At 39.2% G+C, this 121,896-nt stretch overlaps 3 protein-coding genes across 7 annotated transcripts; all 3 read right to left on the bottom strand.

The window, feature by feature from the left end:
• Nucleotides 1–860: 860 nt before the first annotated feature.
• On the bottom strand, nucleotides 861–8,962 carry OSGIN2 (oxidative stress induced growth inhibitor family member 2). 4 transcript variants are annotated; one of them, XM_070748019.1, is made up of 6 exons: nucleotides 8,750–8,962; nucleotides 7,532–7,686; nucleotides 5,510–5,646; nucleotides 4,448–4,666; nucleotides 3,387–3,478; nucleotides 861–3,084 (listed from the first exon to the last, which is right to left on the bottom strand). In XM_070748019.1, the coding sequence occupies exons 1-6, from the start codon at nucleotides 8,791–8,793 to the stop codon at nucleotides 2,067–2,069; spliced, it is 1,665 nt and encodes a 554-aa protein (XP_070604120.1). In that variant the 5' UTR covers nucleotides 8,794–8,962; the 3' UTR covers nucleotides 861–2,066. The 4 variants fall into 4 exon arrangements, with proteins under 4 accessions (XP_070604120.1, XP_070604117.1, XP_070604118.1 ...); XM_070748016.1 differs by having other exon boundaries at nucleotides 4,475–4,666; nucleotides 8,750–8,939; XM_070748017.1 differs by lacking the exon at nucleotides 8,750–8,962 and adding an exon at nucleotides 8,424–8,680.
• Nucleotides 8,963–13,936: 4,974 nt separating this feature from the next.
• Nucleotides 13,937–62,482, bottom strand: LOC139165090 (Y+L amino acid transporter 2-like). Of its 2 annotated transcripts, none has more exons than XM_070748022.1 (10): nucleotides 62,395–62,482; nucleotides 41,990–42,511; nucleotides 38,592–38,717; nucleotides 36,943–37,087; nucleotides 36,608–36,731; nucleotides 30,624–30,727; nucleotides 27,040–27,136; nucleotides 18,243–18,392; nucleotides 17,534–17,717; nucleotides 13,937–15,032 (listed from the first exon to the last, which is right to left on the bottom strand). In XM_070748022.1, the coding sequence occupies exons 2-10, from the start codon at nucleotides 42,492–42,494 to the stop codon at nucleotides 14,941–14,943; spliced, it is 1,527 nt and encodes a 508-aa protein (XP_070604123.1). In that variant the 5' UTR covers nucleotides 42,495–42,511; nucleotides 62,395–62,482; the 3' UTR covers nucleotides 13,937–14,940. The 2 variants fall into 2 exon arrangements, with proteins under 2 accessions (XP_070604123.1, XP_070604124.1); XM_070748023.1 differs by lacking the exon at nucleotides 62,395–62,482 and adding an exon at nucleotides 46,634–46,846.
• A 9,862-nt stretch (nucleotides 62,483–72,344) lies between these two features.
• On the bottom strand, nucleotides 72,345–105,428 carry RIPK2 (receptor interacting serine/threonine kinase 2). The gene is made up of 11 exons (XM_070748014.1): nucleotides 104,375–105,428; nucleotides 88,044–88,197; nucleotides 85,940–86,095; nucleotides 83,364–83,518; nucleotides 81,034–81,083; nucleotides 80,554–80,715; nucleotides 77,297–77,382; nucleotides 75,900–75,995; nucleotides 75,102–75,183; nucleotides 74,080–74,232; nucleotides 72,345–72,936 (listed from the first exon to the last, which is right to left on the bottom strand). Exons 1-11 carry the CDS (start codon nucleotides 104,602–104,604, stop codon nucleotides 72,596–72,598), a joined length of 1,665 nt encoding a protein of 554 aa, XP_070604115.1. The 5' UTR covers nucleotides 104,605–105,428; the 3' UTR covers nucleotides 72,345–72,595.
• Nucleotides 105,429–121,896: the final 16,468 nt, after the last annotated feature.

Below are 121,896 nucleotides of genomic sequence, written 5' to 3'. Positions count from 1 at the left end.
GTATTGAATAATCAATATCATAGTGAACTTCAGGTATGTAATTTTATAAGGAAATGGCTTAAAAATGGGAAATAGTTTAGTTCATACTGAGATTCGAGACTGAAAACTTCCATTATAGAAGGTTATCGCTCATGTGAATTAGCTGTTTAAGTTTCTTAAAGAATGGCAAAACAATTGACCGTAATAATTAGATGTTCTCCCTCAGCTTCCTCCATATAAAGTTCATTCTCTTTATAACTTCATAAAATTTTACTCTGCATAAACATAAACATATTGGGCAGATTAATCGATAATCTCAACATGTGAATTGAAAGTTAATTCCTATTCTTCTCACAGAATATTGGATTTGCTTCTGTTAATCCCAATTTTTTTGAAAGCAAGTTGAGGACAGTATACTAAAAGGCATGGAATAGATGTCTGCAAGGATTAAGATAAATATAGGACAAAAATATTATCCCTGAAAGGTTCTGCACTAAAGTATTTAGGAACGATAATAATTAGAAAACTCCAAGTATGTAGTGATTTATAGTCAAATTGGGACAGGTAGTATTGTTTACGTTTTTGCAGGAACTTGGCTGTTAAAATATTAGTTTGTTACCCTGATTTGCCATGTAAATGGTAGACTTAAAAAGTCAACTACTGATTTGAAGGGGCCCTCTTTAAAAATATTGAAATAGTTTAACAAACCTCAACACTGTCTCTTTATGGAATGTTTTACAATGAATTTAACTTGTGCACCACTAACACTGAGGCTACTAATCTGAATTTACAACAATTATGATTCAAATTGAAAGAGAGAAAGTGTAAAAGCCAGAGGATGAGTTTTTAAAAGTTTATGTAAGAGAGGAAAAAGACAAATCTTTTGAATGCCATGCTTTTATTTAAAATTATTGGCAACCCTGAACTTTATCCCTACAATGAAAAATAGGCAGTCTTTAAATGTTGGACATTCATTTAATCCCACACGCAATTTAATCCAGAATTACTATATTACAGTATAATATACACAAGGGTAAGTGAATTAAAAATAAATGCCTTTTATTCTTCCCAACTTTTATATTTAGGCTATAATTGGTTACCAATTCCAGTTCTACATATTTTATATATTAGCATAAATTACATTTCATTTTTCTCCTTATCTTACCAAATAGTAAATACCTCAGATTTAAATGGGCAGGGGGATAACTGACAAAAAATTGATTAGGAAACAAATTTGCTACACATGCATTTTGATGTCTATAGAGATTGCTGCCAATGAACATAATCAAAGTTTAGGCTTCTAAAAATAAAACATTCATAATTTATAAAAATTAAATACAAAGAGAACCACTAGTTACCCTTGTGGTTTTTATAGCAATAATTCCCATAATTAACAAGCTATTTTGCCTCAGATATACTGTGGATGCATTATAATGGAAACTGCATAAAATATGGGCAAATTCTCCCATCTCCACATGCTTCTTTGGAGCATGACGTCTGTGTAAATGTCAGATTTAGCTGGATTGTACTGCATGTTTTAGATTAATGATTGGTGCCTTCACCAGACTCAAGCACTAGATCTGATTTAGATGTAAGAGATTAGGCACATTTCAAATTTGTAGCTCATTGAGATTCAGAATATGCCACTTTCTCAGGTTGCCTTTATAAAATCTTTGCTGCAAGTTAACCGACTGAAAATTTGCCTTAATCCGTGTTAAGGAGAAAATTCTATTCTTGAATATTCTTCTAGTTTTGTATAGCAAAACAATTAGCTTATGAGTAAAAACCTTTTCTATATATACATATATATACTGCATATATCTTTCTAAGCTTTGAAACCAAAGCAAATTAGCATGCATTGTTATCTATTACATTTGCCTTAATTGGAAGCAATTCCAGAAAAACTGCTTTTTTTTTTTTTTGCATTTTGCAAAGCTGCAATACTGTTGTAAGCATCCTCCTCTATGAGGCAATGCAAGCACAAAAACCTGGTATGTATAACAAAACCAAGATTAATCACTTAGTTATCAATGGTCAGATCAGTTATTACCATATGCCTGCAGCTCCTCGGGTTATGTCTATTTGCTTTAGGGTACACCATCAGCACCTCTTTCAACTATAAATTGATGTTTCTTCTCTTTTGCAACTAAATGCCGTGTAATTCCCAATGCTCCTCCTTTTAAAAAGCGAACAAAATTGTCTCCAACCAATGGACCAAGTGCAAAAAGATTGGGTTCCTTTATACACTCATATGTATATGGATCAATTTCAATAGGGTTGCCCTTGCAAGTAACTGGTTCATTTGGATTATGGCATATGCTCTGGCCTTGATCCTTTAGGAAGCATAAGTTAGGATGTGAACCTATCAAGACTACTGCTAAAGAGAATTTTAAGATCTTCTTTAATCCCGAAGAACTTTGTAGGATACACTTCATATCAGGCTGAAAAGAAACAACTTGATGTTCAGGTAAACTGGCATAAGTAGGATGCACATTGTAATCCAGAGTAACTGACTGAGTACACATCATATGGTAGACTTTATGATATTCTGGATAAAGTTTTTTTGGTAGCTGTTTGAAAATTAAACTTGGGTCAGTGACCCTCCTACGGAATGCATGAATAATAGGTACATTGTTATTATAAGCATACAGAACTGCATCTGCTGCTGTGAGTCCACCACCTATAATTAAAACAGGATCTGTTTTCCCATGTAATATTCCTTTATCTATGGCAGCTCCAAAATCAGATATGGAATGGAGCACAAAAGGAAAGTCTTCTCCTTCAACTTGCAATCGGCCAGGAGCATCAAAAGTTCCAGTGGCGAGAGCCACATTCTCAGCAAACAAACAGAATGGCATATGAGAGCCATCTGCTGATCTCTGATAACCTCTAATTTCCCAGTTTCTCTTGATCAGTGTAGTCTGCCCACCTTGTTCTTCTATCTGCAAAGGACTTTCACTTTCACAGTCCTGATCGCGATAACACTTTGACACAGATGTTATATAAGTATTTTCTCTGAAGTTTTTCTGTAAGCCCATGATTTTAACATAGTGCTTGTAATAATTTGCAACTTCCTCTGGAAGAACTCTGTCACACTTTATATTTCTGAAAAAAGATCAGATCAGAAAATTATGTATATTTGCTATATTTGAAGCATACAAGCACAACATAAACACCTCTCAACTCTAAATATGATTGTACTATCCTTTAAAGAAAATAAAAAGGGGGGGGGGAGAGAAATTGTTTTATTCTAAGTACATTTATTTTTTACTATCTTAAATTTTTCTACTAGTTAGAAATCTATAGTGTGATTTCCAATGAGCTGGAAAACAACAATACAATTTCTACAGCCAGGAATCAGTTCTTTCTTTCTACAACAATCGGTATAAAAAAGTTACCAAGCTCACCTTTGTTTAGTAGCAGCCCAATCTTTAAATGCATATCCAGGTAATTCCATCCAGTTTCCAAAGCTGATAGTTAGCATAGAACTTTCCATAGACTATGGGGAAATAAAATAATGACTTTATTCAAAATATAATCTTACAGAACAATAGCATTACATTTTGAAGATTAATTTTAAAACAAACTGTATATCATACATTATGTACCAAGAACAATTTATTTATTATATTATTTATTTGGTGGGTTTCAAGTGACCATTACTGAAAGCATACTTATTCAGTTTGTCATAATGTTATTTAGAATAAAACAAAGTTTAAATTTCTAATTACATTACATTAAAAGCTATGTTTGACAATAATCAGATAAAGATATCCTGACATAAGTTAATAGTCTGCCTTTCATTTTACTTTTATTTTGGTAGGATTTATTTTGCTACTTTCTTAGTCTTATAATGAATGTCTTGAGTTGATACTATCCGGTGATTATTGTTTGTAATAAAATAAGGACTTCAGGATCTAACAGTAGGTTTTGCTAAATGTTGTTTAGTAACTACTGGATCCAAATAACAAAAATTAATTAGGATAAAAAATAAACAATCTTTCATATTCTAATCCTGTGTAAATGAGGGTAGAAAATCCGCTAAACAAACTGCTAAGCAATCAGATTTAATGTTATTTTTATGGATGATTTAAAATACTGGGTTATTCATGGGATGCTGGGCGCACAGTAGCTCACATGGTTAGAACAATCTGCCAGCCCGCATTTGGGACCTGAGTGTTGCTATGTGGCAGGGTGAACTCCAGTCATTCTCCACTTCCTGCTGACCTAGCAGTTCAAAAGTGTGCAAACATAAGTAGATAGCTACCACTTTGGTGGGCTCATTGATGGGGACATTAAATAAGCCCCCAAAGGATGTCTCCTGGGCAACAGTGATGTCACCGGTTAATCCTTTCAACCCAGAAATGCCTCAGGGCTTCCAACAACGATGTACATAACTCAAAAAATATAAATGGGCATTTGCTATAAATGCCCCAATCAGAAGTTTTATATAGTAAGCGCACTTAGCTGTTAAAAATGTTACAGTTCTTCTTACATGCCAAGCACCACCAGGTGGTCCTTTGCCAAGCACTATATGAGGGATATAGTGATGTGGTTCAAATTTCCATTGAAGAACCGGTGGGTACTTAAATCCAAAATCAGCTTCAGGATGAAGCAAAGTGTCAAACAGAACTGCAACAGGATTTGAAGAGCGTCCTTCCAGGCCTTCAGCCAAATACTCTAATTCCTGATTTGAAAAGATAAGATTTAAATAGTCATTAAACTTTTCCTCAGAGTATGATATAATGGAAAAACCCTTGGCTTCCCTTGCATATCAGTTACATGAACCTTCTTACAAATTATTTGAACCTACAATTTATTTACTTCTCATGTACAAACCTTTATCAATGTTGATTTGCCCTTTGATTTTAATTATTTTGGAAGTCTGGAGAGGGGCGGAAATAATCCCAGAATATCTAGACAGATATTGGAAAAGTCTCTCAGAAATTATAAAGAATTGACTAATCTGTGTTGGGATTGCATTAGTCAAGATATAGCTGTATATATAGCTAAATATGGAGAATGTGTTATGTATTATAATTGAACAATTTGGGGGGGATCTTATATCCATTTTAATGACATTTTGATGTCTGTGACACATCATAAAATAGTTTGCTGAGTTCTACTATTTAGTTCACATTACATTAATAGGTCACAGGTTTATTAATAGCCACTAGTCATGATATCTAAAATGTACCACATTTTGGAAATAAGTATTTAGGAAGTTTCCAAAAGCCATAGATGTACTAGTGTGGTTGTACAGCGAAACCCTAGTTTGATCTTTGGGAAATGTTTATGTATTTATTGCATGGTTCATGCCTGGTATCTTGTATTTCAAGAGTATATTAACTGCAATAGTAAGAAAAAATAAAAACTAATAGTACCTTGTAACACAAAGGAAATCAATATTTTTGAGGCTGGATATATAATACACAATCAAATATGACAGAAAATTAAATGCATGTTTCATAGTTAAAATATATGTTTCTGATTAATATTCATATAATCATAAGATTAACGTTTACTGTACCTGATCAATAATAGAAAGATGAATAGCTTCTTTTAACTTATTGTACAAAATAAGATTTGGATGTTCAGCTTCGGGGGATAAATATGGTCTATATCCAGATAACATGTAAGAGAGGCATATTCCGGAAGGTCCATTACCTGATTGTTTTTGAAAAAAAGTTAACAATCTATTTAATAAATTAAACATTTGAAACCTACTGATTTAGAAGTAAATGCTTTTCATTTACAATTCCTTCCATAAAAATTTGAATAAAAACCTGGAATTTTAAAAACCTCAGACTTATCATTAGAATCTTTCACATTTTACACATTGCTTTAATAATTTTTAAATCGCTATTAGGAAAATACAAAGTGAAGTGCCATTTTATAACAAATTATTTTTATTATTTTGTACTAAATAATTAATAAGTAATTGGAACTAATTAGTAATCCAACTAGATCTTATTTTTAGATGATCTTGAAAAACTAAGAAAGAGCAGATCATCTTAATTCAAATCATCAAGAAATACAGAAAATACAGGAAACAATTGTAATCCCTTCCTCTTGAATAAATGTGAACACGAACATTAATCCCCTTTCTGATAATTACTCCAAAGTTGAGATGAACATTGCAAAGGGCAGGGGAGTGGGAGAGAAAAGGAAACGGAAGTAAATTATAAACACAGTCACAATCATGTGATTTAACTGGTTCCAACTTTGGTCACTAAATAAGGATTGCTTGTAATTAAAGCCAGCAGGGGAGAAAGTGAACATGGAGGAATGATCTGAAATGAAGAAGTGTTAAATGGAAAAAATGCTTAAATATGAAGCTTCCATCCATTCCAAATTCTGCACTATAAAGCAGATTTTTAAAATCTAAAAAGATAATTAATTGGCTGAGTTCAACTGCAGGGATAAAAATGTTTTTGTTCTTAAAATTCTTAAAATCTGTTTTGGAATCCAGCAGACGTGGTTGGTAAATCCACAGTAACTGAATTTAAACATGCCTGGGATAAACATATATCCATTGTAAGATAAAATACAGGAAATAGTATAAGGGTAGACTACATGGACCATGAGGTCTTTTTCTGCCGTCAGTCTTCTATGTTTCTATGTTTTGTAGATATTTTAAAAAGTATTACATATCAACATTGCCGTAATCTTATTATCTTACAGAAACAATTCAAAACATAATTGGGCTATGGGGTGGAATATAGAATCATAGGGCTAGAAGGGACCTCAAAGGTCTTTTAGCCCAACACTCTGCTCAAGGCAGAAGAATTTATACCATCCCAGTTAAATGGTTGTTCAGTCTATTTTTTAAAACCTCCAATTATGGAGCACTCACAACTCAAGCTATTCCATTAATTAATTTTTCTCATTATCATAAAATTTCTCCTTTCCTCTAGGTTGGAGTCTATGGAGATTATTAATCATCCAGGACATGATTTCCCCAAAGGTCTTTTTCAAAGGCAACTTGACTTTGTTTTTCCTTTAAGAAACTTTTTCAGTTCTTCAACATTTCTTGCCTTTGAAAAAGCACCTTTGAGTTCTAGGTTGGATCTCTCTTTAACAAGCTTCCATCTATTATTTCTTGTCCTGGTCTCTGGTGCTTTGGAATATAAATCAATCACCTCTTCTCTGTGACAGCCACTCAAGTACTGGAAGATAATCATCATATTCCCTCAATCCTTTTCTTTGAAAGTTCACTCAATTGTGCATCATAAGATTTAGCTTTTGGATCCTTTATCATTTTTGTAGCTCTTCTCTGCATACTTTCTAGGACCTCAGCATTTTTTTTGTATTATGATCACCAAAACTATATGCAGTACACTTTTCAGACAAAGCATATACCGTATGTTGGCAAAAATTTCAACTACAAAATCTTTTTCAATGCCACCTGATAATGATAGGCCAGATTAGGTTTATGAGCTAACAAGGATACACATAAATCAAATTGATTAAGTCAACAGTTGTTTCTATATAATTCAATAATGGAATTCTATTATGAGCTAAGCATGAAACGTATTCGAGAATAACTCACCAATTATTACTATAGGCAAAGTCAATGTTGGGTCCACAGGTAGCGTACTTTCTTGTAGTAGTGGCATAGTTTTAGCGTTGGTCCCAAGATTGTCACCAAAATACTGCACTAAGGAATTCAAAAAGCATCCTTCAGATTCTGGACTAGTGTAATTTCTATTGAAAAGGAAATGAAACAAATCAGTATGACAAAACATCCTTCAACTGTAAATACTTCTTTAACTCATGCTGATTTGTAAATATAGTATTTTAGCCACATGCATAGGTAAGTTATTCCCCCCTTCAACAAACATAGGAACAGTAGGGGTGGCTGTTGAGATTTTAAACTTGAACCAGGTGGGTTGATGGTGGTCATTTTTTAAAATTGGTGAATAACAAATTGTACTTATTTATTTATTTGACTTCTATGCCACCCAATCCCAAAGGACTCAGGGAGTTGGGCAGCATACAAATTGAATTAGATAGGTAGGCAGGTAGATAGTTAGATAGATAGTTAGATAGATAGATAGATAGATAGATAGATAGATAGATAGATAGATAGATAGATAGATAGATAGATAATCAACATAATCCTTACTTATAGGATTTTTGGGGTCTTTAAAATAAATAACACACCTTGAGCCTGGATATACAAACAAAGAGAAGGGAGGGGGTGCAATTTTACTAATTGACTCTGGACCCCTTTCTCTCCCTGTCCACCTCCCAATTTGTGGGACAACAATTAGAAATGTATTTTTTTAAAAGGCATTCGAATATACGGTAGCTTCGAAGCATAACACTTTAAACGTACACCTTGCACTCCTACGCGTGCCGAAAAGAGGGAAGTGACAGAATGAAATATGATTCATACGATTTGTCTTTCAATCGATAAACACACACACACACACACATACATTTCCGCTAGTCGGAAAGGCGGCGTTTCCGAGCGCGTGCAGCCGAGGCCGGCGCCCCTCCACCTTAGCCGGCCATAACCTCCTCTCATCCCCGCCACCTCGTGCGCGGCCGGGATGCTCCGAGTCGCCTCGCCTTTCTCTCGCCTCAACCTTTCGCGGCGGCAGCGAGTGCTTATCAATAGCGCCGGGTTTCCTAACCGCCGGCCTTTCCTAACCGCCGGCTGCTGGATTGGTCCCCTCAGTTGCGAGGAAGAATGGGAAAGCCGGTGTCTGTAAGCCGGGCATCACACGCTCGGTAGCCGACTGCGGCTCGAAACCCCGCTTACCTGAAGCGGCTAGTTAAGGAGCAACGGCAGCACCACACCGTCATGAGGGGGACTGAGGCCAGAGGACGCCGAGAGATGGAGATGCGGCGGCGGCCGCTGCGGTTGCCGCCGCCTCCTCCGCCTCCTTCCTTTCTTCTGCCGCCGCGCAGGGAGCCGCTGTTGGTTGTCGCCGCCTCCTCCCCCCCCCCCCTCTCGCATTTCGCCTCACGGGCGGCGCTGTGCCAGAGTGGGAGTGTTGAGGGGGCGGAGCTTCATTTGGACCAGACAAGCGGGTGGGGAGGGAGAAGCGGAGGGTGGGTCTATTCTTCGGTGCCGGATGGAAGGGGGGGGGGGGGACGTAAGGTGACGCTTAGAGGGAACAGCCGGGCGTCGCTTCTCTCTTTCAAGAGAGCATCTGTGAAGGAGGGAAAAGGCGTTGAAAAGCGTTGAGGCGCCACAGTCGAGGGTTGGGGAGGGCAGCGAGCTATCGCGCCTCCTCTCAGCAAAGTGCCTCAGGGATTTCTCCTTGGGAGTGAACTGCACTCACTCTGAGGCTCTTTACCAAATGTGCCCTTTAAAAATATCGTCAACCTCAGCATCCTTTCTCGGATGCTTCTCTCTAACTACAGTGCGCCCAGTGGCGAAAAAAAAAACCACGAAAAAAGGGAAACGAAGCTCCACCATTATGCTTGTTTCCTCTTCTTAGCCAGCCAGCCCAACAAACCTGGGCTTCGTCAGAACAACCGCGGAAACGGAGGGACTTCGTTTCTCTCATTGCAGCGCAGTTTTTGAATTCAGACTTTTAAAATGACCAAAGCTGTTAGTAATAAAAACAGTTAGGAAAATAATCATACTGTATTTTGGGCTTTTTAATTGGGTTTGATTGTTGTGCTCCTACTTAAAGGAAATTTAGTAAAAGTTGTTTTCGGTTAAAACCAGGTGTTCCATCTCCTTATTCCACTTGCACACTACCTGTTTGCATCGTAATATTTTTCAGTTGTCTCTCAAAGGAATTGAAACTTTTTCCAATGATAATTTAAGAACCGTTAAGTGTATTTAATATTTTTGTCCAAATTGCATTTTTTTAAAAAAAAGCTTGTTCTGCGTTTCTCAAAATGGGACTATCCCAAGTGTATTATTTGGTTAAGGAAATGAGGATAAAATTTCCTTTCCATTTCCTTAAGCGAACATGAATAGCAGAGTTTACTGCTGGAAATATAATTGCTTTGGGGGCAAATCAAAGTCTAGCCAGTTCCAAAACGCTTGAATCATCCCACATTTCAGTACACTTTAAATTCATGCTCAATGCAGCACATTGTTTCAAATTATACACTTGAAATGGTTCAATACCTAATGTTTTGCATACTTTATATTTGAGATTATATATTATATTTCACTGAATGAAAGGTAATTATTTTAAATACTGTAACTTTGGATGATCTTAGTTTTGACATACCAGTATTTTATCTGAGCACAAATAAAAATAAGCTGGGCTTACTGCAAAAATTATTCAACATTTCATTAACAAAAATCGTTGACTCCTAGGTTTATTTAATCCAATATAAGAAATGATAGAGCTTCTATCTGTTCTTGGGGTTGTGACCTTTTCAGATGATGTTAAATTGTAATTCAATTTAACATATACATCATAATTATAGTAGTTTGGATCTGCTGATATATTTTTCCATTCTATTATGCTATACTGTAATCTGGGAAGTGTTATAATTAAAGTTTTAAATTGTTAGTTTTGTTTACTGAGTTTGTATATTTGAAAATTTTCATGCTGTATGCTATGATTTTGGAAAATTAAGTATCCAATACCTAATATGTTATGCCTATTTGTCTACTTTTATCAGACTATATTTAGAATGATAAAATAAATCATGTGAATTTAAGTCCTCATCTAGTGACAAAATGTTCCACTATATATTATAATACGGTTTATCTTTTCTTCTAAAAATCTCTTCTGTGTTTAATTTCCTGGCACATGTGCAAAAGGATTATTAGCTTTAGAATCTGATTGTGTCTTTCCTAATGCTTTAAACAAACAGCAACATTTTAGTTTGCCATGCAAATTCCTGTCAGTTATGCTGTGTTCAGTAAATTCCTCTGTGTTAATGTTTATATCTCAATGAATGCAAAAGACAAAGCAATAGGAGTTAAAGTATTAATGTTTGTGGAAACATTTCAAAAGTATATAAAAAACATGAATCTGATCTACTGTTAGTGTTCAATTAAATATACAGTCCATTCTTTATCATTCATGCTAGCGTAATGTTTTTTTAAACTAACTCAATTAACTATAAGCTGCCCAGAATCATGCTCTTCTGAAATGGGTGCCATGCAAATACAATAATTTAAAAAAATAAAAACACAAAAATCTATTGTACTTTAAATTATTATTTTTAGTTAAAGGAATTCATTTCAATCCATAACTTGTTTCATTTTTTTTTAAAAGAACAGAATTTCAAATGAATGTACCTTTAAAAATGCTTATTTTTTGTTGTTTCCTATTGCAATAAAATGAATTGGATTTCCTTTAAAAAATATTTTAAATTACATATGCCACTTGCTGTATCTTGTGCTGCAGCAGAAAACTGTAATACAGCTGGGACATTAGGATAATTAAATATATAATAATACTTTGACAGACTTCTGTAATTTTTACCATTTTGAATTGAACAGATCAGCCTTCAGGCTAAATATTACATTTGGACAATTTTCTCAACAATAAAAGCTCAGCAACACAAATGCTATCAAAGGGATGGCGGGTCATGCTCTGTAAGCTAATGGCATATTTGTCTTATGGCAAAATTGTTTTATTTAACTGTTATTGTTTAAAAAGTAGCTGAACCAGTCGCCCTTGACATGTAACAGTCTGGACTGAAAGTAGAATTGAGCACCCTCATTCTATAAACAAATTCCTTCCACCACAGATGAGACATTTTCTAGCTTCATCCATGGCTGCCTTCATTCAATAACAATATAAAGATCAAACAATTGTTGGGATTATTTGGATTGGAGCAGTTGGGGAAGGAGGTTTTGATACTTGGTCATTGTTCCAGTTTCCCATCAATTGATTTCTGATTAACTCTTCACTTTACATAACCCTGTAAGGCTCTTTTTGTCCTGTTGAGAAGCAAAATTATGGACTTAATTAAACTACCAATCTTGCAACCCAACTGGTTCCTGCACACCACAGTTGAAATCTTATTTATTTGTTTGTTTGTCTGTCTGTCTGTCTGTCTGTCTGTCTGTCTGTCTGTCTGTCTGTCTGTCTATCTATATCTTGTATGCCGCTAATCTAGGTGCCAATTTGGCACTCTCCATCTCTCTCTATATATACACACATAAGCACACACACAGATAAAATATAAAATAAAAATCTAATATAAGTAATAATTATAGATGGGTAGTTATTTCACCCTGTTCTTTCTCTACAAAACCTGTTTAGTGCAGTCAGAATACATGGTGGTATATACTTACACATTTTGGGGTCTTTGATGCTCTCTGTGCTTGGTTATTTTTCTGCAGACATTTCATTACAATTAGGTAACTTAATCAGTGCTGAAAGGGAGTGGGTTTGCTCTCATATACTAAGATCTCTGCCTTGAGGGTATACAGAGTGCATTCCAAAAGTAATGCACTTTTTTTTAAAAAAAAGTAATTGATTGAACAGATTTGCACAGACACTTCAAATTCTTCAGAGTACTGTCCTTGGGCCTCTACACATTTTTCCAGTGACTCTGCCATGACTGGTACGCGCCCTGGAAGGCATCTTCGGGGACCTTTCGCAAGGTCTTCATCATGGCTAATTGGATCTCTTCTATGGACGAAAAACAGGTTCCTTTCTGGGCTGCTTTAAACCGAGGGAACAAAAAGAAGTCTGCTGGGGTGATGTCAGGGGGTGGAGCAGCATTGGCACCTAGTATTTGGCCAGGAACTTGCGGACTCATAGTGCGTTGTGGCAAGACGCATTGTCGTGATGGAGTTGCTAGGTAGCGGAAATGTCTTTTCTCATCCTGATGACCCTTTTTTGGAGTCTTTGCAGCACATCCATGTAGTAGGCAGCGCTAACTGTCTGTCCTTGAGGAACAAACTCCTTATGGACCACTCCTTTACTGTTGAAAAAGACAATGAGCATTGTTTTCACTTTTGATTTGCTCATTCTTGCCTTTTTGGACTTGGGGGACTGGTCAGTGTGCCACTCAGAGCTTTGGTGTTTTGTTTCTGGGTCGTATTCAAAAACCCAGGTTTCATCCCCAGTGATGACGTTGTCCAAACAATCGGGTTCAATATCTATACGTTGCAAAGGTTCACTTGAAATTTCCATTCCATTTTTTTTCGTGACACAGTCAGCTCACAGAGGTTTACAACAACTGACGTCCTTTCACTTCCATAGCTTGGAGAGCACTGAGACCGGTTTCGTGGCAAAGCTTAGCGTCCCCCCCCACACCTACTCCAAGTGCTTCAGTCTCACTCCCACCAATAGGAGCAGCGCTGGAAATTCAGTTGCATTACTTTTGGAATGCACCCTGTATACCTGTTGATTGGATAGGGACTTGATCCTGGTTCTTTCCCTTAAACATTACTATCTAGTGGGACATAGGAAGGGCATCTTTTCTATAGCTGCCCCCGCTCAAGCTATTTCTAATTTTACCCTTATGGCAATATTCCTCTGGGGTTGACATAGCCCAAAATTACCAAATCTAAATTTTAATCTGGGTCTTAATAGTCATATCCAACACTAGAACAAATTAACCCAAAGGGGATACATTTCCATTTTGAATATAACAGGAATCAGATTTATACAGATATACTTATGCACAAAAACAATGATCTAGCAGAGTAGTAATCAGTTACATTATTGTGCAAATACACACAGACATTTGTTCATAAACCTTTTCTGAAATCTCTTTTTTTGCAATAAAATAGCTTTTCCCTTCCATCGTATAATGTGTGACAAGTTTTTTTATCATAGGACCATTCTATACATGGTTTTATCTGCCAATTTTAAGTCCAGCACAATGTGAAATTTTATAAATTAGCATATGTTGAACAAACATCCCTGTATAAATTTCAGATGCAAAATTTTATAGGGAATCTCTTGGATTAAATTCATTTTAGTTCCGTTCCAGAAAAAGCTTTATACATTCATAAATTCTGCAAATTATGATTCTGCAGTTATGTATACATTGGCACACAAAGTAGTTATTTAAAACTCAGGTTTATTTAAAACTGAATTAAGTTTGACAGTCATCTATCAATACAGCATGCAGTTTTAAAAAATATATAAAACATTTGGACTCAATGAAAATAAAAATGTTGATTGAAGCATACAGTATTTTACAATATTACAGACAATTGAAGATTTAGAATAAAATATGATAATGTGGCATACATAGTTCTCACTGACAGCTTAGTACTGGTGTCATAACTGTTATTTACAGAATCACTAATAGAACTCCTGATACGTCAACAGCTCTCATTCCTCTTCTGAAGATGCTGCTGACAGCAAGGTTCTGTACTAATTATTATTTTTTTCATAATACATTAAACTCCCAGGAGAAAAGGCACACTGTGGTATAACAGTGACAATAACATTTGATGTTTCAATATTGAGCCTAAACATTAGGCACCAGTACAAAGACATACAGTGTCTCCACTGATACCCTTCATGGATTTGACTCAGTGACATAAGATGAACTCCACTGATACAGACTAATTATATTCATCCACCAAATAATTTGGACACCTTCCACTCATAAAAGAGAATGCCTTTGAGTTTTCAAGGATGAACCTGAAATTTGATATCTTTAATTTGTCTTCCTGCCATTATTTTATTATTATTTATTTATTATTTTATTAGATTTGTATGCCGCCCCTCTCTGCAGACTTTTAACTTTTCCTTCCTATTTGGTTGGTATCAATGTCATTTTTCTGGGAAACTCTAAATCCCTAGTGTTTGCTTTGATACAATAGACTGCTTATTTTAAAAAATAACAATTCATGTTATACATATTATATGGGAATATGAAGAAATCTCTCAAATTGATAACAATGAAAAGGTGGATAAAGTAAAATAGTCTTGGGGAGGGGGATACAGCAAAATGTTTTATAGTACAGTCATACATTTCTTGGTTTGTTCTACAGCACAAATGAGCATTTCCAGCTGTTTGGAAGTTTAAAGTGTAGTAATTGTCCAAAATAGTCTACTTTGCTTTGATTTCCAGTGTCTCTGCTTCAAGGTCCATGTCTGTCAGACAGCAATAGAATAGTTTCTGAACATACTGTGTAGTGGTAGCTGCAAGATTAAAAAAATAAAGTCACCATATTAGAAAAATGATAATTACATCAGCAGCATTACCAGAATTTCCTATGATGTAAAAGTCTTAATTGTCATGTCAACCCTGCTTTTTATAACAAATTGGTTACTGACATTTGTTATGGGATACAAAAAAATTTGGAAGTTAAGGGAGAGATAGAATGAGGAAGGTTGCACTATATTTTTTTAAAAAAACAGGGCACGTTTAAGACAACAGATGAAGACCAAAATTTAATTTTATTCAATCTAATTTACATTAAATTTTAGCTTAGATTAAGTTAACCAAATACAGTTGAAAAAAAATTATTCCCAGTTTTCTTTTCTTCTGTCTCATTAAAAGTTATAATTTAAAGGAACTATTCTGAGCAACTGTGTGCAAGGTTTTGTGAGGAAAGATGTATATGTGGTTCTAGGATCTTGGATGGTTGACTCCCTTATAGAATAGAACAGAATAGAATAGAATTTTTATTGGCCAAGTGTGATTGGACACACAAGGAATTTGTCTTGGTGCATATGCTTTCAGCGTACATAAAATAAAATGTACATTTGTCAAGAATCATGTGGTACAACACTTAATGATTGTCATAGGGGTCAAATAAGCAATGAAGAAGCAATATTAATAAAAATCTTAGGATATAAGCAACAAGTTACAGTCATACAGTCAACATGGGAGGAAATGGGTGAAAGGAATGATGAGAAAAACTAGTAGAATAGAAATGCAGATTTAGTAGAAAGTCTGACAGTGTTGAGGGAATTATTTGTTTAGTAGAGTGATGGTGTTCGGGAAAAAACTTGTGTCTAGTTGTCTTGGTGTGCAGTGCTCTGTAGCTACGTTTTGAGGGTAGGAGTTGAAACAATTTGTGTCCAGGATGTGAGGGGTCAGTAAATATTTTCCCCGCCCTCTTTATGCCGAGATGTGACAAAAAGTAAAGCTATTGTATCCCAACCTGAAGAAGATTCTTGGATGAGAAGTGAAATGTTTTCCAGGAAAAACCTAAGTATTCAAGTTGACTTTTAAAAAGCACTTTTGACAGAACCATGACCTGGATGATTGAGAATCTCCATAGACATAAAGCTATTATGACAGACAGTCAAAACATATGGATTTCGACTGCATAGTTATGGTTGCCATTTTGACTATTTTGCTTTCTAAAAGAGATACCACTATCATTAGATGAATAAGAATTAAAATAAATACAAGTTACAGTGATCCCCGATTATCGCGAGGGTTCCGTTCCAAGACCCCTCGCGATAATCGATAACTCGCGATGTAGCGGCACGGAAGTAAAAACACCATCTGCGCATGCGCGTCCTGTTTTCCATGGCCGCACATGCGCAGATGGTGGAGTTTGCGTGTGGGCGGCGGGGAAGACCCCTTCGGCCGCCCAACAGCTGATCTGCTCCGCAGCGCGGCAGCAGCGAGGAGCCGAAGATGGGGTTTCCCTGTTGCCCAGGCAAAGGGGAAACCCCAAGATCGCTTGCCGCTTGCCCATTCGCCCGCCCGCCCGGCTGCTTGCTTGCAGCACGGCAGCAGCGAGGAGCCGAAGATGGGGTTTCCCCGTTGCCCAGGCAAAGGGGAAACCCCAAGATTGCTTGCCGCTTGCCCGTTCGCCCGCCCGCCCGGCTGCTTGCTTGCAGCGCGGCAGCAGCGAGGAGCCGAAGATGGGGTTTCCCCGTTGCCCAGGCAAAGGGGAAACCCCAAGATCGCTTGCCGCTTGCCCGTTCGCCCGCCCCGCCCGGCTGCTCGCTTGCAGCGTGGCAGCAGCGAGGAGCCGAAGATGGGGTTTCCCCATTGCCCAGGCAAAGGGGAAACCCCAAGATCGCTTGCCGCTTGCTCGTTCGCCCGCCCGGCTGCTCGCTTGCCGCTCGTTTGCAGCGCGGCAGCAGCGAGGAGCTGAAGATGGGGTTTCCCCGTTGCCCAGGCAATGGGGAAACCCCATCTTCGGCTCCTCGCTGCTGCTGCGCTGCCGAGCAGATCAGCTGGTGGGCGGCCGAAAGAACCTTCCCTGGGTGCCGCCCGCCGCTCGAGAGCAAGAGGGGGAGAGATAGAGAAAGAGAGAGAAGGAAAGAAAGAGATGAGAGAGGGAGGAAGAGAGTGTGAGAGAGGAAGAAGCAAGATAGAGAAAGAGAGAGAAAGAAAGATGAGAAAGGAAGGGAGTGACGTCATCGGGTGGAAAAATCGCGATATAGCGATTCGCAATGATCGGGATCGCGAAACTCGGGGGATCACTGTAATAGCTTGTGATTTGATCCACGTTAAGATTACTCCATTCATTCCTTTAATCTTTAATATACCTTGTTTCTCTGAAAATAAGACCGTGTTTTATATTTTTTGAACCCTAAAATAAGCGCTTGATTTGCCATGCACTCAAAAGCCATTTGGGTTTATTATCAGGGGATGTCTTATTTTGGGGGAAACAGGGTAGCATATGGATGATATAATTTTTCCAAAATTGTAATTAAACTATATAGTTTCTCACCAGAAAGCCAACGAAGATACCGAGGTCTTTTTTCTACTGGTAAATAAACTCCCAAATAGTAAGCAGGAATCCCAGAGAGTGCAATGCCAATTCCAATAATAGAATTGATTGTATCACTATAAAGAGGCACTATAACAAGGAAAACTGTGCATATGCAATATACAATGGGAAAGAAGAGACTGAGCTGAAAATTAAAAAAAAGATAATTCCAAATTAAAGTAAGTACTTCTGAAAAATGTTCTCATTAGCACAACTCTCACAATTTCAAGTAAACTTTTCTATAATTGTGTTTCGTACCCCAGAAGAAAATAATTATACCCATGACAAAGAATATTTCTTAGTGCATAATTTGAAATTTCTGTAAACAACAGTAGCAAGAACAATCTGGTTTTCACTTTAACCCAGAAGCCCATCAAACAGGTAAAAAGTAGATATCAGAATATTTTGTTTGCATTTCAAATTAAATGGCTCCTAATTGGGTTACCACATCAGAACTAGGTAAGACTACCTAACACTTAAAACATTCAAAAAATGCCAATTCTTTGTTGCCACCCAGTGAATGTATACTGTTTGCAGCCTGGATTCCCCCCACCCCGCTAAGCAAAAAGTCTGTGGTATCATAAATGGAATTCTTTACAGCGTTAATATAAAAATTAGAATTATATACTAATGGTTACAATTTTAAGCTTTGATTTTCTTATGTACTTACTTTAATGGGCCTTGGTCTATCTGGCTGAATATGCCTTAAATATATTAATCCTGCAATAGATAGTCCGACAAAGAACCAATAGCTGAAACAGTAGTAGTTTATCAGGAGGAAGACATCTTCCACAAGGAGATAAACCAAAGTCATTAAACCCTATCAGGAGATCAAAGAGAAAAAATGAAGTGTAAAGATGGAAGGGAAAAATAAATGTATGCTCTAAATCAGTGTTTTTAATTTTCAGCAACCAAATTCTCAAGTTTAAGATTTGTGGACTTCAACTTCCAGTATGCCCCAGCCTCCTTTAAATGATACTTTAATCCAGTGGTTCTCCAATGCACTTGCAAGGAGAGTCCAGGATAGGATGGGTAATTCTTCAGTCTGATTGGTAGGGACTGAGTTTAATTTAAATATTAGGCAGGTGCCGCCCCCCTTAGCCCTCCAGTCTAAAAAACTCAGTCGCAGTAAAGGGACTCTGAGTTTTTGGCTCTGCCAACAGGGTTTGGTTTGAGTACTTATTAATTGTGTAGTAATTAATTATTAAATTAATTATTAAATTATGTTAATAATTTAAATTAAATATTGTTGAAAAATTTGAACATAAATTTTAACTTGCCTTGTTTTTTTCCTATCCTTTCTCCACAGGTGCAGCTGGGGGTTTCTCCTCAGGCAGCCCTGGGTTTCAGACCTCCAGTGGGTCTAATCCAGAGGACTGCAGCTCCTCCTTTCTGGGAACCCATACAGGTGCCTGTCTGTTGGGTCAGGAGTGAGCGCCCGGGGAAACTACCTCCGAGGTAGACTCCGGAGGAGAGGAGTAGGTTGCCGCCGCGGGGGGGTCCGCCCTTCCCCGTGGCGAAAATACCAGGGGCCAGGACGCCAGGGGTCCTCAATAGGCCCGGAGAAGACATCCGCCCCCCCCCCCGTCGCCCCCGTATGGAAGCGATTTGGCGCGGAGTCCAGCTCGACGAGCCCAGGAGAGGCGGGAAACTGGCAAGCTTTCCAGCCGCCTCTGTGAGACTCCGGCGGCCATTTTTAAGGAGGTTTGCGCGCCAAGAGCTTGGGGCGTTGCTACGGCAACCGGCGGCGGCCATTTTTTTGCTGTCAAAGTTTGACAGCAAGGCGGGGCTGGCCGGCAGTTTCGGCGCGCGAAGCTCCTGCAGCTAGAATCTGCCCTGGCGACACGCAGGCGCAGAGGAAGCTAGTAGCTGTCAGTTTGTGCTTCGTGGAGAGAGCAGTCACGGATTTTTGTCGGATTTGCTCTAACGGTACAGGCAATCTCCATTGATTGACAGCATGGCAGATCAGGCAAGCCAGCTGGTGGAGGAGTCCTCTGCAGGACCTAGCACTCCAAAAGAGAGGCCCCAGAAGGCCAAAACTTCTCAGGGGGCCTCCCTGAAGGAAGCTGAGAAGCGCATCCGGGCGCTGGAGAGGCAGTTGGAGGCTTCTCAGAAGGTACAGGGCCCGGTTCCTTCTACCACTCAGCCCACACCTTTGATGGCCTCCCCCATGTTCCACCCGGGGTTGGTAGGCACAGCCACGGAGAGGGATTGGTCTCCAGAAAGGGTGAGGCTGACAACACCCACACCCAGGGCTGAGAGACTATGTGCAGTAGGCCCTGCTGCTTATCCGGCCTTTCCACCAGCCCAGTGTGGACAGACAGCTACCTTCACTCCTACTTCTGCAGGCCTGCGCAACTCCAATGAGGCCTGGCAGAGTATGCCACAGACTTTGCAGGACCTTATTGCCACCGCCTATACCCAAGGGGTGGCTGTGGGTGCCCAGCAACACCAGCAAGCTCCAGTGGGACTCCCTCAACTGAGGTCTCGAGACCCCTGGACTGCCCCAACCGCCTGTTCCTTGGAGGGCTCGATGGAGGAAGAGCGGTCATCTAGAGACAATTTCAGTGGGGCTGAAGATGAACTGTCTGGAGATGAGCAGCCCCCTGAACCGCCCATCTTTCCTGGTCTCTTCAAGTCATCACTCTTCCAGGTCCTATTGAATAAAGCTAAGTTGACCATTGATCAGGCGGGCGAGGGTGACCAGGCAGCGACGGCTGAGGCGGCTCAACCTGCTGGGGGCCTGTTTGTTTTCCCCAAGCAGGAAACAGTTCACATTCCGTCTTCCCACCTGTTCAGGGAGACCATCCAACGCCCGTGGGAGAACCCGGCTACTGCCCAGGGACCGTCTAATCTTGATCGCAGGTTCTACACATTTGATCAGGCCATGGAGGACCTGCTGGAATTCCCTGTTGTGGATAAACCAGTGACGAGCCTGGTGTCTAATGCCCTAGTTCCCTCAGAGTCGCAGGAGGGTCTCAAGGCAGAGGACAAGAGGGCGGAAAATGTGGTACGCAGAACGCACCAGATGTCTGCCTGGGCTCTTCGGGCCGCATCGGCGGCTTCGTTCTTCAACAGGGCCACGATTCTCTGGATCCAAGAGCTACAATCCAGGGTGGATCCGGAGGACAGCAGACTCAGACAAGACCTCAACAAGCTCCTGGCGGCCACGGAGTTTTCGGCGGACGCCACGATCAACGCCGCCAAATTTGCTTCCCGCGCAATGGCCTCCTCGGTCTCCTCCCGTAGGCTCATTTGGCTCAGGAGCTGGCAGGCGGACGTTAAGTCCAAATGGAGCCTGGCATCTGCCCCATTCAAGGGCAAGAAGCTGTTCGGGGAGGTCCTGGACGATGTCCTCATTGAGGATAAAGATAAGAAAAAGGTCATGCCAAGGTCCAGCAGGAAACAGGATAGAAGGTTCACTCCCTATCAACGGAGGCAGCCCTTTCGGTCCGAGCCCTCCTCGACGGGCACACAGGCGTCGAGGCCTTATTTTCAGGGCAGCTTTAGCCAGGGATCCTTTCGAGCAGACAGATCCTTCCAGGCAGACCGGAATAGAGCATACCAGGGCCGCCGCCCCTTTAGAGGAGGCAACAGAGGCTTTCGGAAGGCGAAGTGACTCCCAGGACAGCAGTTGTTTGGGCGGCAGGCTGATGGCTTTCCGTGGTACTTGGGAGACTACGTCCTCAGACACCTGGGCGGTTTCCACAGTTGCACAGGGCCTGAGAATAGAATTCTTCTGCCCTCCTCCTCACAGATTTCTCCCGTGTCGGGTTCCCTCAGATGGGGAGAGAAGAAGACTCCTATTCAAAGAAGTCGAGCACTTACTGGACATTGGAGCTATAGAGGAGGTTCCCTTAACACAACAAGGCAGGGGCTTCTACTCGGCGATCTTTCTCATTCCCAAGTCGTCGGGGGGAGTGCGGCTGATTCTGAACCTCAGGCGCTTGAACCTCTATGTAAAATACAGGAGGTTCAGGATGCACTCTCTCCGGTCAATACTGGCAGCCATCCGCCACAGAGACTTGATGTCCTCCATAGACCTGAAGGAGGCGTATCTACATGTCCCAATATTTCCTCCTCACAGGCAATTCCTCAGATTCTGCATCGCCGGAGCACATTTCCAGTACAGGGCGATGCCCTTTGGCCTATCATCGGCCCCGAGAGCTTTTACAAAGTTGCTGGATGTCCTTACGGCGCATCTCAGATGTCAGTCGATACGTCTCATGGCGTATTTAGACGACATCGTAATTTTGTCCAGGACGAGGGATCGTGCACAAAAGGACCTACAATTGACCATACGGACTCTGGAAGACCACGGTTTTTCCATAAACTGGGACAAGAGCCACCTGACTCCCACTACTCGACTGGCCCACTTGGGGACGACGATAGATTCCGAACTGGGCGAGGTCTTCCTGTCACAGGACAGGCAATCCACAATCAGGAGGTTGGTGAGAGAACTAAGCCGCCAGCCGTACCCAAGTCTGCTATTCCTATCCCAGCTCCTAGGGACGCTAGTGTCATGCATTGGCATACTGCCGTGGGCAAGGTTCCACCTTCGACCGTTACAGTGGTTCCTTCTCCCCTTTCAAAAGCAGAAATCGAGCCATTCTCGCAGGAGGGTTTTCCTCAATGCCAGGGTTCGCAGATCTCTCAGGTGGTGGGTGTCTCAGGCCTTGAGCAGCGGTTCCTCCTTTCTGGAAAAGGAATTCCTCACGGTAACGACCGATGCGAGCCTGCGGGGGTGGGGAGCTCATCTTTCCTCACAGATGGCTCAGGGCCTGTGGTCGCAGCAGGACCTTTGCAACGTCAACATAAACTTCTTGGAACTGAAGGCAGTGTCACTGGCCCTCCACAGCTTTGCTCACCTGGTGAGGGATCAGCACGTGTTGATTATGACCGACAACGTGGCCACGCGTTCCCACATCAACAGACAGGGGGGAACACGGTCAGGGAGGCTGATGGCAGAGACGGAGTCTCTTTTCAGGTGGGCAGAGGCCAATCTGGCATCGCTCTCAGCGGAACACATTTCTGGGGTGGAGAACGTTTGTGCAGACTGGCTCAGCAGACAGTCGCTAGATCCAGGGGAGTGGCAGCTGGAACCCGGGATCTTCCTGGAGATCACCAGAAGGTTTGGGGTGCCGGTTATGGATTTGTTTGCAACGTGTCTCAACTCCCAGCTTCCCCGCTTCTTCTCCCGATTTCCATCCCAGGGAGCGGAAGGAGTGGATGCTCTGCGCCTCAGATGGCCTCAGGGTCTTTTATATGCGTTTCCACCAATTTCCATAATTCCCAGAGTCATTCGGAAAGTATTACAGGAGCAGGCGGAGGTGCTGTTGCTAGCCCCCTTTTGGCCCCGTCGGATCTGGTTCGCAGACCTGATGCAACTTTCAATTGCTCCATCATGGCGGATCCCGGACCACCGAATCTCTCTCTTCCAGGGGACCATGGCACACCCGGAGCCTCAGTGGTGGCAGCTAACCGTGTGGCGCTTGAGCGGGAACGTCTGAGGAGTCAAGCTTTGCCAGACTCGGTTATTGAGACCATACAGGCTGCCCGTAGGCCTTCTACTAGGAGGATCTACCAGGCCACTTGGGAGGCCTTCTCTAAGTTCTGTGCACTACGACAGGTTGAGCCTCAGGTGGCTTCCCCACCTATGGTTCTGTCATACCTGCAGGCAGGTCTGGACAAGGGCCTCGCCCCGAATACTCTTCGTCGGCATGTGGCTGCTTTATCCAGCATCATTACATTGGACAGTCATCGCCCCTTGAGCAAACATCCATGGATAAGAGACTTCCTGAGAGGGGCGGCTAATCTTAGACCGCCAGTCATTCATCGCTTCCCGTCATGGGACCTGTCCTTGGTGCTTCATTCCATCACCGCACCTCCATTTGAACCTTTAAGACAGGTTTCTGTACGGCTGTTGACTCTTAAAACTGCCTTCCTGGTAGCCATTACGTCTGCCAGGAGGGTGTCAGAGATTTCGGCTTTATCTACAAGACCGGATTTATGTCGCTTTCACCCGGACAGAGTGGTCCTTAGATTAGACCCGGCTTTCCTACCTAAGGTGAATACCACTTTCCACAGGGCACAAGACATCGTGCTGCCGGACTTTTGTACACATGGAACTCACCCTTTAGAGTTGAGATGGCACAAACTGGACGTAAGGAGAGCACTTAAAATTTATATTCGCCGGACTCAGTCCTTTAGAGCTTCAGAAGCCTTGTTTGTATCCTTTTCATCTCGCTCTATGGGGTCCAGAGTTTCCTCCCAGACCATCAGCCGGTGGCTCCGTGACTGTATCTCGGAGGCTTACAGAGCTAGAGGTTCGCCTGTACCGCAGGGGATCACGGGGCACTCAACCCGCAGTGCCGCTACCTCGACTGCATGGAGGACACAGGCGTCTTTGGAGGACATTTGCCGGGCGGCCACTTGGGCTGCTCCCTCAACTTTTATAAAACATTATCGTATAGACTCCTATGCTTCATCAGAAGCAGCTTTTGGGAGGAGGGTCCTACAGGAGGTTTGTTCCTTTGCTGAGCCACTGGTCCAGCCTTCTCCCTCCCTCTAAGTTTTTTCTTGGGCATATCCCATCCTGGACTCTCCTTGCAAGTGCATTGGAGAAGGACCGTTGAACTTACCTGAACGGTCTTCTCGATGCACTGCAAGGAGAGTCCAGACCCACCCAGTTCTGGACCAGGGGCCATGTTATGGTTTAAGGTTCCTTTCTTTAAAGTTGTTGTGTTTTTTCATATGGTTCAATAAATGTGTTGGACTTTACTGCTCCTTCGTTTTAATTAGACTGGAGGGCTAAGGGGGGCGGCACCTGCCTAATATTTAAATTAAACTCAGTCCCTACCAATCAGACTGAAGAATTACCCATCCTATCCTGGACTCTCCTTGCAGTGCATCGAGAAGACCGTTCAGGTAAGTTCAACGGTCCTTCTCAACCTTTCTAATGCCGTGCGACGCCTTAATACAGTTCCTCATGTTGTAATGACTCCCAACCATAAGTCTAGCGCCAATTATCCCAACAGAATGTTAAGCTGATTGGCAGGAAGGTCAGAAGGACACCCCACTGTAAACGCCTGATTGGTTGAATTATAAAAATAAAAGCTTTAGTTCCTAACACCATGGGAAATTTGTCTTTTATTTATTTATTTATTTGTTTGTTTGTTTGTTTGTTTGTTTGTTTGTTTATTTATTTATTTATTTATTTATTTGATTTATATGCTGCCCCTCTGCGTAGACTCGGGGCGGCTCACAGCAATAATAAACAATATATAACAAATCTAATAATTTAAAAGACACTAAAAACCCCATTATTAAAAGCAAACATACATACAACCATACCATACTTAACTGTATAGGCCCAGGGGAGATGTTTCAGTTCCCCCGTGCCTGACGGCAAAGGTGGGTTTTAAGGAGTTTACGAAAGGCAAGGAGGGTGGGGGCAGTTCTAATCTCTGGGGGGAGCTGGTTCCAGAGGGTTGGGGCCGCCACAGAGAAGGCTCTTCCCCTGGGTCCCACCAAACGACATTGTTTAGTTGACGGGACCCGGAGAAGGCCAACTCTGTGGGACCTAATCGGTCACTGGGATTCGTGCGGCAGAAGGCGGTCCCGGAGATATTCTGGCCCGATGCCATGAAGGGCTTTATAGGTCATAACCAACAGTTTGAATTGTGACCGGAAACTGATTGGCAATCAATGCAGACTGTGGATTGTTGGTGTAATATAGGCATACCTAGGGAAGCCCATGACTGCTCTCGCAGCTGCATTCTGCAGGATCTGAAGTTTCCAAACACTTTTCAAAGATAGCCCCATGTAGAGAGCGTTACAGTAGTCGAACCTCAAGGTGATGAGGGCATGAGTGACTGTGAGCAGTGAGTCCCGGGCAAACGTCCTCCTCGCCACAGCTGAAAGATGGTTCTCTAATGTGAGCTGTGCATCAAGGAGGACGCCCATGGTCTTAGGCGACCTCTATGAAATGGTCATTTGACACCAAAGGGGTCCCAGCCCCCAGGTTGAGAACCACTGCTTTAATGACTGATTTGTCTCAACGGAGGCCTTACAGTTTCCCAATTTATTCTCTCTATTGCTAACTTTAACCAGATAAAGTGCACCATTTGGAGCACAATTGGAGGCTTCTTTCTTCTGCTAGTTGCACTTGAACTTGACAATGAAGGAAAATAAATGGTCCCAATTCCCAGCTAGCTGCTACAGCAGTGATGGCGAATCTTTTTTGGCTTGGGTAACAAAAGGGTGAACGTGTATGTGTGATAGCATGCATACGCATACTCGTAGACATAATGCAATGTCCCAATACATGTGCAAAAACCACATGCTGTCCCCCGTGCATGTGCACAATCCCTGTACTTCCCCTCCACACATTCACACAGGACTCACTGAAGCCTCTGGACTTTCATTAGTCCCATCGGGCCATTTTCCACTGGCCCCAGGGTTCAGGAAAGCCTCCTGAAGCCTGGGGAGAGCGAAAATGGCAAGAAAAGGCCGCACATTAGCTGGCCAGTGCATACATGGGTGCTGGAGCTGACACAGGACAATGCCTCGTATGCCCTCAAATATGGCTCGGTGTGCCACCTGTGGCATGTGTGCCATAGGGGCATCATCACTGTGCTATAGAGTTACATTTGGGAAGTTTCTTTTATTTTTGTTGTTGCTGATGGCTCTTGCTCTTATTTTTTATGAAATGGCCTGACAATAACTTGACCACAACCTTAAAGACATACCACTAAATCCAATCAGTCTTCAAAACAGACATTATTATTATTTATTAGATTTGTATGCCGCCGCTCTCCGAAGACTCGGGGCGGTTCACAACAGTAATAAAAACAATATAGTAGTGGAACAAATCTAATATTAAAAACATATAAAACCCTATCATTATTTTTTCTAAAAACCAACCAAACAGCACATTCATACCAAACATAAAACAAAGTATAAAAAAGCCTGGGGGAAAGGTGTCTCAGCTCCCCCATGCCTGGTGGCATAAGTGAGTCTTGAGTAGTTTACAAAAGACAGGGAGAATGGGGCAGTTCTAATCTCCGGGGGAAGTTGGTTCCAGAGGGCAGGTGCTGCCACAGAGAAGGCTCTTCTCCTGGGGCCCGCGAAACAACATTGTTTAGTTGACGGGACCCGGAGAAGGCCAACTCTGTGGGACCTTATCGGTTGCTGGGATTCGTGCGGTAGCAGGCGGTTCGGGAGGTACTCTGGTCCAATGCCATGTAGGGCTTTAAAGGTCATGACCAACACTTTTAATTGTGACCGGAAACTGATCGGCAGCGAAGGCAAGCCATGAACTGGGAACTCTTGTGACTGATTGAAAAAGGCCTATATATTCAGTTTGTGAAAATCAATAGCCTGCCTCAGTTCACATGAAATAAATATATCAACCTGGAATTCAAAATAAGCAAAACTTTCTTCTCTTAGGCTCTATCATTACTTACATTAAAAATAAGAGCAGGAACAGGGGTGAAACATTTTATATGAATTAAGCTCAGGCTATCCGGGAGATGTCCTTCTCTAGCTCCAACATAAAAAAGCCTATCAAAAGTGGGGGGAAAGTATTAATGTACAATAATATTGATGAAAATCATAGCATAACATAGATACTTCCTCTTCCTTCTCCTCCCCATTTAACATACCGTAATTTCTAATTTTAATTTTGTTCTTCAGATAATTCAAAGCAGAACTTCTTTACAACTTTTTGCAAAATGATTTAGACTGAATGAAAATGATTGATGCAAAGTTACCTTTTTTTAAAAAATTGACTACAGAGTTTCAAAACTGCCTCATTTTTATAGTCAAGATAGTTATACATCAGTGTTTTTCAACCAGTGTGCCGTGGCACACTAGTGTGCCGCGAGACATGGTCAGGTGTGCCGCGAAGAAGGAAGCTCAGGTTCTGGTCTCACAACTTTTTGCTGAGAGAGAAAGAGAGTGAGAGAAAGAGAGAGAGAAAGAAAGAAAGAGTGAGAGCGAGAGAGAAAGCAAGAGAGAAAGAAAAGAGAGAAAGAGAGAGAAAGCAAGAGTGAGAGAGAAAGAAGGCAAGAGAGAGAGAGAGAAAGAAAGCAAGAGAGAGAGAAAAGAGGAAGGGAGAGAGAGAGAGAGAGAAATGAGAAAAAAGGGGAGAAAAAAAGAGAAAGGAGAAAATGATTGAGACAGAGAATGAGAGGAAAGAGAGAGAAACAAGAGAGAGAGAGAGAGAGAAGTGACTCTTGATTTAAAGCATATGATAAAAAGCACCCAAAAAATAAGAGAGAAAACCCCCCAGCCCTCACCTGTTTTTGGAAATGGTTCAAGGGTATGTATACACACACACACACACACACACACAAGAGGGGGAGGAGACAGGGATGGAAAAAGAGAGGAGAGTATCTTAGAGTGTCCTTTTGTGTCCTTTTGGTTGGTGGTGTGCCCCAGGATTTTGTAAATGTGAAAAATGTGCCACGGCTCAAAAAAGGTTGAAAATCACTGTTATACATTATGTAGAAGAGTGAGATCCTACGGGAAACATTGCCACTTAATATAAAATTTACCACTTAATTAACCATTAACCACTTAATATAAAATCGGTGCATAATACAAATTTCTGAACAACTCCTCCACTCTTTAAAATACAGTTTGTGACTTCCAAGAAAAAAAATGGCACAGCTCTGTTAAAAGTGGAGCTGACCACTGTGGTGGAATGAAGAAGCAGGAAGGAGACTGACTCTTTGTCTGGGGAATTCTGGGATTTTAAGTCCTCCAGGCTTAAAGTTGCCGAGATTGGAGACCCCTGCCCCAGAACAATTGCTGCTTGTGAAGAAATTGCAGGATACAAAGGACTTGCTCAAACCACAGTTGGTGTCTTCAAAGGGACACTAAGTTTGGATACTTCCTTTTTAAATCATTTTCAGAAAACGCTTGTTAATTGCTTTTCAGCTATTAGGAACAGTTGGATAACAGGTTTTATAATACCAGGCAAATTTCATTCAATTCTTAGCAAAATAAAATTTAAATGCAAATTTAAAAACCTATTTGTTTTGTTTTGGAATAAATAGCAAAAGGATGATTAAAACCTTGATTTTGGAAAATTACAAATCGACTAAGGGTCTGGTTAATTTGAAATAAGATTTTGGAATTAATTATAAGTAGCCTGGTTATTCTTTTAAAGACAGGATTTCAAAGAGACTTTAAAAGTTGGACACTAGAGGGAACCAGAAGGAAGAAAAAACAGTTTCGGCTTCATAGATATATTAATAAAAGAAACAGCTTTTAGCTGTCTTGTTCAAAGAAAATACACTGTTGCTTATTGAGCCATTTCCAGGAATTAATGAATGAACAGAAAGCATTATGGTGGGGATATTAAAAACACACTACCATAAATTTCTGGGCTGATAGTACAGTAAATTTCTGTAGTATCCTGAAATTAGTCTCCTTCACCCAGTGTCCCCCAACAAATGTATTTATCTTCAACTTCAACAAGTCTCAGCTAGCATGGCTGTTGCATACAAAGTTGGGCAGGCTGGTTGGGGATGATGGAATTATCAAAGATATAACACTTGATTCTTGTAACAAGCCTTTCCTAAAATGAAGTTGAATTTTGCTACCATACTGATGTAGGGGTGAAATTCATTTTTCCCCATACCGGTTCTATGGGCGTGGCTTGGTAGGCATAGCAAGAAATGATACTGAAAAATCCCCATTCCATCCTCACTCCTGGGGGGGGGGAATGGAACATTTTGGGCGGAGCTAGGGGTCTTTTGATGAGGGAGAAAAGGCAGCAGCCAATCATCAGAGATCAAAGGCTGTGGAAGAAAGAACTTCACCAAACTGGTGGAGGCAAAATGTCGTAGACCAGTGATTTTCAACCTTTTTTGAGCTGCGGCACATTTTTTACATATACAGAATCATGGGGCACATTGAGCGGGGGGGGGGGGGGCAGTGGGGGGGGCTAAAAAAGTTTGGACAAGAAATTTATCTCTCTCTCTCTCTCTCTTTTCCTCCCCTGTGATCTATTTCTCTCCCTCTTTCTCTCTCTTCGTTCCTTTCCCTCTCTCCATCCCTCTTTCTTTCTCTCTTTCTTCCTCTCTTTTTTGCTCTCTTTCTATCTCTCCCTCCTTCCCTGCCTTTCTTTCTTCCTCTCTCTCTTGCTTTCTTTCTCTCTCTTTCTCTCTCTCTCTTGCTTTCTCTCTCTCTCTCTCTTGCTTTCTCTCTCTCTCTTGCTTTCCCTCTCTCTCTTGCTTTCTCTCTCTCTCTCTCTCTTTCTCTCTCTTGCTGAGCTTCGCGGCGTACCTGACCATGTCTCGCGACACAGTACTGTGCCGCAGCACACTGGTTGAAAAACACTGTCCTACACTACTCCTGGGAGGAAGGAAGTTGCAAAATCTCCATTTCTACCCCACTCTGGAGCCAACAAGAGTTTGTATTTGCTGGTTCTCCAAACTACTCAAAATTTCCACTACTGGTTCTCTAGAACCTGCTGAATTTCACCTCTGTGCTGATATCTGATTGTTTGAGGAAAAGGAACGAGGAAGAGAAAAAGAGTGATAACAAAATAAATTTCACTAAATTTATTGGTAATTAGGTAAGTAAATTTGCCATTTACTTACCTATTTATTTATTTATTTATTTATCATTCCACAGAAAATTTAATAAATTTTTCCCCTCTCCCGAAAGGATAGAGAAAGTTGATGACATTCTCATGGGTGATGATTTTTCACTTATTCAGTAGACCATAGGGTCTACTGTAAGAATTGTTTAATTTTCACAGTAATTTTTCCCAGTAATTTTCAACCTGTGGTGGTTTTAATTAAATTCCAAGAGAGGATATGAACTAGCCTCTTCTTGGGCTTTTTGAGTAGTGGTGCCTCCTACCCTTCATAGATTGTTGGAAAATTCTGGAAAAACTCCAGTTTCTTTTCCTAAAAAGTCTGAGAGAGAATTTTAAAAGTTCTTTATGCTCAGCATTACATCGCAGAAGAAAAATGCTTATTAAGAATTGGCTACTGACTTATCAGCCCAGTAGCCACTTCTTAGTGTCTCATACCTTGAAGCTGCAATAATTGATGAATTTAATCCTCCATAACAAGACATGGCCACTGCAATAGGGATGATCCATTTAGCGTGGCTAAGAGCTTCATTACCAAATGTCTATAATAGAAAAACAAAGAAGAAAATATTCATTCATCTAGTTTTCCTGTGTCAGGAAAATTGACTTAAATGAAAATTTAAATTCTAGCATAAAATTATACCCAGTGAATTCTGACAATACCAACATCTTGACATAACCGCCTTCAGAGAGGGGCGGCATACAAATCTAATTATTATTCTTATTATTATTCTTAATAATAATAATAATAATAATAATAATAATAATAATAATAATAACCTTTTGAATTTTGGTATCTAACATGGATATAGATTTCTAGAAATTAAGTAATAAAAAACAATAAGGCCAGAAAAGAGTTATCATGATTTGATAAGAATATATTTTATAATCATATGACAATTTGGTAAGTCCCAAACTTCCTCTAGGTGGTGAAGGAAATAATCATTTACCTTATTTGCAGTTTGAAAGCATGCAAATGTGAGTAGATGAATAGGAAACACTTTGGTGGGAAAGTAATCACATTCCATGCACCTTTGATATAAACACGGAAAATGCCTTTGGACAACACGGGATACCTTGGCCAAGAAAAAGATGAGCACCTTGCCCTAGAGCAGTAATGGCAAATCTAGAGCATATCTGCCGGCACACGAGCCGTTGTCCTAGCTTAGCTCAGCACACATATGCGCTTCAGCCAGCTGATTTTCAGCTCATGCAGAGGCTCTGGGAGCATGCTTTTAGCTTCCAGAGAGCTTCCAGGCAGGCGAGGGAAGGCATTTTTGCTCTTCCCAGGATTTAGGAAGCCCCTGGAGCATGGGAAGGGTGAAAAATGGGCCTACTGGGCCCACCAAAAGTCAGGAAATGGCCCATTTCCGGCCTACAGAAGGCCTCAGGTGGACAGGGTAAGCTGTTTTTGCCCTCCTCAGAATTATAGGTTTGGGCAATCACGCGAGTGCAATAGTGTGCATGCTTGCGCTTTCGGCACCTGAAGGAAAAAAGGGTTGCCATCATTACCTAGAGTCATCCATGACTGTAAGACATTTACTCTTATTTGTTTCACAACAAACTTTCATAACATGGTGCCCTCCTGAAGTATTGAAACTACGTGGTCAAGAATCCCTAAGTACTGTACATTGCAAATAATGTCTTCTCTTGATATTGCCTGGGAATTGTAATAGAACTGTATCTAGAGATGACCAGGTTAAAGATATGTTTCTAACAGTTTCATAAGGTACGTATACACTGTATATGGTACAGGGAGTAATAATCAACTTATAAAGAAGAATATTTGAAGCTCAGGGTTGAAATGAGGAGTCCTTGGTGCAGTGTTTCCCAACCTTGGCAATTCGCTGGCTGGGGAATTCTGGGAGTTGAAGTCCAGATATCTTCAATTTGCCAAGGTTGGGAAACACTGCCTTAGTGGTCTCCGAGCTTGGCTGTTTTCTTGCAGATGTTTCCTTACCTAAGCTATGTAATGTAATCAGAACACTGATGATTATACCTAGTTTGTCTATTGAAACATCTTCAAGAAAACAACCAAGCTCAGAGAGCACCAAGGACCCCTCAATAATCAACTTACTGTGAATGAAAACGAAGGAGGAAAATCAATAATACTGAGTACTTATGTGCATTATGTATGTTGTAGAAAATCTAATTTGGTTCCACCACTTCAAATAAAAGCTTTCCCTGAGTAATAATGAGGTATTCTTACAAACTAGTCACACCTATTAAATAAAAAAATTGTTTCAAGTGTGCTTGTGACCAATAATAAAACATCAATTGACAAAACACAAATCAGAGTGTGCCAATCAGTTCCTTCAGCCCTTAGCAATAGCATTTAGATTTATGTATTGCTTCATAGAGCTTTTAGAGTTCTCTCTAAGTGGTTTACAGAATCAGCATATTGCCCCCAACAATCTGGTTCCTCATTTTACCCACTTTGTGGGATGGAAGGCTGAGTTAACCTTGAGCCAGTAGTGAGATTTGAACCGCTGAACTACAGCTAGCAATTAGCTGAAGTAGCCTGCACTGCTGCACTCTAACCACTACGCCATCCCATCTCATAAGCCCCTAAGGAGAATTCTTATCATTCTATTGTTAGGATTTTCCTGGACAGATGGATGGCCAAACTTCTATACAGACACCAATCATTTTATAAGTACAGTGTTCCCTCGATTTTCGCAGGTTCGAACTTTGTGAATAGCCTATACCACAGTTTTTCAAAAAATATTAATTAATAGCCTATACCACGGTTTTTCCCGCATGATGACATCATATGTCATTGCCAAACTAATATTTTTTGCAAATAAATAACAAAAAAAATTATTATTGTTAATAAATAATTATGTTTATAAATATCAGGATCACTAAGTGTCTTATTCAATGGTGAGTACCAGTAATAATGGTGAGTAAATGGTTGTTAAGGGAATGGGAAATGGTAATTTAGGGGTTTAAATTGTTAAGGGAAGGCTTGTGGATACTGTCCATAGCCAAAAATGGTGTATTTACTTCCGCCTCTCTACTTCGCGGAAATTCGACTTTCGTGGGCGGTCTCGGAACGCATCCCCTGCGAAAATCAAGGGAACACTGTATACCTATGAGTCTCATGTGGAACCCAGAACCATCCTTAGGATGAGAATGATACCTGTTAAATTTTTTCTTTGCAACAAGTCAGATGTAAATCTTAATTATTTTATAAATAAGATAATAATTTATTATTTAATATCTCTGTAATAATGTACATAAAAATGGCGGAAAAATGAACCAAGCTTCTGGAACCTAGTGGGAACTTATTGGCAACATACTGCCAATGATTCCTGTAGAGTTGATATTTTTGTTCTACTTTCTACCAGTTATCCACTTCAGTGTTCGAAGGTCAGATTGACCATGCCGTAATTCAAAAGAGATGTTTTTGAATCAACATTGGATTTGAGTGTTGGATGAGAAGCAACAATTCATGGGAAAGGAGTCCTGTGTCTCCTTCTATTTATGTCCTCTGTTTAAGGTCCATGGAACTTACTGCTCTAAGTAAAGTAACCCAAGGGTCAAACTATTCCCAAAGAAGATCATTTGATAGCTTCCAAAACATGGGTTGTTCCTTCAGAATAATAACTCATTTTAAAAGTAAGAGTCAGCCTTGTTAACTCAGAATCAAAAGGTTATACAGTGATCCCTCGAGTTTCGCGATCTCGATCTTCGCGAAACGCTATATCGCGATTTTTCCACCCGATGACGTCACTCTCTTCCTTCCTTTCTCATCTTTCTTTCTCTCTCTCTTTCTCTCCCTTGCTTCTTCCTCTCTCACACTCTCTTCCTCCCTCTCTCATCTCTTTCTTTCCTTCTCTCTCTTTTTCTATCTCTCCCCCTCTTGCTGGCGGGCGGCGGGCGGCGGGCGGGCGAGCGGGGGCATCAGCGAGGAGCCGGGTTTCCCCTTTGCGTGGGCGGCTGGGAAACCCCGATCTTCATCTGCTCGCTGCTGCTGCGCCGAGCAGATCAGCTGCTGGGCGGCCGAAGGAACCTTCCCTGGGTCTTCCCCCTCTTGCTGGCGGGCGGGCGAGCGGCAGGCATCAGCGAGGAGCCGGGGTTTCCCCTTTGCGTGGGCGGCCGGGAAGACCCAGGGAAGGTTCCTTCGGCCGCCCAGCAGCTGATCTGCTCGGTAGCGCAGCAGCAGCGAGGAGCCGAATCGGGGTTTCCCCTTTGTGTGGGCGGCGGGGAACGCAAACTCCACCATCTACGCATGCGCGGCCATAGAAAAAAAGGGCGCACATGCGCAGATGGTGTTTTTACTTCCGCAACCCTACATCGCGAAAAATCGATTATCGCGAGGGGTCTTGGAACGGAACCCTCGCGATAATAGAGGGATCACTGTATTTGAAATGCAGTGAGTTGCTAAATGATAATTTCTAACAGCTTCCTGTCTAATTCCCAGATCCTTAGTTCTTAACATTGCTCTCTTATATGTTCTGACTAATTTATGTCTCTCTATTTTTGTCCCTTAATCACTGATAAAAATGTCTAATTCTGTTTCTAAACTCTCAAGCTTCAAAAATTTCAAAATATATGCAAATAGCTCATTTCCATATTCACTATCTACAGTTTTAGTTCAGAATTATAATACATTTCATCACTTTAAAACAAGGAGGCATCCTATATCCATACATTGTCATCTCATAAATCTTTAAAAAGTGGGCAATCAATTCATGCTGGTCTGAGCATCCAGCAAGACCTAAAATTCATTAGCAACATTTTTGCATTTCGGTTGTAATGTTTCAGACCATGTGGGTGGGGAATGTTCAGTTTACATGAAAATAATGGTTTGTTTACCAGGTGATTTTTGCTTGAATTTGCACCCTTAAACAATTGCAATACCTCTCCTACCTCCACTGGACCAAAAAAGATTCAATCATCTAGTCCTAAAGAAATGGAAAAATTACTAAATTATCTTGCTTTCCCAGAGCAAATATTGCTTCTTGTGCCAAAGCATCTAAGAAAATGAGCTGATACTAAGCCTGATGTATATTTCTATGGCTAAAATTCTAAAAGATTACTAAGATTTAAAATCAGCAAAGAGGCTAATTGATTTAGTCACATGCTGTCCCTACCCAACATAGATTTCCCATTGCAGTAGGAAATTCTACAGGGGAAGGTTTGGTAGGGAAGGTTTGCCTATTTGCCGATGACTCTAAAGTGTGCAATAGGGTTGATATTCCTGAAGGGGTCTGTAATATGGTAAATGATTTAGCTTTACTAGATAAATGGTCAAAGCAATGGAAACTGCAGTTTAATGTTTCCAAATGTAAAATAATGCACTTGGGGAAAAGGAATCCTCAATCTGAGTATTGCATTGGCAGTTCTGCGTTAGCAAAAACTTCAGAAGAGAAGGATTTAGGGGTAGTGATTTCTGACAGTCTCAAAATGGGTGAGCAGTGTGTCGGGCAGTAGGAAAAGCAAGTAGGATGCTTGGATGCATTGCTAGAGGTATAACAAGCAGGAAGAGGGAGATTGTGATCCCCTTATATAGAGCGCTGGTGAGACCACATTTGGAATACTGTGTTCAGTTCTGGAGACCTCACCTACAAAAAGATATTGATAAAAATGAACGGGTCCAAAGACGGGCTACAAGAATGGTGGAAAGTCTTAAGCATAAAACGTATCAGGAAAGACTTAATGAACTCAATCTGTATAATCTGGAGGACAGAAGGAAAAGGGGGGACATGATCGAAACATTTAAATACGTTAAAGGGTTAAATAAGGTTCAGGAGGGAAGTGTTTTTAATAGGAAAGTGAACACAAGAACAAGGGGACACAATCTGAAGTTAGTTGGGGGAAAGATCAAAATCAACGTGAGAAAATATTATTTCACTGAAAGAGTAGTAGATCCTTGGAACAAACTTCCAGCAGATGTGGTTGGTAAATCCACAGTAACTGAATTTAAACATGCCTGGGATAAACATATATCCATTGTAAGATAAAATACAGGAAATAGTATAAGGGCAGACTAGATGGACCATGAGGTCTTTTTCTGCCGTCAGTCTTCTATGTTTCTATGTTTCTACAAGCACATTTGAATACATAGGTTTGGTTCAGAATCACTTCTATGGGTCTGATGAAATAAATACTGTGCCATTTCATCCTGTGCTTGTATGTTCCTAATGACATTATACCTAGATGCCAAAGCGATGGTGTTGTGATACAATATCACAGCACCAGTTTTTGTTATTTTGATGAAAGAAGCCCTGTGTTTGGACTGCATGAAAGGCAAGTGGTAAGAATAATGTGTTTATTACTCAGGTCAGCCTTTTTCAACTTGCTCTTCCCCAGATGCACTGAAATTCTTGGATTTGCAATTCAATACTTGTAGATTTCCTGAGATTGGGGAAGGCTGCCCATCAGATGCACCCAACAATCTATAATGCACAACATACCACAGCCACAGCATCACTTGCTAAGAGAGCAGTCATGTCCAACACGACATAGTAGGCCACATTGGTCAGCAAGTAAATAATAGTCACTATAGGCATTGATATTGCAATGGAAAGTGGAAGGTTTCTGAAGAAAGAAAGAAAAAAACATACATAGCAGAATACGTTAAAGGCATCTGAATTAAGGATAAACCCAAAGTAATAAAGCAAGTAATACAGCAGGTTGTATAGGAATGTATCCTTTTATATTACTGACCTTATATATAGGTACATGCAAGAAATCATGTCAGATGCAAAAAGAGGAGTAAGAGCTATATTTATCCAGAGCAAACATGTACCTTTCTGGGTTTTTCATTTCTTCAGTGACAAAATTCAACGTATCCCATCCAGAGTAGGAAAAAAGGGCAGAATAAAGAGCAAGTGCAACAAATCCTGCATTTGTTGTGGAGCCTTCAAATGGTTCCTTGAGGTTGTCAGTATTTCCTATGGAAACATCAGAAGTTTCAGGTTTTGTTTAAATTTAGGAAAATAGGTACTTTATATGTAATCGGGTAAAAATGGAACAGAACTAAAATATTCACTGCAGAAAAATCATGGTTTCCATAACTTAATTTGTAGTTGGTTTTTATATTCCTTTTACCCTAATGGGAACCAAGACTGTTCATATCAGCTTTCTGGCATCAGAGGAGAAAAGTCACAAAGGATCATTATTTAGTTATGTGAGCAAAGATACATTGCTTGGAAACAAGTTCTATATGATGACATGTACTTCCAATATTTTTTTTTTAGTGGAGTTACTTTGCCTCCATTAGACTTAAAAAGAAAAATGAGATCAGAACAGCTCCCTGTTATAAAATATAAAATAAAAACTAGCATATGGATGGCTCAGCAATTATGTGTTCTAAGAATTATCTGCTGGAAGTATATGGTTAAGAGTGTATTTGGAAAGAATGATTTTGACACATTAGCAAAAATGGATTCCAAGAAAGATGGGGTGCTGATAAAGGTTGTCTTACCTAGCCTTAACTAAATTATTTTGGTGTTTCCTACACACAGGAATAATTATATAATACTGTGGTACCTCTACTTAAGAACGCCTCTACTTAAGAACTTTTCTAGATAAGAACCAGGTGTTTGCCTCTTCTTAAGAACCAGGTGTTTGCCTCTTCGTAAGAACCATTTTCTACTTAAGAACACGAGCCCAGAAAAATTTCCCAGGAAATTTGTGAGTAGCACGAAGGCCCAGCCAGTTTCCTGCCATTCCCCCTTGAGCATGGCAGAGTGAATGGAGGGAGGCGCATGCTCCTCCTCACCGCCTCAGAGTCCCTCTTTTTTTTTTAAGCCTTAAAGTTTTGGATTTTCTTGATTCTCCTCACCTCACCTTCTTCCTTCCACAGCTACTGTCCTCCTCCTCTTCTTCTTCCTCCTCCTCTTCCCACTCAAATTCCGAGCTTTTATTTCTTTCCTAATGGGTTTGCACACATTATTTGCTTTTACATTGATTCCTATGGGAAAAATTGCTTCTACTTAATAACTTTTCTACTTCAGAACCTGGTCACGGAATGAATTAAGTTCTTACGTAGAGGTACCGCTGTATAATTTATTCAGTTGCAACCCCAAATCTGCATGTCCCATATGAAGTTATTCAGAAAATTGTATATATCAAAAAACAAGAGTTGTAAGGAAACAAATTGCCACAGGTTTATGACCCTAGAAATTGCTGCAGATTTTTTTATTCATTTGTTTGTTTGTTTGTTTCCTCACATACGTATTGGTGGTATACAAAGATACAACATTTATATACATGATACTTGTAAAAGAGAAACATTAGGACATGAATTACAATGTCCTTTTCCTGCATAAGAGGAATAGATCACACAAACACACTCATACCATAGAGCCAAAAAGGGAAATCTGACATAAAATCGATGTTTGCCTCTATCTACTATTTACTTTGCCATATTTATAACAGTAACTTCATTCTTACCTTGACTAACTTTATAAAGGCCCACAGCTATGACCATGATAAGAGCCATCACTTTTGCATATGTAAAAAGATCCTGTACTCGAGTTCCCCACTTGACATTGACACAATTAATAAAAGTCAGGGAGCCTTACAAAAAAAAAAAGGAGACATAATAAACTTTGTTGTTGTTGTTGTTGTTATTATTATTATTATTATTATTATTATTATTATTATTAATTAAATTTATATGCCGCCCCTCTCTGAAGACTCAAGACAAGATTGTAACAAAATTGTTAGAATTTAATTAGAATACAAAAGCTATTTAAAATATCTTTTAAACAGCCTAGCTCTTTTGTTTTTAGAAAGTGTAGGTGATCTACAACTAAAGAACTACTGGTAGTCCTTGTTTAATGACCATATTTGGGATCAGTGACTCAGTTTTTAAGCAAAGCTGTTGCTAAATAAAATTACAATCGTGTCTACGACCATATTTCAGCTTTTCTTTATTTATATACCTTTGAAGATTGTAAGCGCAGGGCTTGGTCATAAAGTTACTTTCATTACCATCATAACTGTGAAGATGCAGTTGTTAAACAAGGACTAGCTGTAAAGGTGAGCACCCAATGCAGACCAAAAACAAATTTACAAGCAACATACAGTGATACCTCATCTTACAAACCCCTGGTCATACAAACTTTTCGAGATACAAACCTGGGGTTTAAGATTTCTTTGCCTCTTCTTCCAAACTATTTTTACCTTACAAACCCAAGCCGCCACCACTGGGATGCCCCACCTCCGGACTTCTGTTTCCAGCGAAGCACCCGTTTTTATGCTGCTGCGATTCCCCTGAGGCTTCCCTCCATGGGAATCACCACCTCCGGACTTCTGTGTTTTTGCGATGCTGCAGGGGAATCCCAGCAGCGCAAAAATGGGTGCTTTGCTGGCAACGGAAGTCCAGAGGTGGGGTTTCCCAGTGAGGGAACCTCAGCGAAATCACAGAATCACGGAAGTCCGGAGGTGGGGTTTCGAGGACTTCCGTGTTTTTGCGATGCTGCAATTTCACTGAGGCTCCCCTCGCTAGGAAACCCCACCTCCAGATTTTGCACTGCTGGGATTCTCCTGCTGGGATTCCCCTGCAGCATCACAAAAACATGGAAGTCCGGAGGTGGGTTTTCCCATGGAGGGGAGCCTCAGGAAAATCCCAGCAGCACAAAAACGGGCACTTTGGCTGGCAAAAGGGGTGAGTTTTGGGCTTGCACGCATTAATCGCTTTTCCATTAATTCCTATGGGAAACATTGTTTCATCTTACAAACTTTTCACCTTACAAACCTCGTCCCGGAACCAATTAAGTTCGTAAGATGAGATATCACTGTATAGACAAAAATGAGTGATCTCTCTTTCCTCAACATCCCTTCAGTGGAAGGCAGAAACCAAAACAACTGGAAGAATATAACTATTCTTTAAAGAAAATGATTTATATTTGCTGGTTAATGGTATAATTTCTGAGCAAGTTTAACCAGATTTGCCAGTTTTAAGATGGAAAGAATCTGTCAATCAAATCACATGAGTAAACCATGAAGAAATGCCATCCTAAACGTCCTCTTATATCGCCATCGGGCTGATTAAGACAAATTGTGAGGATTTGTTACAATACTGCACATAGTTTCAGAGAAATAAATCACACAGTGCTACAATTTTCAGTAAACATTGGAATGATTGCACAATTTTTTGAATTATTTCCTCATTCATATATTTAACTGATACTTGGCAAACCTTCCTGTTTCATTCCAGTTTCTCATTTTTAAAAAGCAGAAATACAAATGGGAATACAGGGATATTGAGAAAGTGAAAAGCAGTTCAGTTTCAGTTATGTGCTGAATATGTATATAATAATATAAAAACATGACCATTTTTAGATGCAAGGCCAATAATAGTGAATTGTGAATTTGCTGCTCAAAATAGCTGTCAGCCACCAAATCGCCATCATCTAGATCAGGGGTCTCCAACCTTGACAACTTTACAACTTATGGACTTAGGAATTCTGGTAGTTGAAGTCCACAAGTCATAAGTTGCCAATGCTGGAGAACCCTGATCTAGATCTCATGTACAAAGTTATAATGTTGAGTTACAGGACAAAAGGGGTAAACTCAAATTATTTTTTGATAAAGTTAGTCCATTACGATACAATTGATAATTTCTAACATGAAATATTGGTTCATATTCCAGCATATTTAACTCTCACACATTGAACTAAATAGTTGGCCTATGTATTTTAGATCTTGCCCACTCTAAATAATAATGTAAGTGGTGACTTTCTAGATTAGCCAATGCCTTTGAATTCCAGTTTTCTATTCTGTTTGGTTTACTACCTTTTATCACACATGAAATCAATAATCAAGATCTAAAGAGGACATTCCCAATGAAAAGCAAAATCTAAAATCCCCTGCATGCACACTCTTCCCTCTCTGGTACATAGTTAACTGTTGTGGTTAGCTCTGGCCCAGCTCCTGCCCCAAGGACTGTGGATGTGGGGGAGACATCCACATGCTGCAGGCCTGTTTCCCCCCCCCCGTGGAATCTGATGATGAAGGCTCCTCTGACCAAGAAGACATGAATGACAGGGAGGAGGAGAGTGTGGCAGACAGCTCAGAAGAAGATCAATTATTTAGCTCCTCCTTGGATTCAGAACAAGAGTTAATGATACAGCCACGTATGCAGAAAGCGATGCATAGGCAACAACAACTGAGAGATTATTATCAAAGAAAATGAGGCCACCTGTGGTTGGGTGGGGCTGTGGTAATTAGTGAGGCTGCTATAAATAGCAGCCTGTGGGTTTGGCCATTGTGGAGGATTATCTGATCGTTGTGTTTCGTGACTGCTTTACTGACTTTGACCTTTTGTGTGTTGATTTTTCCCCGATTTGAAACTAAACCAGAGCAAAGTGTGTTTCACTTTGTGAAAGAAGAAGGACTGTGAATTGCCTCACAGCTGCAAGCTAAGTATCACAGAACTGATAAGGGACTTGTACAAATTACCAGTTTGTTTGGAGACCAGTGCTCTTTGCTATATCAAAAGAGGGCTTAGTTTAAGTGAATTTTCATTATAAAGAACATTGTTTTGAATTTTCAAACACGTGTGTGTCTGAAATTTGTACCTGTGAATTTTTGGGAGGAGTGTACCAGAGACACCGACAGAACAGTTAACAGGAAACTATACAAAAAACATTTCATATTTAACTGCTTTCATCTTCAAGTCTACTGAGCTAATAAGAATTTAGAAAGTTCTTCTGGCAAAGTGGCAGATTCTGGAATTTATTTGGCTCGCTGTTGTTCCAGAAAATGAATAAAACGTATTTCATTCTAAAACTGTAGCATATGGCGACATATTGCAATGAATGACCAAGTAAGATTTTACTTACAAATGCAGGCTGCTGCAATCAGCCTAACTGCTCCATAGGGTGGATCACAAAATGGAAATATTGGCTGCACAATATAATTAGCAAAAGTAATTGCTATGACTGCCTGAGTGGTAGGTTCAATGATCAATAAAGAAGACCATAGTCTTATAAATGCTATAAATCCTCCAAAAGCTTCTAGAATGTAGGCATAGCTTGCTCCTGATTTAAGTATGGATGTCCCCAGTTCAGCATAACATAGTGCTCCAAACAAAGAGAAGACCCCACCAATGGCCCAGAGGAGAAGTGCAAGTCCATATGAGCCACTGTACATCAGCACACCCTTGGGTGATACAAATATTCCCGATCCAATCATGTTCCCTACAATTAAAGAAATGCCGTTAAGCAAGGTGATTTCTTGTTTCATTTGCATTTTTTCCTTCTTGTTCTCTGCCACTGAGTCCAATTCCTGTAATTCATTCTTGGGTTTATGTTTTTTATTGCAACATGTTGTCCAAGGACCCGTCATCTTCAGTTAATCATTACCTGGAAATAAGAATGAGAGAATGTTTTGTCTTGGGGGGGAAATGTGGAAACAAGAAATAGTTATACTATAACATTTTAATTCCATGGAGGTTCATTTCTGGTGCCTGTAGGCGAGGAGTTTTCAAATATGTTCAAGCCATTGATGTTAGTTTAATAATTTATTTATTTATTTATTTTGTCCAATACACAATGAGAGTTTTAGTGGATATATATAGTCAGATAACTGATTTGTTTTAGTGTTTCTGAAGTGGATCAGGGACAGACTTTGGAAAATTTTGACCAGTCACTGGCTTTCAGGCAATCTACATGATTGGGAATTAGGCGATATGAACCATAGAAGGCAGTTTAGAAGAAAATATAGTAATTAAAAAAATATTGGACTGTGCGGAAATGGACAGGTTATCCAAAAATTTGAGGGAAAGGAAGATTCAGATTATTATAAAATATGGGCAAAATTTTACGACTGGCTAAAGGAAAGAGCAGCGAAGAATTAAATAAAAATTCAAGCAAAGCAACATGTCAAATAAAAGAATTAAAGAACCAATATTATGTGAAAGAAGCAAAATTCTCTGACTGAACACTCAAAAAAAAGTGGGGAAACTTTTGTTTCCCAAATGTTGTATGTATATGTTTTGTGTATGTATTTTTGTTGTTGTTGTTATATTTGAAAAAAATAAATAAATTTTACAAAAAAAATAAATAAGAAGGCACTTTAGGCTCTCAAACAAAAGGTAGAATCTTTGTGCAATTGGAAGTCATTTTTTTTAGCTCACAATACCAAGTTGGAGTGACAGGTCAGTCAGTCAGTTAATTCCTGTTGCATCCAATGGATCAATACTTGCTTGATCTGGGAGGGGGGGGGGAACCCTGCACTTGTAGAAAAACACTAAGAAGAAAAAAATTGAGGTTTTTGTGTTATAACATCTGAGGAAACCCGATCAGATTCTGAAGCATTAAAAGTTACCTCCTCAAATCTGTCTTCCAACTTCCCAGTTTCAGCCATTTGAGGTAGCCATCTAATATTATTTTATGCTTATTATTAATTATTTTTAATACTTATATTTATATTTTTTTATGTTTTCTGTCTATTTGTACACCATTTTGAGTTGTTCTGTGAGAGAGATGGGTAGTTTCTAAATGGGATAAATAAATGTAATAATTGAACTGATAAGCATGGCCTTGGAGTTAATCTCCACTTCCTCCACTTCTCTTCCTATTACACAACATAAAGTATCTTCTTTCAGCCAATGAAAACACCAAATAACCTCAGCTATCACAGCTTTTTGTTTTTCATATTGAGCATGAATATTGTAGGCCCATGGATATTTTCTAATTCATGCATGTCGTACTTTGTCGTACTTCCAGCTTTCCTTTGACCCAAGAGATTATAACTGGATTCTTATAATAACCCACAATGTGATTTGGTTTGGCAGCTTGTTGAGAAATCATGATTAAAATAAGAGTGACTAGCATAACTTAAAATGTGAGCCTGGCTAAATTATCTCAAATTGATAGCCGAAATGTCTAGCCTGCCACAATTGACCCATGGTATGAAACTGTAGTTTCTTGATTTATTTTGATATCCGTGTATTACAACAAACAAGCCCACAATACAGAGCTTAACTCTGTTTTACTGGCAGCAAAAACTCTACTCCTGAATGTTCACATTTGCCTTCATTACAGGGGATGGAAAAAGCTAAGAATCACAGATTTTCTCTGCTAAAATGAAGAAACCAACATATTAAAGATCTTAGAAGAATGAAGTCATTCCAGGTTGACTGTCAGCGGGAATGGGAGATAAATTTGTTCAGTTCATATTTGAACATAAAGATATCACTTTTTAAAACTAATAAAATTTTAATTATTCCCCACATTTCTCCTGATTCCAAATTTTGCAATGCATCCACCATTTAAAAATGCAATTAGGGTAAATCAATAGAAGAGAATATACGGTATATAGCTCAGAGTTGAACTGAAGCTTGCAGACATTTCATTAAAGGTGTGATTGGACAAACAAGGAATTTGTCTTGGTGCATATGCTCTCACTACATAAAAGAAAAGATAAGTTTATATAAGGATTCAAAGACAATTCTTTAAAATCTAGTGTAAAAAAAATATGGTGGGATACTTTATTTCAAGTCAGGCTATTGTTTATCAGAATGAATACTTTATTGTTACAAAAACAACCAAAGAAAGCCTATTAAATTTGTATGAATCAATCTTTTGTAGGATACATTATTTTGTGCACTTTCCTTTGCTCCACCCCCCCACCCCCCCACCCCCCACAAAATTAAGCAGCACAGTTAAAATCAGATGTAGCATACTTGAGCTCATTAGATTATATTCTTCTGCCTTTGGGGGGGGGGCGTATAGAAGAAAATTTAAAAAAAATCAAATTATTTAGTGATGGTGATGATGTACTGTGTTTATTTGATAGGTGGCTTGATGAAACGATGAGAATAGACTGGGACAGAATGATCTGTCCAAAAATGTGGGGAATCTTTTCTAAATGAATATTAAAAGCTTAAACCAATAGCATTTTTTCCTTTCACAAACATTTTATAATGTGAACTAGCAATATCTTTCGTTGTAACTGTGTTAAATCTCCCTTTAGTATTACTTTGCATTTTGTAATTATTACTCCAGTAAGTATACAGAATGATTCTAAATTGCAAAAGAAATTATTTTAAAAATAATTATGATGGAGGAAAAATTGAAGAAAAGTAAGACCCAGAAATGGATGTATGTTGTGGATGAAGTTATATAATATTAATAAGAAATTAATAAATGGGCTCCTATTCTTCATAACAGCATCTATATAGATTTTTGTTGAAGCAAGAAAGTACCCTTTTTTTGTGAAAGAGACTGTAGTTCACAAAAATTATACAACATTTTTGTTCATATTTAGAGTATCACAGGTCTGTGACTCTACCTTGAAAGTCCACTTTTCACTATCGTTAATACTTCTGTTGATGTTTATGCCAGAACTTAGTTTAAATTCTGTCTTCTCTTATGCCTTTGGTTCTTTTCTTCTTTCATTCCTGTGAGCAGAGACTTCTTTCTCTTCTCTGCTCCAAGTTCCTGGTCTGGTGAAGTTGATATTGCTTACTATTTGTGTACAGAAAAGAGCATGTAGACTAGAAGTAGATCTCTATCTGTTTTGAAGTTCCTTTCCTATAAGACTTGGACAGTATGTCCACTAGCAACAGACTCTGAGAATTATATCAGACGAACATTTGTTTATATACTTTTACAGTACTAGATGAGCTCATGGGACAGTTAAATAGATTTACCATACTAAGTTGCCTGACTGTTATGGTTTTCATCAAAACATTGCTTTCAAAACAAATCGTAATCTTAGGAAAACTTTCCTAAGAGACAGTGTATATTGCCCTAAGATTTTTAATCTAAAATAAAGCACTTGTTTAAATTCACAGTGATGTATTTATAAATATTTGTTAGCTTGCTCATTATGTTTGTTTATGAATTGGCAACAAAACCTATGCAAGGTTCATTTGAGTTTACCACCTCTTGCCTACTTAAAGCAGTATGTTTAGAAATAAATAGAGGTAAATCATCAGGGATTTGTTACTTTTGACATTTCACTTAGATGAGATGCCTATGTATACAAATAAAATAAAATAAAACACTCTTAAAAATAATATATCATATAATAAAAATGCCTTTACTACCATAGTTGGTGAATAATTAATTGGTTAAAAAATAGCTATATGAAACCACGTGTGTACTGGAAGATCAGCTGAAGCAGACCTCGGTATACAACATAGCTATTGAGTTTGGTGAAAAATAAGCTGTAAGAGAAGTGGATGATGCAATTTCATATGCAACGTCCTGATATTCCCTAGTGTCACAGCACATGTTTCTGCTTATCTACAATATTGAAAAAGTTCCTCTGTTTCACTTTCTCTAACTTGTCACTTACCAGATCCGTAAGACTACTTCACATACTGAATGGGTATGATGAAAGCTGCAGTCCCAAGTATCTGGAAATATTTCCCAATGAACATTTTTTTAATAATGTAATTTGAACAACAAGATTCTCACCCCTTGCTTGGCTCCTTTCAAATGACTGAAAATATCAAGAGAAAAAGTCACTCCTACCTGTAATTAGTCAGCAAGGGTAAAAAGGAGTAATATGGAGGTTCACCCATGAACGATATCTTCCTTACTTTAGAGGGAAAGCTGCTGTAACTTCAGAAATGGAATGGTGATCTCACTCTAAGCAAGCAACAGAGCAAACAGCTGCCTGATGCAGAGTGGAAACTGATATGAATATGAATAGCCTCTTTGCTTTTTCTATTCCCCCTTCTCTGTGCTGCTATTTCAGTAGGAAATCCACAACGCGCCGCTGCAGAAACAACCAATAAAAGAAACTCTCTTCCACTAAACAGCGTACTCAAGGGTACTAATGAGCCATCACTGTTGATGTTACAGCCAGACTTTAGTGTGCTGTATATATTGCAGGAGAATTGTGTCAGTCTAGGGTAGCCAAAAAAGAATCCCAGGAATGTAGAACACAACAAAAAGAGTCTGGTAGCCTCTTTTCAGACTACTGAATTTCATTTTCATGAAAAAGCACTGAGAAGGGGCTGCCAGACTCCTGTTGTGTTCACAATATCTCACAAATGTACTGTACTTTCTAAAAATAAAAGAATTCAATAGGATGTGAGCAAATTTTAAAAGAGACTTTGCTTTATGTAGTCAGGGATCGGCTCCACACGTGTAGGATTTTTAGTTGTTCCTTTGATTTATTTATTTATTTATTTATTTTGTCATACAAATATAGTATTGTATTGTAGTATGTTTAACATAATATAAGTATAAAGTAGAGATAGAAAAGATAAAAAAGACATTAGGACAGGAACGGTAGGCACAAAGGTGCAATGGGTGATTTTAAATATTTTATACAACAGGGCTTCCTAAACTCTTTTCTTTATATCCCTAAACTTATCAGAAAGTCCTCTTTAACTACTTATCAGAAAGCCCATATTTCAATATCCCTGTTGTGATTGGCTGATAGGTTCAGGTATTATTACCCAAAGAAAAATCACTTTGATCCAAATTTTGGGTAATTTACCCAGGTTTGAAAATAAACATTGAGGAGTGCGTAAACATAAACCAACTTGTTTTACGAGCAAGGAGTAAGAACCAAGGCTAGATGGAAGTATCAGCAGAAAGGAATTCAATCATGAGTCACTAATTCAGGGTTAAAATCAGCCAAGCCAGAAGAAAAGATCAACAGTAAATGAATCACATGACATAACAAATCTGGGATCATGGGATGTTTCAATATTACAATGGATGTATAACATTCTGATTCAAAAAAAATCATTCAGGATTAGTTCCATGACTGATCATGAGGCAAAACAAATGAAACCAGACCACTTCTAGGCAAATATTCCATGTGCTTCTCTGAGACATAGGTGTCTACTCTAGCAAATAGGAATTAAATTTACTAAAAACATTCCTGAGTGTAACAATTACCCAGACAGAACGAAATAGACTAAAATGATTCCCAGATTCATGGCTTAATGCTTAATAGCAGTTACTGTACACAGTTACAGGAGTGTGCAAAAACACAGAAGCAGAAACACACAGAAAATAGGGACAAAATTCAGACAAGTAAGTAATTGATTGATTGATTGATTGATTGATTGATTGATTGATTGATTGGATTTGTATGCCGCCCCTCTCCGGAGACTCGGGGCGGCTAACAACAATAATAGAACAGTATACACAATAATACAATAGTAAAAACAATTAAAAACCCATTAAAGTAAATAACAAACATACATTCAGACATACCATGCATAAAATTGTAAAGGCCTAGGGGGAAAGAGTATCTCAGTTCCCCCATGCCTGATGGTAGAGGTGGGTTTTAAGTAGCTTACGAAAGGCAAGGAGGGTTGGGGCAATTCTAATCTCTGGGGGGAGTTGGTTCCAGAGGGCTGGGGCCGCCACAGAGAAAGCTCTTCCCCTGGGTCCCGCCAAGCGGCATTGTTTAGTTGTCGGGACCCGGAGAAGACCCACTCTGTGGGACCTACCTGGTCGCTGGGATTCGTGCAGCAGAAGGCGGTCCCTGAGATAATCTGGTCCGGTGCCATGAAGGGCTTTATAGGTCATAACCAACACTTTGAATTGTGACTGGAAACTGATTGGCAACCAATGCAGACTGCGGAGTGTTGGTGTGACATGGGCATATTTAGGGAAGTCCATGATTGCTCTCGCAGCTGCATTCTGCACGATCTGAAGTTTCCGAACACTTTTCTTTTTTTTTCAATTTTTTTTTATTATTTTTCATAAAACAGACATATAGACGTACAAACATTAAACATAAAATGGGGATGTATTTCCCCGCTTCTTTTGAAAGTATACATTCAAATAGAAAAAAGAATACATAATCAAACATTTGTTAAATGTTAAAAAGTCTAGTAAAAAATTTTCAAATCTTAAATGCAATATTAGTACAGTATAAGTAAAAATGCTTAATATGTTATTTATGTGTAATATATTCATCTAATCAAACATTCAAACAAATCTCAATTGCTAAGCATACATAAAACCAAATTTTTAATATATCGCTTATGAGTAAACTACTATATCAAAATCATCAACAAATACATCTAATATTATTATTACCTAAATAAAAACAGATCTATCTCTTATTTTTTCTTATCTAACCATTTATATATGTTGTTCCATGTTTCATAAAATTTTGTATCTTCTTGATCGTTTAATCGTCTTGTCATCATATCCATTTCGGCGCAATCTAATATTTTAGCTATAACTTCTTCTTTCTTGGGGATTTCCTCCCCCTTCCAGTTTTGCGCATATATTATTCTAGCCGCAGTTAATATGTGTATGATTAAGTAAAGAGTTTCCTTCTTATAAGTCTGATTAGTAATTCCTAATAAGTAAAATTCCGGGGTGTTATCTATGTCATATTTTAATATTTCTTTTAATATCTTCTCAATCATCTTCCAATAAGTTTTAGCTTTGCTACATGTCCACCATTGATGGTAATAAGTTCCTATATCTTTCTTGCATTTCCAACACAGTGGGGATGTTTTAGGAAACATTTTAGCTATCCTGTTTGGTGGAAGGTGCCATCTATAAAACATTTTAATTTGGTTTTCTTTTAATGAAACTGACTTGGTCATTTTCCAATTATTAATCCAGACTTTTTCCCAAGTATCTATATCTATTTCCTTACCTATATTTCTGCACCATCTTATCATGGTATCTTTTAGAGTCAACTCTATATTTTTGTGAGCGATAAGAAATTTATATATTTTCCCTATCATTTTTACTGAATTATTAATAATTAAATGACTTAGCAAATTCTTACTTTTATTAAAAGTGTAAAGAGTTATATCCTTCTGGTATCTGGATCGAATCTGGGCATAATGCCACCAATCTATTATTATCCCTTCTTCTTGTAATTTATTCCTAGGCTTTAGCTTCATCTGATCATTTAATAATTCTTTATATCTATAAAATATTTTCGTGTCTTTTATAGATTTTGGGTGTGTTATTGCTTCTAAGGGGGCTATCCATTCTGGAACATTTAAGAAGTGATTTTTCTTTATGTCCTTCCAAACCTCTAGTAAATACTTCCTTAATGTGTGTCTTTTAAAATATGAGTGATTTTTTTCCTTGTCATACCATATAAATGCATGCCAACCCAGCATAAGATCATGTCCTTCTAAATTTAATATTCTTTTATTCTCTAAGGTTATCCAATCTTTAATCCATGTTAAGGCGGCGGCCTGATAATATAATTTCCAGTTTGGAAGACCGAATCCTCCTCTTTCTTTAATGTCTTCCAAACAGTTTATTTTTATCCTTGCTTTTTTCCCTTGCCATATAAATTTTTTAACTAAGTTTGTCAAAGTTTTAAAGAAAGTTCCCCCTGGGTTTATTGGAATTACCTGAAAGAGAAATAAAACCTTAGGCAGAATATTCATCTTGATTGTGGCAATTCTTCCTAAAAATGATAGTTTCAGGTTATTCCATGTTTCTAAATCTTTTTTAATTTCTGATAATAATTTTATGTAATTATCATTTTTTAAAGTTATTGTTTTCGCTGTTAAATTTATTCCTAAATATTTTACTTTCTTTACGGTTTTTATTCCAGAAATATTTTCTAATTTAGTTTCTTGTATTTTATTCATATTTTTGGTTAAGAAAGAAGTTTTGCTTTTATTTATCTTTAAACCTGCTACCTTTCCGTATTGTTCAATAGTTTGCAATAAGGAAGGAACAGTTGTTATCGGTTCTTCAATTATAAACGTTAAGTCATCTGCAAAAGCTTGGAGTTTGTAAGTTTCGTCTCCTATAGTTAGACCTTTTATTTCGGAATCCGCTCTTATTTTAATTAATAAAGTTTCAAGTGTCATAATAAATAACAATGGTGATATAGGACATCCTTGACGAACTCCCTTGTTTATGTCAAGTGCTTGTAATTGGTTATTATTTAATATTATTTTAGTCGTTTGTTTTGAGTATATAGTATCTATTAAATTAACAAATTTTGAGCCAAATCTCATTTTATTTAATTGCATTTTCATAAATGTCCAGTTAACGTTGTCAAAGGCCTTTTGAGCATCTAAGAACATTAAGGATGCTGTCTTATCTGGGTGTTGTTCATAGTATTCTAATGTGTTTATTACTGTTCTAAGGTTATTTTTAATTTGTCGCCCTGGTAGAAATCCATTTTGGTCTTGATGTATTATTCCATTTATAATTCTTTTAAGTCTATCTGCATAAATGGCAATAAATATTTTATAATCTACATTTAATAAAGATATGGGTCTATAATTTTTGATTTTTAGTGGGTCAGTGCCGGATTTATGTATTAAAGTTGTCAGCGATTCTGACCAAGATTTCGGAATTTTACCCTCAAGTCTACATAAATTAAAAATTTCTAGCATATAGTTTCTTATTATTTCATTGTCTATCTTATACCATTCTGCCGGTATAGCATCCGGACCAGTGGCCTTATTGTTTTTCTGTTTTTTAATTATAGTTAGGAGTTCTTCCATTGTTATTGGACCATCCAACATAGTCTGTTGATCTTCTGTTATTTGTGGTAATTTTGAGGCCTGTAAGTAATTAAAAACCTCATCTTCACTAACATTGTCTTTGGCATAAAGATCTTTATAAAAATTATAAACAATGTCCGCCTTTCCTTCTGTATCATATTTTATTGTACCATCTTTGTCTTCTAATTTTTTTATCAATTTGGATTGACTCTGCTTTCTAAGTTTATATGCTAACCATCTGCCTGGTTTATTTGCATGTTCAAAATAATGTTGTTTTGCTCTTTTAATTTTTTCCATTATTTGATTTTGTTCTATAATTCTAATTTTGTGTTTAATTACATTTATTTCTGTTTTAAAGTCTCTGTTCTTGGTGTGTTGCTGCGATGCAAATTCCAATTGTTTTAATTCATTTATTAGTTGTACGTACTTTAATTTATTTTCCTTATTGTATTTTGCTGTATAAGATATTGTTAACCCTCTTATATAAGCTTTGAGTGTATCCCATATATTCTGTGGAGTGGTGTCTGGGGTTTTATTAATTTCAAGAAATATTTTTAATTCCTTTTCGATCCAATCTTTATATTTCTTATCATTTAGTATATTTCTATTCATCCGCCAAATATTCTGTTTGTTGTTCCTTCTTATATAAACCACTATTGGGTTGTGGTCAGCCCATGTGTTAACATCTATCTCTACTTCCCTTATTTCTTCTGCGACCATTTTTGATGTCCATACCATGTCTATTCTTGTCCAGATTTTGTGGGGATTAGAATAAAACGTAAATTGTCTTTTATGGGGGTGTCTTTCCCTCCATATATCATTTAGCAATAATTCTGTTTTCATTTTTTGGAAAGTACTAGGTAGTAGATTTCTTTTTGTTTTTTTCCTTTTATTATGGCTCCCTCCCCCTGAATGGTCTAATTGCCTATTCACAATAGCATTAAAATCACCTATTATTAATGCATTCTCAATAGCTAAATCTATTATTATTTGATGTAAATTTTTATAAAATGTCATTTGGTCTTCATTGGGAGCATAAATAGAAACAACCACTATAGGTCTAGGTTCAATATCAACTTGTACAATCAATATTCTACCATCATTATCCTTATATATCTGTTTGGAATTTATAGAATTCTCTACATACATCACCACACCTCTTTTTTTTTGATCTGCTAATGCAGCATACATTTTTCCAATTTTGGGATTCAACAATAATTTTTGGTTATCTTTTTTAATATGTACTTCTTGTAATATTGCAATTTGAGCATTTTGATTTCTGATTTTAGAGAAGATTTGTTTCCTTTTCCTTGGTTCATTAAGTCCGTTAACGTTTACCGAAAAGATCTTTAGATCTTTAGTTGTTGTCATTTAGTGGGTTTTTTGGTTTCTCGCTGAGGCTGAACTCTTCTTATAGCACCTTGGTCCTGCTCTATTACTTGAGCTGAGGCCCCCAATAGTTCCTCTTGTTGGATTGCTAGTATCTCCCCTGGTTGCTGTTGTGCTGGTTGTTGTTGAGCCTCTTGTTGTTTATCTGAAAAGTCCATGTGGCTGATGCCACTATTTTCAAAGAAATACCTAGCTTGTTCTACATTTTCCAGCTTGTATCTTGTAGAACGCCATGTCAGAGAGAGACCTTGTGGGATTAACCAACGATAGGTTATATTTTCTTTGATCAAAATTCTGGTAAGAAACTGGTAATCTCTTCTGCTCTCTCTGACACTTCTTGGAACTTGTTTTAATATTTTTATTTCCACTCCTTGATGTTGAAGTTTGGAGTTTCTTGCCCAATGGAGTATGTCATCTCGCAAAGTTTTCCTGGTGAATTTGATATGAATCTCTCTTGGAAGATTGTGGCGACGGATGTAGCTATTCGAAGTCCTGTAAACTTCATCGATTTCTTTCACTAGCGCAGCAGGATCCTCCTGGAGTATTCCTCCAATCGTTTCCGCCATAGTCATTTTTAAATCTTCATCTTTTTCCTCTTTCATGTTCTGAAATCGTAGTCCATACGAAGCACGTTGCATCTCCAGCTGAATAATTGATTCATCATGTCTTCTGTGTCTTGCATCGGCTCTCCCTTCGAGATAATCAATTCTTTTTGCGTTTTTGTCAGATTTCTCTTCAACCTTTTTCACTCGATCATCACTTTCTTGTAGTGCTTGTTGGATCACCTTTATCTGGTCTTTCACCTCGCCCATATCAGCTTTCAGTTGGGCCATCTCCTTTTTAAATTCTGCCAAGTCTGCTTTTATAGCTTCCCTTTGTTGTGTTGCATCCTCTTTTATAGCCTCTCTTTGTTGGGTGGCATTCTCTAGAGATTTAAAGATAGAGTCCTGCATATTGTTTAAAGTTTCTTGTAATGTTGCAAAGTTGGGCTGCGTTGTTTTGTCTTTTTCTTTATCCTTGGAAGACATAGCTGAGGCCTGGTGCGTCGGGGAAGGACGTGGGGACACTTGTGGAGAAGAGATTGTTGCAGTAGGTTGTTTTTTGACTGTTTTAACAACGGTTGAAGAAGTTGACATTATCAATTTTGGATCCGCTGTTTAGAATTTGAATCAATTTAAATCAATCTAAATTTATATATAGTGAAAAGGAGAAAATTTCTATAAATTCCAAATCTATTCAATCTGTTTTATTAGCAGTTACGCTTAAATTATAACTATTCAATTATCAAGAAAATTCAAAATTCAAAATCCAATATATATTGTTATTAATTATTTTAAAAATTTAAAAATTTAAAGATATAATAACTCAGGAAACAAATATAAAACTTTTAGGAATAGAAAACCAATAAAAGTTAAAAATAAATGGTCTAATAAAAAGACAAAATAAATGACAGCAAAGAGAGAGTAATAACTATTTTAAAAAGGGAGACTTTGAAAAAGTACAGAGAAAAGAAAGGAAGAGAAAAAAGACTTAATAAGGCAGCAAGAAGAGGGAGAAAAAGGGAGAGAGAAAAAAGAAATGGGGAGTATTTCAATTCAAATAATTAGAATAGAGCAGGAAACCAAGGTTTGCTAACAATGCATAGTCTTCAATTCAAACTTCTTTTAAAAATAGGAATAAAAAGAAGGAAAATCAGAAGGAGAACAAAAAAAGAGTTAATTAATCAAAAAGAAAACACAATATGTATAGTTATGTTCTTCTTATAAATCAGGAAATTATATTAGATGAATAAAGAGTGTGAATCCCAATGTCAGAAAATACAATTGTACTTAATCCCAATTGCAGGTCTCACGAAAAGAAAAAAAAAGTCAAATTAATAATTTTCTTGTAGTTAAAATGGAGTCTATGTTCTTTTCCAAATTCTAGACAAAGGCAAAAAAAATAGATCCCAAGATGGAGTCAGGTTAGAAGTCAGAAGTTCATATGATCAAGCAGATGTAAAAAGGTTCTCAGAAGAAAAAATAATCCCAAGGAAAAAAAGCAATCAGCAAGTAATCCAAAGTAGTTCAAAGGCAATCAGCAAGTAATCCAAGTAGGTTAATCCAAAGGTAAATATTCCAAAGGAAAGGTATCAGTTCCTTCTATTTCCCATTTATTTTCAAGTTGTTATATAATGTTATTATGTTGCAAAGACAACAGGATGAGAAAAAATAAGGCAACAAAGTAATATTCCTCCGCTGTTAAGATGTCAGCCCGGAACACAATGTTTTGACAGACTATAAAAAAGAAATTTTAGTCATCTTTACTAATTTCTTTTAATCATTGAAATCTTCTAAATAGTCATTTCCAGTTCAAGATCTTTTATTAAAGCATAGGATAAAAAAATGTTTTATAGCTTCCAAAATTCAAATACAAAATGGAAACAATGAAAATGAGAGAATTTAGTCTCGGCTGTTATTTGCGGATGAGACTCAGGAAAAAAAAAAACTTTCACTTTCGCCTCGTTAAAGAAAACTTTCCCTTGAGGCTTGCGAACGATCAAATCTTCAGATTTTGGTCTTGAAACAAAGAGGAAATTTTTTACCTTGAGTCCTTTATCGGATGTATTCTTTTTCAGTTAGTTAAATGTAGAACTTTCAATTTAGAGCTTTTTCTCAGCTTCCCGCTGGGTGAGGGGAGAAAGCGCTGGCCGGTCCTCTCAGGCGAAGAGGATCGGTTCTCCCGTCTTCGAAGCTGCGGGGCGAACCGCTGCCTCTGGAGTCTCAGCGATGGCTCCTCGGGCAGAGGGGAGCCCCCTGTTCTGGGATCGGGCCATCCGGGCCCGATCCGATCGCAAATGCGACCTTCGAAGGGGGTAGAAGGGATCGCTTGGCAGAGCCCTGCCAAGGATGTCCCGCCGTGATCACCGCCAAACCGGAAGCCCCTCCGAACACTTTTCAAAGGTAGCCCCATGTAGAAAGCGTTACAGTAGTCGAGCCTCGAGGTGATGAGGGCATGAGTGACTGTGAGCAGTGACTCCCGGTCCAGATAGGGCCGCAACTGGTGCACCAGGTGAAACTGGGCGAACGCCCCCCTCGCCACAGCTGAAAAATGTTTCTCTAATGTGAGCTGTGGATCGAGGAGGACGCCCAAGTTGCGGACCCTCTCTGGTGGGGGTCAATGATTCTTCCCCCAGGGTAATGGACAGACAGATGGAATTGTCCTTGGGAGGCAAGACCCACAGCCACTCCGTCTTGTCTGGGTTGAGTTTGAGTTTGTAAGAATTGAAACAGATTGAAAGCATGGGTATTTAAGTGAATAATTAGGATGAAAATCTTATGCATTCACTGGTTTCACACAACAGACTCGTTACTAGTTACATAGTAGTTTGACCTGCTAATTAATTAATTAATTCATTAATTTATTTATTTATTAATTACATTTGTTGACTATATGTTCAGAATGACTTTGGATGGCAGACAGAGTTCAAAACATCAAACATCAAACACAACAAAGAAAATATGATCAAACAGGTAGACAACAAACATAATAATCATCCAACTCACAATGGGGCTTAGCTCAATATATGGAAAAATGCCAAATCTTTAATGTTTAATGCTGTGACTCAGTGGTTAGAGTGCAGTACTGTACTGTAAGTTACTTCTGCTGATCACCGGCTGCCTGCAGTTTGGCAGATGGAATCTCAGTAGGCTCAAGGTTGACTCAGCCTTCCATCCTTCTAAGGTCGGTAAAATGAGGACCCAGATTGTTGGGAGCAATATGCTCACTCTCTGTAAACCGCTTAGAGAGGGCTGTAAAGCACTGTGAAGTGGTATATAAGTCTAAATGCTATTGCTATTGTATAAAAGACAGCATCGTAGTGGCAATCTATCAAAAACCAACCATGATTAGCAAAAACCAACCACATCACCATAATGACATGATGGCATGTGCTGCCTGCATCTCATGGACTGGGGCTTGGCTTGTTTGCGTGGCCTGTTTTCTGGCATGCTGTGTGCGAATATTAGTCCACTGAGCGGGATTGGAGAGCCATGTTTTATATGATTGCTTCAGGTTTTGTTTTGGTTTTGATATTGTTGTTTTAAATGTCAGCCACTCAGAGTCATTGAATTTTAGGTGGGAAGCTTTCTTTCTTTCTTTCTTTCTTTCTTTCTTTCTTTCTTGCTTGCTTGCTTGCTTGCTTGCTTGCTTGCTTGCTTGCTTTCTTGCTTGATTTGATTTGATTTGATTTGATTTGATTTGATTTGTATGCCACCCCTCTCTGCAGACTCGGGGCGGCTAGAAATTGAATAAATAAAATAAATAAGATGCATAATAGGAATATTACTGCTGTACTCTTGGTATAATGCCACAAGCAAAGTGAGTACATTCCAGTGCAGTTGGAATCTCTCTATTGATTTCAGTAGGATTCCACAAAGATGTAATTTACATTATTATTAACTCAAAGAATTGCTATTTTTTGTTAGCTGTGTTCAGTAATGGGCAGCCAAAATTTTTACTGCCACATTGTGGGTGTGACTTATTTTGTGGGTGTGGCTTAATGGTCATGTGACTGAGTAGGCGTGGTTTGCCGCCCATATGACCAGGTGGGAGTGGCTTGAACAATCATCATCATTCAAGTGAACTGTTAAGTCCACGACGTACAACCTTACCAGTCTCGCTCGCTGGAGCAACAATTTGTTTCACATTTCCCGCGCTTTCCTTCCTGGGTCGCGCCCCCATCTCAGGCTGGGTAGCTAGGCAAATGGGTGCTGCCAGAAGCATAAATGCTGCCAACGCCGCTTCCACCCACGCCTTCTGCTTGCACCTCAGGTGGGAGTTGGCCGTGTGAGGCTGAAGGGGAGCCGGGCAGGAGAGAGGTAAGCTCGTCCGAGGCCAAGAAGTAGGAAAGAGGAAAAAAGCAAGGAGGGCAGACACAGCAGCAGCAGCAGGGAAAAAATGGAGAGCCAAGCCGAGACCAGTAATCCAGGAAGTGACAGCCGCCAATCAGCTGGAGCTGCACATGCATCTTCATTTCCGCCGGTGGAACTGCATTCCACCCTGTCCTGCCTGCTATCCACTCCGGCTGTGTCTCTGTATTTACATAGATAAACCCATTTAAAATAGAAATGGGATTTGCAATGAGTAAAGGTTCTGTTTGCCTTCTTCATTTCTGTGCTAATTTCAGGGAAGCATACCGGTCTAAAGCAATCTTCATATACTTCAAAGAGTCTACCTGAATGTCTAACTTTCTGACTCCAAAGATAAAAATAAAAGTTCGTCCTAAGGTGGGTTCAACAATTTATTGGCAGCTTTACAGCTTCAGGCTGCGATAGATATCTCTACATATTATACCTGCTATGAAAACTGTGGAAAACTGTTATGTACCCAGTATTTAATTTTACTACTCTGTTCAACAGTACTTATTTTTAGGATTTTTTCCCCTATAACAGTTTATTGACTCTGTCTTGAACTCTGTTATAAAAACCAACTATTAATCTTCTTTGTTTAGATATTTCAAAAATGATATCACATCCTGCCTGTTTTCTCAGGGCATCTAAACATCTAATTTCTTCATTGCTCCTTGTAAAACTTAGTTTCCGGTTCAGGATCTTCTTGTCTTTCTTTGAATCCTTCTTAAATATGTTTCCCAGAACTGGACACAAATGTGTGATTTATTCCAAACAAAAACAGAATATAGTGGAATGTTCTTTTTAATACCAACATGTAAAATAACCACCTTAGAATTGACAATTAAGGTACTGAAGTTTAGCTTTTTACTTTTTAAAATTGACAATCAGCCAGTAGTCAAGAAATATATCACTAGCTTTTGATAAAACAAAAAAGAAGCCTTGGGGAAAGTATCTAGATGCTATGATTTTAGAATTGTGCAGGTAATGGTTTTCCATGTAATACTCTATGGAAATGAAAGTTGAAATTTAGAGAAACAAACAGAATGAGTTCTGACTAGCATTGATAGTGTTACGTATTTAGATCTAATAGTACTGAATGTATTAAAAGGCATAAGAGGATAGAGAACCACACAGACAGCAAACTCATCTTACCTGAACCCCACAGAGAATCTATGGGACATTGCCAAGAGAAAGATGAGAGACATGAGAACGAACAATGCAGAAGAGCTGAAGACCGCTATTGAAGCATCCTGGTCTTCCACAATACCTCAGCAGTGCCACAGGCTGATAGCTTCCATGCCACACCCCATTGAGGCAGTAATTGCTGCAAAACCAAGTTCTGAGTACATATGCATGTTTATACTTTTCAGAGGTCTGATATTGTTCTATGTACAATCTTTGTTTTATTAATCACGTGTAATATTCTAATTTTCTGAGATTGTGGATTTGGGGTTTTCATGAGCTGTGTCCCACAATCATCACAATTATGACAAATCATGGCTTGAACTATCTTGCCTTGCCTTAAAAGGCTTCACCTTTTAAGTTGCATTACTGAAATAAATGAACTTTTGCACAATATTTTAATTTTCCAAGTTTTACTTGTATTTAATTTTAGTGGACTAATTTTAGCTGATTCCTTCTTTAGCTGTTGATATGTGGGATGTTTTGTCAATAATATGGTTGATTATATGGTCAGTGACTTGAATCTGCATAGCACCATTGGCAAATTTGGATGTGGGATTCCCAGGGGTGGACAGCAGGCAGGACGGGATGGAACGCAGTTCCACCAGCGAAAATGAAGCTGTGTACCCAGCTCTAGCTGACCATCTCCCTTCCCCTCCTCCTCCTCCTCCTCGGAAAGCAGCAGGGAGGGGTCCATTTCCTCCCCCCTCTTCTCTCAACAGCTGATTGTCACCCGTTTGCCCAGCTACCGAGCCTGAGGCAGGGGGTGACCCAGGAAGGAGAGCGTGGGAAACGCGAAGCAAATTGTCACCCCAGAGAGAGACACCGGTGAGGTTGTAAATCGAAGACTTAACAGTTCACTTAAACGATGATGATCGTTCAAGCCACTCCCACCTGCTCACATGGCCAGCAAGCCACTCCTACCCAGTCACATGACCATCAAGCCACACCCACAAAATAAGCCACACCCACAATGTGGCAGTAAAAAATTTGGCTGCCCATTACTGGGTATATCCCTTTCCATTTAGTTTCTTGGCACTATTTCCCAAGATTATTTATTTGAGCAGCAGGAGAGTAGCTGACAAAACACTGAGGTGGCTAATCAGAATGACTAGTATAGGAACCTCTATTCTCATTCATGCAGCCACGGAAGCATTTCACATCAAAGATTATTTGCCCAGGTTTTTCCTTCATCCCAATTCCATAACTCCATCCTCATAACAAGAAGGTGTTTGATTGTACTTATTGGTTATTTCCCCTCCCTTACTTGTTAACTCTTGCTTCCTTTCTGCCACCCAGATCAGATCTTTCCACAGTGCTGAGTCTTTTTTTTAATAATAATTTTTTATTATTTATTTATAATAATAACACATACATACTACATAAAACACAGTGCACAGTGATGCGTGGTCCTGCCACCCAACAACATTCAAACCCCTCCACCAAATGAGGGTGTACGTTATTTTTAGCATTCTAAACCAAGAACATTACAATATTTACAAATTATAGATTCCAATTTATTCTTTATACCTTGGTCTAGAATTCTGCTAACCATATAATCTCTAATTCTGTCCCATAAGTTCCTGCACTTTATTTTCATTAATCATGTTCATATTTATATTCATAATTTCAAACTGAATATGTTCCACCATGTACCAGTACCAATTTTGTATTTTGTTGCATCTTTCCAACCTAAACGTATTACTGCTTGGGCACTTTCTATAGCAGCTTCTTTGATTTCTCTGAATTCTCCCATATCACTCCTTATTACTAACACTACTGCCATCTCCTTTGTAACCACCCATTTTATATTTAACATTCTATTAATTTCCACTTGCACCTCTTTCCAAAATTGCTGCACTACCTCCACAATGCTGAGTCAAAACAAGGGAGAAGGGAAAATTAAGAGCACATTAAATTGCTTCAAACTTGCTACCACGCTTCCCCGAAAATAAGACCCTGTCTTATTTTTTTTTTTGAACCCTGATATAAGCGCTTGGCCTTATTGCCATGCACTCAAAAGCCTGATTGGTCTTTTGATTAACAGAAGATGTCTTATTTTGGGGGAAACAGAGTAGGATTTAAAGATCAGAAAGATTCTAACTGTTGTAGCGATGATGGAGCAGTCATTGTTTAATCATCCCAATGAACATGTCTTATTGGAAAGAAAGCAGCCTGGTGCCTCTGAGTTTTTGGGACTGAAATGCCTTCCAGGGGCTGTATCTAGTAACAAGAAACTGTGAGAGTTTATTTTTATTTATTTATTAGATTTGTGTGCCCGCCCCTCTCCGGGGACTCGGAACAGAGAGTTGCAATCCAGAATACCTTAGAAACATAGAAACATAGACGTCTGACGGCAGAAAAAGACCTCATGGTCCATCTAGTTTGCCCTTATACTATTTTATGTATTTTATCTTAGGATGGATATATGTTTATCCCAGGCATGTTTAAATTCAGTTATTGTGGATTTATCTACCACGTCTGCTGGAAGTTTGTTCCAAGGATCTACTACTCTTTCAGTAAAATAATATTTTCTCATGTTGCTTTTGATCTTACCCCCAACTAACTTCAGATTGTGTCCCCTTGTTCTTGTGTTCACTTTCCTATTAAAAACACTTCCCTCCTGGACCTTATTTAACCCTTTAATATATTTAAATGTTTCGATCATGTTCCCCCTTTTCCTTCTGTCCTCCAGACTATACAGATTGAGTTCATGAAGTCTTTCCTGATACGTTTTATGCTTAAGACCTTCCACCATTCTTGTAGCCCGTCTTTGGACCCGTTCAATTTTGTCAATATCTTTTTGTAGGTGAGGTCTCCAGAACTGAACACAGTATTCCAAATGTGGTCTCACCAGCATTCTATATAGCGGGATCATAATCTCCCTCTTCCTGCTTGTTATACCTCTAGCTATGCAGCCAAGCATCCTACTTGCTTTCTCTACCGCCTGACTGCACTGTTCATCCATTTTGAGACTGTCAGAAATCACTACCCCTAAATCCTTTTCTTTTGAAGTATTTGCTAACACAGAACTACAACCTTGAGTGTACTAGATTACCTATTCCTTCCCCCTCCTTTTTTTTTGGTGAAAAATGCAGTCAGCAATTTTATGTAAGGTTAGGAGGAATAACGTGCAAAATTAGGGAATGGGTCTCCTTTTGTATCTGGTACCCATAGCTGATTAATATTAGTCTTGCTGATATTCAAATATTGATCCCCGGTCTTCATTTCTCATGGAATTAATTCTTCCTAGCTTCATCCCAATGTGTGTGTGTAGAGATTACCCTTTAGACGCTATTTGAAGGTGATTCCAAATTAATTCAAAACAACCCCAAGATGTAAAGAAAAGACTTACCACACATCCACTGGCTAGATGTTCCTCACAGTCATAGAGTCCCTTATTTAGAGCGTGCTTGTTGGCATCCAGAGGCCGGAATGAAGCAAAGTACACAACAGCCAAAGAAGCTGAGTAGAAAAACAGTCCCTATGGAGTGTCTTGTGAGCTGCAGTTTAAGAAGTTAATGAATGCTGGAAAACTGTGAGGCAGTCAAAACAAACCAGCCCGAGTCAAGGAATGCATTTGTGTCCCTAAAGTCAAAGAGCAACTGGAAGCAGAGTAGCCATGGGGATATGACCTACGTCAATCAGGCCTCCCATTGTTTTTATTCCCAGCATCTACTAGATTTATTCATAGCTCTTGCTTTCTCCAGTTTTTTCTCCTCCCTTCCCACTCCTTTCATATACCCCAATCCAATGATGACGAACCTATAGCACGGGTACCACAAGTGCCAGACCCATCCTCGAATACAGCTCATCTGTTTGGAACCCATATCACATCTCAGACATTAGCACCCTTGAAAATGTCCAGATACTTCACCAGAAGAGCCCTTCACTCCTCCACTCGAAACAGAATACCCTAAGAGACTAGACTTTCAATCCTGGGCCAAGAAAGCCTAGAACTAAGACACCTTAAACAAGATCTAAGTATTGCCCACAAGATCATATGCTGCAATGTCCTGCCTGTCGGCGACTACTTCAGCTTCAACCACAACAACACAGGAGCACACAACAGATTTAAACTTAATATTAACCGCTCCAAACTTGACTGTAAAAAATATGACTTCAGTAACCAAGTTGTTGAAGCGTGGAACTCCGAGTCTTCGGAGAGGGGCGGCATACAAATCTAAGTAATAAATAAATAATAAATAAATTACCTGACTCCATAGTGTCATCCCCAAACCCCCAACACTTTACCCTTAGATTATCCACGGTTGACCTATCCAGATTCCTAAGAGGTACAAGTGCACTAGAGTGCCTTCCGTCCCCTGTCCTATTGCTCTCCTATATCTCCTATACCTTTCTTCTATTCCTATATCTCTTCTTCTATTCTTTCATTGATATGTTCTATTACTATATCTTCTTTTCTATTATTTCTTAGATATATTTTACTATGAGTATCTCCTCTATAACCTTCATCATGTATTTTACTATGTGCATATTGATATATACCCACTAAAATCCTCATTGTGTATTGGACAAAATAAATAAATAAATAAATAAATTTCTGCTGGCACATGAACCGTTGCCCTTGCTCAGCTCCAACGTGAATGTGAGTGCCGGCCAGCTGATTTTTGGTTCACACAGAGGCTCTGGGAGGGAGTTTTTGGCTTCCAGAGAGCCTTCAAGGGGATGGGGGAGGGCATTTTTACCATCCCCCAGATCCAGGGAAGCCTTTGAAGCTGGGGGAGGACGGGACACAAGCCTACTGGGCCCACCAGAAGTTGGGAAACAGGCTGTTTGAGACCTCCAGAGGGCCTCCGGGGGGCGGGGGAATCTGTTTTTGTCTTAGCCAGGCATTGAATTATGGGTGTGGGCACTCATGCAGGCGTGATAGTGTGTACCCATGCTCTTTCGGCACCTGAGGGGAAAAAATGACAATGGAAATACAAAATAAAAATGATTCCGAGTTCTACAAGGCCTGGGAGAAGTGGCAGAGATGGTTATCCAACGTTAAAAACAATAAAAGAGAAACCAACTGAGAACTTTTCATTCCACAACAAAGGAAAAACATATACAATAAAAGCATCGACCAAAAGCTAATCACATACTCTGTCTGAGTTTAATTCCCCTGATACTTATCTATAACCTACTAACAAGGTAACTCACAACTATCTCTTAATATACATATTCACCATGTATAACTAAATAACACGTCGTTAAAATACATACGCCTGCTACACTGCAGGTATTACCCCCCTTCCCTTTCCCCATCCAAATCTCCTCCTATCCTATCTATCTCTTAATATCTATATTACCGTACTACTTTATTTTAAAACCAACATATATAATAGATATGAAATTACACAATTTAAAATATTGAATATAACAAGAATATGCACAATCAAATGTTTGAAATTGATATATAATAAGTTCGAAAGATGTTTCTTGCTTTGCATCCCTTTTACTTTTCAATTGCTTGGGATTTTTAAACTAGCCCTAGAAAAATGCATTTGAAGAATAAATATTTGGATGAAAGGAACTTTAATGCTTCTGTTTCCCACAAAGGTTCAAGGTTCAAAATACTTTTCATAGACCGGAATATTGGCTTCTAATCAACAATATGCACAGCTGAATGGCAAGGAATGTAAGATTATATTTTAGGTAGGAAAAACTAGCCAAAACACAGATGCATAGGTACATGACAGGAAGTATGTGGCTTAGGACTAATACTGATGAGAAGGATCTGGATGTCCTGCTAGATCACACATTAACCATAAGACAACATGTGCTGCAGCTATCAAAAAGAGTCAGCATGATCTTGAGCAGAATTAGTAGATGTATAATGTCAAGAACATTGTTCTATTGCACTAGTTAGACTGCGCCCAGAATATAGTACAGTGATACCTTGTCTTACAAACTTAACTGGTTCCAGGATGAGGTTCTTAAGGTGAAAAGTTTGTAAGACGAAACAATGTTTCCCATAGGAATCAATGGAAAAGTGATTAATGTGTGTAAGCCCAAAATTCACCCCTTTTGCCAGCTGAAGCACCCGTTTTTGCGCTGCTGGGATTCCCCTGAGACTCCCCTCCATGGGAAACCCCACCTCTGGACTTCTGTGTTTTTGTGATGCTGCAAGGGGAATTCCAGCAGGGGAATCCCAGCATTGCAAATATGAGTGCTTCGCTGGCAACGGAAGTCCGGAGGTGGGGTTTCCAGTGAGGGGAGCATCAGTGAAATTGCAGCATCGCAAAAACACCAAAGTCCTCAAACCTCCACCTCCGGACCTCTGTGTTTTTGCAATGCTGCAATTTCACTGAGGCTCCCCTCGCTGGGAAACCCCACCTCCGGACTTCCGTTGCCAGCGAAGCACCCATTTTTGCACTGCTGGGATTCCCCTGCTGGGATTCCCCTGCAGCATCACAAAAACATGGAAGTCCAGAGGTGGGGTTTCCCATAGAGGGGAGCTTCAGGGGCATCCCAGCAGCGCAAAAACGGGTGCTTCACTGGCAACGGAAGTCCGGAGGCGGGTCATCCCAGCAGCGGCGGTAGGTTTGTAAGGTGAAAATAGTTTGTAAGAAGAGGCAAAAAAATCTTAAACCCCGGGTTTGTACCTCGAAAAGTTTGTATGACAAGGCGTTTGTAAGATGAGATATCACTGTACATCCAGTTTTGGTCAGCACAAAAACAATAGAACTTATATACTGCTCCATAGTGCTTTTACAGGATTCTCTGAGCAGTTTGCAATGTCAGCATATTGCCCCCAACAATCTGGGCCCTCATTTCATCAAACTCAGAAGGATGGAAGCCGAGTCAACATCAAGCCCATCAGGATCGAACTGCAGACTGTGGGCAGAAGTAGCCTGTAATACTACATTTTAATCACTGCTCTACCAGGATTCTTGTAACCCAGTTTAAAGTTCATTCCCTTGCTCCCACACCCACAAGTTTATCACGACCAGGCGTCTTTTGCCACTGTGTCTGCAACTCTCATCAGCTTCCGGGCAGGTGCCAAATAAAGGATGACCTTGAGAATCTAGAAGGAATTTGTTATGGCTACATCTCTACATCCGTCATGCAACAACCCCTCTCAAGTTCCCACAGCAAGAATATATTCTAAAGCAAAAAGTGAGACAGGTCAAAGTTTCCAAGTCAATGAAGGCTTTGGCCTGACAGAAGAATCTTTCGGGGTTTTATTTTTAAACAATAAGAGCTATTAAATAGTGGAAGCACAGGAATCACTTTTTTGAATAGTATGAGTATTCCTGCTCAGGGAAGGGGGTTGCACTAAAAGAACTTCAAGGTCCCTTCCAATCATATAATTCCATGATACATTAATGAGAGAGGTGAATTCTGAATAACATTGAAACACAGAATTTCCAAGGTACAGTGATCCCTCGAGTATCGCGAGGGTTCCGTTCCAAGACCCCTCGCGATAATCGATTTTTTGCGATGTAGGGTTGCGGAAGTAAAAACACCATCTGCGCATGCGTACCCTTTTTTTTCATGGCCGCACATGCGCAGATGGTGGAGTTTGCGTGGGCGGCGGGTGGCACCCAGGGAAGGTTCCTTCGGCCGCCCAGCAGCTTATCTGCTCCGCAGCGCGGCAGCAGCAAGGAGCCGAAGATGGGGTTTCCCCGTTGCCCAGCCCAGGCAAAGGGGAAACCCCATCTTCGGCTCCTCGCTGCTGCCGCGCTGCGGAGCAGATCAGCTGCTGGGCGGCCGAAGGAACCTTTCCTGGGTCTTCCCGCCGCCCAGGCAAAGGGGAAACCCCAAGATCGCTTGCCGCTTGCCCGTCACCCGCCCGCCCGGCTGCTCGCTTGCCGCTTGCCCGTTCACCCGCCCGCCCGGCTGCTCACTTGCCGCTTGCCCGTTCACCCGCCCGCCCGGCTGCTCGCTTGCCGCTTGCCGGTCACCCGCCCACCCAGCCGCTCGCTTGCCGCTTGCCCGTTCACCCGCCCGCCCGGCTGCTCGCTTGCCGCTCGAGAGCAAGAGGGGGAGAGATAGAGAAAGAGAGAGAAGGAAAGAAAGAGATGAGAGAGGGAGGAAGAGAGTGTGAGAGAGGAAGAAGCAAGATAGAGAAAGAGAGAAAGAAAGATGAGAAAGGAAAGGAGTGACGTCATCGGGTGGAAAAATCGCGATATAGCGTTTCACGAAGATTGAGATCGCGAAAATCGAGGGATCACTGTATATCCAATGCTTACATAATTCATTACCTGCAGTCGTCAGCTTTTTATACTAAATATTCAGGTTGCTTAGCTACAAAAAAAATTATGTCAGAAAATTACAAGCCATGACAAAATACACCCACAAGGAACAAACATGTGAGTTTTTTGTTTTTGTTTTGGCCACCAATTGCAAAATTATAATTCGAGAGGGCTTACTACTGCGAAGCTATTTCCAGTTCTGAGAAATTCTATTCCTTCTGTAATCATTACGCTATTTTAAGACAGCAATAAATAAAAAAGAGGGAATGAAAAGCCAGATGATATTAGGTGTTGCTTCTTTTTCTGCGGGATAATGATTTCCAAGCTTCTTTCAATTCTGTTATTCAATAACGCATCCTAGAATTTGCAGAATTTTTCCTCTGAAAGTAGGAACTGCATAACTGTGACTGGTGGTTCAAAATGTAACCTCCAGTGATGGGCTGTTGTCCCTACAGGGTGGGGTGTGGGGTGGGAGAATGACACAGTGGGGGTAGTAAATTTATGCACTATTTATTGAACCCTTAATTGTTTTTTGTTGTCCTTCCTTCTCCAGTACCTTAGTATGATCCTTAATTACTTTTAAAATAGGAAATAATTCAATAGTGTTACCCATAAATGCTTTAATCATTTTAACCATTATCTAGAACTGAATTTTTATAGCAATTCAAAAAATTGAGCGACTTGCCTAATCTGTTATCATAGTGAACCTTGTGGGTTCAGTACAAAACCTTAAAATGTTACTGTGCTCCTAAAATGTTACTGTGTCTATCATTTGTCCTTTGTGGCTATTCAAATAATGTGACTTAATCAACTGAAAAAGAATTCGAGCACCTATTTGAAAACTTATCTTGCGCGGTATGTAACCTAGTCATGTGACCTTTAAGCCATCCCCAGTCACATGATTGTCAAGCCACTCCCACCTGGTTATGTGGCTGACAAGCCACGCCTACCCAGTCACATGATTATCAAGTCCCACCCACACAATAAGCCACACCCACAGTGGTAGTAAAATATTTGCATCCCTTTGCTGGTAACCTCATTCTTCCTTTGAGAAATACCATACAGGTCCAGGTTTCGATCTTTCTGATATACCTTTTACCCAATCACAGGATGACATTCCCTTATGACATGCAATGGACAATAAAGCTTCCACCAAATCAACACTCTTCCCTTTAGTGCATTACAGGTAATCCTTGATTTATGACCACAATCAAGGCCAAAATGTACGTTGCTAAGTGAGAACATTTTTTTAGCGAGTTTTGTTCCATTTTATGACTTTTTTTGCAGTTGTTAAGTGAATCATTGTAATGAATCTGTCTTCCCCTTTGACTTTGCTTGTTAGGAGGGTTGCAAAAGGTGATCACATGATCCGGGCACGCTGTAACCTTTGCAAATATAATCCAGTTGTCAAGCGGCTGTATTTGGACCACGTGATCATGGAGATACTGCACTAAGTCGTTAAGTGTCAAAATGGTCACAAATCACTTTTTTCAGTGCCATTGTTGACTTTGAGCGGTCTCTAAATAAACTATTGTAAATCAATGACTCCCTGTACTTGAACCAGTTTATGCCTCCCGTTACAGGTAGTCCCCAACCTGCGACCACAATTGAGCCCATTATTTCTGTTGTTAAGTGAAACGTTTGAGTTTTGCCCCATTTTATAATTTTTCTGGCCACATTTGTTAAGCGAATCATTGTAGAGTAGTACCTCTACTTAAGAACTTAATTCGTTACGTATCCAGGTTCTTAAGTAGAAACGTTCTTAAGTAGAAGCAATTTTTCCCATAGGAATCAATGTAAAAGCAAATAATGCATGCAAACCCATTAGGAAAAATAAAAGCTTGGAATTTGGGTGGGAGGGGGAGGAGGAAGAAGAGGAATAGGACAGTTGCTTCTGAAGGAAGAAGGTGACGTGAGCACCCCCTTTTGCTTTTTCACGCCCAGATGCTCCGGGAGGCAGCCTCGTGCAGGGTGTACGGGAGGCAGCACGAGGGAGTCACCAGAGTGAAGTGGTTTATTCCCTCTACAAGTGCCCAGAGAAAGGAAATGCTCCATTTGCTCTGGGATGTCAAAGCCTCCTTAAGCGCCACTGAAAGGCTCCTCTGAAAAGCCCGAGATGGCTGGGATTATAGGGGGAAGGGCAGGAAACTGGTTGGGTCTTCGTGCCGCTCTCAAATTTTCGGGGAAATTTTTCCGGGCTCGGGTTGTTAAGTAGAAAATGGTTCTTACAAAGGGGCTAAAAAATCTTGAGCACCCAGTTCTTATCTAGAAAAGTTCTTAAGTAGAAGCGTTCTTAGGTAGAGGTACCACTGTAGTTGATAAGTAAGTCGGTTGTGAAGTGAATCTGGCTTCCCCATTGACCCTGCTTGTCAAAAAGGGATCACATAACCCTGGTACACAGTAAAGGTCAAAAATATGAACCAGTTGCCAAGCATCGGATCATGGGGAAGGCTACAAAGTTTGTAACTATGAAAAAATGGTCGCAAGTCACTTTTTTCAGCATCGTAACTTTGAATGGTCACTAAATGACCTGTTGTAAGTCAAGAATTGCCTGTAGTTGGCTGGTCCTCGGCTTGCAAAAATTATTTGACTCTCCTAAGCTAGGCTAAAAATATACTTCAGAAATAATTGCTGGCTTCTGGCTTCCAAAATAGGCCAGTCTCTAGAACACACCAGTGGCCATTATTTTTAAAACTCTTCACTTTTGACAAGCCACAAATATGTCAAACTGTAAATATATTTGTATCTGACGTCTTCTTGGCACTTAACATGAAGCATTTGACACTGACATTACATCTATTACCATTACCTTATTTGACTCCCCTCTGTGCTCTGATTCTGTAACAAAATACTAGTGCTGAAGTTCATTATCTGTAGGCTGGACCGACTGAAAATTTGGGGTGTTCTTCGGCCTGGTTGGTACACCCTTGTTTCAAGGAAATAGATCAAATGTTTATATCGGAACTGAATAACATTAGAGGGGCGCCGTGTAACATATGCCAAGGTTATCGAAATTATAAACATAGAAATGAAACCAAATAATTTTTTGGGAAGTGGCACTGCTAGTATAAAAACAAGGAGCATAATACCAACCTGTTAAATATAATTGGACGGAGGTGGGGACACACTCAGAAATAATAATAATAATAATAATAATAATAATAATAATAATAATAATAATAATACAGTACAAATTATTATTATTATTACATCTCCCTCGGGCCTATACAGTTTATGCATGGTATGTTGTGTGTATATTTTCTTTTTAATAAGGGGTTTTTAGTGATTTTTAATTATTAGATTTGTTATACAGTACATTGTTTTGTTGTTGTTGTGAGCTGCCCCGAGTCTGAGGAGAGGGGCAGCATACAAATGTAATAAATAATAATAATAATAATAATAATAATAATAATAATAATAATAAAATAATAATAATAATACAAATCTAATAAAATAAATAAAATAAATAATAATAATAATAATAACAACACAAATCTAATAAAATAAATAAATAAATAAATAATAATAATAATAATAATAATAATAATAATAATTTTATTTAGATTTGTATGCCGCCCCTCTCTGAAGACTCGGGGCGGCTCACAACAACAACAACAATACAGTACAAATCTAATGATTAAAACTATAGTTAAACCCACTAGCATTAAAAACAATCGATACTACGCATTCATAACCAATGGAATGGTTTTAGAGGGAAATGGAAGAAGTAGAAAGATGAGGTAGACGAGTGGAAAGAAGTAGAAAATTTAGAGTTAATAGACAGGTGATGAATGGAGGGAAGGAGAGGGGGGAGAGAAGGAGTAAGGAGAGATGAAAATTGGAAGAGGGGAGTGTTGGGTTAGTGGTTGAAAAAGGTGAAAAATATATTGGTTTATGAAATAGTGAAAATGTGCCAAAGTAGCCAGTCACTCTCCTGTTTTCTAGCCCGACATTTAAACCACTACACCACACTGGTTTTATAGGATTCATACGTATTTTATACTATAATCTATCCTTGTGCCATTTTATACTATCCTTGTGCCATTTTATACTATAATCTATCCTTGTGCCTTGTCACATAGGTAGAGTACTTGAAGAATCCTTTCCTCTTTTGAGAATATGCCATTGTTCTTCCTTCTCATACCTAAACAAACACAATTAGAGTATGGATATAATATAATGCCTCCTCTTTATAAGTATGGATATAATATAATATATCAATACTTATAATTATAAAGAGGAGGCATTGTGAGTAAAACCTCATTCACACTTGTCATTTCCTTGGTGTCTTTAAAATGTTTCTTCTTGAACAGAAGTGGTTGTTATATTCACCTTGCCACACCTATTTTTGCTATAATCAAAGAGGCCTCTATTAAAACCAAATAAATTTTGGTTTATACCTAAATTACAGCACAATTCATTTTTATAAGGTTCTGCTCTTTATGGGGATTTATTTATTTATTTGATTTTTATGCCAGTCTTCTCCTTAGAATCAGGGTGGCTTACAACATGTTAGCAACAGCACTTCTTAACAGAACTAGCCTATTGCCCCCACAATACGGGTCCTCATTTTACCCACCTTGGAAGGATGAAAGGCTGAGTCAACCTTGAGCCGGTGAGGAGATTTGAACTGCTGACCTACAGATCTACAGTCAGCTTCAGTGGCCTGCAGTACAGCACTCTGCCTGCTGCGCCATCCCGGCTCATTTTTTAAAAATATTCTTACACCACGGGCCATGCAAATCTGGGCTTGAGATGTTCTTTAAAATGCATGAACAGAGAACGTGTTCCTTTCAATAAGAACTTACACACCACTTTTTTCCCCCCATTGCAATAGTGAATGCAAATATATGTAGGGTTTGTCTTATTAGGCCTGGTCGTTTGGTATAGCCAAAGAGGGCATGTATATTTTGCTACAAAGCTCATGGTTAAAGACAAGAACATTCAGAAGTGGTTTCTATTCATCTAAAATACTTTATAAAGGATAGTGTTTTAGAATATTTCTACTAATTCGCTAACCCAGTAATCCTTCCCTATTTAAAGACAGATTTGATTGACAGAAAGCATCAAAAGACAGATAGCCCTTTTGAGATGCCTATTCTTTTGTATTTTATATTCTTTGTAGAATTTATATTTTATTTTTTTATAATTTCACAAAACACACATTTATTCAGTGAGGAAAGTCCAAGGATGTTGTTATTTTTTTAAAAGTGATAAGAACATTGTGTAATACTTCACTTGCCAGATGCCCTCCCCCACGGTCAGCAAATGAAGACCTTCAGCTTGGAGCCATGTAGCAGAAGTATAAAGAGGTGCTTCAGAAATAGAAATCCAGATTGCAAGTCCTGACATTTATAGATGCAAGTAAGTGCTCCTGGATACAGGAGGTATATTTGGGTAAGGCTGAAGTCCCATCTGTTTGTTGTCTTTCAGTTTTTGCACTATGATTCTAGCGACGTCTTCTCCTTGACTGTCAGTAGTATCAAGCAGCTGCCTGACTCTTGCGGTCCTTGTAGGTTTGGTGTTAACGAGTTCATAATCCTCTTTCATGATTAAATCCTTGGCGACAAGGGCATCTAAACACTGGTTAATGCAAGTTTCGGTCATCTGATGGACAATATCCTCTCTTTTAGTTTGGATCCAATTGAGAGCTACAGCGAAATCTTGTGACTGCATAGTCCTCAATATAAAGTCTAATATAGACAAAGAAAGAAACAAAGAAACAAAAAAACTGACTCAGTCCTAAAATTAAAATAACATCAAACTACAAAGAGAAACTAAATAGAACAGAGCATATTTTCCTAATTTTTTAAATATGACACTTCAAAAACAAAATTACAGCATTTTAAGAGTATGCGACACACTTTTTTATCCCCAAAAGAGAGTGAAAACTTGGGTGCGTCTTATACACCAAGTGTAGCCCCAGCCACCCTCATTCTTTGGCCATTGCCTCCCAGCCATTTAGCTCCTTGCAGCAAGCAGAGCAGCAAGACAAGCAACTGATTATCATCTTCCCGACCCTGAGCTGATTGAGGCTGCAGGCAGGCCACTGCTAAAACTGAAAGTAAAACCAAAGCCGCAAGGAGGCAAATTGCTGGGAGGCAGAGGCAGAAATTTATTTTCTTGTGCTAATCAGACTGCCAAAATTGGATGCAAGGAGGTAAGTCAATAACTATAAATGTCTGTAGAATGTTCAAATTATTAGGCTTATTTTTAAAGACTGCTTTATTATTGTTCTTGACAACTTAACAAAATGAAGAAGTTTTTAAAAAATAAATGCTTGATCTGAAGAGGCCCAGTGATTTTAAATAACAGAGAATAATGTATACTTCCAGAAAGCCACATCAATTTAATGTAATGGTGTCCTATTTTATTATTAAAATAAGACAACAGAGTTAAATGCTGACTTAATCATGTTTGGAGTATATCTATTTAAATAATTGGAAGGAGCTACATTTAAGAAAACCTAATTGTTTTAAAAAATCCCAAATTTTGCAGTGACATATAGCTTCTGTTCAAAAGTTCCACCTTCTATATACTTTCCATTTTCGTCTATATTTTTACACTGTGTATGAGCTAAAACCATAAAATGATTAATAGTTACAATAAACCACTCTCTGAAGATCAATCCTTCTGATAGACAGTTGTACATTGCTACCAGGAAAGAAATACATTTCTTTTTATAAATGGTCCCATAAAATAACTCTCTCAAATATGCAAAAGAGAATAATGCATGCACATTGGTTAAAAACTATGTTGTTATTTCTAGAGATTTATCCATTTATATAATAAAACAAATTGATCATGAGTAGGATTCAAAACTCTCAGCTGCATACCTGGATTGGCTCCTGCTATCTGTACCAAGCCTGGCATGGAATTTGATGAATTAGAACTATCTGTGTTAGATGAAGAACTTTGCTGAGATATGCAAGACTGAGTACTCTGGGAGTGTGGAACATAACTGATCAGCGAGTGTGGTTCATCCTTAACTATCACAAAAGAAAAGTATCTTATTAATTTGATTTTAAAAAAGTAAAAATAAAAACAAAGCATGAAATACACCCAGAACTACTCCATCATTTATCTACAATTTACCCACCATTCCAGTTACGCTGCACCAAAACAAATGGTTACAATACAACCATTAACTAGATTTTTATTTATTTTTTGTTTCTCTCATTATCCCAATAGTTATTTTCTATGAACTTAAAAGCACTTTTGTTCCCCTGAAATATAATCTGATATCTTCCAAATGTGTTGCATTGTACAGTAGGATTGTTGGTAATACAGTTGGCAGTACTGCTTAGAAATGAGACCAGCTGCACTGGGTCTAGGGCAGAGGTCTTCAAACTTGGCAACTTTAAAACTTGTGGACTTCAATTCCCAGAATTCTCCAGCCAGCCAGTCAAATTCAAGTCCACAAGTCTTAAAGTTGCCACGTTTGGGGATCCTTGGTCTAGGACCACGATGGCGAACCTATGGCATGTGTGCCACAGATGGAACGTGGAGTCATATCAGAGGGCACATAAAGTGTTGCTCCAGCATGTGGTCCAATGCGTGAACCATAGAGACACTATTCAGTTATTCTGTATTCATAATAGGTGAGGGGTACTTGGTTATCTCTGAGCTTATTTTTTTTCTTTAGTTTATTACCCAAACTAAATAATATCATCATCTGGAGACTATAGCACTGATAACATTGCCTACTTTGGGTAATAAAATGTCTTTAAGAAAACAACCAAGCTCAGAAAACACATCATTTCAACCCTGAGCTGCAAATATTCTCCTTTATTGGTATCCATAAAAGGATTACGTAATTTTCCAATAATCAAACTGCAATTGTGTGCAGAGGACATACCATCTGAAAGGAGGTTGCATGGTTTTGATATATTTTGGGGACCACTTGACGGATAAGATTGATCTTGGGATGAACAGGAATTCTGGGAAGAACAGAATCACACGGAACAAAGATTTTTGGTTTAATTTTTTTTCAATTGGTAAAATTTAGCAAACAAGTACATCGACCACAAAATGTACTAGTGATTATGCTAATACACTTAAAACCATGCTTAAATATCAGTAAATAAAATAAACACACAAAGAAAAACCTACTGTAAAATTCTATTTAGTATCATGGGATTATTTTAATCTTTAAATTTAAATTTATAATGGGGCTGCAATACTACACATCTGCCAAGGGCATCGTGGCCCACTGGCTGAACACAAAATACATGAAGTACATGAAATAATGTCTTGACTCCATGTTCCCCAAATATATGAAACATCTTGGTTTCCCCCCCCCCTGCATACTCGACTTAGTAGAAGATATTTCTGAAACAGCACTGCAGTTACCAATAGAATTAACGTCATTAATTCTACCTTATGTTGAGGTCCAAGGGTATCTAGTATAATTTTACTCAAGTCTTTTGGATTTCATATTTGTTTAATCTAATTTTTTTCAGAATTGATGATCAATATAGCTAAAGTCTAATCTGTCTGAGGATGAGCCGTTGATGAGTTCCAACCCAATATAGTTTACAAATGAAATAATTTTATGTATTCTCTCTGACTGTCTACAAAGCTGACCACTGATCTTTGGCAAAAAACATTAACCATATTAAGGTGTTTCTGATAATAATAGAAAAAAATGTTTTACCTCTTTTATACTAGTGTTCAGTGGTATATTTAAAGAAATTGATTCGTCACTGGATACCTTCTTAGACAAATGGACACAACTCCACTCAAAGTGTGCCTGAAACAGACATTGTCATAATGGTGTTATGAAATCAAAGCATAATTATGAGACAAAATACCCAAGAGTACTGCGTCTGAGTAAGGCTATGTGGAAGAGCACAATTTGGAACATGTGCTCACTTACAGCAACTGCTTGCAAAGATTTATATTGTTTAACACAGCAATACATTAATATATTTTGTAAGTAAACTATAATTTATAATTTTTATATTATATAAATTCATACAAATCTAAGTAATAAATAAAAATAACCAATACATACATAAATGGACAGAATGTCTGTGGAGATTCTCAATCACCTTAGTTGTGTCAAAGGTGCTTTTTCAAGAGTCACCTGGACTTTCTGTTTTTTTTTCTTTGAAGACATTTCGCTTATCATCCTAGAGGATTCTTCAATTGAAGCAACTTAGAAACATAGAAGAAACAGAAGATTGATGGCAGAAAAAGACCTCATGGTCCATCTAGTCTGCCCTTATACTATTTCTTGTATTTTATCTTAGGAGGGATATATGTTTATCCCAGGCATGTTTAAATTCAGTTACTATGGATTTATCAACCACGTTGGCTGGAAGTTTGTTCCAAGCATCTACTACTCTTTCTATTTTGTTCCAAGCATCTATCCAACTTCTTGGATGAGAAGCAAAATGTCTTCAAAGAAAAACCAGAAAGTCCAGTTACCTTTTGAAAAAGTACGTTTGGAACGAATGGACAGTACATCTCTTTAGCTAAACCTGCTTAGAGTTCTTATAAATATCTCAATGGTCCTATGGTCCCATACAGGGGTGGATTCCCAATCCCGCCACTACCGGTATGCTGTGCGTGCAGCTTTGTTTCTTCTGCGTGCAAGCGTGTCCTAGCATATTTTTGATTTTGCACATGTGCAGGAAGCAAAATCACATGAGGTGGTGTGCAACAGATTTCGGTTATTTTTTTGCTTCTGCGCATGCACAGAAGCAAAAAAAATCACCGGAATCTCTCTCATGCTTGTATCCCCTTGTGAGATTTTGCTTCCTGCGCATGCGCAGAAGCAAAAACATGCTGGGACACGCGCACATGAACGTAGAAGCAAAGCTGCGCACAAAGTGCAACTTTTCTACCGGTGCAGCATCCTTATCCGTACCGGTAGTAACCTGCTACTGGTCCCATAAGTTCCCATATATCTTAGCATAACTCAGACTGGGCAAGAGAACATCTGCATGTGATTAATAGTATGAGAATTCTAGCTTCAGATACATGGATATCCAGTTTTTTGGGGGGAATAATTTCTATTCATAATAGATTTATAATAGGAACACTTACTTTGGCCCTCTTTAAATCTATTACTGCTTCAAGCATAGGTATCTCTTCAAAGGTCCTCATCACAGATTCAAGATCTATTAAGCACACTAAACAAAGATACTCACTATTAGGTCTCTTAACAGAAAGTTTAAATTATGGAAATTACATTCCTGAAAAATATTTTAAAGCATACCCCCTAAGGCCAATTTGAAGAATGTCAAAACCAACTATTCCTGGGTAAAACTACATCTATACATCCAACAGATAGGGAACAATTAATGATGATTAGTTGTTTGACATTTAACATAATTACCCTAAAATATTTGAACTCCAGAAAGTCTTAATGTTCTCCCTGGCCTTAGGGTAGGATGAAATGAATTCCTTGTTAGATATCTTTGCCATATTTAACATATTCTTGTGTTAAACAGTCACTTAGATTTGCCATTTTGCTTTATTTTCTTATTCAGTGCTTTATTTATTTATCTTATTATTTTGGGTTTTGCATTGTGTTTGTTCTCATATTGTGTGCTGACAGGTTGTATAAATAAATCATGTTGTGTATTCTACTTAAAACTTTGTTTTCAGATTCACCAAACTTAACCAAAATTTGGTAGTAACAGAATTACAATCCCAGCCATGTTGTATCCCCTATCTCTCTCCCTCATCACTCCTTCCCCATTAGTTCAGTCCAATTGAACAGGATAGACCTATAACTTGCCAGATCCCACCTGTGTGGGTTCACAGTGTGTATCTTGAAGATTTTCACAAATAAGGTAAAACGAATAAGCAGTCTTACAATCAACATGAAGGCATTCCAAAGGCAATGCAGTAGATGGCCACAGTGGCAGCTACAGCTTGCTTTCCTTCATCCTCCTTCTTCAAGCTTACTTTGTTTGGATATTCTCGGGCAAATAGGAATATTGCATTGCATGTCTTTGAACTAAAGGTTTAACATTATTTCACATAATTACTATTTAATGAGCACTTAGTGAGGGTTGAAATTAAGTATGTTTCCATAAATGTATATTGCATTATTTCAGATACTACATGGACTAAACTGAAAATATTATCCTGTTTCCCCTAAAATAAATCCTCCCCGGATAATAAGCCCAATTGGACTTTTGAGAGCATGCGCTAAACCAAATCTCCCCGAAAATATTAAACTGGATGCGCAGAGCTGGAAATCAAGTAAGGTGGCAAGAGGAGCCATTTCTTGCTCCACGCACCCCAAAATAATAAGACCTCTCTGAAGGCCAAGCACTTATTTCGGGTTCAAAAAAAATTGTAAGACAGGGTCTTATTTTGGGGAAAACATGGTACATGAACCTTGCTTCTGATTCAGAATAAGGTGACTCTTAACATTGAAGTTAAGAAATCAAATGTCTTTGATTTCAAAACTTTCCAGAAAAAGTTCAGCATACCATCTTCCAAAACTTGAAAAAGTTGGCAAGAGATTTAAACCCTTTAAATTTTTAGAAAGAAAGAAAGAAAGAAAGAAAGAAAGAAAGAAAGAAAGAAAACAAAAGAAATAATGAATGAACACCACCCATCACAGTCTTCATAGTATCTGGTTTGGTTTGGTTTGGAATGCATTTCAATATAGAATAACTGGTATGTATAGTGAGCTGAACACTATTTGATAGCCAGAACAGAAACCAGGAAATATCAGGGTTAAAAATTTGCATGCAACAAAGATATTACATGGCTTTAGGTGAAGTAGTATGTTGCAGAGTAAGAGTATTGGAAGAATAAAATTGACACATGTTTGCCCTTTTCAGTTATTCCAGTGAAATTGGATAGAGATCAGGCTACAATACAGAAGCAATCCTTCCATTCAAGCACAGGTTTTTCAAGAACAGGTTTTTTACACACTAGGTAAAAAAACCAAGGATTCAGATCCTAAAGACAGCTCTATTCATACAATAACAGAAAACGTCTCCAGCTAAATGCATAAAAACTGGGAAAAGAAGTAAACTAAGGATCAATTATTCATTTATTTAGAAGTCCTATCCATGTGCAGACGAATCCCTTTTTAAAAAATTGTCAAGGAAAGCCCATCTTTCAAGCCATAAATAGAAAAATTATATTGAAAAAGTGAGAAAAAATGCTTTTTATGTGTTCACCCTATTTAAATTTAAATATTAGACTGTCTGTCTGTCTTTCTACCTACCTACCTACCTACCTACCGGATAAATCGACTATAATAATATAGTATTAGCTGTGACATCAATGACTTCCTGAATCCAAATACCAGATATGTATTCTGATATTATTGGATGGTTGTATTATGCTCTGGGTTGTTCTTAAGCACTAAACAATTTTACAAACAAGAGTAAAAACCGAGTCTATGGAGAGGGGCGGCATACAAATCTAATAAGTTTTTATTATTATTATTATTATTATTATTAATAATAATATATGCATCATAAAATTATTCACAGACTTTCTTTCTCAGTTCTGTGTAAAAGGACTGTACAGAGACAGCAGCCACATGGGATTTGCTAAGAACTGGTCACTTTAGTGGTTCAAGAAGAGGTCCTTCACTCATGTTCACATGCTTGGAGAATTAATGTTTTTATTCTTCCATGTCCAGAAATTGTTTCAGTTTTGTAATTCAACTGTAAAATGGGAAAAAGAGTAACTATATCCCCATTTAGGGTTTAAAAAGGCATAAGGAAGAACTACTTGGCTGAGCAACCTTCAGTGAATAATCTCAAAACTTCCCACTGCAATTGAATCACCAAATAAATATAGGATTACCTATTAGGTGGACATTCCCCTTACAGGCCTGTACAGATTTACAATTTTTAAGACAAAAAAGTGCTTCAGAATTTAATTGGTCATGGACTAAGTATGGCCCACAATTCCGTAACATGGAATGGAAAGTGTGCCCATATGATTATAGAAAAAAGAAGTATAGCTGCTTTAACAAGTTGTTGACTAGTGCTATACCTCATCTGCTCCAAAGCATCTTTGCTCACTGAATCCAGCCATCTGGTAGTGATGGGAAAAATCCATCTTGTAGGTTGCCCTATTTTTATAATGGTAAAATAAAGCTTAAAGGCCAATGCAAATTATACTTAATAACTTTAATATACAAATAAAGCAATTCCAAGTAATACTTGAGATGCTTCCAACCGCTGAACAGTCTTGAACATTGTGTTCAAGTAGTGTCAACTCAGTAGAGTTGATATGGAAGCAAGAGGAGCACTCAACAACTATATAACAGCAGAGTGTAGCCAGAGCTGCTGAATTATCTTTCATATAGTGAAACTCACTTGAAAAAGATGGTCTTTCATCTGGATTGGGTGCCCAAGCAGATTCCATTAAAGACACAATCAATTCTCGGTAAGGAATATCAAGGGACAAAGTCTCTTCCCCAACATCTGGACGCTTCCCTTGTGTCATACTAAACATAATTTGCAAGTAATGTACAACGTCTGCAAAATTCAATACATGCACGTGTTAGAAATATATGTGCATTTCTTCCAATTTTAGAAATTGAAATGCAAGTAGTAAATTCACATTTTACGTAACATTGAGATATAAACCTAATTTAGAAATTTAAATGCAAAATAATTCTCCTACCAATATACTGCAATACATGGTATTTTATTACAATACAATAGTACAATACAATACAAGCTTTAAGACAAAGGGAAAACAATGGGCTTTAAAAATACTGTGCACACTAATCTAAATTTTAACAGCTCAGTTAGCTATTCTTTAATAGAATTAGATAAAGACAAAAATCTGACCTTCGAAGGGTTTTTTTCTCGACATCACTTCCCACATAATAATGGCATAACTGTTACAAACAAAAATGCATGTTAGTATGTACCATTTATCTCATTTCCCTCCACATCCCAGTTACTATTGTTTTGTGGAAAATCTACATCACAATCCAACAATAAAGCAAGGATATTAGTATTTAAAATATTCTCAGTGACTAGTTGGGACAAATAATTTCTTTATATATATAAAAAGCTTGTGAACATAAACTGAGTCTTTGGAGAGGGGTGGCATACAAATCCAACAAACAAACAAACAAATCTCCAGAACCGCCTGCTACCGCACAAATCCCAGCGACCGATAAGGTCCCACAGAGTTGGCCTTCTCCGGGTCCCGTCGACTAAACAATGTTGTTTGGCGGACTCCAGGGGAAGAGCCTTCTCTGTGGCGGCCCCGGCCCTCTGGAACCAACTCTCCCCAAAGATTAGAACTGCCCCCACCCTCCCTGTCTTTCGTAAACTACTCAAGACTCATTTATGCCACCAGGCATGGGGGAGTTAAGATATTCCTTCCCCCTAGGACATTACAAGTTATGCATGGTATGTTTGTGTGTATGTTTGGTTTTATAATAAGGGTTTTTAGTTGTTTTATTAATTGGATAGTTACATGCTGTTTTTATCATTGTTGTTAGCCGCCCCGAGTCTATGGGGAGGGGCGGCATACAAATCCAATAAATAAATAAATAAATAAATAAATAAATAAATAAATAAATAAATAAATAAATAAATAAATAAATAAATAAATAAATAAATAAACAAACAAATAAACAAATTAGACCTATTTACACCTAATACTTTAGGATACTTTCTCAAATGCTATTTATATATTCATTATATCAATTGCATTCTTGTATCAGTATATCTCTAAACTACTAGAAATTAAATAGAGTACATTTTAGGTTTCCATGCTATTTCTACTGTTATGTAGCCACAATGGAAACTTTGGAAGATTTCACATGTATTTTTTATTGAATGCATCTCTTTTTTGTATAAATTTAGCAAAACTTCCTGCCCTACAAGATGGCATCTTAAAATCAGAAACTGAATGAAGTCAGATGGGTTGATAAGATTGTGATGAACCTACATCCAATGCACAGGATTAAGCTTTTCTTTATTTAAAATAGAAGCAATATTTTTCAAAATATGCAAGAAGTTGTATTGAAAGAGAACACAAAACAGTTGTTTCAGCAAACCAGAGGTTATCATGATGGCTGGATGCAGTCTTTGGATATGTATCATTGCAAATGTACATACACGAAGCACTGGAACAGCCAAAGTCCTTAATGAAATTTGTAAACTCTATACCTTGATTTACTTTGTTAGTTACTTAATAGCTCTATAAAAATTCTAGGAAGGGTAGCTTTTCACTAAATTATAAATGCTTGACTTGCTTTAAGTAACCTGAAAAGAGTTAAAATTTTCCTTTCAAGAAGCTAGTAATAATGAATTTGGATTAACATTTTTGTGATTCTATTTCACAATAAGATACGTGTGTGTGTGTGTGTGTGTGTGTGTGTGTGATATTTGAAACTTAGGAATGAATTAAATTTTCGAAGCATGTGTACAAACAAAGCCTGAAAGAATGTATGCATTGAAAAAAACTTGCATTATGCAAGACATAATTTGATAGCAAAGTCAAAATTGCATACAGGAACCCTTCCTTAAATTGACTCCAGAGGTAGTTTAAAAATTTAATTAAACTGACTGGCAAATACCAGATGTAAAAGTGCATTGGTTTATTGACTGTTATTGAACAGGAAAAGAAAAGAAATATACCCCAAACAATGCATCGGTGATTAGAAACAGCACTAAGAAAACAATCTTCCTAATTAAAAAAATATGTGTTGATCTTAACATAGAAACATAGAAACATAGAAGTCTGACGGCAGAAAAAGACCTCATGGTCCATCTAGTCTGCCCTTATACTATTTTCTGTATTTTATCTTAGGATGGATATATGTTTATCCCAGGCATGTTTAAATTCAGTTACTGTGGATTTATCTACCACGTCTGCTGGAAGTTTGTTCCAAGGATCTACTACTCTTTCAGTAAAATAATATTTTCTCATGTTGCTTTTGATCTTTCCCCCAACTAACTTCAGACAATTTCTCTTAACTTCCACTAAGACGTATTTCTATGGAGACTGAGACACCAAGGTATACAACATTTTTGGCCCTTAATCTCGCCGCATTTTACCTACCGTATCTGTGATGCCTGATATGGCATGATTTTTTAATATTTTATATTTAAAAAAATAAGTACACATTGTTGCAAAAATTCATAATAGAATAATATACCTGTATATATCATGCTTTACATTTGAACGGACTTTGCTGCTATCATAACATTCAGGTGGTATGTAAATGACGGTCCCTCCATCAGATATTGATTTATCCCCTTTTGAAAGTGACATAGACACCATGCGCCACTTTGATAAACCAAAATCTGCAATCTGAAAATTGGAAAAGGAAATCAGATCATCCCATGCAGCTCAGAAGCAAAGGTTTAGGCCCATTAAAAATATCTATTTTGGTCAAAGAAAGGCTGTTTTTATGAAAAGAAGCCTCTTCTTTTAAACAAAACTTTAAAATTGCAACAATGATTTCAAAAAGGTAGGCGTATCAGAAAACAAAAGGGACTGAAGAAAAAAAACCATAAAATATTTTTATGAAACTGCATTAAGCTAGATAATATGGTAATTATCAATTCATGTATTTGCATATATATATTTTGTTTTTTAAATTTTATTGAACATTTTTTAAAGTTAAAAACAAACATTTATTCAATTTCCTTCTTTATAACAATTTCTCATCAAAACATTTTATGTGTTACGGTTTTTCCCCCTCTTCAAACTCTATTTCTATTCATTTCTATTACATACATATATTTTCACAGTTCTGTTTATATACATCATATAATAGTGTACTCTATTTCTACCATATCTTCTATTTCCCTTATGACTGTTTATGTTTGATACCATTGAGTAACTCCTTTATACCACTGGCTTTTCTAGACATACTCTACATTAGACTAATCTTGAGCAGAGTTTAAATTTACTTCTGGCCTGTGTGCCACCCATATCAGAGGGCATGTGAGGTGTTGCCCTATGTCAGCTCCAACATGAATATGCGTGCTAGCCAGCTGATTTTCGTCCTTGGGGAAGGCTGTTTCACACTCCCGAGCCTTCAGAAGCTTCCCTGAAGGCTCTGGCGTGTGAAAAACAGCACAATGTGCAAACTGGAAGTCTGTTTTGCTGAACTTGTCGTCATTAAGTGAGGCAGGAGGCAAGAATCGCACCATCTGGGGAAGGCAATCCTGTCCTGGACAAGGCCTTGCAACCCCTTTTATTGTCATCCAATAGCATTAGTCATCAGGTTACATCTCATTGGATATTAGAGAATACAGGATCTTATTGGATAGTTTTAAAGCATAGGTTGCCTCATGTTTGCCTCATGGACAGTGAATGGTCAATTGATGTTGTAGCTTAAAGCCATTGCCTATGTACTTTATGGAGGTCTCCTCCAGGGCTGTTTGTAACTGAAAAATAAAGGATTACAGTATACAGGCCAGAGAGCTAATGTCACATATATCTAGCGTGGTTTTCCACCACTAGGGTGCGCTGTCTCCACAACTTCCTGTTTGGCTATTTTTTCCACCATCCCAGGCTTCAGTGAGGCCTATGCGCATGTATGGAGATGGGAGGATTGTTGTGTGCATACGCAGCATGGGGAGGGCTGTTCATGTGTGGGAGGGGAGGAAATGAGTGTGGGCATGTGCCTATGTACTAGCACATGCACAAACCCCCTTTAGCCATGCGAACCACAAAAGGTTTGGCATCATTGGACTAGAATAATGCTGGATTCCCCTCACTGGAGGTTTTCACTGGAGGTGACTGAAGCTACCATATCAGCGTAATTTAGTAGATTTCACTCATTCATAGTGAATATATAAAAAAGGGACAAGAGTTCCAGTCATGATGTTTTGCTTGCTATCTGCTGCAGATGCCTCTGTACCTCACTGAGCAGGGAATTGGGGTAGGTGAGTACAAGTTTTCACTCAAAAAATAAAACTAGAAAAACTGAATTAAATAATAAACTACTTGAATATTGATTGATTGACTGATTGATTGGATTTGTATGCTGCCCCTTTCCGAAGACTTGGGGCAGCTTACAACATATAAAAATCAATAAAATCTAACTAAAATCTAACTTAAAATCCCTAATATTTTAAAAATAATTGTACTTCAGCCACACATAACATTCATTGGTCAGGGGGCCTAAGATCAAATTGCCCAAAGCCTGGCGATATAAATGAGTCTTAAGACTCTTACGGAAAGCAAAGAGGCTGGGGGCAGTGCAAATCTCTAGGGGGAGAGCTGATTCCAGAGGGCCGGCCCCCCCACAGAGAAGGCTCTTCCCCTGGTCCCGCCAATCAACATTGTCTGGTTGACAGGACCTGGAGAAAGCCAACTCTCCAATTTATAGCAAATTAAGAGGATTTGTTTTTAAATCGGTAAAGTTCTTTAAATTGATAAAGAATTTGGGAATATTCAGTACAAATCTAACTAAAATAAAGCTGTGATTATAGCTTATCCTTTTTATTTTAAAAGGATTTAAAACTTTAGCAATAGAACATCTTCAAGAAACTTTTGGTAACTCTTGGCATAATAATAGGACTTGGCACACTCCAAGTGTAAAAGGCTCGTCTCTTATCTCTCTTCCTCTCTGATTTTTGTGCTGTCCATCTCACCTAAGGGACTCTTTTCAACATTGATCTGTCTTAACTCATTTATGTGCAAGATTTTTCTCTATACTGTAAGGTTTCTACCCCTGATTTTTTCCTACATCTTCTTTGTAGAAGAGCCCAGCCTTACCTTAACATGGAACTCACTGTCAAGTAAAATATTCTGGGTCTTCAAATCATGGTGCATGAGTGGAGGATTCAGGTTGTGAAGATAATTTACTCCCAAAGCAATTTCATACAAAATGCGATACCTGAGTGACCAAGCAATGTCGGGATACATGTTTTTCTATTTAGAAAAGAGAAAGAACACAGAGCATGGTGATACGGAGAGGTAGACGGGAATGGTTGTAATAGCATCTTAAACTGGCTGATCTACTGGCGTATATATTTGTCAAATTTTAAAACCACCCATCTCTCTCACAGTACAAATACAATATTAAAACCTAAAAACAGCATATAAAATTTAAGATAGAAAAGGATGATTAAAATGTTAAAAGTTAATTAAAAGGTGTGTGTGGGGGGAACCTTTTCAGGGCACTAAGCACCCCACGGCTGTATGAGCTCCTAAGCAGAAGACCCATGTTTTCAAACCTTTGCAAAAAGCCAAGAGAGTTGAGGTCTATCTCGGGTGGGGGGGGGGGACCTGTTCCAAAGGCCGAGGCCCTCACAGAGAAGGCTCTTTTTTGGATTCTAGCAGTTAGAATTCTTTACCTGACAAGATCCTCAACATAACTTCTTCCTGATTGACAAGATGGGATGGGTGTAATGGGTGCTATGTACTATGGATAGAATGTAGTATTGCAGTCAAATTCTGCCCACAGTCAGGAGTTCGATCGTGAATAGCTGAGCCTTCTATCTTTCTGAGATCAGTAAAATGAGGACTCAACTTTGTTTGGGACAATATATTGACATTGAAAACTGACCAGAGAATACTGTAAAACACTGTGGAGTGGTATATAGCTCTAAGTGCTACATTACTATTGTCAAGATAACCTAAAGAAGTCTTCCTCAAGTCACCAAGAATTGACGTCAAATAGATAACACTGCTATCATTTACCAATTGCTTACAGCAGTGATGGAAAACCCTTTCTTCCTCGAGTGCCAAAAAAGTGTGGGTGTGCACTATTACTCATGTGCAAGTGCTCACACCCATAATTCAATGCCGGGGGAGAGTGAAAACAGCTTCCCCTGCCCCTCAGAGGCTCTCTGGAGGCAAGAAACAGCCTGTTTTCCAACTTCTGGTGGGCCCAGTAGGCTCGTGTTTTGACCTCCCCAGACTCCAAAGGCTTCCCTGGAGCCAGAGAGGGTAAAACGCCCTCTAGAGGCTCTCTGGAGGTCAAAAACCCCCTCCCAGAGCCTCTGTGCAAACCAAAAATCAGCCGGCTGGCACACACATGCACATTGGAACTGAGCTAGGGCAACGGCTCACATGCCAGCAGATATGGGGTGGCGCAGCAGGTAGAGTGCTGTACTGAAGGCCACAGAAGCTGACTGTAGATCTGTAGGTCAGCGGTTCAGATCTCATCACCGGCTTAAGGTTGACTCAGCCTTCCATCCTTCCGAAGTGGGTAAAATGAGGACCCAGATTGTGGGGGCAATATGCTGGCTCTGTTAAAAAGTGCTATTGCTAACATGTTGTAAGCCGCCCTGAATCTAAGGAGAAGGGCGGCATTAAAATCAATTCAAATCAAATCACATAAATAAATCTCTGTGTGTCACCTATGCCACCTATGCCATAGGTTCGCCATCAATGGCCTATAGTTTATTTGTACACAATAATTAAAAACTACATTATTAAAAATTAATAAAATTAATTACAACTAAAACTTGAGAGTTGGTCGGCATACAAGTTTGAATGAACAAACAGACAGACAGACAGACAGACAGACAGACAGACAGACAGACTATGTTTCATATTAATTCTCAATCTATAACAATATTTTGAATATAATAAAGAAAAAATGTATATGTTCTGGAGAATGCATGAAGATGAATGAAGATGGAGAACTTGTTCTCAAGTTGCCCCTTTCTGGACTAAGACACAAGACTGGTCAAAACACGTGCTCGCTCCTTTTTGATGCATTAAGTTAATTCAATGTTTCTCAACTTCAGGAATTAAAAAAAACACATGCACTTCAATTCCCAGAGTTCCCCAAGCAAGTATGAGTTAGGGTTTCCTTATTTTAAAATTAATAACGTAGCTCTAAAGGCTTGATACAATTGTGCTTACTTACCTCATATAAAAGTTTGTTCAGTGATCCATTCGGCATATATTCTGTCACAATACCCAGAAACTGAGGTTCGTTGCAAATTCCCAAAATTGGTAGAATGAAACTGAACCTTGCCTGATGTAAAATTTCAGCTTCTTTTAAGAGACTGTCTCGCTCACTATAAGAATAAATGACAAAGCAACAGTCAAATGTATTTATCTTCCAGCTGAAATGTACATTGTAGAAAGACAAGGTGAAAGGAAAAGAATAAAAGGCTTGTTTATGTTATGTATTGAATATGTATAGTTGTGTAAACCCTTGCTAAAGTGAAACTAACCTTAGATGACCCTAACTTTAACTACAACTGTTTTGGAGGAAAACTTAGAATGTTAATATTTGGGTGGATTTTTTTCAAGTATTATGATTGATTAAGGCCCTGTGGTCCTAGAGCAGTGATGGCAAAACTTTTTTTCCTCGGGCGCCGAAAGTAAGCATGTGCGCGCTATCATGTGTGTGCGAGTGTCCACACCAGTAATTCAATTCCCCCTGCGCACATGCCCCCCTATGTTGCCCCCCCCCACACGCAATGACCCCACCTCCCTCCATTTTCCAACCCCTTGTGGACCTAGTAGGCCCATTTTTCACCCGCGTCAGATGCCAGAGGCTTTCTTGGCCCTCCGGAGGCCAGAAACATCTTCCCAGAGACTCCACACGAGTCAAAATCAGCTGACCAGTGTGCACATGCACGCTGGAGATGAGCTAGGTCATGTGCCTGCAGATATGGCTCCGCGTGCCACCTGTGGAACATGTGTCATAGGCTCACCATTACTGTTCTAGTGTATAAATCACAGGGATTTGCCTGTTTTTCTCCAGTTTCAGCTTGAGTCAATAAACACTGTTATATCTATGGTGGTCTGTTCTTGCTTTTGCAGCCCACTATGCAATGGTTTACATATTGTTGTGGTTAGCTCTGGCACAGCTCCTGCCCCAAGGAATGTGCAGGTGGATGTGGGGGAGACATCCACATGCTGCAGGCCTGTTTTGCTTCCAGTGGAATCTGCCAACGAAGTCTCCTCTGACCAAGGAGGCCTGAGTGACAGGGAGGAGGAGAGTTTGGCAGACAGCCCAGGAGGAGATCAATCATCTCTGGATTCTGACACATCCACGCATGCTTAGAGTGATGCATAGGAAGCAACAATCAAAGGATTATTACAAAAGTAAATGAGGCCACCTGTGGTTGGGTGAGGCTGCTGTAATTAGTGCTGCTGCTATAAATAGCAGCGTGTGGGTTTGGCCATTGTGGAGAATTATCTGATTGTTGTGTTTCATGAATGTCTTGCTGACTCTGGCCTTTGTTTGTTGACTTTTCACCACTTTGAAACCAAAGCAGAGCAAAGTGTGTTTCACTTCCTGGAAGAAGAAGGGCTGTGACTTTCTTCACAGCTGCAAGCTAAGTACTTACGAACTGATAAGGGACTTGTGCAAACTACCAGGTTGTTTTGGGACGAGTGCTCTCTGCAATACAAAAAGAGTGCTTAGTTTATTTTGAATTTTGTGATAAATAACATTGTTTTGAATTTTAAAAGGTGTGTGTGTGTCTGAAATTTGTACCTTTGAATTTTTGGGAGGCTACCAGAGAGTCCGACAGAACACATATTAATTTATTTTATATATTTATTTGTTTGCTTTGTCAAGTACGTAAATATACATGGATAAACGATTTGAAGAACATTAGAACTAGTATTCATATACATGGTGATAGTAAGATACAGGCGACATTAGGACATGGGACTGGAGGCACATTGGTGCACTTATGCAGTCCCCTTACTGACCTCTTAGAAATCTGGAGAGGTCAACAGTGGACAGTCTAAGGGTAAAGTTAGGAGATGATACAACAGAATCAGGTAGTGAGTTCCAAGCTTCAACAACTTGATTACTAAAGTCATACTTTTTGCAGTCAAGTTTGGAGCGGTTTACATTGAGTTTGAATCTGTTGTGTGCTCGTGTGTTGTTGAGGTTAAAGGTGAAGTAGTTGTTGACTGGAAGGATGTTGTAGCATATAATTTTGTGGGTGATGCTTATTTAAATGTGTCCTTTTTTTTTTTTTTGTGCATCTTTCACTAGTTGCTGAAGTCAAATTGGTGCCCATTGTTTTCAATTCTATTCCCCGGATTTCCATTTTGATGTTTGTTAGTCATTCTGTGAAATATAGCCAATCACATTTCCTACAGCTTTATGCATTTTTACCTTAAAATCAGTCCTAGCAAGTTGGTTCAGACATTAAGACGATTTAGAATTTTAAACCTGGACCAAATCATGGCATGCATTTCTGCTTCCATTTTACATGTGAATAAGAGGTGTCATTTGAAAATATTAGCTTCTTTTTTGTATTTCCATAGATTACTCAACTACTGTATGTTTTATTAAAACAAGCCATCTTCAAATTAAATATTAATGTTAATAAAACCAATTAGGGACAACTAGTTTTACTTGACATAATGCATAAGAGTACATACAAGATAACTGTATCTTTTTTTTCTTTGATAAAAACTAGGTGTCTCTTCTTTGTGGGAACTAGAATTTTGTTCTAATAAAGGCATCCAAATTCTAATGATCTTCCGATAGTCATTGCACCTCTCCAATTAATCTGATAGGGTGACCATACAGTATTTGGTTTGCAAAATCCAGAGCAAAGAGAATAACCTTTGCGGCATTCTACTGGTAGTATGCATTTTTTCTAGTCTAGGCATAATTGTGTCAATCATTCTGCAAGGCACGTGACATTGCACGACTATGTAGTAGGGCTATTGAGTACAATCCTCAAGACTAGAGCTTTGTAATTCGGAAAACAGTAACATCTATTCTTAAGACTCAAGACAAAGCAGATGCATCTAAAACAGGGGCGTCAAATTTGAAGCACCATGACGATATTACATGATATATCACAATTTTTTTCCCCTTCGCTAAACCAAATGTGGACGTGGCCAGCGTGTGACACATCCAGCCTGCGGGCTACGAGTTTGACAGCCCAGGTTTAGAACAATATACATTAGGTTGAAGAATCACAGATGTTAAGGCTGTGCTGGTGGATACATTTGGAACTGTGGCAAGAATGTTAGGCTGGGAAATACTATGATAAGAATTGTGGAAAACAAATCATTCCAAACTGTAACACTCATAATTACTGGCAAGGGTAGAATACCATTTTTAAATCCTTTCATCAACCAAAGCCAAATTGTGAGAGTCTTCATCATACGAATTTTAATTTCCAAAATGTTGCCAGCCAGAAATTAACTAGTTTGGCTGAAGTTTTGATTCTTTTCAACTGAAATCTGAAATCTAGCTTGTGGCAAACGCAAGAAATCAGGGAATCCAGGCATTAAAAATGAATGTAAAGTTTTATTGCAAGCTTAAGATCCTTGCAAGAATCTAAATTAATAATAGTCAAAGCAAATTGGTGGTTGATAAAAGTCAATGTAATTCAAGTTCGGCTGGATGTAGCACAAACAGACTCGAAACTGATGACACCTGACCTCTTCCTCAGTCTGGTCATCTCCTACAGATGCTTTATATTTCCCTATGTCTGTTTGGAGAATTTTTTGGGAGAAACTCATGAGCAGATGTTTTGATTACATTCAAATAAACTACACTTATTTTATCCCCTCTACTCAGTGTGCGTGTGTGTGTGTGTGTGAAAAATCAGGGACCTTCTTATCCACTCAACATCTGAGCTGGAATGGCACTTCTCGTTCATATCATACTTTTGAGGTAGGCAGATGAAGCATTAGGGAGACTTTGCCTATAAAGCCCTTCATGGCACCGGACCAGATTATCTCCGGAACCGCCTTCTGCCACACGAATCCCAGCGACCAGTTAGGTCCCACAGAGTGGGCCTTCTCTGAGTCCCGTCAACTAAACAATGTCGTCTGGCGGGACCCAGGGGAAGAGCCTTCTCTGTGGCGGCCCCAGCCCTCTGGAACCAACTCCCGCCAGAGATTAGAATAGCCCCCACCCTCCTTGCCTTTCGTAAGCTCCTTAAAACCCACCTCTGCCGTCAGGCATGGGGGAACTGAGATATTCTTTCCCCCTAGGCTTCTATAATTTATGCATGGTATGTTTCTATGTATGTTTGGTTTTATAATAAGGGTTTTTAGTTGTTTTAGTATTGGATTGTTACATGCTGTTTTTTATCACTGTTGTTAGCCGCCCCGAGTCCACGGAGAGGGGCGGCATACAAATCCAATAAATAAATAAATAAATAAATAATTAAATAAATTGGTAAGATAGGTACTAGCCAGGTGTTGAATCCAAGAATCCTGTATCAAAGGTAGCACTCTAATATATACTATATTATCCAGTCACTCAACAAGACAGCGGTGGTGATAGAGCAGTGCCAAATTACAGCAACATGAAGAAGAAGAAGTATGAGAAGCTGGAGAAGTACCAAGATCTGAAGGAGGTTCTAAAAAGTGGAAAGTCAATGCCAAAGTAGTCCCAGTGATGGTAGGAACACTTGAGACTGTGATTACTAAACTTGGAGAGTTGCTCCAACAGATTCCATGAACAACAAGAGTCCAAAAGAGTGCAGTGCTAGGAACAGCTAAGACCCTGATCAGCACCTTCAAACTCTTAGATGTTTGACAGAGGACCCAAGATTGAGGAAGACACAGTCATCCATAGAGGGTAAGAATGGAATTTTTATACATATATATCTAGATAGAGAAAGTATAAGTATGATAAATACATTCCGAAATGTATTCTTCTGGCAAGCAAACAAATTAGGTAAAAATTTGGAAAATTTGAAGTCTAACAAACTTGAAAGGTGCTAGTGAGGAGACTGTTGAATGTAATCATTTATAGACAGAGACTAAGAAACAAACAGCCAATGAGTTGGACTGGAAGTGGATTTTGTTTAATGAAAAGGACAAAATCTCAGTAACTGCAAAATATTATTCATTAGAAAGTGACAAGCAACACCATGAGAAGCTGACACACCAATCCATATAGGAAACTGCCGCCAGTTTCTACTTTTCTATGTTTCTAATCACATTTCAAGAGGGAGACAATATTTCTCCTTCATGGAGAGATACATTATCTGCTTTCCCAAAAATTACACCTCACTGTCTGGAAAATATCTATAGAGTTGTCCTTTTGTACATTTTATTACAGGCTTGCTAGAAAAGCATGCATTAGTCACACACATAGTTGTCCTGTCATTTCTTCACAACGTTTTCTCAGAATACAGCTTTGCTGTTAATAATTTATCAGAAAACAAGTAATCTTTCTAAAACTGTAAAACCAGTAGACCCTACTACTAAATACTACTACTTAAACTATCTCTGAAGGTAGTGCAATTCTGAAAATAAAAAAAGTTAATGGAAATAATCACATATACTGTATTCTGATTAAATCCAATTTATTTATCTATTTCTTTCTATCTATCTATCTATCTATCTATCTATCTATCTATCTATCTATCTATCTATCTATCTATCCATCCACCCACCCACCCACCCACCCACCTACCCATCCATCCTCCCCAGTGCTTCGCCCACAAAGACAGGGATGGCAAAGGGGCGGGGGGGGGGGGGACGGGAGGGTCAAGCCTCCTTCAGGGGCAACACTGGCAGCTTTTCTTTTTTGCGCTGGGGAGGAGGGCAGGCTTGCCCTCCTTCCCCAGCGCTTCGTCCAGGAAGACAGGGACGGCGAAGGGGGGGGGGACGAGAGGCTCAAACCTCCTTCGGCGACAGCGTTGGCAACTTTTGAGTTTTACGCTGGGGAGGAGCAGGAGGACCAGCTTGCCTCCCTCCCCAGCGCTTCGCCCAGGATGAGAGGAACAGCAAAGGGGCGGGTGGGGGGAACGGGAAACGAATGGGAAATCCAATCGGGGTAGTCTCAAGGCAGGAGAATCCCTGCATCAGTAAGTTAGCGCACACACAGTTAGAGAGCCCACAGACCCAGGCTCGTGTTCGTAAGACGGAAATGGTTCTTTAGACGAGTCAAAGAAATCTGAAACCCCGTGTTCGTATCTCGAAAAGTTCGTATGACGAGGGATTTGTATCACGAGGTACTACTGTATTTAGTATTTATTTAGGGAGACGCAATGTCACAGTGGTTAGAGTGCAATACTGCAGGCTACTTCTGCTGATCACCGGCTGCCAACTGTTTGGCAGTTCTAATCTTACGAGGCTCAAGGTCGACTCAGCCTTCCATCCTTCCAAGGAGGGTAAAATGAGGACTCAGTTTGTTGTGGGTATTATGCTGACTATGTAAAACTGCTTAGAAAGGCTGTAAAGCACTGTGAAGCAGTGTACTTAAATATTCTCACCTTGCAATAAAAAAAGTCCTGCATTTTGTGCCACATGCTGCATTAAGAGAAGTTGCAAACCTTCGTAATTACTTTAGGGAATGCTTAATATTAGGGATTTGCACTACTGTATTAAAGACAGTTTAAACCTGCCCTGTAGCTAAATTGGATAGAATTTTCTCGCGTGATCTTTCCTGCTGTATTTATTTAGAAAGTGTATATGGCTGCTCATTTTAAATATATTTGCCAAAAAAAAAAGTAGAAAAGAAACCTACAATTATCCCAAAATTAAAATAAGGCAAATATAGAAAAAAGCCCAGCAGGGTACCATGTAACTTGCGAATGGGAAAGCTTAACATCCCAATTCAAAAACATAAGGAAAAAGCCAGATCTTACCAGCCTCTATTAGAGCCAAGAAAATAATTATGTTTCAAAGAAAATTGTGCTTGATTGATTTTAAATCAATTTATTCTTTTTCAATTCTTCTTCTTTTCTTATTTGATTTGTTCTTTTCTTAATACCCAATTCTTATTGTATCACTTTTTTAATTGGAGAAATATCATTACGTTACTCTCTACCTTCAATAAAGTTGGATATCTACTAAAATAAAGAAGAATAAACTGTGTGCATTGGTGATTTTATTTTGTTACCAAGTTATTTCATAACTTATGTAGCTTATGTCTTGCCCCAACACCTGGCAGTCTGACATTTGTTTCCTGACGGTGCTTAGCAACCAGTTGCACATACACTGATATTGGCTCTATTCCCATAAATCAAAATATTTTGCTGTTAGCATGAGCAAACTCTAGCCAACACAAGTGCTTTGATGCATGTTGTGGAGGCAGAATTGAGCTCATGTTTCTTGTTAACAGAAACATGGCTCTGTCTTAAATGATAATGAAAAACGTGGTTTCTCCTCTAGAAATCAGAACAGCTACCCCAAGAGAAAGTCTTCTGTAAACTGTCTGTGGTATATTCATGAACTATATATAGATAAAACTATAAGGAACTAAGAGTGAAATAAAGTGTCAGTTTTTGATTACTACACACTACCAAGACAAGTCCCTGCAAGATTTCATAAGTGGTTTGCCATTTCCCTCTTTCTAGGGCTAAGAGAGAGTGACAGGCTCAAGGTTATACAGATGGATTCATGCCCAAGGTGGAATTAGTTATCATGGACTTCTACTTTCTAGCCTCTTGCCTTAACCACTACACCAAATTGTCTCTCCAGTTAATTATTAACTGAATTAAGGAGAAATATAGAAAATAGAAGTGGTGATACTTCTATTTATTAAGCAAATAAAGACCAACTGATGATAGAATTAAAAATTAACACTTGTTGTATAGTTATAATACACACACACCACACACACACACACACACACACACACACAAACTTGATCTGAGCTTTGGAAGGTGGAACTGGACTTTCAAGGGAACCATATATTACTATGTACCATTTTGTATTGAGCAAGCATCATCCCTTCCAACTTTATTATTATTCTACCTAATTCATAACTAAGCAAAATACTGTAGTAGTACTGTACAGGGATAGGTATTCAATTTATAGGATTGCTTTTTTATTTTCTACTACTCTTCCTGCATTACATAACTGTCCAGCCTTGGCCCATTTCTTCTTCATTCAGATGCATCAGCTAGTAGAACTTCTGGCTATTGTAGTCCACTAGCCTTTGAAAGTGTGTCCTTGCCAACTCAGAAACAAGCCAAGGAATCTCAAAATTTTTGTTAAGGAAATTATAATAGAAAGAAAGTAAAATGAAAGTTCATTAAATGAACAGGAAACATCCTTGATTACACTGTTTCGGCATGAATAAATATGGAATACAATACAATATTTAACCTGTATCACAGTGTAAAATGATTTTTTGTCGATTCCAGTCCTTAACCTTAAGCTGTTTTACATAACGCTTTATTTGTGGCAATGACAGTCAGCCCACTGATTCTGCCTTGGATTGTTAATTTAATAATTTATTTTATTTTATTTTTTATTTATTTTGTCAAGTACATATATTTTTATGGTCTTCTTTTATCAAAGATATAATAATCATATACTGTACATCATACTACTAAAAGAGAAACATTAGGACAGGGGATGGAAGGCATATATGTATAACTTCATATTCCTGCAAGTCTATGTAGTAGTTGAACAAGGTAATCAGGAGCAATGATTTTACCTTTTTATATTGCTTGAAATAATAGTAGTTTTACAAATACATTAGATTACTTCTCAAAACTATAGTTCTATTCTGACAATATTTGTAGAAGTCTTCCACACCTCAATTTCGAAATGTAGACAGTGAGTTAACATATTAACATTTTTATCAGATGTCTTGAAGAGGGAAAATTCCTACTTAGAATACCTTATGTGCAAGTACTGTATTTAACAAAATATTCTGGCTAGAGAATTGATCAGATATGGTACATTTTGGATAGTTAAGTTCTGCCATGTAGGAAAACCAAAACTCAACAGGAGTGCCTGACTTTATATTAACCAAGAAGGAAATTGTAACTGAGGAAGTGAAAGTAGCAAAAACATATAGAGAAAAAACAGATCATGCCAGACTAATCTTATTGCATTCTTTGACAAAGTGACAAAATTAGTAGACCAGAAGAATACTGTCGATATAACTTACTTTTTATAATTTACAATTAATGCACCTGCCTTCCATTGAAGACCTGTACACTGCACAAGTCAAAAAGACCATAAAAATATTTACTGAACCTTCACATCCTACACATAAATTGTTTCAACTCCTACCCTCAAAATGATGCTATAGAGCATTGTACACTAAGAAAACTAGACACAAGAACACTTTTTCCTGAATGCCATCACTCTGCTAAACAAATAATTCCTTCAGCACTGTCAAACTATTCACTAAGGCTGCATTACTATTACTATTTGTCTTCTCGTCATTCCTATCAACCATTTCCTCCCACTTATGACTGTATCACTGTAACTTGTTGTTTATATCTTTATGATTTATATTAATATTAATAATTGTTTCCTGATTGCTTAGTTGTACCCTATGACAATCATTAAGGGTTGCACCTCACGAAACTTGACAAATGTATCTTGTCTTTTTATGTACACTGAGAACACATGCACCAAAGACAAATTCCTTGTGTATCCAACCACACTTGGCCAATACATTATTCTATTCTGTTCTGTTCTATTCGGAGTTCAGTAAGGCATTTGATAAAGTAGACCATAACCGACTACTAAGAAAAACATCACCACCAGATGGATTCATAACTGGCTGACCATCTGCACTCAACGTGTAGTCCTAAATGGAACTGCATCTACATGGAGGAAGTATGCAGTGGAATAACCAAGGCTCTTATTTAGGCCCAGTACTCTTCAACATCTTTATCAATGACTTGGACAAGTATGGATAGATGGGGAACTTATCAAATTTGCAGATCACACCAAACTGGCAGAAATAGCCAACATTCCAGAAGATATGCTCAAGGAGAGTAGACAAATGCACAAAGCTCTACTTTTATAAGCTCTTCCCTAGCTCACTAGCACTGCTGGCCCATAGAAATGGAAAGGTTGGGGACTGCTGTACCAGTTACTTAATGAAAAACATAATGTAGATAATATGAATAATACGGGACTCCATATTTTTAGTTGGTTTAAAGATTTAGATTACATCTTTAAAGTCAGATGAATTATGTTCTCTAGGATACTGAGGGTCAGGTGAATGGTCTGACCAAACATTTACGCATGATTTTTATGAATTGCTAGAAAACCCTAATGGGAGCGCCAATGGGAGTAGGAAGTACCAGCCTTGGTCCTATGGAACACCATTTCCCCTGAGGTTTGACAGTTTCTCATAAAGTCTTAAAGACTTGATTCCTGATCCCCCCCCCAAAAAAAACATTGGATTAGATGATAAGTTTCCATGGATTGGCACCAGTTTTATTTTTACTTTTTAAAATATCCTTTATGTTTTAATTGAGTTTGTTTCAAAAATAATTTTATTGAGGGCCATGCAGCATTATATATGTGACTATATAAAAGGCTTAAACAGACACATACATTTTGACAAGAATAACCAGACTTTTTATTATTGGACAGTTTCTCTGTATATTGTGGGAATGCTCCCAGTTTAAGTATATCTTGATTTCAGCAAAACATCTGACAAATTAACCCAGATAGCTATAAAGGTAAAGTCATGTCTGCCCAGTCATGTCTGATTCTAGGGCATGGTGCTCATCTTTGTTTCCTATTTGAAAACAATGAAGATGCTTCCATGATACTTCTCTGAAGATGCTCCAATGATCGTACGGGTGGTATGACTATATGCTGAGGTACATGGGATGCTTTTTCCTTCCACCAAAGGGATACCTATTTATCTATTCACATTGCATGCTTTTCAATTGCTAGGTTGGCAGGATCTGGGGCAAGAGTGGAAGCTCACCCCATAAGCTTCTGCCGCACGAATTCCAGCGACCAGTTAGGTCCCACAGAGTGGGTCTTCTCCGGGTCCCGTCAACCAAACAATGTCGCTTGGCGGGACCCAGAGAAAGAGCCTTCTCTGTGGCGGCCCCGACCCTCTGGAACCAACTGCCCCCAGAGATTAGAATTGCCCCCACCCTCCTTGCCTTTCGTAAGCTGCTTAAAACCCACCTCTGCCGCCAGGCATGGGGGAACTAAGATACACTTTCCCCCTAGGCCTTCACAATTTTATGTATGGTATGTTTGTATGTATGATTGGTTTTTATATAATGGGTTTTTAACTGTTTTTTAATATTGGATTTTGTTGTATTGTTTTACTGCTGTTGTTAGCCTCCCGAGTCTGCGGAGAGGGGCGGCATACAAATCCAATTAATAATAATAATAATAACAACAACAACAACAACAACATGACGTCTCAAACTGCCAATTTTCCAGTTGACGCCCAGAGTTTTAACTGCTAGGTCACCACGAGCTATAATATGTTCTATGGCAGTGTTTCCCAACCTTGGCAACTTGAAGATATTTGGACTTCAACTCCCAGAATTCTCCAGCCAGCGAATGCTGGCTGGGGAATTCTGGGAGTTGAAGTCCAGATATCTTCATGTTGCCAAGGTTGGGAAACACTGCTCTATGGCATGACAATTAGCTGGATACATAGCTGGCTAAAAAAGTCATACTGAAAGAACACTTATGTCAGGCATGGGAAACAAATAACATATATAAAGCAGTTTCTTTACTGCATGTTCATACAGACAAAATCTTTCTAGACTAAAGCATGTTCTGCATAACTATAAACTATAAATGCTGAGAAGAAATTAGGGAAGTACCTCCTGGGCTACTTCCTGAAGAGCAACAATTCAAAGCTGCTTTATGTTTTTCTCTATGTCCATCTCTCATAGTTTAATGTCAGATTCTATCACATCTCGATGGTGATTTCTCATAGATGATAATTAAGTACTACAAAGTTCAGTCTTTCTCAATAAAGAAAATCTTATTAATATTGAAACAAACTGCCTGCGGTAACTAATATATGTAGAAAATTCAAAGCAATGTTGATAGGAGAAATAAATCTCTACGGAGTCTACGGAGAGGGGCGGCATACAAATCTAATAATAAATAATAATAGTAATAATAATAATAATAATAATAATAATAATAATAATAATAATAAATGGGCTGAGAAGACAATGAAAATCAGGGAGGCAAATGCAATTTTCTTCAACTGGAATGTACCGTAAATGCAATGTAGGTATCTGGCTTGGCAACAGTAATTGTGGGAAAAATAAATCCTGGAACAAGCATTAAAATTGAATGTATCAAATATGGCAGGACTAAAAAAATGCAAAACGTAAATTTTAGATTGTGAAAACAGAAACATAGTTCCAAATAATGAGCTGCAATTGTTTCATTTTGTTCTGTTTGGCCAGATTTCAGCAGGAATGCTGTGTTCAGTTTTGATATTGCGTTGCAATTCAAGAAACCCCGGGATAGATTTGGAAAAAGGCACCAAGGATGATCTGGAAACTAAAAACTAAATCTTATGAAGACAAGAAGAAGGGAACTTTATAATTCCAGACTGGATAGCTGCACACTGAAAACAATAGTGTCTCAAAATTGCCTAAGAACTTGAAATTATTAATTTCAACACTGAAACAATGAGTTATTTCAAATATCCGGGGTAGAATTCTGATACAACACTTAAATTCCATCTTTTTAAAATATGGTAGGATTTTCTAACAGTTCCTATACGACTTGTATTCTCAAAGAACCAGCTAACATTAAGAGTTAATGAAAAGATAAACTGAATTTGATCTCCCCCGTTACCACTTCAAAATAATAGGTAACACAAATCACCATTTTGTACAATGCCCTGCACAATGGGCAAGGCGTTGCACAAACAGCTTTATGTTGTTCATTTAGACTTGCTAACTGCCAACTGAAATTCTGGAAATTCCTTCCCACGCAAAATGTTTTCCCTGTGGGACTTCTGGTTGTACTTCCGGCACATTCAAAAGCCTGATCTGTCAATTCTGTGCTCTCCTTGTCAGAGGGTCCAATCGGGATCATAGCCACCCTGGAGTGGTAGCAAAGCAAAGGGGACTGCCTACCAGGTAGACGGGAACTACATCTCCTTTCCCTAATCAGGAAAACCTGCGACAACGACAATAAGCAGCGGCAGCAAATATGGCTGCCATGAAGCTGAAGACAACCAAAATACCTAAGAGCAAGTGAATGGCTTGTGATCTGGGCAAAAGAAAACTTTTTGAAATTAACCCCAATTCAATTCAATTTATTAGATTTGTATGCCGCCCCTCTCTGAAGAAATATGGAGGAAAGTTTATGGGAGATATACAAAAAATTAAGAGAACTGTTGAAAGGAAACAAAGAAAAGAAAACTTAGAATTCTCAAAATAAAGACATAGCTTTGGAAAGGTTGTTTTAAATACTGAAATTCGATTTGGAGAGGGGCGGCATACAAATCTAAATAATAAATAAATAATGAATAAATTACTATTAAACTGATTATTTACTTACCCGTACATATACTGGATTTACGATTTAAAATGATTAAATTTGGATTATTAACAAAAGAAAGAGAAGCAATATCAAACTGAAATAGGAGCTGACAAGGGAAGAATTGTGGTGACTTTGGGAATTTTTATTTTTGTTGGATAATATAGCTGAGCAAATTAAAAAGATTGAAAAAGATGTGGATAATTCCTTGGATTTTTCTTTTATAATTGGTTTGACTTTAAAATTGGAATAAGTGGAGATAATAATAATAATAATAATAATAATAATAATAATAATAATAATAATTATTATTATTAATTAGATTTGTATGCCGCCCCTCTCCGAGGATTCGGAGTGGCTCACAACAAACAATGCAATATAGAATCATATTGCTTTCCTCTGCACAGCTTTTTTTTCCCTAAAGAGAAAGTGAAAGAAACTACCAGAATTTCCCAGTCTGAAGAGTCCTTGATACTCTTTGAGTTTGCTTGTTTTCCTGCACACATTTCATTAGCAAAACTAGATAACATCATGCGCACTGATTATGTTACCTAGTTTGGATAATGACACGTCTGCAAGAAAACAAGGAAGGTCAGAAAGCACCAAGGACCTGTCAACCATGAGCTACAAACATTTCCTTTATTTGCAAGTCTGATCCCAAGTTACTTTACCAACCCACATAATATCATCCATCACTAGAGTGCTAACAATCTTTTGCTTAAGATGCAAATTAAATTTCTTATAAAGTTGATCAGACTTTGCCCTTAAGGCTCATTATCTTTATAGTCCATGTGGCCAATGGCAAGAACTGGCGGGAGAAAACCGGATCGTATCCTGTCTAAGTATAAGCAGTCCTGAACTTACGACTACAACTGAGCCCAAAATTCATGCTGTGAAGCGAGAAATGTGTTAAGTGAGTCTTGCTTCAAAGTTGCTTTTACAACTTTTCTTGCCAGGTTTGCTAAGCAAATCACTGCAGTTGTTAAAGTTAGCAAAACGAATGTTAATGAATCTGCTTGTCAGAAGGTTGCAGAAAGTGGTCAGGGGACCCAGTACAGTCATAAATGTGAGTCAGTTGTCAAGATTACAAATCACGTGACCAAGGGGATACATTGCAAGGATCATAAACGTGACAAATGATCTTAGGTAACTTTTTTCAGTGCCACTGTAACTTTGAACAGTCACTTAGGCCAGGGGTAGGCAAAGTTGGCTCTTCTATGACTTGTGGACTTCAACTCCCAGAATTCTTGAGCCAATCATGCTAACTCAGGAATTCTGGGAGTTGAAGTCCATGTAATAGAAGAGCCAACTTTGCCTACCTCTGACCTAGGTGAACTGTTGTTAAATGGAGGACAGCCTGTATTTAAAGCGTTCCCTTGACTTTCGCGGGCTGTCTTGGAAAGCCGCAAAGTAGAGATGCCGAAGTAATTATACTATTTTTGGCTATGAACAGTATCGCAGGACATCCCCTAACACTTTAAACCCCTAAATTACAATTTCCCATTCCCTTAACCTTTAGATTATTACTCACTATTATTACTGGTACTCACCATTAAAGAAGATACTTAATGATCCTGATATTTATTAACATAATTATTTAATAACAATAATTTGGCGATGATGTATGACATCAAGGGCGGGAAAAATCGTGGTGTAGAAAAAAAGCTGCAAAGTATTTTTTAATTAATATTTTTTGAAAAACTGTGGTATAGACTTTTTGTAAATGTCGGACCCACGAAAGTCAAGGGAACACTGTAATCCCATATGAACCACATATAAAAATGACCCCCATGATAATCATTAAGTGTTGTACCTCATAATTCTTGACAAATGTATCCTTTTCTTTTATGTACACTCAGAGCATATGCACCAAAGACAAATTCCTTGTGTGTCCAATAAAGAATTCTATTCTATTCTATATAAAAACGCCCAAATAGGACAACCTCAAGGAGTAATGCATAGATCGAACAACTACAAGTCTAGGGTTTTTTTTGGTAAACGAGAATGACCTTTTTTTGTGTGTTTGGTTTAACTTTTTGGATCATCAAATGGGGAAACAGCTGACTTGCCGGAAAAGGAGGATGGTTTAGAGCAGTGTTTCCCAACCTTGACAACTTGAAGATATCTGGACTTCAACTCCCAGAATTCCCCAGGCAGCATTCGCTGGCTGGGGAATTCTGGGAGTTGAAGTACAAATATATTCAAGTTGCCAAGGTTGGGAAACACTGCTCTGGGCAACAATGGCATTTTTATGAGCCTCGATGGCACAGTGGTTAGAGCGCAGTACTGCAAGCTACTTCTGCTGCAGTACTGTCTGCCAGCAGTTTGGCAGATTGAATCTCAGTAGGCTCAAGGTTGACTTAGCCTTCCCTCCTTCCAAATGAAGACTCAGATTGTTGGGGTGGTGGTGGTAATATGCTTACCCTCAGAGAAGGCTGTAAAGCACTGTGAAGTGGTATATAGGTCTAAATGGGGGAACTGAGATATCTCCCACAGGCTTATATAGTTTTATGTATGGTATGCTTGTGTTGCATGGTTTTAAATGATGGGCTTTTAGATGTTTTTCTTTTGTTACATTGTCACATTGTTATTATTAGTGTTGTGAGCTGCCCCGAATCTGCGGAGAGGGGCGGCATACAAATCTAATAAATTATTATTATTACTATTACTATTATTATTATTATTAACTAAAAAGTAACTATAAAAGAGGACAATAGGACAGGGACTGTAGGCACAGTGGTGAACCTATGCACGCCCCTTACAGACCTCTTAGAAAAGGGGAGCGGTCGATTGCAGACAGTCTAAGGTCAAAGTTTTGGGGGTTTGGGGAAGAAACCACAGTCAGGTATTATATTCCAGGCATTGATCACTCTATTGTTGAAGTTGTATTATCTGCAATCGAGTTCGGAGAGGTTTACATTTAGTAGTAGTAGTAGTAGTAGTAGTAGTAGTAGTAGTAGTAGTAATAATAATAATAATAATAATAATAATAATAATAATAATAATAATAATAATAATAATAATAATAATAATATAGCCCCTAACAATTACCTTTCCAACAGGCTGCCCTGTAAAGACTTGACAGCCACCGGGATCCGCCAGTCTGCGTGACGCGCGGAGGACACCGTCCCGTAGGCCCCGCGGCTGACGAAGCTTTGGTCCGGGAGCTTGTTGGAAGAGATGATAGGGAGGGTGTAGCTGATGTTGCAAGGCGAGCAGCCCGCGCCGCTCCCGCTGTCGGGACCTCCGCCGTTCGTCCTCATGCTGCAGTCGGAGGCCATCAAACTACAGGTGCAAGTTCTCCGAAAAACGCGTCCCCCCTCGCGAAGGAACTCAAGGCAAGGCGCCAGGCGTGAATCTCCCCTGCGCCCGCAGACTCCCGCTGATCTCGCTTCTTCCGCGACTCGCTTCCAATTCTTTGCATCCCACCCTGCTGCTCTGAACCGGCTCGTCACCGTAGCGTGTCAAACTGCAACCGACGTATTATTTCTGTCAGGCGCGCTTCATAGCATTCCCGAGCCGTCTTTTCTCGGCCGCCATCTCTGCCTCTCTCCAACGAGTCCGGATGGTTCCCAAAAAACTTTCTTCCCACCCACCCGCCTCTCAGCGCTCCTTCTCCCACTCGGGTGACTCAACCACCCTCGCGCCAGAGTCGGGGTTGTGCTTTCGGTCTCGCGCTTCGCAGGACGGCGTCGTCTTCGGGGGGGAAAAAAATAAAAAGGCGCGGAGGAGAACCTCGGGGGACCCGCGGGGCCTCGCTTTCCAAGGTTCGGACGTCCCGACTCGGGACTGCTCTGTTTCGGGGGAGGGGAAAAAAAGGAGTAAAATCACGTCAGGGACGCCCCCCCTCCAAAAGCCACTTGCGAGGCGCGCGTAAATGGAGCCCTAAATTCTTTCACAGTCCCGTCTTCTCGCGGGGGAATTGGACTTAACCTCCCAACTGGGTGGCTCTGAGGAGAAAAAGGCGGCCGGGGTGGAGGGAGGTATCTCGGCCGCGTTCGCCAAAGAAACCTCCAACACCCTCCCACATTCCGGAAGAGCACAAGCTCATAGACTGGAAAGTCTGCCTTAATGCCCGCCTCCGGTCAGCCGCCTCTTTGTTGTCGCTGCGGGTTGGTGCTTCTCCTCCCCTTAGTTACTTAAAAGGGAGAATCAGTCACGTAGTGTGGGCCCTTTAGTCGGGAACTCTTCGGAGAGGAGAAAGCTGCGATCCTGATAAGAATAGAATAGAATAGAATTTTATTGGCCAAGTGTGATTGGACACACAAGGAATTTGTCTTGGTGCATATGCTTTCAGTGTACATAAAAATAAAAAAATAATTTGTCAAGAATCATGTGGTGCAACACTTAATGATTGCCATAGGGGTCAAATAAGCAATGAAGAAACAATCAATATTAATAAAAATCTTAGGATACAAGTAACAAGTCATACAGTCCTAAGTGAGAGGAAAAGGATGATAGGAATGGTGAGAAAAACTAGTAGAATAGAAGTGCAGATTTAGTAAAAACTCTGACAGTGTTGAGGGAAGCTAGTTTAACGTGAGCTATTCTTCGATTCAGTCCTCGATTTACGGCCACAATTGAGCCCGCAATATATGTCGCTAAGTGAGACATTGGTTAAGTGAATTTTGCCCCCATTTTATTTGTTTGATTTATTATGTATTAATTGGATTTGTATGCCGCCCCTCTCCGAGGACTTTTGGTTAAGTGAATCACTTTTTAATTTTTAAATTGATTTTTTATAATAATAAAACATGCACACAACATATAACAATGTGTTCAGTGTTCAAAGTGCCTGCCACCAGACAACATTCATATCCCTCCACCAAAATGGAGGCATATTTTCTATATACCATTTTAACTCAAGAGTAGTATATCTATTTACATATTATAAAACAATTCTAATTTATTCTTTATAGCTTGGTCTCAAATTCCACTGACCACATATCCTCTTACCTTGTCCCATCGTCCCATCAGTTCCTGCAGATTAGTTTCATAGGCTGAATTCATCCTCTTATCCATAAGTTCAAATTGAATGTGATCCATCATGTACTGATACTAATTTTGTATTGTCTATTTTGTTGCATCCTTCCAGCATAGGACTATTACCGTCTTGAATGCTTTCTATCAGTGCTTCTTTTATGTCTCTAAATTCTCCCATCTCATTCCTTTTGACATTTCCAACATTTCTCCCTTAGACTCTCCACGATTGACCTCTCCAGGTTCCTAAGAGGCCAGTAAGGGGCGTACATAAGTGCACTGGTGTGCCTTTCGTCCCCTGTCCAATTGTCTTTCCTTTCTCTCACTTATCATATATATTTTCTTTCTTTCATATATCCTCTCCTCTAAGTTCACTTTTACCCTTATATATATTACTACATGTCTATTTTTCTTCCTATGTATTTGTGTAATTGGACAAATGAATAAGTAAGTAAGTAAGTAAGTAAGTAAGTAAGTAAGTAAGTAAGTAAGTAAGTAAGTAAGTAAGTAAGTAAATACATACATACATACATACATACATACATACATACATACATACATACATACATACATACTGCCATTTCCTTTGGAATTGTCCATCGTATATTTAACATCATATTAGTGTCCTCTTGCAATTCTTTCCAAAAGTTCTGCACTACCGGACATTCCCAAAACATACGCATAAACACCCCCTTATCTTGACACCCGGGCCAACAAGTATTCTTAACATTCTGCTGAAAGTGTGCATGTTGATCAGGTGTGTGATACCGTGGTTAAGTGAATCACTTAAGTTAGTAACTGAGTTGTTTAGTGACCCTGGTTTCCCCATTGACGTTGCTTGTCAGACAGTCACAAAAGCTGATCCCAGGATTCCGGGACACTGTAACCGTCGTAACTATGAACTAGTTGCCAAGCGTCATGTGTCCATGATCAACATTCTTAAGTTCTCTACACACTTAATTATAAGTGTGAAAAACAGTCATGGGTCACTTTTTTTCAGGGCTGTTCTAATTCTGAACGGTCGCTAAGTGAATTGTTGTAAGTCGAGGACTATCTGTAGTTTCAGCCAAGCAAGAAGAAATGGGTAACATTCATGTTCTTACATGTTCTGTGGGCGTGGCTTGGTGGTGCCAGGGTCATGTGACTGAGTGGGCATGGCCAACTTGATGTCACTCATGGCAAGGTGGGGTGGCATCACACCACCAAGCCACGCCCACAGAAGCGATAGAAAAGTTCAGCCAAGTCTTCTAGCGTTCAACCTGCTTCTTGCCTCATTCTCATGTTTGCTCTATGTGTATGAGCCCAAGAAGGAGAAGAGAAGGAGGGAGTGGGAGAGATGGGAAGAGGGCCAGTCAGTGGTGCGATTTACCGGTTCTTCGAACTGCACATAATGTCTGCCATTGGTTCTATAGATCCTGTCTGAACCTGCTGAATTTCACCCAGAGAAGAAATATATCTTAACTCCACAAACTCTGATTTATTGGGGCTAAAGGTCATAAGCTAGGTTTTATGCTGCAGTCCTAGGCCAGTTTGGTTACTTTTACAGTAGCCAGACTGTAAAGTACATTTAAGTATGTGCTTAACTATTTTAGGTTATCTAAGAAGCATCACTCCATTCGGTTGCGTTTGATGTCAGCCAATCACACAATCTTTAGTCTATGTTTACATAACTTACGAATCCCAGCGACCGATTAGGTCCCACAGAGTGGGCCTTCTCCGGGTCCCGTCAACTAAACAATGTCGGTTGGCGGGCCCCAGGGGAAGAGCCTTCTCTGTGGCGGCCCTGGCCCTCTGGAACCAACTCCCCCCGGAGATTAGAACTGCCCCTACTCTCCCTGCCTTCCGTAAAACTCTCAAAACCCACCTTTGTCGTCAGGTATGGGGGAACTGAAACACCTCCCCCGGCCACGTACAATTTATGTATGGTATGTTTGTGTGTGTGCTTGTTAATATAGTGGGGTTCTTTTAAAAACTATTTTAAATACTTAAATTTATTGAATTTATTTGGATTTGTACGATTGTTTATATTTTTTGTTGTGAGCCGCCCCGAGTTCGCGGAGAGGGGCGGCATACAAATCTAAATAATAAATAAATAAATAAATAAATAAACTTTAAGACCATTCTCAACAAGCAAATAAATTTTTTGTCGTGGGTTGTTGACGTGATTGAAACCTGTCCTCCTCAGTGTATAAACCTCAATGAATGGAAAGTGATCATGAAGTTTAATTAATGCAATAGAAATAAAATATTTCTGAGGAAAAGAGGAAGCTCCCTGTATTTACTGAGATCAAAGAATCCAATCTAGTTTCCAAATAAGCAGAGGGAGAATTTTTTGGTCTTGCCCTTAGGTTTATTTTAATCATGTGAAAATCAGCGGAGAAGGGTAATTTCCAGAAAACACACCAAGTTAGCGTGCTTTTAAAGAAAAAGCGGAAGTTTTGTAAAAAAAAAAAACAAAAAAAAAAGCTATACTTTTAACTTGGTGCCAAAATCTAATATAGGAAACCCATATTAAGACCAAAAATTACTTTCAAAATGGAGAAGCAATTCTCTTTCAATTCTTCCATAATTCCATGAATCTTGTGAATGTGAAGTCTCATTAAAACACTGATGATGTTACCTAGTTTGGTAATAAAATGTCTTGAAAGATCTCTCTCTCTCTCTTTCTCTCCCCCTCTCTCTCCCTCCCTGTCCTATCTATCTCCTCCCTTCCTGTGATTCTATAAAATTGGACCTGCAATAGCCTAATCTTCTTCCCTTCTCTTTGCCCTTTCTGCTGACTTCAGAGTTTTCCCAATATCTGCTGATTCTCCCTTGTCGGTTTTGGTGGACTCATGAAAAGATCTGTATGGATAACTTTATTCTGTCTTAATAATATAAAACAAGTTGTTGAATATTGAAAGGAATTCGCAATCGGAATTCCCAAGCAAAGAGCAAACGGTCAGCATTCTTCACATATGGAAATTGGAAACTATTTGCTTTCTTGTGTTTGGGAAATTCCTGTCACAGGTCATTATCAAATTTGGCATTTTCCTAGCTATTTAGAACATCCCTGAGTCTTAGAAACAGTTTAATCTATGCAGTTTACATCACTGTTCTGTCTTTGCTTCTGAGTTTTCTTCTCTTTTATAGTAAAAAAAGAAGTGGAAGAACACCAGGATAAATTTTCAAGTATTGTCACCAGAGATTGATGTGTATACTGGTGGGAATGGAGATATTGGACCTGAACTAGAAAGATTAGAAAGAAAGAAAAAACTAGAAATAAATTTAAAGTACCCTGAGCCTTGAAAATAAAATTGGATGACTTTGGACCAGTTATTCTATTAATAGCTCAATTGACCCTTTAAAACAAGGGTCTCCAACCTTGGCAACCTTAAGCCTGGAGGACCTCAACTCAGCAGAATTCCTCAGCCTGGGAAATTCTGGGAGTTGAAGCCTTCCAGTCTTAAAGTAGGCAAGGTTGGAGACCCCTGCTCTAAAATAAATTAAGTGGAATGAATGTTCTGCACAATCTCCCAATGAAAAGATAGAATAAATAAGTGAAAAATAAATAAAATTGAATCCTTTACAAAATTCTGTGTTTGAGAAAGGCTATTGTGCAGTTAAAGCTTAATCCGGAAACACACTGATTTGAGGGCACCAAGCAGTGCCTATGAAAAAGGGAAAGTCCTTCGTTGAAGTAATACATTTGGCCACAGCTTTGGGTCAGCTTTTTACGCAAAAAAGTAGGCTCATCTCAGATTGGACACAGAAGTCAGGCTAGGCAGAAATGCTTGGAAATTCCCTTACTCCTCCTCCCCTTTCTGGCTAAGCTAGCTGTCAACAGGAAGGAGGAAATAGTTCAGTTACTCTACAGAAGAACTGCGAGAGCAACCAGATACATTGCTTTCGGGAGGAGGGTGGAAGGAACTCTGCGCAAACTGCAGACTTTTAGCATTACGATTTTCATTGCATCCTTTTTATACACATTGCTTGGCACGTGGTCAGTTGGACTCGCATTTCATGGAAATTTCCATTGAACGGATTTTGAATGTAGTGAAAATGAAACTCATGACTCCGTTGTTATATCCTCAAACCCTCTCAGCTTCAATCTTCCAACTGTCTACCATGGACTTCACCCAGTTCCTAAGAGCTCCATGAAGGGAACATGCATAAGCGCTCCAGTGTTCACGATCTTATTTATATTTATACCTGCTATTTTGTACATGTTTGACAAACAAATAAAATAAATAAAATTTTAAAAATCCAGCAGTTGGGGGAAGTGGGGGAGAAGAAGGAGGAACTGGATTCCTGCTTGTAGTGTTTTATTACCATTTTTATGTTAAAACTACTACAACACTATTTGTCATAACATTTGGCGTGCATAAGTGCACCAGTGTGCCTTCCGTCCCCTGTCCAATTGTCTCTCCTTATCTCATTTATCTTTTCTTCCTTTCTAATATGTTCACCTATACTTTTATACCTTTTCTTCTATTCTTTTCTTTACTTATATTATTGCATATCTTTCTCTTCAGTGTGTATTATGTATTGGACAAAATAAATAAATAAAAATAAATAAACTGTCTGACAAATAAATAGTTGATTTAATTGGTTACTTGTCAACCACCCTGAAACAATTGACGTTTGGGAAGTGAATTGAAATAAATAATATTATTTATTACAACAAATTATCTACTGTTGACCTTTCCCCTTTCCCAAGAGGTCTGTAAGGGGCGTGCACGTGCACTGTTTATTTTATTTATTTATTTATTAGATTTGTATGCCGCCCCTTTCCGTAGACTCGGGGCGGCTCACAACATAATAAAACAATTCATAACAAATCTAATAATTTACAATTTAAAATTTAAAGTAGTTAAGAAACCCCATTTTTAAGCAGACATACCTACAAACATACCATACATAAATTATATAGGCCCGGGGGAGATATCTCAATTCCCCCATGCCTGACGACAAAGGTGGGTTTTTGAGGAGTTTACGAAAGGCAAGGAGGGTAGGGGCAGTTCTAATCTCTGGGGGGAGCTGGTTCCAGAGAGTCGGAGCCACCACAGAGAAGGCTCTTCCCCTGGGGCCCGCCAACCGACATTGTTTAGTTGACGGGACCCAGAGAAGGCCAACTCTGTGGGACCTAATCGGTCGCTGGGATTCGTGCAGCAGAAGGCGGTCTCGGAGATATTCTGGTCCTATGCCATGAAGGGCTTTATAGGTCATAACCAACACTTTGAATTGTAACCGGAAATTGATCGGCAACCAATGCAGACTGCGGAGTGTTGGTGTAACATGGCCATTTTGGGAAAGCCCATGACTGTTCTCGCAGCTGCATTCTGCACGATCTGAAGTTTCCGAACTGTTGTGCCTACTGTCCCTGTCCTTCTGTCCCATTATCCTTTTTATCACTTCTTTATACTTTGTTACGTTAATAAAAAATATAAGTCTATACTTTTTTGACAAATATAATAAATAAATAAATAATAAATAAATAAATAAAATAGAAACATAGAAGATTGACGGCAGAAAAAGACCTCATGGTTCATCTAGTCTGCCCTTATACTGTACTATTTCCTGTATTTTATCTTAGGATGGATATATGTAGTCTATATGTGTAGACCTTTTTAAAGGTCAAATGTGTATCGATTGGAACTCTACTGATTCCTTTCCTTTTTCTCTTCTTTTTCCGTCTCGCTGTCATTCCAGGGTTTCTGATCACACCTTATTCTCCTGGAGCTGTTGAACCGGTTTCTTGTCACTCTCTTCTTCTTTCCACCCACCCAACCTTCCTCCCCTTCGCCCCCACAGCCTTTTCTTCTGTGTTTCTGCAAATCTCTGGGTTTCCCCTCCGTCTTTCAATACCTCTCTTGTTTGCAGTTATTGCGTATTTTTGACCGTCCATGCACCAACCTTCTTTCCTGAAGACGGAAGGGAGAATGTAAATTATTACATGTGCTATTGGTTTTGAAACCTGTTACTCATTAGGAAAATTGACTTTCTCATTTTTGTCTTTCTCCATACAGCCCATTAATTTACAAGTAAAATCTGGCTCTCAGTGACACAATTTTGCATTTCACTTGGTTTACTTTTAAGATGTCAGAGATCAGCCTGGCTAACTTTGGCGGGAAGGAGCTGCAAATGAGCTGCCTGATCTGGAGAGATAAGGGAGGAGGACATCTAGTGACATAATGACATCACTAAAAGAGGCAGAACAATTTCCCCCCTCTGATTCCATATTGGTAGAATGGATGGGATACAGATGGGGTGAAGCAATTCATTGGAGGCAATCCATTCTCAACCCCACCTCTTATTACATTGTATGCTAGTATGTATGAGTGGTTCTTTAAATTGGGGTTTTTAAGATTGTTTTAATATTAGATTTGTTTACATTGTCTTTTTATATTGTTGTTAGCCGCCCCGAGTCTTCGGACAGGGGTGGCATACAAATCTAATAAATACAAATACAAATACATTGATAAATAAAGTCTTAAATCACAAAATTTGATCTGACTTGGACTATTTGGGAAGTTTTTAAATGTGAGAATAGCTTGATTGCCCTTGCCTGCTATTCCAACATGCCAGAAGGCAAAATTGGATCAAGAAACAAGATATGGACTTAAGAGGTAAGAGGAATTAGTGCTGGAATTGGGAGTATTTGACTCTATGTTGCCACTCATTTTAATTTAATTCATTTGATTTATTTGCTGCCCAATCCCATGGGACTCAGGACGGCTTACAACAATAGAATAAAACAGTACAGTGATCCCTCAATTATCGCGAGGGTTCCGTTCCAAGACCCCTCGCGATAATCGATTTTTCGCGATGTAGGGTTGCGGAAGTAAAAACACCATCTGCGCATGCGCGCCCTTTTTTCATGGCCGCGCATGCGCAGATGGTGGAGTTTGCGTGGGCGGCGGGGAAGACCCAGGGAAGGTTCCTTCGGCCGCCCAGCAGCTGATCTGCTTGGCAGCGCAGCGAGGAGCCGAATCGGGGTTTCCCCTTTGCGTGGGTGGCGGGGAAACACCGATCTTTGTCTGCTCGCTGCTGCTGCGGCCGCCCAGCAGCTGATCTGCTCGGCAGCGCAGCAGCAGCGAGCAGACGAAGATCGGGGTTTCCCCGCCGCCCACGCAAAGGGGAAACCCCGATTCGGCTCCTCGCTGCGCTGCCGAGCAGATCAGCTGCTGGGTGGCCGAAGGAACCTTCCCTGGGTCTTCCTCGCTGATGCCCCCGCCCGCTCACCCGCCCGCCGCCCGCCAGCAAGAGGGGGAGAGATAGAGAAAGAGAGAGAAGGAAAGAAAGAGATGAGAGAGGGAGGAAGAGAGTGTGAGAGAGGAAGAAGCAAGATAGAGAAAGAGAGAGAGAAAGAAAGATGAGAAAGGAAGGAAGAGAGTGACGTCATCGGGTGGGAAAAATTGCGATATAGCGTTTCGCAAAGAACGAGATCGCGAAAATCGAGGGATCACTGTAATACATTAGAAGTCAAATAAGAACAATAAAAACAGTAAAAACCCCATTTAACTCATCAATAAAAAACCCCCCAGAACTGCACTCATACACATTTAGAAACCCCCCCACCAAATTTAGCTACTAAAATTGTGGCATGATCAAATTAAAAATGGGGTGTGTTCAATAGATTATTCACTCAAACGAGACTAGATAACCTGAATATTCAGAAAGTTTTCAAAATTCTGTGGCTAGATTGTTGACTTGTGGATTAAGTTTTTGTTCATGAAGGTCCTTTAGCTGTTCTTTAGCACAATAAAAATGCTGATTATGACCTACAAAGAAGAGACTTTGTTCTTAAATATTGTATGAAAAGCCTTTATCAGCCTTGTTTGATAGAAACACGTTTCATAGAAACACAAGAGAGGTCTCCTACACGACTGTTCCTAACCTGTTATGTTCATTTTCCAGCAAGGAATGTTTTGATTCTAGTAGAACTGGTATTTGAAATGATTTGTGAAAGGCTAGGGCAGGGTGGTACCTATACTTACAAACTTAATTCATTCTGTGACCAGGTTCTTAAGTATAAAAGTTTGTAAGAAGAAGCAATTTTTCCCATAGGAATAAAAGTAAGAGCAAATAATGTGTGCGATTGGGAAAACCACAGGGAGGGCGGAGGCCCTGTTTTCTCCCAGGAGATTCCTAGAGAGGCCCCACAAAGGCTTCTTCCCACCATTTCCGGTGCTGTTTCCTCCCAGGAGATTCCTAGAGAGGCCCCACAGGAGGCTTGAGTTTGTAAGTGGAAAATGGTTCTTGAAAAGAGGCAAAAAAATATTGAACACCTGATTCTTATCTAGAAAAGTTTGTAAGTAGAGGTGTTTGTAGGTTTGAGGTACCACTATATTGTCTTTATGATACCCGAATTGTGGTTATAATTTTAAAAGAAGGCTTTTTTGTTTTACTTATTAGTTGCCACAGGCATCAATGGTTGGAAAGTTGAGGTATAAATAAGTAAAGAAAATGAACTACACCTATGAGTTGTGTGCCAGTTATGCTCTTTCCTGGACCAAAATCCCTACTCCCAGTCACTCACGGTCTAATCACTTCCCGTCTTGAATATTACAACATGCTCTATATTGGGCTGCCCTTGCAGAGCATCCAGAAGCTTCAGTTGGTGCAAAATGCAGCGACCCACATGGCTTTGTGCAGACCCTGGTGTGCACATGTCTCACCTCTCCTGCAGGAACTGCATTGGCTGCCAATTTGCTTCTGAGGGCAATTTAAGATGCTGGTTGTCATCTTTAAAGCCCTTCATGGCTTGGGACTAGGTCAGGGGTAGGCAAAGTTGGCTCTTCTATGACTTGTGGATTTCAACTTCCAGAATTCCTGAGCCAATCATGCTAGCTCAGGAATTCTGGGAGCTGAAGTCCCCATGTCATAGAAGAGCCATCTTTGCCTACCCCTGGACTAGGTTATCTGAGGGACTATCTCTTGCCGCACATCAGAGTGGAGATACAGGGAATGTTGCAGGTCCCATCTCCTAGGGAGGTACACCTGATGGGACTCAGAAGAAGGGCCTTCTCCATGGTGGCCCCCCTCTCTTACAGAGATTAGAGTGGCCCCCACTATTCCGCATCACTCTTCCAAAAGGTGCTGAAGACCTGACTACTGCTGGTCGGGTGTATGGGAGGTGCATGTTCCTCTTTTTTTTTAAAGCCTTAAAATTTTGGGTGTTTTTGATTCCCCTCACCTCACCTTCTTCTTTCGGCAGCAACTGTCCTCCTCCTCTTCTTCCTCCTCCTCCTCCCATCCAAATTCCGAGCTTTTATTTGTTTCCTAATGGGTTTGCACGCATTATTTGCTTTTAGAGTTGATTGATTGATTCCTATGGGAAAAATTGCTTCTGCTTACAAACTTTTCTACTTAAGAACCTGGTCACGGAACGAATTAAGTTCTTAAGTAGAGGTACCACTGTACTTCTAAAAGATCTAACCTTACTCTCTTATTAGATATTCAAACCTTTAGTTTCTTACTCAATCATTGAGGAACTAATGTATAAAAATCTTGGTCAATAAACTCTAAATAGTCAATCACCACACCTATTTTAGCACATCAAATGGAGCAAAATAGGTGTGGTGGTTATCTATGACTGGGAACAGAATGGGAACTTCCTAGCCACACCCTGGATGAGATGTACATACCACTGGATTGCAGCAGGGTACAAGTTTGATAGACAAATAACTAAATAAACAATGTATATGTTTGCACATATAATTTACCTAATTTAAAAGATATGCCATTAAAAGTAAATCATGATTATCCAGATTTATTTCAAACACCACTATTGAACGGGATGGAGGAAATATCCATCTGGTTACAGTGGAGAGTGGGGAGAAAGCAGGGGTGAAATCCAGCAGGTTTTGACAGGTTCTGGAGTAGTGGAAATTTTGAGTAGTTTGGAAAACCGGCAAATACCACCTCTGGCTGGCTCCAGAGTGGGATTGGAATGGAGATTTGGCAGTATCCTTCGCCTGCCATGCCCACCAACCCACGCCCGCAAAATCAGTAGTAAAAAAATTCACCACTGGGAGAAAGACACTGGGAACATGTGATTCTGGGTAGCTGAGCACATGGGTTGATATTCCTGGAGGCGTCTGTAATATGGTAAATGATTTAGCTTTACTAGATAAATGGTCAAAGCAATGGAAACTGCAGTTTAATGTTTCCAAATGTAAAATAATGCACTTGGGGAAAAGGAATCCTCAATCTGAGTATTGTATTTGGCAGTTCTGTGTTAGCAAAAACTTCAGAAGAGAAGGATTTAGGGGTAGTGATTTCTGACAGTCTCAAAATGCAAGTAGGATGCTTGGCTGCATAGCTAGAGGTATAACAAGCAGGAAGAGGGATATTGTGATCCCACTATATAGAGCGCTGGTGAGACCACATTTGGAATACTGTGTCCAGTTCTGGAAACCTCACCTACAAAAAGAGATTGACAAAATTGAACGGGTCCAAAGACGGGCTACAAGAATGGTGGAAGGTCTTAAGCATAAAACATATCAGGAAAGACTTAATGAACTCAATCTGTATAGTCTGGAGGACAGAAGGAAAAGGGGGGACATGATTGAAACATTTAAATATGTCAAAGGGTTAAATAAGGTTCAGGAGGGAAGTGTTTTTAATAGGAAAGTGAACACAAGAACAAGGGGACACAATCTGAAGTTAGTTGAGGGAAAGATCAAAAGCAATATGAGAAAATATTATTTTACTGAAAGAGTAGTAGATCCTTGGAACAAACTTCCAGCAGACGTGGTTGGTAAATCCACAGTAACTGAATTTAAACATGCCTGGGATAAACATATATCAATCCTAAGATAGAATACAAAAAATAGTATAAGGGCAGACTAAATGGACCATGAGGTCTTTTTCTGCCGTCAGTCTTCTATGTTTCTATGGAGTGGAGAGAGAGATGGTTATATTTATGTATTTTTGCATTTATGTATTTGTCAAAATGTGTACAAGATAATAGGTATAAACATAAACGAAAACAAAGTAGGTATAGGTAAATTTTGACAATAGGACAGTGGGACAGGGATGATAGGCACGATGGCGCGCTTATGCCTGCCCCTTAGGAATGGGGTGAGGTCGTCTTTAGACAGTCTAAGGTTAAAGTTTTTGGGGTTTGGGGAAGAAACCACAGAGTCAGGTAGTGCATTCCATGCATTGATCACTTTGTTGCTGAAGTCATATTTTCTGCAGTCGAGTTTCGAGCGGTTTACATTGAGTTTGAATCTATTTTGTATGCGTGTGTTGCTTTGGTTGAAGCTGAAGTATTCATTGACCGGTAGGACATTGTTGTAGATGATTTTATGAACTACGTTTAGATCAGATCAGGTGACTGATTAGGTTTTCTAAGCCCAAAATTTCAAGTCTGGTGGAATAAGGTATTCTGTTATGAGAGAGGCGTACTCTTCTTGTAAAATATTTCTGGACTCTCTCCATTGTATTAATGTCCAATATGCAGTGCGGATTCCAGACAGATGAGCCATATTTATACCCTCTCTTGGGCCTTGCCCTTGAACTTCCTGTTCTTGTGTAAGCTATTGGCTGCTCTAGGGGTCATAACTAACCTTGTAGGTTTTCTGAGTCAAGCTCGATTGAAATTCGGGCTGATGCAATGAAGGAGCTTGTTGTGCAGTTCCTATTGAAGGATAATCCCATCATTTATTTTTATTTATTTATTTATTTTGTCCAATACACAATGAGGGTTTTAGTGGGTATATATCTATATACACATAGTAAAATACACGATGAAGGTTATAGAGGAGATACTCATAGTAAAATATATCTAAGAAAGAATAGAAAAGAAGATATAGTAATAGAACATATCAATGAAAGAATAGAAGAAGAGATATAGGAACAGAAGAAAGGTATAGGAGATATAGGAGAGCAATAGGACAGGGGACGGAAGGCACTCTAGTGCACTTGTACTCACCCCTTACTGGCCTCTTAGGAATCTGGATAGGTCAACCATAGATAATCTAAGGGTAAAGTGTTGGGGTTTGGGGATGACACTATGGAGTCCGGTAATGAGTTCCACGCTTCGACAACTCGGTTACTGAAGTCATATTTTTTACAGTCAAGTTTGGAGCGGTTAATATTAAGTTTAAATCTGTTGTGTGCTCTTGTGTTGTTGTGGTTGAAGTTGAAGTAGTTGCCGACAGGCAGGACGTTGCAGCATATGATCTTGTGGGCAATACTTAGATCTTGTTTAAGGCATCTTAGTTCTAAACTTTCTAGGCCCAGTATTGAAAGTCTAGTCTCGTAGGGTATTCTATTTCGAGTGGAGGAGTGAAGGGCTCTTCTGGTGAAGTATCTTTGGACATTTTCAAGGGTGTTAATGTCTGAGATGCGATATGGGTTCCAAACAGATGAGCTGCATCCTGGAGATGAAGGTCTTTTGTTTTGTATATAGGCTGGCCCACTCATTCTTAATTTGCACCAAATATCTGTTGTGGTCAGGGAGCTGAAGCTCTGACTTTCTGTTTCCCTTAAGATTTCCCTTTCCCTTTTAGGGGAAATATAATATTCTGCCTTTTAAAATATTTCTCAAAATACTTCATTCTTCTAGGAAGGGTGACTTCCCTCAACTGGATTGCTTCATATAGCCACAGGACCAGCCTTTTCTAATGAAGTTGCCTGTTGGATTAGCTTCCATTATCCCTTACCAGCAAATATGATCAAAGAGAAAAACGTCATTGAGAAAGACTTCATTGACTACTTGAATCATAAATCTGTGTGAGGATATATCTGTACATTCATATAGAGATTTTGCAATAGCCATCTCATACAACCAATTCAAAGTGATGACAGGACCATGAAACATGCTTTCACTGTTTCCCAAGCTCTGCTTCTAGTAATAACATAAAAAATGTCCACAGTTGGGTATTTGGAAAAGGTCAGTGAAAAATATCATTTTTTCCTATGTTACTAAAATTGTTTCCATTCTATACGATGCCGCATGAATCCCAGCAACCAGTTAGGTCCCACAGAGTTGGCCTACTCCAGGTCCCGTTGGCCAGACAATGTCATCTGGTGGGGCCTAGGGGGAGAGCCTTCTCTGTGGCAGCCCCGGCCTGATGGAATCAGCTCCCTCCAGAGATTCGCACTGCCCCCCCTCCTCACCTTTTGCAAGAGTCTCAAGAATCATTTATGTCACCAGGCATGGGGCAATTAGATTAAAACACCACCACCCTCGTTTACGAGATGTAATGTGTGGTTGTGAATGAATCGGCTGACTGATTTTAATATATATGGGATTTTAGTAGTAATTTTTAATTAATTAGATTTTTTGTTGTGTTGTTTTTTGCATATTGCGAGTCGCCTCGAGTTCCCGGAGAAGGGCGGCATACAAATCTAATTAATAATAGTGATGATGATGATGATGATGATGATGATGATGATGTTGTTGCAAAATCCAGACTTTGAAAGGAAATATTCACGAAGAAAAATTGCTGTACTTATTTAGACTATAGAATCAGAACCATGATAATCTAAGACTAAATCTTTTCTCATAAATAAAGATTCCTGAGTAATTTTTGGCCAGTTATTACCTGTAGTATCACTGAGAAGTTGTAAGGCTTGCTGGAGAAATGGTTGTTGAAGATGACAGAACTAGTGGAAATGGCAAAATTAACTTGTTTGATTTGTGAAAGATTAACAGGTACTTTTATCAGTGACTGGGAATCTTTCTCTACAAATGAGAAAAATTAACTTGTGGGTTTGAAGGTTAGAAAGGAAACTTATAGAAATAAACAAATTATGATTTAACCTGAGAGAGTGTGGGAAATTGCTGCCTGCAACCCTGAAAACCAGAGGTGTAACGACCTCTTTCCTCACCTATGGACAGAAATAGTGTCTTCAAAAGCCTCAAAACCATAAACAAGACAGAATTTCACTCACAGGAACATGGGTGAATGGAGAAAGCACTGGACTTGGAGAGAAGAGAATACAGTGATACCTTGTCTTACAAACTTAATTGGTTCTGGGATGAGGTTCTTAAAGTGAAAAGTTTGTAATACGAAACAATGTTTCCCATAGGAATCAATGGAAAAGCGATTAATGTGTGCAAGTCCAAAATTCACCCCTTTTGCCAGCCGAAGCACCCATTTTTGTGCTGCTGGGATTCTCCTTAGGCTCACCTCCATGGGAAACCCCACCTCCAGAATTCTGTGTTTTTGCGATGCTGCAGGGGAATCCCAGCATCACAAAAATGAGCACTTCGCTGGCAACAGAAGTCCGGAGGTGGGGTTTCCCAGCGAAGGGAGTATCAGTGAAATCGCAGCATCTCAAAAACACCGAAGTCCTCGAGACCCCACCTCCGCACCTCTGTGTTTTTGCGATGCTGCGAAGCGCCCCTTTTTGCGCTGCTGGGATTCCCCTGCAGCATCACAAAAACACAGAATTCTGGAGGTGGGGTTTCCCATGGAGGTGAGCCTAAGGGGAATCCCAGCAGTGCAAAAATGGGCGCTTCGCTGGCAACGGAAGTCTGGAGGTGGAGCATCCAAGTAGCGGCGGTGGGTTTGTAAGGTGAAAATAGTTTGTAAGAAGAGGCAAAAAAATCTTAAACCCCAGGTTTGTATCTCGAAAAGTTTGTATGACGAGGCGTTTGTAAGACGAGGTATCACTGTACTGTACTTTGTAAGAAACAAAGTTTTACTCAAGGGAGTTCAGCTGAGTATGTTGTGTTGCTGTGAGTGTTCTGTTGGAAACAAACTCCTCCAATTTTTAACCTAATGAGTCCAGGTTCTGTGTTCAGAATTTACACTCAAAATATTTATTCTAATGGTGGATAGTTTTTATAGCTTGCTGCTCATGCAGGAGGAGCAAAAGGAAAGCTACTTAAATAAACAGGATAGTTTATTTAACAGCAAAAAGACAAAGTAAAAATGGACCTTTGAGTTTATGAACAAAAATGTACAAATTGGTCTTGCTATCAGAAAAATACTTTACATCTGTTTGTGAGTCCTTCACTACTAAGATTACTTAGAATAAGATTACTCAGAGCTGCAGAAAAAACAATTGCTGCCAACCTGCCTTCTATTGAGGACCTGTATACTGCACGAGTCAAAAAGAGGGTGGTGAAAATATTTACTGACCCCTCGCATCCCTCACCCCCGCATAAACTGTTTCAACTCCTATCCTCAAAATGACACTATAAGACAACTAGACACAAAAACAGTTTTTTCCCAAACACCATCACTTTGCTAAACAAATACAATTCCCTCAACACTGTCAAACTATTTACTAAGTCTGCACTACTACCGTGTTTCCCCGATAGTAAGACCCCCCCGATTGTAAGACATATGGGGGGTTTCAGGGGGGTCGGCTTATATAAGCCATACCCCGAAAGTAAGACATATGTCTTACTTTCGGGGAAACACGGTATAAACGGTATTGCGGGGGGGGGGGGGCGATGACATTGCTTCCAAGCTCCCCGCGCGCCCCTCGCCTTCGCTCGCCGCGGCCTCTTCCACCGCCTCTTCCCCTGCCGAAGCTCAGCTGCAAGCGGCCAGCGAGGCCGCTTGCAGCTTCGCTCGCCTTCCAAGCTCCCCGCGCGCCTTCGCATTCTCCCCGCGCGCCTTCGCCTTCCAAGCTTCCCGCGC

The sequence above is a fragment of the Erythrolamprus reginae genome, chromosome 3 (assembly GCF_031021105.1).
Source record: "Erythrolamprus reginae isolate rEryReg1 chromosome 3, rEryReg1.hap1, whole genome shotgun sequence".
NCBI classification, from domain to species: Eukaryota; Metazoa; Chordata; class Lepidosauria; order Squamata; family Dipsadidae; genus Erythrolamprus; species Erythrolamprus reginae.
The sequence above is the reverse complement of the archived record's forward strand: the minus strand, read 5'-3'. Positions and strand labels throughout refer to the sequence as shown.

Coding starts and splice junctions, on each gene's coding strand:
- OSGIN2 (XM_070748017.1), bottom strand. CDS start 8,512: ATGAGAGGAGGTTATGGCCGGCTAAGGTGGAGGGGCGCCGGCCTCGGC. Junction 4,667..5,509: donor ATCTTTCTATTATTGATCAG/GTACAGTAAACG, acceptor TTTTCAAATCAG/GAATTAGAGTATTTGGCTGA. Junction 3,085..3,386: donor TGGGCTGCTACTAAACAAAG/GTGAGCTTGGTA, acceptor ATCTTTTTTCAG/AAATATAAAGTGTGACAGAG.
- LOC139165090 (XM_070748022.1), bottom strand. CDS start 42,494: ATGACGGGTCCTTGGACAACATGTTGCAATAAAAAACATAAACCCAAG. Junction 30,728..36,607: donor CAAGTGATGCTGTGGCTGTG/GTATGTTGTGCA, acceptor TTTCTATTATAG/ACATTTGGTAATGAAGCTCT. Junction 17,718..18,242: donor ATAGACCAAGGCCCATTAAA/GTAAGTACATAA, acceptor TTTAATTTTCAG/CTCAGTCTCTTCTTTCCCAT.
- RIPK2 (XM_070748014.1), bottom strand. CDS start 104,604: ATGGCCTCCGACTGCAGCATGAGGACGAACGGCGGAGGTCCCGACAGC. Junction 83,519..85,939: donor ACAGTGAGTTCCATGTTAAG/GTAAGGCTGGGC, acceptor TCCAATTTTCAG/ATTGCAGATTTTGGTTTATC. Junction 75,184..75,899: donor TGAACACTAGTATAAAAGAG/GTAAAACATTTT, acceptor TGTTCTTCCCAG/AATTCCTGTTCATCCCAAGA.